This window comes from Nesoenas mayeri (genome assembly GCF_963082525.1).
Source record: "Nesoenas mayeri genome assembly, chromosome: 2".
NCBI lineage: Eukaryota > Metazoa > Chordata > Aves > Columbiformes > Columbidae > Nesoenas > Nesoenas mayeri.
The window spans coordinates 40,641,925-40,786,103 of record NC_137543.1 but is presented as its reverse complement, the minus strand read 5'-3'; the positions used below and the strand labels follow the sequence as shown (position 1 = coordinate 40,786,103).

The 144,179-nt window shown below is 39.5% G+C and overlaps 4 protein-coding genes across 8 annotated transcripts; 2 read left to right on the top strand and 2 right to left on the bottom strand.

The window, feature by feature from the left end:
• Window positions 1-5,226: 5,226 nt before the first annotated feature.
• On the top strand, window positions 5,227-17,890 carry UBXN2B (UBX domain protein 2B; the record flags this gene model as incomplete). Its single annotated transcript, XM_080339284.1, has 9 exons — window positions 5,227-5,352; window positions 7,368-7,468; window positions 9,935-10,006; window positions 11,561-11,720; window positions 12,240-12,317; window positions 13,601-13,710; window positions 14,183-14,320; window positions 15,282-15,443; window positions 17,671-17,890. 9 exons carry the CDS (start codon window positions 5,227-5,229, stop codon window positions 17,831-17,833), a joined length of 1,110 nt encoding a protein of 369 aa, XP_080195410.1. The 3' UTR covers window positions 17,834-17,890.
• Window positions 17,891-43,660: 25,770 nt separating this feature from the next.
• On the bottom strand, window positions 43,661-49,964 carry CYP7A1 (cytochrome P450 family 7 subfamily A member 1; the record flags this gene model as incomplete). The annotated part of the gene is made up of 6 exons (XM_080364129.1): window positions 49,828-49,964; window positions 48,255-48,495; window positions 47,049-47,662; window positions 45,575-45,705; window positions 44,454-44,629; window positions 43,661-43,960 (listed from the first exon to the last, which is right to left on the bottom strand). Exons 1-6 carry the CDS (start codon window positions 49,908-49,910, stop codon window positions 43,661-43,663), a joined length of 1,545 nt encoding a protein of 514 aa, XP_080220255.1. The 5' UTR covers window positions 49,911-49,964.
• A 15,775-nt stretch (window positions 49,965-65,739) lies between these two features.
• On the top strand, window positions 65,740-81,398 carry SDCBP (syndecan binding protein). 3 transcript variants are annotated; one of them, XM_080339000.1, is made up of 9 exons: window positions 65,740-65,866; window positions 70,252-70,317; window positions 73,432-73,510; window positions 76,063-76,172; window positions 76,503-76,661; window positions 77,733-77,908; window positions 79,189-79,360; window positions 79,910-80,001; window positions 80,691-81,398. In XM_080339000.1, exons 2-9 carry the CDS (start codon window positions 70,267-70,269, stop codon window positions 80,743-80,745), a joined length of 894 nt encoding a protein of 297 aa, XP_080195126.1. In that variant the 5' UTR covers window positions 65,740-65,866; window positions 70,252-70,266; the 3' UTR covers window positions 80,746-81,398. The 3 variants fall into 3 exon arrangements, with proteins under 3 accessions (XP_080195126.1, XP_080195124.1, XP_080195125.1); XM_080338998.1 differs by lacking the exon at window positions 65,740-65,866 and adding an exon at window positions 66,094-66,197; XM_080338999.1 differs by lacking the exon at window positions 65,740-65,866 and adding an exon at window positions 67,283-67,500.
• Window positions 81,399-85,744: 4,346 nt separating this feature from the next.
• NSMAF (neutral sphingomyelinase activation associated factor) lies at window positions 85,745-125,863 on the bottom strand. 3 transcript variants are annotated; one of them, XM_080339332.1, is made up of 31 exons: window positions 125,681-125,863; window positions 114,960-115,049; window positions 114,783-114,861; window positions 114,622-114,689; window positions 114,497-114,533; window positions 111,616-111,666; window positions 109,201-109,272; window positions 108,776-108,823; window positions 108,598-108,650; window positions 107,958-108,087; window positions 106,935-107,006; window positions 105,954-106,062; window positions 103,382-103,558; window positions 102,373-102,452; window positions 100,866-100,956; window positions 100,708-100,771; window positions 100,527-100,578; window positions 99,390-99,510; window positions 98,965-99,096; window positions 96,627-96,669; window positions 95,983-96,146; window positions 94,803-94,911; window positions 93,393-93,451; window positions 92,620-92,687; window positions 90,930-90,997; window positions 90,574-90,697; window positions 89,738-89,821; window positions 88,579-88,729; window positions 88,092-88,194; window positions 86,990-87,099; window positions 85,745-86,027 (listed from the first exon to the last, which is right to left on the bottom strand). In XM_080339332.1, exons 1-31 carry the CDS (start codon window positions 125,731-125,733, stop codon window positions 85,933-85,935), a joined length of 2,757 nt encoding a protein of 918 aa, XP_080195458.1. In that variant the 5' UTR covers window positions 125,734-125,863; the 3' UTR covers window positions 85,745-85,932. The 3 variants fall into 3 exon arrangements, with proteins under 3 accessions (XP_080195458.1, XP_080195457.1, XP_080195459.1); XM_080339331.1 differs by lacking the exon at window positions 125,681-125,863 and adding an exon at window positions 120,509-120,619; XM_080339333.1 differs by lacking the exons at window positions 105,954-106,062; window positions 108,598-108,650; window positions 108,776-108,823; ... (5 more) ...; window positions 114,960-115,049; window positions 125,681-125,863 and having other exon boundaries at window positions 107,958-107,978.
• Between the last annotated feature and the right edge of the window lie 18,316 nt (window positions 125,864-144,179).

The following is a 144,179-nucleotide window of genomic DNA, read 5'->3' as shown; positions in this document are numbered from 1 at the left end:
GCAGAACAGAAATAGATGTTTGACAAGTAAGCACAATCCAAACAGTTATTCTCTATCTTTTCCAAGAAAAAGGTAGCACATTGAACAGAAAATCCCACAGACTGCACACAGATTACATGCTGCCAGCTAAACCATGTTAAAGAATGTACTAAGTAAACTAACTAAATCCTTTGGTCTTTCTACCTCTACATAAATATAAACGCTTAAAAAAATACTTTCCTTGATTTAAAGATATACTTCTTACTTGTTTTTGAAGATACTTTCATTCCTGTTTTTCAGCTTATTAAAAATTACCTTCCAAATTTATAAGTTACCTAGTAAATAAAAAGGTCGCACATAAGTTCCTGAGGTTTGGGGTAATACCAGTGTGCCTATCTGTAATTGCTTTGTATCTAAATTATTTTGTGCTGTTTTGGTTTAGAACATAAATTTAATCTGGCATTGCCAGTCCTTGAAGTTCAAAGACTGGCACTACATTACCTATCTTATTTCAGTCTCGTTCCAAAGAGCATTTACGCATATCAGGTGTCAGGTCCTTATCTCAGCCTCTAAGCCCATTACACTGGTTGTTCCTTAATGTTTATAAACCTAAAAATAGACATTTTATTGCCCATCCCTATCCTGATCACTGTTTTTGAAGCCTCTACAATGTTTTTATTTTAAATGCCTTTCTAAGAAAGTTACTATGAATTTTAACTTTGTTCTAACTTTATTCTTCTTTCCTTCTCTCTTAAGTTACATCAGAATTTTGGAGTGGTGGGTGGGTTGAGTTTAAAAATTGGGTTTTTGTTGCATTTTAGTTATATTTTTGCTTCTGGACAGCAACAAATGTAGTGAAATTTTGAAAATAAAAGACTTTTGTCTGTCACCTGAGTTACTCCTAACTAGAAGACTAGAGAAGTATTAATCTCTAGGAGGAAAATACCTAGGATAATTGAAGAGTATTTCAGACATAAATAAAATAAAGAATCAACTTTAATTAAGGAACTAGAGCTGCCAGATAGTAATTAACTGTTTTAAATCTGTAGCTGTGTGAGAAACCGTTGTTTACAATAATGATGTTATGCAAATGAAAATGGCTGCTTGGGATAGACAGATTCAAATTTCCAGATGCCTGTGACTACATCAATTTCACTGAGAAAAAAATCACGTGCTAATCTGCATTCAGGTGATTTGAAACATTGTTGGCAGCCTTAGTCAAAGAGGAGGCAATCACAGAGAAAGACAGACAGGAATAACGCCAATATTTAGGGAAGATACGCCTGTCAAAATATGGGACACCTAATTATAAAAAACTGATTTAATAATAAAGTTATTTGGCTTTTAAAGTGATTACAGTTTAGACATCTCTGATAATTCGGTCTGTATCACCACTTGGAAAACAACTGTGTTACACACATCAATCCAAGGAAGGCTCAGTGAAACCACACATAACTACATTTTTATTCTTGACATATTCAGCATATGAAGGCTTCAAGTACAGGAGCCAACTGAAGAGGAATCTTATTTCTATTCAGTCAATTTCTTTTCCTAAATAAAGCAGAGTGTAGGAGTTCTTTACAAGCATACATAAGCAGCTCATATAATTCAGAACATGGGACCTGTGTGAAGGATATTATATCTTTTATAGATATAGATATAGATATAGATATAGATATAGATATAGATATAGATATAGATATAGATATAGATATAGATGTAGATGTAGATGTAGATGTAGATGTAGATGTAGATATAGATATAGATATAGATATAGATATAGATATAGATATAGATATAGATATAGATATATAAAATACATCCTCAGTGGTGCCATTCTTCTTTGTCAAACACCCCCAAAAACTCTGCAGAAAAACCCAATCATATTCACATTCTTCATAAGAACAATACTGCTATCAGTGTAGAACCGGTAGCATTGACCCTTCAGATGGATCTGGGTTCCCACCCATTGCTTTCTCCCTGTTGTTCATGGGTGGTAACAGATTGTTCTGTCCACACAATAACCAAGGGCTTGGCCGACTCGGAAGGCACATATATAAGTTCATGGTTTACTAGTCTGGCTTAGAAAGCTCAGTTGTGGGTAATCGAGCATTATGCATGAGTTCTGGACAGATAGTGATTTTAGCTGCCAGTCCACAATTCCAAAGCAAATCCTGATTGCAAACTTTAGATACTTGCATTTTCACCAGTCTGGATTACAAACCTTTTCAAGTGCCAGTCAGCTCAATGGGTCTCACTCAGAGCAGTGATTTATTTGTGTGCAGATACTGTGGACCCACATCTTCACAAAATATTGAAATTGAAACTGAACTATTGATTCCTATTTGTACTATTAGAAATACTTCTTTCCTGTTATATATAAAACCTCTTGTTTTATATCAAAGAATATGTTTGCAGTCAGCCTGATTGTCACAAAGTCTTGCCCTATAAAACATAAATACTAATGTCTGCTGAGTATTTAAAGATTTCTTTCATTGCCATCTTTCTTTGTCTTAGGTTTATTCTTCAGAAACTGAAAACATCCACTTTTAAAAATTAGTCGCTCTTCATTAGTTACATTTAGGGTCATTCCGGGTCTTACCTATAGCACTCATTTTTTTTATTTCACTGCAGATTAGCACATAAAATTTCAATAGTTGATTGTACTGGGTCTGGCTACAATGCAATCAGTTTTCTTCATGGCAGCCCATAAATGCTGTGTTTTGGATTTGTGACTAAACCAGTGTTGATAACACACCAGTGCTTTGGCTGTTGCTGAGCAGCTCTTGCATAGCATCCAGATTTACATTTTCCCACTCTGCCACAGCAGCAAGTAGGCTGGGGGTGAGCCAGAAGCTGGGAGGGGACACAGCTGTGACAGCTGGACCAAACCGACCAAGGGATATCCCTTATCATACAATGTGATGCTCAGCAGTAAAAGCTCAGGGGAAGGAGGAGGAAAGTGGGATGCTCAGGGTTATGGTGTCTGTTTCCCTATGTAACTGTCACATGTGATGAAGCTGTGCTTTCCACGAAGCAGCTAAACATTCACCTGACAAAGGGAAGTAGTGAATAAAGTCCTTATTTTGCTTTGTTTGCACGAACAGCTTTGCTCCACCTATTAAACTGCTTTTTTCTTGACTCGTGTGTTTTCAAGTTTTCAGCTTTTGCCCTTTGTTTTTTTCTTCATTCTCTCCCCCATCCCACTGGCAGGGAGTGAGTGAGCAACTGGGTGGGCAGGGTCAACCCATCACATCATAGGCAGCTGCGATCTTTAAGTTTTTACATTAAGATCCTAGCTTTAGTTTCTGACATGCAACATGGTCGAGTTTGGTACCTGACTACAAAATTACAACAAGAGATCAAGGATTTTTCTCAAAGTTTCAGAGTATTTCAACCGTAAGATTAAAGTGACAAACTCAACTTCCACAATTGGAAAATGTTTCAAATCCTTCATATGTAAGAGTCAGAAAGAAAATAAAATCTCACACTTTTTTAAAACAGCCTGTTATTCTGGCACCCACAAGCTACCACCCAAGTGCTCAGAGCCAGCATTTGTCAGGCTGATGTCCCTTTCTCCTCCAAATTTGCTTAAGCACTTTAAGCGAACAACACAGTTTGGTTTCAGCCATCATCAATGGTACTTTGTAGTTCTGCAGACAGCCTTGCATGTAAAAGCACACTGAGAATCACAGAACCATAGAATGTTAGGGATTGGAAGGGACCTTGAAAGATTGTCTAGTCCAATCCCTCTGCTGGAGCAGGAACACCTAGATGAGTTTGAAGAAGTTTCTTCTCAAATTTAAATGGAACCTCCTGTGTTCCAGGTTATACCCACCGCCCCTTGACTTATCATTGGTTGCCACCGAGAAGAGCCTGGCTCCATCATCCTGACACTCACCCTTCACATATTTATAAACATTAATAAGGTCACCCCTCAGTCTCCTCTAAGCTAAAGAGCCGCAGCTCCTTCAGTCTTTCCTCATAAGGGAGATGCTCCACTCCCTTAATCATCTTTGTTGCCCTGCTCTGGACTCTCTCCAGCAGTTCCCTGTCCTTCTTGAACTGAGGGGCCCAGAACTGGACACAATATTCCAGATGTGGTCTCACCAGGGCAGAGTAGAGGGGAAGGAGAACCTCTCTGGACCTACCAACCACCCCCTTTGTAATACACCCCAGGATGCCTTTGGTCCTCCTGGCCACAAGGGCACAGTGCTGGCTCATGGTCATCCTGCTGTCCACCAGGTCCCTTTCCCCTACGCTGCTCTCTAATAGGTCATTCCCCAGCTTATACTGAAACATGGGGTTGTTCCTACCCAGATGCAAGACCCTACACTTGCCCTTGTTATATTTCATTAAATTTTTCCCTGCCCAACTCTCCAGCCTGTCCAAGTCTCGCTGGATGGCAGCACAGCCTTCTGGCGTGTCAGTCTTACGAGGAGTGTGTCCGTCTGTGTGTGTGTGTCTCTCTGTGTGCCCTCAGTCCTCCTTGTGCAGTAGGGATATTGTGTGTCCGTGTCACCTGGGCCAGAGTGGGCCCAGCCGTGTTCCTCCCAGCGGGCATGGACAGGAGGGTGGGTTTGCCTGCAGCCTGCTCTCAGCAGCCGGCCATGGAGGAAGGCTCCTGCCTGCTGACAGGCCTTGGTGGAGACCGCCAGCCCTCACATGGTGGTGTCAGCCCAATGGCCAGAATGTGCTTGTGGCACACAGAGAGATTCTAAGGGGCAACCTCATTAATGTTTATAAATATGTAAAGGGTGAGTGTCACAAGGATGGAGCCAGGCTCTTCTCAGTGACAACCAATGCTAGGACAACTGGCAACGGGTACAAACTGGAACACAGGAGGTTCCACTTCTTCACAGTGAGGGTGACAGAGCACTGGAACAGGCTGCTCAGGGAGGTTGTGGAGTCTCCTACTCTGGAGACATTCAAAACCCGCCCGGATGCTTTAGTGTGTAACCTCATCTAGGTGTTCCTGCTCCAGCAGGGGGATTGGACTAGATGATCTTTCGAGATCCCTTCCAATCCCTAACATTCTGTGATTCTGTGATTCTAAGACCGGACTCAGCCCGGCGGTAACAGGTCCCTCCGTCCCCATGGAAACGGCCCCGTGGGCGAGGCTAGGCCGGCCCGGCCCCATCCCGTTGCTATGGCAGCCGCGCTGGCGGCGGAAGTGCCTTGGCGGCGCTGGCCCCGCCCCGCTCCGCCCTGTCCCCCCCCCTCCTCCGCCGCCACCGCCCTCGGAAGATGGCGGACGGCGGCGCAGCTCCCGCGCAGCAGGAAGGGGACGTGTCTGCGGGGGCCGGTGGCGGCCGGAGGGATCGGCAGCCCCGGAGCGGCAGCGGCCGCCCGCCCAGCGCCCGGGACTTGCAGGTGAGGGGGTGGAGATGGGCGTCCCGCTCCCTCGGCGGGGCGGGGCGGAGCTGCCAGTCGGGGCTGCCCCGCCGCAGCCAGGCAGCGCTGGGCCCGCGGGCAGAGCCTGTTGCCGTCTTTTCTTTCGTTTTTTTCCCTCTCTTAAGGCTGGAAAGGGAGGGACGCCTCTGAATAGCAGTGGGCACGTTGGGAAGCGGTGGTCGGTCAGCCTGTGTGGTGCTCAGCTCGGCAGGGACCTGGACGGGCTTTCCCGGCGCTTCAGTAGCTGGGTTTTAACTGTACTTCAAGTTATTTTGGCGCCATTGTGTTCCCTGATTGATTATTTGGGAGGAGCGTCCTTCTCCCCGCCCCTGACAAAATCTCCGCAAACGTGGTGTAAGACTAAGGACAGGATCTTTTCCCAGGTTTATCTGGGGAAAGTTTCGAGAAAGTGTGAGCGCAAATGTAACTCAGGATTGGTACCTAAGGATGTAATTGCAGACTCTCTTAACAGTATTCCTTTTTTTGCATGTGACTTTGAAACCGTATGAAGATTCAAAATATCTTAGCAACAAATTGGTTGGAAAACAGGTGAAACTTTACCTTAACTGAAACTGCCCATATTTTGTTTAATTGTAAAAAAGTAACAGAGAAAGATGGATATTGTTTTCTTTTTTTCTTGGTTACTATTTGCAGTTTTCATAGGTTCTTCCTGAGATTAACTTTGCTACAAAATGTAACACTAATAAAGTCTGTGTTAATACTTTTTGGTTCATAATGCCTTTAGTTAGTCAACTGAACTAGACAGGCGTTTGAGGTAGAAGATTATTGATAAAATGTTAAAATACGAAGAAATGCCCTCCTGAGTCAGAGTAGCTATCAATCCATCCATCCAGCTGAGGACTTGATTTGTCATGACACCATAAGAGATGTGGCATGAAGAAAGAACAGAAGCCTGATCGTGCCCTTCTACACTCTCTCAGCATCGCTCAGTTTTGGGATTAGGGATGGCACAGGGTACATCCTTGCTTATTCCTTTTAGTGTCTACTTCTGGACTTGTGTCTATGACTTACCCCATAAGTAATACATATCTAAAGGATACTTACTTGTATCCTTAGGTAATATGGAGGTCTTCAGTGGTTTTCTTGATCTGTGTTGTTGCTCAGTTTAATTTTTGTAATGGGAATAATACCTCAGCTCATATTTTTCCACTGCTGAAAATGCCTCACAATAATATGGGATTAATGTCCTGTGATCATAGCAGTGTGTGTTGAAGGACAGATGTTTCATTTAATTTTCATGTGTATTCCTTGAACACAAAACTGCAGTGAAATTGTAGCCTACTACCTATTCTGGTGTGTATAATAAAATGTTAATGTGACTTGCATAGTGTGAACAAAATGGTTTGAGGATAAAATTAAGGATGATTTGGCAAATGAAAAGTATTATTCAAGACAAAAGTAAGATTGCTGAAAATGTCATGTTAGAGATGTCTCACACAACTTCCTAAAAATGAACTTGCCACTGATATGGCAGCATTTAGGGAAACTTTGGGATTTTTATTTTTTTTTTAAGTATTTACAATGATGTCTTGCATTCAAACCAGCAAGACAGACTTAGTTCTTAATTCCAGTAGAAGCTTATTTGGATTACGTTTATTATGTGCTTCCCAGTCTTATCAGAGAGTTACCTAGCAAATTTATTTCAATTTTTTATCATTGATGAGATGATGCTTGATATATACATGTTTGTATAGTCTTGTGATTCTGAATCTAATACAGGCTGAACGTAACTAGTGAAGCAACGTGAACCAAACGACAGCAGAGTACAAATTCCAAGTCACAATGGCATTAAGCATCGTGTGGTTTTTTCATAAAGCTGCCTTTCTGGAAGTTGAGTTTAGAGAAGTAGTTGGGGTTTCTCATGTTTCTAATTTTCTGGGGATGCATGCATTTTGCATTAGTTTTTGTCTTATTTCTGTTCCATATGTAGTTCTAGAGTTACAGACTTCTAAAAAGAGTTCTGTTTCCTACAGTTGGCCTTGGCAGAGTTGTACGAAGATGAAGCTAAAAGGCAGTCACTGTGTCCTGACAAACCAACAACTGCAAAGATTAGTAACACAAAAGTACCACAGAGGTGAGGCGTGCTTTGTACTTCAGAAATGTGTTGAATAGTTAGTTACTGTACTAGCTCACATAACTTTGTCATACTTACTTGATCTCCTCTTTGTAAAAAAAGTGATCTACAGCAGTTCATAATCCAGAATTGTGAATCCCTATAATAGTGCATAGCCTGTATCTTCTCAGAATGCTTTTTAAATTGTATTTATTTAGGAGCCTTTGTGCTATGTGGTATTCCAAAACACTTTAAACCAACTTCAGATAAAGTTAAGGTGTTATAAGTGAAATGCAGTGTTGTTCTCTGTTCACACAGATAGATTTTGGAAATTTGCTGCTTCAGAACAATATTGGAGTTCGTTGCTCCCTCAAAATTCAGCAAATCAGTAGTTTCTGTGAAACTTGGCAAGTGAGCTGTTTGAAGTCTTGTACTTACGTCAGTACCTGATGAGACAAATATTGATTTGAAAAATTATTCGTAGGTTCATTAGCAGGCTTCTGTGGGGTGAGGGAAATAAGAAGGCCTCTTTAATGAATTTGTCTGGGTTTGGCAGGTAGAAGGAAACAGATGTATCAGTGTATAAATGCAACTTTTACTGGCCTGTAGTGTTTGCAGTTCACATAGCATTTGAAGGTTCAATGTGGTTTTATTTTTTTTTTAGGGAAACCTGCCAGTTTGTAATTAATTTTTATTTAAATTGTTTTAAAGAAGTCTTTATGTCATTACCATCAGTGATGCCATAGCAAGTCTTATATTTGGCTTGTCTTTCAATCGCTGTTGCCACTATGAATCTCTGTTTTAAAGGAGGTTAAGGAGCAGAAAAGATCTTAGTCATCAGAGTCATCCTTCAAAGGCATCTACAAATGCACATCTTAAGGAAGAGGGATTTTAGCACAGTATGTGACACTTGGAAAATAATAACTTTCTAGTTGTTTCTTTTTGTTAGTTTGTTTTGGTAAAACCACCTAAGTTGACTAATCAACTATGTAGAACACAGTTTATAAACAAATAATGCAAACAGCTCCGTTTACTGATACATACAATGAAGTTACAACTTCCCACTCCACCTGAAGGAAAAGCTGCAATAGAGTATCTCATATATTTCCATGTGATAGGTGTTGGCAAACACTCGCTCTTTGGCAGTTACACTGGAATCTGAGAAAGAAGAGGTGGCTGCTATTTGCCTGGCATCCAAAATGAGATTTTTCTTTCAGCAGACTTCAGTTTGCTCTCTGATGAGCGGTGTATTAATTGCAAGGAAACATAGTGCCGCTCTTGAAGTCATCTACTTGGCTTGCCTTCCACAATTGCAGCTACAGAAGAGTGTCTCTAGGCCCTGCTTGGAACAAACACCATATTATATATGTCGTCATGTTTTGTAAGCTCCTTTAAGAAACTTAAGACTATTGGCACAAAAATACAAGTCCCACAAAACCTACAATGGAACAAGGGAAGAAAATAAAAGAGATTAAAGTGTTTCTAGTGCACCTGACCTAAGTACATAACAATACATTTTTTTTAAGTAATAGGAGGCAGCTCTTCACTGGGTTATAGAATTACATCGTTTATCAGCACTGATACTTAAAAAAAACAATGGCCTGCTCTGCTACTTTTTGATTTCACAGGTGTAGAAATCAGAAAAATGCATAAGTCTGAACTAGTGAGCTGCCTTCACTGATGTGGCAGATCGTATGTATGTTTTTATCTCATGGTAGTCAGATACCTCATATACATCTTGCATTAATGACTTTTATAGTCAATTATTACAGGATGAGAGTATGTATCTGTACAGCTTTTTCTGGTATTTATAAGCTAACAACCTTAGCTTGTCCTGTGGTAACTTATCGATCTGTCCCTATCATGAAACAGAACCTCATTCTGTATTTTAATTGTCTCTTGTAAGTCTTCGCAATGTTGCCATTCAACATATTTTTACAATTGTGTAAAATAGAAGTGAGAACTACTACTTTTTAGTTTTTAGGATCCTCACAGACAGGAACTCTAGGACATCAAAGAAATCCAATGTTGACTTCACTAGGCAACTTACCACTTGACAAAAACAGCTAAAATGTGGATAGATTTTGAAGTATAATTAATTTTGGTAAGCTATGTTCTTGAACAGCTGTTGCACTTGCATATTACCTATGGGATCTGTGGGACCACCAGTGGTGTAAAGCAGAATTCTACATAACCCATGCAAGAACAGAATAGTTCAGTTGAAGGGGACCTACCTACAATCAGCTAGTCCAACTGTTGCTGCAAAATGCCTCTGCCACATATGTGCCTTTTCCTGCTTATTCACTGAGAAGCATCCATGGCTAGTTATTTGGGCCAAAAAAGTATGGTGAGAATACCAAAAAAAACCCCAACAATGTGATATCCTTAGCTTTTGAAAAATAAGTAGTTTCAGAAGTTAGATATGAAGTACTTAGTGAAGCGTGTATACCAGTCATCCTCAAATGTTTTCTTTTATTCTCTTGGCAGTCTTAAAATTGATTCTATTAGAAGGCTGAGAAAACCAGAGAGAAGCATGAGCGATGACAAGGAAAACCAAAGGTATTTTTAAAACAAATAAACCAAAAATTTAACAATCGTGAAGGTAATTGTATTCTTTTTTGTGACACTCACACTTTGTTCCCTGTTTTTCAAAATGTGTGTGAGCTAAGTCTGTCCTGCAAAGAAGTAGTAACTACAGATATGCTATGTGACATTTTAGAGTGGTAGTTGTACACTGATGGAGTAAAATTATATTTAGCAGAATCTGGCTGCAGTCATGTAGGACCTCTATATGTCTCAACACTTGACAATATGAATGTGTAGGTTGCAACTTACACTTGGGCTCAAAAGTTTTTTTGCTTTTTCTCAAATATTCTGAATTGTTCTGTGTATGCATTACTCGAATATTTGAGTACTTCCTTTCTTTGTTGAATACAAGCTCTGATGAGAATTCTTGTTCATCTTACCACTATAATTCTTTTAAATCTAATAACTAAAGATTTTGTATATAAATGGTGACTGAGATAATAGATACAGATCTATGTACAAAGGAGAGATGGTACTAAGGGATTGCCAATTAGGTTATTGTATAATAAAACCAGTCTGATTGTACTTGTCCAGCTTGCTGCTGCTTTTGGGTAGTTGTAAAATATGGTGAAGTCAACAGCATTTTGGTGACATTGGCCTGAGAGACAGTTTCACATGGATTAATTGATTTCCCTTGCCCCTAGTGGTTAAGGTTAAGTAAAGTAAAAAGCCCTTACTTTATTAATTATTAATGCTTCTTGTAATCAAAGAAAAAACACTCTAAGTTTGCCAGGTTTTTTGTTTATATATAGATTTCTTACAGCATCTATTCCATTGGTATTTAGAGATTTATAGGACCTTTCGCAAGATAATTCTCAAGGAAGATCTTGATCTTCATAGTTAAGTGATACAGTTTTAAATATAATTATTTGTAGCTTAACCTTTTATCTTTAAGAGCTAGAAATGGGGCTATGTTGAAGAAAAAAACCCCACAAATTAGCTTTTACAGCAGTTTCTGCAGATTTTAGAATGCCACGAAAGATCAAATAAACTCATTAAAAACTTGCAATTTCTGGTATTGGCAGGAATTGAAATATACTAGATCTCTACATTAAAAGATCAAATTGTAGCATTGTTCAGGTTTTCCAAGGAGAGTTTTATGCATGTTCTGCCAAGGCAGTGTTAGATTTGACCCTGTATTCTGACCAGCCCAGCCACAGTCCCATGTACAGGACACACCTTGAGGTAACTGGTCTTTCTGGGAGCAGGGGGCATCCACATTAGATGAGGTGTGTAAAGCCACGACTACATCAAGACTGTGTTCACTTAAACATATGACCTTGGCCCCAAACCTCTGGGGTCTGTTCCAGAAGGCACCTTGGTAGCTTTGTTTGTGAAATGTCTTTGGAGTCGTACTGTTTGGATTGCTGGGAAGGTCAGAACCAGGCAGAACCTTTCTATCATCAGAATGAAAAGGGTTTATGCCAAACTTGGGTCTTTGTTAATTCTTTTTTTCTTTTGATGGGAAGAGGAAAATTCTGCTTGTTATTTAAAACATTGTTGCTTATGAACATTACTATTCTAAAGATTTTATTCAGGTGACTCGGAATATAGAGGATTACAGATTTCTGGGGCTTCTAATAGTCCAAGTAAAATTGTTGCTGAACTCTTCAAGGAAGCAAAAGAACATGGGGCTGTCCCATTAGATGAAGCCTCAAGAGCATCTGGTGATTTCAGTAAAGCTAAGGTAAAAGTTAGAAGATATTTTTATCTCTGTTTACTTTAGTCTATCTGAAACTCATCACATGAGAGCAAATACGCCTTTTTGTGGTTTGCAAATAGCAGAGGATTTGATCAACACAGTTGTGTATTATCTGTGCTCAAATAGCTTGCTCTAGAAAATAAAGCAGGGAGGAACTACACAGTTTCAGGGGAAATCATTAGTAGAAGTCAACCTGAACCGGAATTATTTGCTTTCTTTTTAATTAAAATGGATTAAAAAAAAATGAACTGCAATTGCACCCAAATAAAAATCTCTTATCTGTTGAATTACTAATATTTGAAAGTGTATGGATTAAAACCTGCTTAGCCTGATTATGGTTACTAGGTACAACTTTCCACTTAGAAAGTATACAGGTTGGAACAGTTTATTTGCTTTTTAGCATAGAAGCAAGCTTGCTGATTCTTTTGTTTGCACCTATGTATGAATTTTAATAAACTGTTTCAGATATTTATTTCAATAAGCTTTGCTATATATTTTTTCCAGTCATTTTCTGGTGGCGGATATAGATTGGGTGACTCATCACAAAAGCACTCTGAATACATATACGGAGAAAATCAAGATGTAAGTAAAATTCTGAATATCAGGAAACAGAATCTCCAACAGGTGTCTGCTTAATCATGTTTACAGCTTGAAATGCTGGATTACTGTAACTATATCCATGAGGAAAAACTAATATCTAAATATTAGATCTGTGGTAAGTAGAAATTGTCAGTGTCCACAGAAGACAGATGTTCTTTGGATACCCCTAAGACCTCCATTGTGGAATTTTCTGATGTAAATTACTTTGAAATTCTTAGCATACATTCCTTTCAATTACTTTCCTCCAGCTGTTGTTCTGCATTCTCTTAGTTGTGCTAACATTTTGATCCTCTTAGGTTATGAATTGTTTCTTGCTGTGGCTTAGAAAGTAACCAATCTCAAACTAGAGGGCATGGATGTCTTCTAGGAATGGTGAAACAGCAGGTTAGAGGGCTTTTGAATATTGTCTGGCATTTCTTTCCTCTCACTTAAAAAGCAGGGAGAGAGAGAGAGGGAGCAGGGAAACACAAAGTTCTCTACCCTTTGTCATTTGTGTGAATGGTTAGAGCAAATGTTCAGCTTATTTAGAAACAAAAGCCAGAAATGAGTAAGGCCAAAGGATATGGTTGAGGCTGGGGGGTGCTATCATGTCATACCTGGAGCTGTTACATTTTACGCTCTGCAGTAATCTTTCTACCTTCTTCAGTAATCTTTCTGCCCTCTACATAACATCCAGCTGTGCTGAGACAGAAGCCTGTTGCAGTGGGGTTACCATAACTGGTGGGTGGGACAGTTTTCCAGGTAGGTCAGTTTGACTGGCTAGGGAAGCCTCGTTGTGCTGGACTGCAAGGCAGTTGCAGGGGAGAGAGTGCAGGCTCTGGAGGTGAAAGGCCCTGGCTGGGTGCACAGGCACACAGCAAAATAAAAAGAGAATGAAGGAGGCTGCTTTCCAGGATTCTCAGCATTTGAGCTGAATGGAGCTGGTACCAACTTTGTTGCTGCTCAGCCTGCAATAATTTGAGAAGAGAATAGTTTTCGCTGTAACAGTGTATCAGCAGTAATTTTTTGGATTTATTTCTTAATTTATCAACGAGAAACATTTACTGTTTTTGAAAGTAATTGGAATGTTGTGAAGATTGCTACATAGTCACTATATCATTTCTTATGACATGGATAGCAAATTAAGAGTTGTTTGTTTTTTCCCAAGGTGTAAAAGTGGTCTTGAAGTAGATAGTAGTCTGTAACTATTACTTGCTTTCTTTAATGTATTCTAACAATGGTCAGTACAGTGTCATGCTGTATTCTTCTTTTGTCCTTGCTCATAGATTCAAATTTTGCTGAAACTCTGGAGGAATGGTTTCAGTTTAGATGATGGCGAGTTGAGATCCTATTCAGACCCAACAAATGCTCAGTTTCTTGAGTCCGTTAAAAGAGGGTGAGTTAACATGACAACTTTTTTGACATATGTCTTTCAAGTGAAATGAAGAAAATGCTTTTTCCACATGTTTATAATTATTGAAAGCTCCAGGCTTCTTCTCTGTCTGCACTCATAAAATATATCCTGTATTTGTCATCAGATATGTGGGGCATTTAAAATTTTGAACACACTGATTCCTTCTGGTGCTTTAACTCTGAATGTTACTTGTTACAGATGGCTTTTAGTTCCACATATTTTTTCAGTGCATTCTAGGTTATGGCTGTCAGTACTTTCCAGGTTTTGACTGTTAGCTCACTCATTGGTTTTTTCTTCCTTTAGGATGAAATCAGTTACTAAAACAATCAGACATCTATGACTTTAAAGTACACATACTAATAGTATCTGTTCATATTGTACTGTGTAAGGTTTTTGTGTAAACTTGTATTGCAGTTCAAAACATAATTGTGAAACTTTTGTTTTTGTAATTAAGAGAAATTCCTGTGGAACTACAGCGACTTGTTCATGGTGGCCAGGTTAACTTGGATATGGAGGACCACCAAGAACAGGAGTATGTGAAACCTAGACTGCGATTCAAAGCTTTCAGTGGCGAAGGGCAAAAACTTGGAAGGTAAAAACACTAGGTTTTCTATTCTGTGTCTGTATGCTATTTCAAGAGCTGGATTTAGTCAATTAGGAAACTGTTGGAGAAGCTAATCAGATGACAAAAGCAATATAAAATTATTCTGTGCCACAAGTCAGCCCCCATTTCATATTCACCAGTACTCATGAAAGTTTATAAGTAATCTTAAAAAAAGTTACATCTTAGTCCTCTGTTGGAACTGTTCAGAGATGTGCTAGATGCTTTGTGCCTCTGCTCTGGCTTAGCTGCAGTACATATCGTCTTTTATCACTGGAATCATCACAAAGGGAACAGGAGATGCTATAACAGTAATATGGCTGATGCCTGACTTAATGCGGATGGAAAGTATTTCTATATGGGAGCAACTCTTTTATAGTTTTTTCTGGAATGAAGCAGCAGAAATGCTGTCCTGAAATGTAATGTTGTAAGCATTCATTCATTGTAAGTTATACCAGGCAAGTGTGTTAGCTTTAAGAAAGAGAAATAATTTGATAAACTGTTTTTTTAAAATTTGATTCAAAGTAAATGAGCAATAAGTTGTATCTACATCTCACAACTTTTACTAGGTTTTGATTAAAACTTCAAATGATGCTTTAAAAATCTATAGTAGGGGCTGGGTTTATAAAAGTGAACAACCAGAGGAATTGTACATGATTCCCTACATGAAATAATAGTGCAAAGCCTGGATTGTGGGAGAGGAGCAGCTCAACTTTTAACCTACAGTTGAAGCCCCCACTTCCTCCAATTCTAGTGTCATTTCCAACTACAGTATAAAGTTCATATAGGTAGTAAAAAAATGAAATTTAATTATTTAGAAAAGCTTAACATTTGTACTAGCTATAGATGATAGTCATTCAATGAAAAAGACAACTGAAAGGTTCAGTTCTGGTTTGACTCCATTAATAACCGGTTTGCTTTGTTTGTCTGTTTGTTTTTTCCCATCCTTTAGCCTTACACCTGAAATAGTCAGCACACCTTCTTCCCCAGAGGAGGAGGAGAAATCCATTCTTAATGCACCTGTTCTGATTGATGATTCCATGCCAGCAACTAAAATTCAAATTAGATTAGCAGATGGAAGCCGATTAATACAAAGATTTAATCAAACACACAGGTAAATTGATCCTGCATCAATGCAGGTAACCATAACTATTTCCATAAGTTTGTGTTTTGTCATTAAATTAATATCAGGAGGACGTCAGAAAAGGCTATAAGTACAGCTCTACTGAAATTCTAAAGCTCCGTGTCATTTGTGGAGTCTTCTTCTCTGGAGATATTCAGAACCCAGCTGGACACATTCCTGTGCGATCCACTCTGGTGAACCTGCTTTAGCAGGTGGGTTGGAATGGGTGATCTCCAGAGGTCCCTTCCAACCCCAACCATTCTGTGAATTCTGTGAATTTTTGTAACATAGATGCACTGAAAAATTGACTGTGAAAGCAAAACTCTGTACGTGGAAACACAAGATGTTTGATAACTGCAAAATCACAAACTTTTATGACCAGTTAGGTCCTGTAAGAATACAGTACCAGCCATAACTGTTCTCAGGGCTGCTGAAATCTGAACAGCCTCACTGTGTAGTCATCCCAACCCTGGGCCCTTCTTGGGAGAAGCAAGTGGCCAGCTCGAATGGCACTGTGAAGGCATTTTACTGCGATGTGTGTAGGTTAGTGTCAATTGGAATATAGCTCTCACTACAAGCAGAGAAATCCTGTGGCCCATCATCAAGAGCTGCAGCTTTCTACCTCATTATACTTGAGACTGTGACTAAACATGACATGAGTTATAAGTGTAGACTGCTGCCCATATGCAGAAGGGTATATGGATATAACATACTCATCTGCAATTCTGGTATGTGGGCTGGACATAATACTGAGAACCAAACTTTGTTTTGTTTTGGATGGTCGTCTCCTAGGAATTTTCAGCGTGTGAATCTGGTGGGTTTTTTAGATCTGTTAGTAGCGTGCTGATTAGACCTTGCCATCGGTTTTATTGACATGTTTGGGGCAATGCCACCAATTATGTTGGCTGACCCCATTTATTTGCCTAAGAGGTTGTGTTAGTGCAAGGTTCTGCAAAGCAGTTCTTTGCACCGCATGGCTGAAAGAACTTTGAGCAGAGGGCAGAGATTTGGGCACTAGTTTCACCCATACTTCACAGGGTTCAAGCCAGACCTGATCTGAAGTCTGCACCGTTATATTAGAATACAGCTGAAACTGAGCTTGAATGTGCCTCAGAGGTGGTGTTTGTATGGACCCAATTCCATGTTAATATTATTATATGGAGAGTTCACCTGTTTCCTTTTTTTCCTTCTGGCTTAGAATAAGGGTAGAGCCAACCTGCAGCTTTCTTCACCTGACAACATACACAGACCACAATGAGGCAATTTTAGCAGAGATGCCAATAGGGAGGAAGATACAGCATTATTTTTTTCATATTTTATCAGACCTGATATTGTACACTGATAGTACAGGCCCAGATCCTTTCTCCATAGCACCTGCTGGAGAAGTGACTTAGATAAACAGTTGGGCTTATTGGGACCCTCTGCAGCCATGATGCACTTTCTTCTGTCTGCCTGAAAGGGCAGAAGTGGTAAACTTCCCAGTAACATCTGTAATCAAGGGTGTGTTGACAGAAGCTTATTTTAATCATTATTAACTTTCTCTTCGATGTGAATCTTTTTAGTTATCTTTGCCATATATATGATCAAAATCAGCTACTAAAGTGCATGGCTTGTGTCATAAGGCTTGAAGACTGATAGAAAGTCCCTGCTCATTTGGCTATAGTAAACCTGCCTACTTACTGGTTACAATAGTTCTTTAATAGATCAGCTTACTGTCTTAGGAGAGAAGCCTCAAATTTCAGGTTTTTATCTCTAGAATCTTATTCATTTTTCTTCTCTGTCTTATAAAACCAAATTATTCTTGTGATACTGCTGATGTGACTGTTTTATGAACTATTGTTCAGAAGTTTGGTGCCAGCTGAAAGCAGGGGAAACCTCTTGCCATTGAAGTGCATTAATAATTCCCCTCTGCTTTCTCCTCACTGTCACATTGCTTGACTGTCTAAGAATCAGTTTTCAATATACTCCTACATTACAAATTTTATTTCTGTTGAGAAAAAAAGCAAAATTAATTTTAATTTTTCAGGTTTTTTTATTCAAGAATAAAATTCTAGAATACAACCATTAGTCACCTGGATCAAATGGAAATTTAAAAATCAATAGGACATATCAAATGTTTAGTCTGTTAAAAGGTTTAGTGTTCTCTTATCATCGTAATTTTCAGAGATTTGTGTCAAAATGAAATCATACAATTTTCATGTCCATATCCTTTCCACAGGATTAAGGATATTCGAGATTTCATTATCCAGTCCCGTCCAGAATTTGCAACAACTGATTTTGTTCTTGTGACGACCTTTCCAAATAAAGAACTGACAGATGAAAACTTGACACTACAAGAAGCAGATATACTTAACACTGTGATTCTTCAGCAATTAAAGTAATCCTACAGTTGGTACAACATAGGGAGCGTGCTGTACTGTCATACAATCTATTTCCAACAGATGACAAAAAGGCAAAAATTAGTATCCTTTTATTCCTTCACTTCCACAGATCAGATTTTTGGGTTTTGTGTCTTCCAGCTATAGCATATCTAACATTTTAATTTTTCTACATTGTTGAACTTTTTTTCAGTATTAAAATTAAACCATATCTTGTACTAAATGTGAAATGAGATATGACTTGATGACTTTTCATTATTTGGGGGGTGTGGGAAGAACAGGGGAGAAGTGTTTTTTCTGAATGGGACAGTATCTTTCATACAGTTGGTAAGATTTGCACTATGGAAATGTTTTAATGCTGCATTGACAAACAGCCATTTGAAAACAGCCTGTAGGTTATGTTTACCTTCCAAGCTGTATTAATAATATTAAGGTGTTCTGTTTAATATGTTGATGGATAATTAATGCCCTAATATAATTTTTGTATATTCTGTTTATAGCATTTCATGGTGCAGTATAATATTTATATTCTAGTTTTTATGTAATTTTCCCTGTATCATAGATTATATGAGTGAATCAGTTCAGGAGATGCAAACCTCAGCTGTTACAGACTACAGTAGTTTGTTCTCATTTGTATTCTAGTTGTTCTACTTGTGGTGAAAATAAGTATGATTTTTTTTTCTTCTCGAAGTTAAAGAAATGAGAGAGACCATTGTCATTTGGAGAAATGCTGTGATTTAGATTTCGTAAGAGTGGGCCTGTGGTCACTTTGAACCTGTATATGCAGTTGAACTTTGCACAGCTACATGATTCTTCACATGAACAGTTACTTAAATAAGCCCAAACAAAAAAACACCAAGGTGCACAAACACTGTGCTGTCACTTGCATGCACAAGAGTAGACGTGTTATTTGATCAGGTATTTTTGACCTGAATTTCAGGTCTTTGTATTTGAAATTTTGGCCAGAGGCATTTTGTAATATTCAATGGGGATGTAGTTGTGCAGCTCTCACTATACTTCTTTGTAAGCTGTATAATTAAACCCCTTGATCTTTGAAATTATATATTTTTTCAAATAACTTGGCCCTACACTGCAGTATGCAGGTAGGAATCTTATGTTGTGGGCAAACGGGCTGCTGTTGTTTAGAAGAATGCAGTTTTATAGTATTTGTGTATTTATATCAGATGAATGGATCATGCTCTGAAGAAGGGTAAATGGGCTGTATCTCTTGTACCGATCTATGTGTTAAAATGCTGGTTTTGCTCATTATTTTATTCTTAAAATATCAATACTTATTTATTTATGCCAAGCTTATAATTGCTCAGTATATTTGATTAATCTTACATTTTTACCTCAAAGTAGATATTTGACTGAGTAAATTTTGAACGTGCAATTGTATTTCAAGTATTTTGTTTTGTACACTGAATATCTGCATGATTTTAATCATAACTAATTTCACACGCTAAGTAATTAAAGTTTTAAGCAACAAAGACCATAGCCAACGCTTCTTGGTTTCTTCCCAGTTTATATTGTGATAAAGTGGTGATTTTGTTGCGTGCCAGAAAGGAATGGGCACTTGCTATGCATATATTCAATATATTAACACTTCTCTACACAAATGCAAGACTACAGTCAGTATCATGAGATCTGTCTTGGGCAATCTGTGGTTTGGGAATATTTCAGTGCAGAATATAGATAAAGTTACATTGCTTATTACTTCTGAAGTCCATCATTAATTAAACACTGGCGTATGAAGGACCGCGGTTAACTAAATTGAGGGGTTTTTCCTCTTACTATGCCAAAACCCACAACGGCACATTATCACAATCTCTTTGTTTCAAATAGCTGGTAACTTTCAGTGTTCAGGAGTAGCTGAGAGTTAACTGGGGGTCCCAGTAGTTGACATTATTTTGTCAAGCACTAAGAAAATACATCAATGCTTGTGTTTACATATTTCACTGCTTCTCAGTACATTAAAACCTGTAGAATCTTCTGTCTCGTAATTTTATGTCCTACCTTTTATTAATGCTAAATTCTCACTTATGTAGCTAACATCTTAGCATTTTTGGCACAAAACGGTTCTTTGAGTATAGACTTATGTGGATATGCAGTTAAGACTGGTGACAAGGGAGAAGGAGACAAACTAAGGAGAAGGAACTTGGTAGAAGATGATGTTCTTTCCCTCACAGCAAGGCTGCTGAGCTTCTTGGGAATTCCTCTTAGCTTCCATGAAATACAGGTAATAATCCTGCCGCTTGCTCCTGTAGGCAGCTGATGAAAGGTTCAGACTTTGCCTCCGCTTGTCTTTCCCAGAAATCTTATCACGCAAGAGCCAAATAATCCAGAACTGAATGTTTTCTCCCAAGAAACTCTCTCTTGACCTGAATACTTGTGCTTTTCTCTCTTTGTTGTTGTTGCTGGTTTTTGTTTGTTTGTGGTTTTGTTTTGTTTTGTTTTCTTTGGACACTACTCCCATCTTTGCAGTAATTGATTCTGGATAAACACAATCAGGCTGGGTAGGTTTTGGATTTTTCTGGTTTTTTTCAGCAGCACATTGAGACGTTTTTAAACACTCTGCTTTAATCAGCCTACTGGACACACTTGTACAATTAGCATATGTTAACAGTTATCTCGTGCTGTTCTCACTCTTTGGTGAAAATCTGTCCAATATTAAATGAACTATGGAAGAGCATGCAAGTGCTCTGAGGTACTATTACTAGCTCCCTGCTCAGTTGCTTGCAGTAAAGCTCCCATGATCACTATTAATCTGTGCAGGGAGGCCAGACAGAGATGCACTTTCCCTTGCTTGTGCTGGTTAAGCCTGACAGGCCTCAGCGCAGGCATGTGCTGTTCTATGGGCAGATGAGAGGGTGAGCATCAAGACTCTGGAATAATAAATACTGAATCCATGGTACCCCAAAAGCAGCAAGTTTGTGGCATTTCCATGAGATGTATGCATTTGGAATGGGTTCTTGAAGAGATTAAAAGTAGGACTGGTACTTTTTAGGTTAGTGCAATGACAAACAACAGTAGGCAGCAACTATGATGAACATTTAGTGAATTGTAGGAAGTGGACAGTTGCATCCTTAATCCAGCTAAATGGCAACTATTGCTACTCAGACAACAAGGTAAAATAAGATGGCTTGATTTTTGGAAAGCAATTTACTTTGCCTTTGTCTGGTCATAGTTACAATCAATATATTCTGCTGTGTAGTTCATATTTAAAGGCTGGAAACATTATGTACCTCACTGCATCGTCAATATTTTCATTAGAGACATTTAAAAAAGAAGTCTGCTGAACTTCAAAGAGATGATTAACAGAACTCAAATTACAGACCAGAAGTCACATTCTTACACTTCTTACTTGCAACTCTTCTCCTTTACTAATGGTCTTGTTCTGTCCACAGTTGAAGAGCTGTCTGGCAGCACATCTGAATGTTAAAGGAAAGAAACTAAGTTCAAAAAATTTGTCTTCTAAAACTGAGAATTGGGGAGGGTATTGAGTTATTTTCTGTTTGCTGAGAGCTGTCCGCTTTTGAGTTAAATGTGTGATCTATAAGCTACGTATTTGTATTCTTTTTCTGGAGCATGAGAAGATAGATGTGTTGTTCCAAAGTGCATTAAGGTAAACTGAGCAAGACGTTCTTAACTGTGGAACAAAACCAACCAAACAAAAAACAACACCACCTTTAGGGAATTATTCTGGAAGAGCTAATATTTTACATTTATAAATCTACTTCAGTCCCAATTAATTTGGTGGGGTCTTAGACCATTTAAGTACTAATGAGCATGTACTGCCAAATGGGAATACCCGGGTGTCATTTTTCATAGACAATATTTTTAGGCGATGTTTGAATAGACAGAATCACTTATGCAGGGCAATGAAGCTGGTATTTATTTCATGGAATTCTTTGTGTCTTACTGGGTGCTGATATAAAAATTTTGATTGTCTATTCTAGAAAAAAAGTAGAATTCATAGTATTTACTAGCTCTACCATATAAACTACCAAATAATTGCACTTTGAGGGCAAGTTAAATTACTTTATTTCCAAATTATATTATAATTAACTTTTTCATGGTAATAGCTGTCTACAATGTTTTGGACCAAGAGAAGCCTCAGGACCTTAGTGCCTGCATTGTGCAAACCATGGACAAGTGTTCTATTTCAGTGAACATAATTCATTTCTGTGTATTTTACAACTGTTCCTAATCAAGTTAAAATAAATCATTATTCAACTGTTCACAATGAAAATGTCCTTACAGTCTTTCATGCCAATTTAGTTAATCCATTTTAAATTAGATTTTATAAATAAAAATCTATGCCTGAATGTGAAAATGTGTTAGTGTTTTTCTGAAAGCTTGCAGTTAATAGGGAAGAACTTAAATACTTGCATTTGAATTCTTCTCTCAGTAAACTGGTTCTTGTTAAAAGAAAATGATAAATTTTCAATTGAGTTGACTTTGGCTCTGAATGCGGAATACTGCTACCACTTTTTGTCCATGAACAGTTACCTTGATACATGTGAATACTTGTTTCCACTTTATCACTTTTTGTATATTGATTCTCTCGTTTTGAATATGTCATGTCTATGGTTTCAGGTCTTCTAGCTATAAAATTATATTCCTGAGTATTTTTAATGTAGTGCTGCTTCTCATAGCAGTCTGCAATTCCTGTTGTCTAAAAGGAGTCACTGAAAGCAGAAGAGGGAGCATAAGGGCGGTGGTTAGTAGATCGAGAGAGGTTCTCCTTCCCCTCTACTCTGCCCTGGTGAGACCACATCTGGAATATTGTGTCCAGTTCTGGGCCCCTCAGTTCCAGAAGGACAGGGAACTGCTGGAAAGGGTCCAGCACAGGGCAACAAAGATGATTAAGGGAGTGGAGCATCTCCCTTATGAGGAAAGGCTGAGGGAGCTGGGTCTCTTCAGTTTGGAGGAGACTGAGGGGTGACCTTATTAATGCTTATAAATATATAACGGGTGAGTGCCACGAGGATGGAGCCAGGCTCTTCTCGGTGGCAAACAATGATAGGACAAGGGGCAATGGGATCAAGCAGGAACACAAGAGGTTCCACTTAAATTTGAGAAAAAACTTCTTCTCAGTGAGGGTGACGAAGCACTGGAACAGGCTGCCCAGGGAGGTTGTGGAGTCTCCTTCTCTGGAGACATTCAAAACCCGCCTGGACATGTTCCTGTGCGACCTCACCTAGGCATTCCTGCTCCAGCAGGGGGATTGGACTAGATGATCTTTTGAGGTCCCTTCCAATCCCAAACATACTTTGATACTGTGATAAGTAGATATAGGCAGACAGTTTCGTTAAAATATTTTTCACTGAATGATTTGCTCCTGTTCATAAGTGTCTAACAGTTCTTTTGGTTTTCTAAAGAGTCTTCCTGAACACTATTTTTCCTGGAAACAGAGACAGATCTTAGACCCAGTTGGAACTGCTTGCTAACCTGAGTCATCACTCAAGATCTTGTACAACAGGATTTGGTCTGTGTGAAAGGCGTGAATGCTTCATCTGGAGGGATCAGACCATTAGACCTTAAAATGATCATCTCAGAGGAAAAAAGTGAGCCAAGATCTTATCTTAAATTCCAACATTGGGAAAGTTCAGTTGTACCACTGTGCTGTATGTGCATATTCAAGGTTTATCTTTCGTCAGTGTTTAAGGCAATGTTTATTTATTTCTTATTTTTGCACTGTTTGTATTGGTGCTGTGCAAGGAGAAATTTCCAGGCGAATCAGATGTTACTTAGTGTTAAGTACCACATTATTTTCTTCCAGTCCTTGCCTGGCATTTTTAGCTATTACAAATCATTTTTATAAACTAAGCCAAGCCACGTTAGCAAAGTCATTAAACAGCTTGTGCTAACGCTCTTTTCCCATGAAAAGGAGGGTGGCAATCTGAAGCAAACCAATAAGAGATGTTCCTAGCAAGAGAAAGGTCTTTATTTAGATTATGCCGAAAATCATTCATCCCACAGCTCCTTCTACTCTCTACTGTTACAGAGATTTAATGAACTAGTAGCTCTGAATTTGGCTTCCATTTAGAAAATCCAATCCATTAAAAAAATACAGTACTTGTGTCAATACAGACTAAGGGATTGGTAGTAATATGATTTAATAAAACTAAACACGAACCTGAAATGTAGGAGCTGTTAAATTTGCTTCCTGTATTAGTAAGTAAGCTGGCCCTACACAAGTCGTTTGTCTTCCCATGGCTTTGGGAACTGTGGCAGACACTCCCTGCTACCCACTCACTTCCCACCACCCCTTCCTTTAGATCGGAAAGATGATAGGAAAGATAAGGAGGAAGGAAGACAGACTTAAGACTCCAACTTAGAAGGTTTTAAAGGGTTTTACTAACACTACTAATAAATAGAGAATATATACAAAATATACAAAACCAATCTCAAGTGTTCGATGTGGAGTTGGCATCACTCCAGCAGCAGAGCTGGGTGTGCGGAGCTGGCAGCTCCAGCAGGTGCAGCTCAGGCGCCTGGAAGTCATGGATGGGACTTCACAACAAACCAGAACCTGGTTACAGGGATGCAGGGCCTGAGGTCTGTAGATCACAGGCAGACAGGCAGGGTCCTCTCCAGATGCCGGCCATGGTTGAAGAGCGAGTGACCCTCATGATCACCCTGTTATACAGGGGGTATGAAGATTATGGGATGAAATACTTAATTGGTCAATTTAAGTCACCTATTCCATCCACCCCTCCTCAAACACGCCCCTCTCACAATGGAACATAGGAAAACTTAGCCGTCTTTCTCGGCTATCATAGTAATAAATTCAAACATGTTTCTTCAGGATTCCATTGGTCTTCTTATCAGCATCGAGTACAGCATCTGAGGAAAAATATGCAGGCTAAAACTCAGAAAAGTACAGCCACCTGGAGGAACTTACCTGAAAGAAAAATCACTAAAAGAGAACTGGTCTTGTTTTTAACAAAACCAGGACATCTTTTCATCCACCAAAGGGAAAGTGGCTGTTTTAAACTTGATTTTAGTTGTTTTGAAGGTGCCCTTCCCTCTGCTCTTTGTGAAAACAGTAAAAATAAACTCTGGCTTGCAAGGAGAGAGCTAACTGTTCCTGACCTGACTGTATTGCAAGGTGGCTTTAAGACAGAGGCTAACAATCAGCATTGGTAGAGTCAAAAATAAAACATTCTAGGTTTCAGCTAGACCTAACAGATAGGTCTGGCATCAGTTACAACCCTTAATGGAGGATTAAGTCCTATTTTTTGGGATATGCCAAAGGGACGTTCTCTGAACATTTCTGTCTTGCCCGTGGTGCATTAACACCTCCTGTCACATTGATGTGGGAAAACTGGAAATGAAAGATCCTTTGCAATGTGATGATTTAAGGTGTTGATGTTAGCAGAGGCATTTTTACTTGCTGACAAAGGGGTCTAATTTCAAAGGGCTTTTTGTTGAAAATGTAGTGCAGTTCAGCTTCCAGGTTTCTGTTTGGCTCTCCACAGTCCTTATTTGCCGCTCTCTAAAGCAATTACTTAAATGAATGGAGCTAAATAAACAGAGGAGAGGGGACTGATGGATGTGTCAGTCTGACAAACCTGGAGGTAATTTGGGCCTGAAGGGGTAGAACAACCATGCTCAGCAAATGTAGGCAGAAGAGGATGCTTGTTTATTGGGGACCTGTAACACATCCCAGCTGGAGGAGTCACTGTTCTAAGAGAGGCTGGTAGCTGGATCAAAGCTGGTAATCCAGGCTGCTGAGCTTCTGACACCTGCTTTCCTTCATCCCTAACTATCTACTGGTTCTTGTCTCTGCTGGTCACTTCTGTTTGGTAGAATAGTGCCTGCAGGATGTCAGTTCTGATAGACAATTCTAGTGGTTTGCAAGAGTCTGTTACAAAAGGCAGAGTTGAAGTCTTCCCCTTTCCCTCAATACTTTTCTTCATCCAGTTTCTTCAGCATAAGACCCCAAGGTACGCTAAACTAACGCTTAACCTGGGTACATTAAGCAAGTTTGCATTGCCTTATCTTCTCATCATGTCACTTATAAGGCACTTGCCCTACTTCTGTTTAATTGATTTAAATACACATGCCACAACAAAATGAATTATACAATCAAAATTTTGCTTATTGACTGTATCCCTTCTGGTAAGCTTATGGTGCTGGCAGATAATTTCGGACCAAGGACTCCAGCCTGTGGAGTTCTCGTGAGGGCAGCTCTTCTTCCTCAGGTCTGCACTTCACTATGGCAAGAATTTTCTTTTGTTATTGTTTTTTCTGCTTGGTTTATTAGCAAATAAAGTTCAGTTAGTCATTGTGTATTACAGGCTGCACAGAGTTCTCCAGTGTTTTGATGTTTCACATTTAAATCTGACAATTCTTTGGCAACCCCCCAAGGGACTCTTAGTAAGTGATATTTACTCAGCTAGTGCTTCTTGTATTGCTGTTGTTGCAGAGCTCAGCCTTTGGAATACAGTTCTGTCTGGTTTTTGTGGGATTTTTTTCTAGTTTCTCATGGTGCAAATTAATAAATAAATCTAAGTTTGCACATATGATGAAGATGTGGAGTAGGTCATGGTGTCAGCAAATACATGTGAAAAAACTAGAACCTTGAAAGGATTTTGGAAGAACTTTGATTCACCATGTTTCTCCTTTAACCTGAACTGACCTCTTCCACACAGCAGTATTTACTTATTTGCTCAGCTAAACATTATCTCATACGTGTACATAAAACCTCCAGAAGTTCTGTATAAGACACTTGAGCCTGCAGTGCTTAGTGCCTGTCTTCCAATGGAACTCTCCGGAGACTGCTGGCCTGCCTGTAGGCACATGTGAGAATAATTAATTTCAGGTATAATGCTCATATACCTAAGCTTTTTGTGGCTGGTGCCATGTCTCTCAGCATGTGTGCAATTCCTAAAAACAGTGGCTGCCTAGTTCTAGTTGTGATCTTCAGGCCCTAATGCAGTAAAACTTTGAAACAATAAAAAAAGTCAGTTTAATGACTGTTATTTGTTTCTCCAATTTGAGCTCCTAGTACCTGGACAAATTCTAGCTCCTAGTGACTTGACTGATACTACAGTATCAGTCCCATGGATCTCTAAGGTTTATGCATCGATGCATATGAGCTGTAGCTTTGGTGTAGAGAAAATGTATGGAAAAGAAAAAACAGTTGTTTTCTCTCAGCAGTTTAGCTGAACCCATAAAAAGTCAGAACATGTCAACCTGGCAAGGTTTATTTGCCTTAGTTGTCTGTATAGGCTTTGTTACCCAATCGACTGCGCAAGCAGAGAAGGTAGAGGTGACCTGGAGCTGATGATTTCCAAATAGCCTTTACTCATGGCCAAGGCCACCAACAAACACGCATTTAATTTTAGGGATTTTCTCAGAATAGTAGCATATGCAAGGTCAGATAGTGCTGCTCTCTTTGTACAAGCACAGTAACTAAGTGTAAAATGCTGTTACAGTAGTGAGATATCTTTATTATGGAGAAAACTACACTTTGCTCCTGGACTTAATTCCACTCGTAGATGAAAAATCAGTCTCTTTTCCATAGAGTGATAAAATGATAGTCAATAATATGGATTTCTGTAATATATTCATAAGAAATTGAAAATTTGTACAGTAGCAGTAGCATTGCTATAGAAAGCTTGTCTACAGTTACAAGGATATTTTAATTCCTGCAAGACAGGATAAAAAAATCCATAAATCAGGAAAAATTTATTTGGATTAGGATTTTATAGATGCAACCAAGCAGGAGTTGCCAAAGCTGCTGGTCCAAATAAATCAGGCTAATCTTCAAGAATGAACTATATTATGTTTTGTTCAGGATGTGGTATTTTGTCTAAATTCCCTCAGTGAAATAGGGATGTAGGTTCTGCCAATAACTTGTGCTTTATGACAAAAGGAAAGTGTTAGGCTTTAAAATAAGCCTGAGTATACTGGAGATTTCAAGGCTAGACTTGAATGTTAGTTAAGCAATTGAGAAGCAGCTGCTAGTACCAGTAGAGCCCGGCTTTCCCTTCTGGTTTGCCCTTACATAGCGCAGTTGGTTACAAACACCGTTCAAGTTGATCATAGCAAATGATTTAGGGTGAGATTTTTTTCTCCTTCTTTCTTGTAATTCTGAGGAAGGAACATAGTGCAATTTGTATCAGGTATTTCTGCTAGAAAGTTTCAACAGATGTGATGATAAAAGCCACTACCTTCCTGCTTGTGCTGTTGTAGCCCCCACAGAGCCTGCAGTCTATGCTTCCCACACAGGGAGCTGCCTGTCTTACATGTATGTCGTGGCTTTTCTTGTATTCTTGCTTACTTGAGGATCTGTCACTGAAACCAAGGGAAGTCTTCTAACAACATATTTTCATTCTGTACTCTCGGGGTCTCATGTATTACATTGCACCTCATCCATTTCACCTGGTCCTCTGCAATGAATACTTCTGTTTGAGTAATGAGTTGCTTTAGTGGCTAATTAGGCTGATCATGTAGCAGTTTGTTTTCTGATGAAAAATTACTTCCTTGAGGATGGATCGTGATAGTTTGTATCTCAAGGATTCACCTCTCTGAGAGCCAGATTTTTGTGCATATTTAAGAAATCCTTCGGAAGACATGTATTAAAGTGGCAGAAACGAAAACAACTCTTCTTCAACTCAGTAGTGGAAGATTGTCGTGTTTGATGCAAATGTCACTAATGAATTCTGCTTTCTACACTCCTTTTTCTACATTTCCTTTTTTGCCATAGCTAAGCTAAATTTTTCATCTTAAAGACCTTGAATATGTTGCCACTACTCTAATGATATTGGTGTCTAGATGTTTCTCAGCCCTAGTCTGGTCAAAATGGAGTCCTTTAATTTGCAGACAGAGGTAAAAGGCAAGACTTGCTCTGGAGACATGAGACTATTTCCTTACTCAGTGAGCTAAAATACTCTGACCACAGTATCTTTCTAGTGCCATACCATAGTAGATATAAGTGAATGGTAACAAGAAAGGACCTTGCTTAGCATTAGAGGGAGTGGTGGCTGGTTCTCATGGTAATGTTAGATGATGGGCTTATTTTTTTTTCCCATTGCTTTTCTGTCTTTCGCATGCTAGAACATGCCACTTCCCTCAACATCTTTTGAGTGGACAATTATCACCTTTAATCTAAGTTCTGAGCACTTTAACAACATTGCCAGCTCTCAGGATTTCATCCCAGTAATGGGATTTTAGCTGTCATTGCAGCTGATCTGTCAATCCGTGATGTGCTAAAGACTGCAGATATTGCAGTCGAGCTGTGGGACAACTTCTCCTTTCTCTTGTTTCTGCTTTTTTTTTCCTTCCTGTTTATCTATTTTCTAAAGCAGAGCAGTCAGAGTGGATTGCTGCAAAAGTCAGCAGGAGTTTGTTCTCATTCTGTGAGCTGATGGTGTTTTCTAGATGAGGAAGTTAAAAGGAAAACAAGCATATAAAACCAAAAAAAAACCCAAAACAAAACACCACACACACACACACACAAAACCAAACCAAAACACAAACCTCCGGCAGCAAAAAGTGACTCTGCTTACGAACCTCTTCCTGTGAGCACTGCATCAGTCACTAAAAGCTTTCCCTTCCCTCCTGCAGAACCAAGACTGGGACAAAACGAGAGGGATGAATCGTGGAATAATTTTGGTTGGAAGCTGCATCTTCTTCATTTGTACCCTAGGGTCCTTGCAGCCAACTCTCCAGACTTAATAAAGGACAAACAGATCAGGTTGTATTTAAATACGTGGTAGTACAGGAAATTGCAGGTGAGAAACATGGAGTATGAGGTAATGAAATAAGCTTCACCTGGGGCAAATCTTGCCTGACTGACCCAGTGGCCTTCTGTAACGGAGTCATAGCATCAGGGGACGATGGAATTGCTAAGCATGTCATCTACTTGGACTTCTGTAAAGCCTTTGACACAGTCCCCCACAACATCCTTCTTTCTAAATTGGATTTGATGAGTTGACTGATCAGTGGATGAGGAATTGGCTGGATGTTCACATCCAGAGACCATTGGCCAATGGCTCAATGTCTGGATGGAAATCAGTGATGAGTGGTGCCACTCAGGGGTCCATATTGGGACCAGTATTGTTTAATATTTTCGTCATTGACATAGACAGTGGTATCAAGTGCACCCTCAGCAAATGACATGCCCTCCAGAGGGACCTGGACAAGCTCAAGAAGTGGGCCCACATGAACCTCATGAGGTTCAACAAGACCAAGTGCAAGGTCCTGCACCTGGGTCAGGGAAGGCCCTGGTATCAATACAGGCTGGGGGGTAAAGGGATTGAGAGCAGCCCTGCGGAGGACTTGTGGGTACTGGTGGATGAAAGGCTGGACGTGAGCCAGCAACATGTGCGCGCAGCCCAGAAAACCAACCTGATCCTTGGCTGCATCAAAAGGGGTGTGGCCAGTAGGTCAAGCGAGGTGAGAGCCCACCTAGAGTCCTGCATCCAGTTCTTGGGTCCTCAGTACAGGAAAGACATGGACCTGTTGGAGAGGGGCCAGAGGAGGCCACCAAGATGATCAGAGGGCTGGAACACCTCTGCTATGAGGACAGGCTGGGAGAGCTGGCTTTGTTCAGCCAGGAGAAGAGAAGGCTCAGGGGAGGCTTTATTGTGTCTTTTCAGAACTTAAAGGCTCCTGCCTATAAGAAAGGTGGGGATAGACTTTTTAGCAGGACCTGTTACAATAAGACAAGGTGTAATGTTTTTAAACTAAAGGAAGGAAGGTTCAGGCTAGACATGAGGAAGAACTTATTTACAATGAGGGTGATGAAACACTGGCACAGGTTGCCCAGAGACGGGGTAGATACCCCATCCATGGAGACATTCAAGACCAGTTTGGACGGGTCTCTGAGGAATCTGATCTAGTTGAAGATGTCCCTGCTCATTGCAGGAGGGTTGGACTAGATGACCTTTGAAGGTCGCTTCTAACCCAAACTATTCTATGATTCTGGGATTTCCCTGGTTCAGAAAAAACAGGTAACTGTGATGCACATGCCAAATGAAAAGATGGAAGTTTGTGGACCTGTTGGCAGCATCGCCACCAGTGACAACTCTTAGAACAAGGCCTTGATACACCTTATTTCACAAAGGATGGGAGTAGGTGTTAAGAAACAGAAACACCCTAAAGCCTAAGCATAGTCTTTGCTCACAGAATCATTACTTTATTTTTTTTTTTTTTAATACAACTCAGTTTTCAATGATACATTAGTGAGACTGTCATTTAGGGTAGAATATAGTTCCTACTCAGAAGAGTTTTCCAGATGTCTTCAGGTTTCCAGATGTTTTCAGGTTTCTTTCTGGGGTTTGGAGGGGGAAAGAAGTGATGGAGACAGATTTGACTTGCACCCGTGAACCTAGTGAGACAGGCACTTTTATTTCTTTTCTGTAAGTAGAAGTTATTCTCTGTAGTTCTACATAAAACAAACAAATTAATGCAATTCTCATGTTTATAAGAAACATCTGTAGCACCAAACATAAATACACAAAAGCTTAATAGAATGAACCGCGAACAAAACAAAAAGTAGAGTGGTATTACAAAATGACGGTCAGTGACTTTGATTTGTGATTAGGAATTTGGCTAGGTCTTTTAAAGAAAACAAGAAAGATGCACTTCTGCAGCTGAACTTTTACTGTAAAGGGTTTGTGTGACATGCATCTCACCAAATAATTTGAACAGGATGGCTGTGATAGTCATGAGACACTGCATAACAAAATTTAATGTCAGTAGACAGGAACATCTCTCTACTTTGATGGATCTGTATTTGTGCATAGAGAAATAGGTAGAAAATCATTCTTGCCATCTGCCTCAATAAAATAATTCTTGGAATCTGCTCCGATATATCTCTTCTGTGATTTCAAGTTAATAGAAATACACAAAGCCATTTTCTGTCCTTATAGTAGAGGTTATAGAGGAGGCTTTTAAGAGGACTACATGTTGGTTTCTCTTCTGTGGTAGAAGTTTTAGATTACGTTCTTACTGATGTAGACAACACTGGAAGCAAACCAATGCCAAGTGTCTTGGGGAACTTTTACTGTGTAAGAATTCCAAAAACAAGTGTCTGGTAAATGTTTTCAAAATAAAATGCTATGAGTCTACATAGATTTCAATATTTGAATGCATGGTAGGAAAAAGTTAATGGTTCTATGGTTAAAATAGAAACAGAGAAGTTTTAGTTACTAGGGAAGCTACAAAAATAATTTCTTTCAGAAGGAGGTGGATGATAGCCATTTAGCCAACCTAAGTAAAATATATCAGAATCTTCAGCAAAGCAAAACATTGTGACAGCCAGTGTAGATCAGATGAAACAAAGTGCTGTGCTTTTCATCTTTTAATCCTTTAACTTGAAGTAATTTTGAAATGAAAGATCTTTTTAAATGGGAAGAAAACCAGAAATGTGTCATTTTGAATACAGTGAAAGGAAAAAAAATAATTTGCTTATTTCCAATCCAAGTGATTCAGGAAACACAAAGCATGTATAACTTTTGATTGACTACAATTTGTATTTTTTTCCACAAAAGCTGTTGGCCAAAGTGTTTTGCCAGATCTGTGCAAACTTGACTCCCTTGGCTTATGCATAAATAACATGATATGATGCCTAAGCCAAGAACACTGTGTCTCCAGGATCTCCTTTCAGAAGGTAATTCAGAGCAAAAGTCTCCAGAGCAGGTTTCTTATTTCACAAAATTTAGAGTCATTGTTCCTGTAGAAATCAAAATTTATTTTAAAGGCCAGTGACCAAAACTGAATTCAAAGCTTGTGGTTTTTTGACAGTACTTAAAACTCTGAGAATGGGATTCAGTTCAAAGATTAGGACACTTAAGTATAGGTATCTACCCATACACGTTTACGTAGGAGCAAGGTGCCCAGCTCCCATTCTAGTTGGTGGAGGCTTAGGGCTTGCTAAGGTTGCCATCCCACAGTCAGATCCCAGATGCTTTTCAGTCTCTTAGGATACCATGAAGTTGGCAGATTTGACACTTGACTTATGGGATCCACGTGCCTTTATGAAGTGAGTCTAGAGATTACATGGAATACCACAGGGTGTTCCCAATGGGTTTAGATACCTGTGTTTGGATTTCAGTCAAACTCTTTGTTAGTGCCATCATTTCAGTTTAGAGATTTATTTGGTTTACTCTAGACACGTATACTTTGGCAGCTGCTGGTGTTGAGCTCTCTGCTTGTGCTGGCCAGATCTCCATTTGCTATATTGCAAGTTTTGAAACCTAGTTCATATACAGACATGTACAGGTAGGTTCCTTAATTTGTGATCTGACTCTCACTCTGACTCTGCCACTCTCAAAATAAGGCTGTTTTAGTTATATCTTCCTGTAGTCTGTGGTGGCACAATTTAATATTTTATTTTTCAGACTACAGCATAAATAATTTTCATCTACATGTCTGGCACCTAATTTTTTCCTTTCCTTTCCTTCTTGTGTGGTCACTATATATTCATTACAAAAATCTGTATTACACTGAAGCTGGGAACATGAAATAAAGGCTGTTAGTTTATTAAAAACACCTGCCTCAAAAACATTATGATTATCCCCCAGATAAGCAAAACAAGCAATGAAAATTCTGTATTTCTGCATTTATTTTTTGTTACCCAGCATGTCTTTGACAATAGATAAATTGTAATAATGGTTCTATAGTGCTGGTGGTAGTTTCATGTGTGTTTTATTTGGCAGGCTGCAGATACATTATTTTCTATGTGCTTTTACTGGTAGTCCTCTGCTCAAAGGTTCAAGGCTGATTGACAGTGCAGTTTGGTGTACTGATCTTTAGCAATAGCTGTAGTAGTGGATCACCTTAATAAATGCTGTTCAAGGCCAGTTTCCAAGGCTGAACATTATCACCTAATAACTTTGATCAGTGTGGTAGCAAATATTTGCGTAACTACATGCATGTGGATTCGGTCTGCTGTGTTTTATTTACAGCAGTAACTGTTCAAGAACAGAATCTGAGGTCCACTCTGTAGATTGAGGTTCATGGTTTCCAGTAAATCAGCACTTTTACTTTGCTCTCCTCTTCTTCTGACTCCATCCTATTGTATCTTCCAAGAGTCATCCTGTCTGTCATTTCTTCCCTTAACCTTTTGTTCTCCCTCACTCTTTTGTTACCTACTGCAAGCTTACTTCAGTGGTGATCATGCCATATCCCTTTCTTGCTTCGTAGCTTGCTGGAGGCACCATTTAAAATCACATTCCAGAGTACTGCTTTTAAGTGCTGTTCTGGCTTCTCATCAACTGAATTTATACTTACTTCACTCAAGTGACACTGCTTCCCAATGTCTTCAGTCAGGTAAAGTCTCAAAAACAGTAACTCATGCTCACCCTTGGTCACACATCAGCAATCTCTGTCACAGTGGTACTCCTCTTCTTAGAATGTTGTCTTGGCTTCTGCATTACTGCTGTTAAGATATAGCCTTTCCTAGCCATTCTTCTAACAAAACATTCATCCAAGTGCTCCCTTCTTGTGCGGTAGCAATTTTCCGGTGTTCTCATGTCCTGTTACATCCATTTGTAGTTTTGCTGCAAAGGTCATTTATCTATACTGTGATCCCTCCTCCCTTACCTTCTTCTCCTGCATCCTGTATAGCACCAAAGATAAACAGTTCGTTTTTCACTTACAGTGAGCTTAATGACTTAATCCTCACCTATCTATCATCTGGTATTAACTGTCTAGTTCTCATGTTTTACATCTGACCAGACCAAGATGCTTTAGTGTCAGTGACAAACTTGATATTAACCAACCTGTTGGCCTCTTCAGACCACAAGCTGGAATGCTGGCAAGCTGCCTCGTGATTTCTTTGCCCTCCTCTAGGAGGCTGGTTTTCACGTTGTCTTTTCCTTAGATTGTGACATCCTTGGGAGAAGCATGGTGGTTTTGTTCTCTGTATAATTATAACAAAGTCCTGATTTATGTGGAAATAATATCAATAATAAATAACAATAGTAAAAATGTTCTTAGTAGGGAGGCCAAGGAATAAACATGTAACTTGTGCCATCATTTAGCATTAGAAACCACTCATGGGGTGAGATGGGGCTGGCCCTTCAGCCCTCACTTCTGCTCTGCCTGCACCAGGACCCTCAGTAGTTAGTTGGGTCTTCTGAATTGCAACCAGGCATCTGCCTTCTGGCATTGCAATGCCTCCACTAGGAATCTAATATCTGCAGATAGCTCTGCAGTCTAGCATATCTCTGTATATCTGTATCCAGCATCCATAGCATCTGGTTGTGGTTTCTGCAGATTCTACGGAATTCCTAATGCTTTATTGTACCAAAAGATTTCAGGAAAAGTCCTTCAGCTGTAGTCTCTTTGTAGACGTAGAAGAATCCTTTCTCACTCCAGACACACAGCTTCAATGGACAACAGTTGTTTTGATCTGTTTACACAGATTTGCTGTGTTTAAATAATACCTGTAAGAAGCTTATGTACCAAGAGTATGAGGCACAGTTAACAGAACCCAGATAACTGACTGTTGCCTGTGTCATTAATGGTGTCTCCTGTCTTTTTTAACATCAGCTTTTAATCCTCATAAGGCTATTATTCCTTGTTCCAACTTATTACATCCGGGAAATAAAATAATCATGAAATGAGTCAGTTCAATGTGGAAGATGCGTTTTTTTGTTTGCCTTTCCTGAGGCTTCTCTTGGGTAGAGCAGTCAAGCTGAAATGTCACATAAGGCAGGAGTGTTCCTTGGTGTAAGGAGCAATCGTAATTAAAGAATGGAGCAGAGCTGAAGTCATGGTAGGTCAGCAAGGCCCAGATCTCCTCACTTGCTGTTGCAACCCTTTGGGCAGTGTTCCTCACCCTGTGCTTCAGATCACTCCTACAAACCTGTGGTGGTCAGTGACAAAGCTTTCACAGGCACCAAATTTTTGCATCTGCCCACAGTTCTCTTGCAGGCTCTGATTTACCTTTTGAGGCACTCAAAATGTGCTATGTAGGCCAAATGTCTGTATGGAGTACGGGCTGAGAAGAGGCAGGGGATCTGCAATTAATCTCTCCCTAAACCAAGGAAAAGTGAGGCTGGCCATGGTGCAACTGGCACAGGCAGATCACAGGGGTGGTGGGGCTGGGCCTCATGCTCCCACCAGGGAGCACTTCATATGAGGTGGTCACCAGTAGCTAATGCAAGGATGGGAGCCTCCCAAAGCCCTCCAAAACCTCACAGAAAACAAATTGTTTCCTTGAAATGTGTTGAGCACTTGTAGGTTGAGTACCTCTGAGAGCAAGTCCACTACTTAGGAGTCTTGTATGAAGCCCAAGGAAGCTCTACTTGTGCTTGCCATACCCCCATGTACTTCTGTTGGCACCTGCAGGGCATTATTCAGAAGAGACACCCAGGCTGAAGTGAACCTCTAGCATGACATTTTCCACTCTACGGTCTTTAATCGTGTTTTTGTGGAGGTTTATATGTCTCCTGTCTGCAGTTACTGGAGACTGAGAGACATCTAATCCCTTCCAAATCAGCTGTTACTTAAATGCTACTGAGAAATAATTACATGGCTCGCCACACTGAAGAGCTCTCATAACAGGAGGAATTCGGTCAGCCAAGGTGTTTTGATCTTTCAAAATCTCTATGGGATCCTGCTATCTGATGACATGAAAATCAGAAATTACTGTTATCTTTTAAAAGTTAAGTAGGATTTGTAGGATCTTACTTATTTGTGAATTATGTAAAATGAACTTTTAATTTTTAAAAATCTGTGTCTCTTCAGTGAATTGCTCTGAAGTGACCTCTTTTTTTCATGACAGGTGGACTACTGAAGACCATTTGCTTTGAAGTGTGTCCCACAGTATTGTCTGTCTTGGCAGAAAACAAATTAAGTCAACAACAGTTAGCAAGCTGGGTATTTACACTGATAATCAGTCCACTTAATAGTATGTAAACTTTTTATTGTTTAATTCCAAGGTTATTATGAGGCAATGACTGCTTTTACCACCAAGCCTCTTGTATGCAGCTAGCTGAAGAGGGACACACTGTAGGCATCATTATAATCAAGTGCTTTCTGTGTGCTGCTTAACTGTGTTGACCTTATTGCGGTGTGAATGAGGATCTTGGCCCTATCTTCAGGCTGCTGACATGTGACTGTAGCACTCTGCACCATCAATAAATGAATACCTATTTACACTGCTACAGCTATCCATTTACATCAAGACCATGAACAATATCTTTTGAAGCACCCAACTGATAACTAAGCTATAATTATATTTATATATATGTAATTTATTTCATGCTTTCAGGAAAAAATGCCCCATGACTCTTGCTCTTTTTTGCTTTCTCTTATATCTTCAGAAATATGCATAAAAGATCTTGTTATAAACAGCAACTCACCCTGATATTTCTACAGTAAAATCCAAAACCAGTTTAAGAGCTTTAGGTAGGACTTGAAAATCTTTTTGCAAAACCACAGTCACCAAAACCACAGCTGACAAGTTGAAGAGTGGCTGCCTGAACTCACTGGCAGCTCTGTTGCTAAATGCCTACAGTTCTGATTCTGTTTGAGCCTAGAAGTGTTGCAATTTTGACTGAGAAAAGCAGCGCTTTGCATGCAGCTTTGACCCTCAGCCCATCAGGATCCACAGATGAGAAGTCCTCTCCCTCTGCCAGGAGGGTGCTCCTCAAAGCAAGCCTCTCAGATCAAGCCTCCACACAATGCAGTGGCAGCTTCTTCCTTTCAAAATGTGTCTAGGATAGTGTCAGCTTCATGCTGTCAAGGAGTTCCAGCCTGAACCTTAACTTTGAGAGGATCAGCAGTGTACTGCAGCTCACAAGGGCCAGGTCCCAACCACCAGGAGCCCCTCCATGCTGCATCCTCCTGCTCCCAAGCCTGCTGCTGCCACCTCCAAGTGTGGCTGCTGCTGCTTGTTGCTCATGTTGCTGCAAAGAAGCTGGTCCAGCCTGCTGGAGGCAGATGATTCTGCCCAGGACAGTTTTACAAGACCCTTAACAGCCAGCAAAAGCTTACCTGGGGTAGTACTCGGTGGATGAAGCCAAGCTGGTGCACAACAGCTATGGCCAGCATGGCTTCAGAAATGTAAAACTGTCTTTTTTTCTGATAAAATGTCTGTTTTCATTAGTAAGGTCATCATGTCACCTGCAAGAAATCTATGATGAGGTAAAGATTTCTTTTAGCCTGAAAACTACAAAACTTTTTCACTGTCTAGATTCCATCTGCTTAGCTAAAATGCCTCATTCTGCTGGGTTATGAGTCAACTGCTCTCATTCAGCTGCCTGTGTCTTGCTCCTAATCCAAAGATCACTGTGCAGAGGCAGCTGGCTAGCCCCATGCAGAGCTCATCTGGGTCCAAAAAAGCACTTAAACTCCTTGGGCACTTAAACTCCTTGGTATGACTAACTTAAAATGTGTTTGTACCTCCCTCAGGGAGGAACTTCTTGCTCTTACTTAACCTTTACGGGAGGACCACAAGGTTAGAGTTGTCCCCTGGGATGTGGAAGAGACTGGACTCAGTTCCCTCCTCTACCTCAGAGACTTCAATGCCATGTCGAAGTTGAATCTTTTCTCAGCAAAGAGAGCATTTTAGCGGTAAGGGTGCCATCGGGGAGTCAAGTGAATTGTCCTGTTGGATCTGTTCCATTTTTCAGAGAAAACAGGTTACAGATTCCTGAAGAAAAGGAGTGAATGCCTGAGCTAACCTAATGGTTAGGGCTCTCACGTGGGAGGCGAGGTCTTTGCCCTTCGTCTGCCCATATCGTTTTACGCATTTTATCTAGTAAGTACGTAATGTGAAATACTCACACAACCCATGGCAGAGGCTGCCTCCTTCCCACCAGCCTGGATCTATGCAAATTTTTTTCTCATCGCTCTTACAGTCTTTAGTCTTATTTATTTTGGTCTCCTGTCTTAAGAAAAATACTGCTATTAGGAGAGGCGGTGAAGAGAACTGGCTTGTGATAACCTTGTTGTGTCCATGACCCTAGCAAGGCAGATGACTATCGATTGCTGAAGTATTTGATTACATTAGCTGAACACAGCACCCACAGACTTTGTACTCTCTTCTCTCCTGACTTGCAGACTTGCATCTGTGTGACCCTAACAACAGGGGTTTAACTGAGGTTAGAAATGCACCCATGGCAGCAAACTAAAGTACTTGTATATAGACCAATACAAAAAAAAAAAAAAAAAAAAAAAAAAAAAAGGAAGAAGAAATCCCTATTCAAAACTGTTCAAACTGTTCCTTTATATGTCTTTTGTCACAAGAGTGCTAAGGAGGTTATACTGGATCTTTTCAGCTGCATAACCTTAACTCAATATTAAAAAGTGTCATTGCTTCGCAGAAGCCTCTGAAGATGTGGTGATACCCACCTTAAGTTATATGAATTCAGAACTGTGAAAAAAGAGCTGGTCACCTCTGTGAATATCAATCCACAGGTTATGGGTCCAGCTGTCCATGGAGAATTGCTACCCCAGCAACAGAGGAGTGACAGGAGGCTCAGTGGTGAGGACCATGCTCCTGCAGGAGTTTCGGCAGGAGAATCCAAACCACCACTGTGCGACCCTGAGTATGGTCTGGCACCAGTACTGGCTGCAGCCAATTTGTGATGATGCTGGAGTTAGGATGCTGGACTTGGGTGGGATGGATACGAACCCTCAGGTCTGCCTCTGCTGTTGTTGTTGCCTGGGAATGGTATCGCTGCCTCTGTTAGGAAACCTGTGAATTAGCTCTCCAGAAGAGCAAGGTGAAGTACCAAAGCTGGCCATTTTAAAGTATGCAGATCTGTATTGTTATTATTACAAGATAATTGCATTGCATGAACATTTGGGAGTTCTGGCCATTCTTTAGTTATATCTGCCCTAGCAGTAATAGATCTCTTTTCCATTGGACTTGGATTTATTAATATTCCTTTGAAAACTAAGCTTTGTACTTTGCATATTGGAGTAAATATTTTTAAAGCAAAGTTGTTCATCATAGACATTGATATGTGTTACATTTTTTAAAATGTAGTTATTTTAATTGCAAATAAACTTTTAAGACTACCAATTTACATTATTTCCTTTAGAAATTTATAGGGATTTATGCAAGTTGCAATGAAGCATTTTTTGTTCTAGAATGCCAACAATTTAAGCACTGACTATAAAGCCAAACATAAATTTGTAAATAAAAGTCCAGCCTGACAGAACTTCAGAATTTTTATTTGCTTACTCTTTATCTTCCTGGTACAAAATTGGCTGAAGGCTATAGTCAAAATCTAACATATTTGTAGCATTTATCTGGTACATTCTGAATATTAAAGACTGATTTAATCCTCACTGAAAAAGAAAAAGTAAACCTCCAACAAAAACTGAGCCTTCTTCCTACCCCCTATTAAGCTTGCTGCAATGAAAAATGTGTCACAATTCCTGGCAGCTGAACTTATAGTTAAAATGCCAAAGTCCCTATGAAGGGATTGAAGGAACAGAGAGACCACGTCATTATCTTTCCTAATACACTCTGTAGATCTGCCCATGTGGCAAGTGTCCAGAAGGAGTGAAAAGGGACTATAACAAGGGTAAGATTTAGTAGTTGAGGGAAGACTGGTCTTCAGAGTCCCAGGGAAGAAAACAGGCATCTGACCTAATGCAAACACTGTTGGTGTTGTGGGGGAGACTGGGTGATGAGATTGGGCCAGTTAGGCACAGCCCTGAGAATGTAATTCCAGTGTTGATATTCTTTGGGTAGCTGAAAGTCAGATCAACTCTAGGAGCTACTGAATACTTCAATTTCTTATAGACCAAGGGAACTGAAAGAAAACACTAAACCACAGTCAGAGCGATCTAGAGCAGTCAGTTGAAGGAGACAAGTGGATGTAAAAGAAGGCTTAATTTTACAGGGAACCTAGAATTAGTTTAGCAGGCATCTTCTTGCCTTTTGTATCTGCTGTTGTAATTCTGTGTTGAATTCCCTTCCATCAAGAAAGGGTATTTTGCTGAAAACATTGCATAGCCTTGCTACCCTCAAAAACTGTTGTTTTAAGCAGGATTTGTTTAAGAATGGGGGAGTAGATACTCTAACAGTAATAATGTGTGCCAGAATACAAGTAATTGTGAGAATGTCAGGCTTTCACGTGTTCTCTGAGTCAGTGCTAACTTACACTGAATGTGCTATAATTTATATAAATAATGTAAAAATATTATTGACCAAAGTATGAAAACAAGCTGTACTTAAAGACTGGATACTTAGCTTACCAAGAAAACCAAGGTACTCTAATTATTCAAAACCACTTGCATCTTACATAATAGTTTAATGTTATAAGTATTGCAGATGGCAATAAATTGTTGTTCTCTGTTCTCCTTTGAAAATGAAAGAAGATTAAATAAATTATGAAGACAACACACAGGTAATAAATAATCACACACTACAGAATCTTTTTATTTACCTTTGAATATTTAGCACAGTGGCTAGTGAGAAGAAAAATGGATAGGACATGAGGAAAAGGCTGTGGGTGTTGTCTAGCTAGACTGTAGTAAAGCCTTTGACACCATTTCCCACAGTGTTCTCCTGGAGAAACTGGCTTCTCATGCCTTGGATGACCGTACCCTTTTCTGGGTAAAAAACTGGCTGGATGGCTGGGCCCAAAGAGTTGAGAAGTGTTCCCCAGGGCTCAATATTGGGGACAGTTCTGTTTAATCTCTTTATCAATGATCTGGACAAGGGCATCAAGTGCACCCTCAGTAAGTTTGCAGATGACACCAAGTTGGGCAGGAGTGTTGATCTACTGGAAGGTAGGAAGGCTCTACAGAGGGATATGGACTGCCTGGATTGTTGGGTGGAGGCCAACTGTATGAGATTCAGCTAGGCCAAGTGCTGGGTCCTGCACTTGGGTCACAACAACCCCATGCAACTCTACAGGGAAAACCCAGTGGAAAAGGACCTGGGGGTGCTGGCTGACAGCTGGCTGAACATGAGCCAGCAGTGTGCCCAGGTAGCCAAGGCCAACAGCATCCTGGTGTGTATCAGAAATAGCGTGGCCAGCAGCACTAGGGAAGTGACTGTGCCCCTGTACTCAGCACTGGTGAGGCTGCAGCTCAAATCCTTTGTTCAGTTTTGGGCCCTTTACTTCAGGAAAGACATTGAGGTGCTGGTGAGAGTTCAGAGAAGGGCAACAAAACTGATCAGGGGTCTGGAGCACAAGTCTGATGAGGAGTGGCTGAGGGATCTGGGGTTGTTTAGCCGGGAGAAAAGGAGGCTCACTGGGGCCCTTGTCATCCTCTAAAACTAATGTGAAAGAAGGTTGTAGTGGGATGGGTGTTGGTCTCTTTTCCCAAGTAACAAGCAATAGGGCAAGAAGAAACTGCCTCAAGTTGCACCAGGCAAGGTTTGGATTGGATATGAGGAAAAATTTCCTTCCAGAAAGTTTGTCAGGCATTGGAACAGCATGCCCATGGAAGTGGTTGAGTCACCATCCCTGGAGGTATTTCAGAGACGTGTAGATGTGGTACTTAGGGACATGGTTTAGTGACGGATTTGGCAATGTTTTCTGGCCTAAACAATGCTACAGTTCTCTGATTCTATATAATTTAAAGCAGTTCTAGGACTCAATCCAGAATTCAATGTTTAGGAAAAGCTCCATCAGCTAGACTGGATGTCTTACCAGAATGTGAAGTTTGAAAACATCTAATAGTCCTGTATCTGATCTTCTGTGGCGATGCTTACTTTTGAGTCAAGGACAATAGGTCAGATTGTAAGTCCTTAGAAACATACAAAACCAGGATAACAAGAGTGTTTTAAGTCCATTTCTTTTTTTTTCATTGACAGATGATAAGAAAGCTTTCTCTTTCGGCCTGAAGATGTTTCATTAAAAATGGACTTTTGTGACATCTATCTATCCATTATTTGAAGCAGAAAAGGATAGGGATGGTACAGAGAACCATGTTAGATCATCCCTGGAACAACTGCTCTCACAGACATGCCACCATGGGCACATCACCCATGATAACTTTAATGGAATTAGACAAGGAAGACTTAAGGAGTATGACTGATGGAGGCTTATGGAAACACTGAGTTCAGAGAATGGTGCAAACTCCAACCAGAACCACTGGTGAATATACAGTGGCTATTTATTTATCTCCATATTGACATTTGAGCTGGCTGGTTTAAAGCTGGCTTAAGTGGCTTTGGTGTAAATCTCTGAGAACTTTAAGACATTAAAATGACAAACAATCAGATTATGCATTTGGTTCAGGCAATATCATTTATTTTAATACAGTTACAACTTTCTGAAAAGAAATATATTACAATGACTATAATATAAGTTTTGCAGTTTCACTAGAACGTGAACAGTTTTGTAGATTTCCTTCAGGTCTTTTTCTAGTTTTTCATAAAACCATAAAGGTACTTCCCCAGGAAATTCTTCCCTCCCCACCCCAAATCAGCCTTTATACAGCAAAATTTTCATTTTCCTTGTGGGGAGAACCACCATCCTCAGCATTTCAATTATAAAAAAGAATAAGTTTTAACTGTAGTTGAATTTGGACAATTATTTTGAATTAGCTGATGAAATTCTAACTTGCTCTGGGGAAGTATTTGCTGACAGGAAAAAAAGAACTACTATACATGCACAATTCAGAATCTCAACTTGCATTTAAAAATGGCTGGTAAAAGGGGAAACATCTGTATCAATACAGTGCATTGAAGTCACTGCATGCTGACACCGTAACAGTATACATCATGCATTTTTCATTAGACTGATGAATTAGCATCTTCATATAGCTTTTCCCCGAAGACTTGCAATATTTCATTTGCATATATACATAAAATATATATAAAGTATACGTTATGTAGTGTATTTATATAGTACATATTTTATATGCATAGTAGAAAATATATATTCATACACATTTCAGTCTATACCTAAAATCAATGTCATTGACTGGTTGCAAAATACCCAGTCCTGCACGAGATTGATCTAAAGAAGGACATTGCACATTTTTGTCCACAAGCTCTATCTCAAAATATGAAAAAATCAAAGCCAAAAATTGTTTAATTTCATGGACAGCAAATAACCTGCCAGGGCATTTTGCTATGCCTGTCCCAAATGGCATGTAGTAATACTTCAACTTGCGACCATTGCGGTAGAAGTCAGTCTTTTCTTCTCCGTTCTCATTGAGAAAGCGATCATATTTGAATGTCTGTAATTAAACCCACAAAAGAATTAGTTGATATTTGAATACTGAAGTTCTGTCATGTAGGACATGATCTCAAGTTCTTTGCTTATGGCTCTTCTTTTCTGATTTCTTAAAATAAGGATTATAACCTGCATTCTTGTTCATGCAGCAGAACTGGAAAATTTCTCATTCTGTGCCTTTGGGAAAATATTATCCTTACCATTGTCCTCCCTCAAACCCCCCTTTAATGGTAATCTTTTCTCACTGAAGAAGACAGTCAGTACAAGGCTCTCTTGAGCTGATAGCACACTATTTGATTACACTAAAACATATTTTGCAGATAGTGCTGGCACCGACACTATTCTTTTTCTTGCCTATCATTACATCTCCAGGTGTAGGAAGAGACTGGAGTACAACGGAAAACCAGCTATGGGGGCACCCCTGACAAATGCTCTGTTTAAAGGCATGTTAGGTTCTGCTCCAGCACAGAGTTTAATGCACTTCAATAAATACTTACCAAGGGATCGGTGTAGATTTCTGGATCAAAATGCAAGAGCTGAGGATAAAGAGCTACAATATCATCACTGCGAATGTTGTAGTAATCGTTCTCTAAGTGCAAAGTGAAATCCTCCTTGGCAACTCGGAAAGTCATGGATGCACTTGATAGCCTCATTGCCTCCTTGATGATGCTGTCTGTCAGGAGAGGAAAATGAATGATTACCAGGGAAATAGGATGCACCTGTCCTTGGGGAAGGTCACACATTTTGAACTCTTTCAAACCCATTATCAAACTCTGCATTTATCAGAAGAAATATTTTAACAATAACTTTGTAAATGCCTAAGAAGGTATCTTTCTCATTTCTTTTTAGCATTATTATCTCCTCTGCAGATAACACCAAGAACATAATCTGCTTCCCCTAGAAAAATACTTAGACTTGATGCAACAGAATATTTGAAAGTGAGACACATTTTCACTCTGAGATAAAGAACAAACAAGTCAAAACTGGATACATTAAAAAAAGCCCCAAACAACAACAACAAAACAGTGTAGTGATTAGCATTTTCTGAAACTTTAAGAGATGGTGCATAGAAAACAGGACTCATAAAAATTTACTTGAGGGTTTTTTTTTTGTTTCAATATAAGCTGATTTTTTTTTTAAAGAACAATAGTTATAGGGTGACATTTGAAAACTCGCTGTAACTTAGACACTTTTGAAAAATGTGCCTACAATTTTAAATATATTAAGAAGAAATAAAAATAATGGTATTAGAACATATTGCTTCACATCATAAGAATTAGGATACAAAATTGGGAAACACCTAAAGTCATTACTAAACAAAATATTGTTATGAATTTTCCATGGATCTCCAATACTATGCTGTATAGATGTGTAGCAGTATTGAGACATGCCACTAACCACCAGAAAAGTGCTATTCATGTGAATTTTTATGCTGTCAGTATCACCCGGGACCTTAGGGAGACTGTATTGACTGTTGCTAAGGAACACAGAAGTTTTTGTTCCAGTGTGTGTTGGCTAATTCCATAGTAATTCCATAGCAAGCATATCTTTGGTAACAAATAGAAGACTGTGAAATCTGTGGGATGATTTCTGGTACTCCTGCATAAAATAACCATACCTAGTATTGGCATATTATCCAGCTGTTTTCGGTTCAAGGAAATATGTTTGCCATCTAAGCTGATCTTCTCGCCAGCACTTTCCAAAATACTTTGCACTTCTTTGGTAGCAGCTCTCATTGCTTCTGGACTCCTAAGATCAAAAGACCAGAAGAATAACATGATTTTACACTAAAGAATGGTTTAAAAATGTTTCGCCATTAACTTTCTTCTTGACTAAAGTTCAGTTTGTTAACTGACAAGTACAACCTTCTAAAATGAAAAAGTTAAAGCAAAATGCTGTAATTACACTTTTTCATGTCTTGGCAAAGATACAATAGCTTCAAAAAAAGGGAAAAGAACCCCAAGGATTTGATTCTGTCTCCAATGACAAGTGGGACAGAACTCAAGTGAATGCATAACTCAGGTAATAAATAGGTAAAAAGCAGTGCCAAGAATAAGAAATAAAATAGTCAGTTGTAGATTAGGAAATAGTCCCACTGCAGGTAGGAAGTGTAGGAACCTGATCATAGATCAGTTTTATAACATCACTTATCCTGGATGATGTCCTATTATGTGGCAATATTCTGTCTAGCTGAAAAGAATCCTCCTAATACTAAAAGTCCACATAGTATCCTTCAATGTCTAGACTTTCTTACAGACACTGAATATGTGAGCTATGGTGAAACACATATAGATAATAATACAGGATGCAATTGTGTCTTGATAAAGGCACAACCAATCAGGGTGTTAAAAGACTCCAATGCCAGAAGACCTAAAGACAATGTGTTCTTGGAATGAAAGGTACTAAAGAACTGCAGATACTAGCATTGGCAGGTAGATATGAGGATGCAAGCCACTGGCTAAATAAAAATGTCAGAAATTTAAATACATATTCAAGACTAAGTCAAGCTGAGGTAGATTATACTCCACAGAGGCCTACTCTAAAATGAACATTTAATAGTATTATCTGAACTGTGTGTGCACTCCTCTCATGAGTAACAACAGTCTACATGTCAGCCTTGGTAGGATCTATGAAAATATAAACTATTTTCTGTTAAGTACCTGTGAAAATGTTAGTGAAGTTAAAGCTCATTTTGCCTGCCGTGGTGAGATGGTCTAAAAATGTCCAATTATATTGGGAGCCTTGAATACAATTAATGTTCTGACTGCAACCAGCACTTTTAATGTCATATCATATAGATTTACTCCAAAGCTTTCTTGACAAAGTGTAGCATTGCCCTGGAGTATTTTTTTTATTATTCAAAAAAACTTCTAAACTTCTACGGAATTGCTCTGTGTTACCACCAGTACTTTGTCCCAGATAACTGAAGGAGTTTTCTGTGGAAGTCCAGAACAACATGCCACTTCTGTTGTAATCAGTAAGCTTTCTGACACCGATGAGGTATCAAGCAGTGGAATTTGCCTCTATTAATTAACTGGTTTCTGAATGATAAACATTTGTCTTGTTTGGAAACAAGAAATATTGGGACTTACTTAAGAAGATAGAACAAGCTCCAAAATGTGGCAGGTATGGTGTTGGCTTGGGAGGCCCAGAGCACCGCCACATGGGTCTTCGCTTTTTCCATGTCATTGAAGGTTGATAGAGTGTCATTCAGGAACATGCGGAGGGTGACAAGCTCAGAGAGGTTGTCCCTCTTGAGGAGGTTCTTGTGGAGGAGGGCCTCTCCCAGCTTCTCACGAGCGCTATGGGCACTCTTGAAGAGGTGGATAGGCAGCCCTGCCACAAGGGCTGGAAAGATCCTGTCAAATTCCTTGAAGTTTTCAAGAGCATTTAGGATATGAGCTCTCTCGGTTTCCTGCTTCGATGAGAGATTTTTATCGTGATTTGAACTAAATTCTTTCCCAAAAAGTGTTAAAAAGCCAGACTCAAACATCACCTGGCAACAGAATGTATAAAGTCCTTCTGTCACCCAGTCATTAGGCTGAAGTTTAGATATTCTTGACTGCAGCATGACGCATTGTAGGTTTTCCATCATTGCTTCAATGAGGGCATCTAAGGCATTACCTTGAAGGGTTCTAATGAAAGTCTGATGAAAATTTTCAGTGGTGTTTCCCTCTGCTGGGTCAATGCTACGATGCCCAAAAGCCTGTCACAAAATAAATTGTTTGCATGATAAATAAGGCCTGCCATAACCTTGATGATAAAGTCTAATGGAAAAGCCAAAGTAAAACTTCATAGCTTAATAGGGGGAAGGATAATAAGGGCTATTAACACTAGAACTGATACTTTCTCAGTAAACCATAGCAGTTAAGTAGGCAAATGAAAATAAATTTGGATAGATGTTTACAAGTAAATGGAAGTGGTTACCTACACCTTCATTCAACTCCCATCGACATCAACAGGATACTTTTTGCTCATTTCAGTAAGAGTTTGCCTGAGCTCCTATCACGTTGCGTCATTTTTTAAGGCACTAAGACCAAGTCTTCCATAGTGGTGAGCACCTCCTGCAGAAGATTTCAGCTTCAGCAAGCTGTATTATCATTTTGTAGATGGTGATATTTGTGTTTCTACTTTAGCAAATTGGGATACTAAATGACTAAATAACGTAATTCTTGGACAATTCAAATCACTGCAAATTTCCTTTCCATTAAGGGAAAAAAAGGACCCTAGTGTTTTAAACCAATAGAACCAGCAGATACTTTGCATGTTAGATATTAAAACCAATTTTTAAGTGGTACCTTGGCAGAAGTAGCAAAATGGAACTTTTTCCAGTCCAAGTGTTTTCCCTGGCGTATCAATGCATGGTAGGAAAAAGGGTCAGTGAGGAAATGAATGTATTTCCCTGCTACTCGGCAAGTGAAAATGTGGCCATGCTTCTTCTGCTTTTCTTTGAGGAATTCAAGGGGGTTCGCACCGAACTGCAAGGCACAGCCCAGGTATGGGAGGAACCCATTTTCAAGGGGCGGCTCACCTTGTCGCCTACAAAACACAAACAAAAGCTGAATTTAGAGCTGTATATAAGGCTGTCTCCTCCAGGACTTCCAGGTAAATTAAATTATGATGCTAGGATTTTTGGAATATGAAAAATGTAAAAAAAAAAAAACAAAGCCAAACCAAACCAAAAATAGTATATTGACAAACCATTTACTCTCATTTAAAGAGTAAGCCTATTGTGAGGTCTACAGTATACAAGACTAACTTTAACAGCCTGTATTATAATAAACATAATAAAACATAGTTTGATTTTATAATTTTTCTGTTCCCTGGGTCAGAAATTTATCTTTCACTTGCTTGAATGCAACATTGTTGCCCCTAGCTAACATGTACTGCTAAATAATTGTCCCATAAATGAATAATCCATATAATTCATATTGTCTGATACATTTTTAGGCAATGTTATTTGCAATTCAATTTGAATACCAAGGGGAATATTTTTTTAGTATAGAAAGCTTATTATTATTGGCATATCCCATTTGGACCAGATCCTGCTGAAAACAGTGGGAATGTTGCCATGATCTTCAGCAAGCATAAGAGTTAGTCTTTGAGGTGAAGTATTGTTGAGCACATGCTTTAAGTTAATAATATGCTTAAAGTGAAGTATACATTTAAATGATATTTTTTATTCTGAGTCAGAAAACTACTTTCCTGCACAGGGACACCATGGCTACTTAAATAACTTTCAGACAATACTTATCTTTTATAATAAATTCCTGTTGGTTAAAGTTAGCTATTTTCACCTTTTTTATTAAACTTTTAAAAGTAAAACAAGAAAATGACTGCTGAAAAATACAAAATTACAATAGTTAAGCAAATTATTTGCTTCTTAGGTAGATGTGCCAGCAGATGTGCTTTTAAGAAATACATATTTGACACAGTAAGGTACATAAATATTATCTGTATTCAACAGTGGAACTAGATATGATAGACTGATAATATGAAAATGTTTGTAAGTAGGTATTAAACTATAATTAGATATAAGTATTAGCTGTGATTAGAATGCAGGTAAAACTACAGCCCAGTACTTTGGGAAATCAGAAAATGCATATTCATATTTTAATGACCTCGTTTATGCATAACTTGTACTTACAGCTATGTCTAGGCATTACCTCACTATTATTAAAAAGCTCATACATAAAATTCTGTTGTAAAATAAATCTCTTAGAAGACCAAACTAGATTGTTGCCCATGCTATCCTGCATCTGTCCATGTGGCAGTCTTAAGATTACACTTTTTTTAGCTATATGTACACAGTATATTTGACAGAAATAAAGACTAGGTACAGTGAGATGCATTTACAAATAGATTCCTTACCTCTTCCTCCTCCTCCCTACAAGAAACCAAAAACCACAACCGAGTATTATCACTGTTCCCCAGATCCACGATGCTACAACCATTTCTGGTAATGGTCAAAAACTTCCAAGTGGAAAACTGTTAACTACTAGTATGGCAGGAGAGGAGACTGGGAATGACACAGAAGACATGTCACTATTTATATACAGTAGGTGCACCACTGTATCTAATGGCCTTCAGCCCACCTATCAAGCTATTGATTAACCATTTCTGGAGAGAGCCTGTTTTGCCTCTGTGCTGACATCTTTCTGCAGGGAGCTTCACTGGATTGATGTAGACAGTTGCAGATCTGGCCTTGAGCTGATGTCACCTATCAGTAGTGTTTCCAAAGTAATCAAAGAGCTGTAACAGTTGATAATTTGAAGGTCTGTCAGGTGTGTTTTGATCTATCCTACAGATTTACCAATTGCAGTTTATAGTTCAAGTTTAGCAATCTATGAAATGGCTACTGACAGGTGTCCAGAGGATTCCGACTGGGCTAAATGGTGGTTGCAGTTCGTGTTGTCCTGTAGCAGCCATCCTGCTCGTCCCCTCCCTTCTCCTTCATGTGGCTCTGGTGTGCCACTGTGAGAGGGAATGCTGGGGGTTTTGGCTGCAGGTAAAGGGATGGCTGCAGGAATGGATGGACCTACTCCCTCTAACAACATTTCTCTGGTAGAAAGGGAAAAAGAGGTTTCTATAATATAGCATGAGAGAAAAAGCAGGATTAGACAACCACAGTTTTTTGTTTTGTTTTGTTTCCTATGTCCTTGGATCCCCAATCCACCATTTACGTTCCCATTTAATTATTATTCTTTCTGCCTTTGTTCCAAGCTGTATAGCACCAATTCAGTCCACTTTGCAGCCTTGGAATATGATGTCTGGTCCCATTTCAGGAAAATTCTGAAAAATGTATTGAATTTTCAGCACTCAGAGGACCACCACCCTCCCCCCCACCCCCCGCCCCGCTTTGTTTTTTTTCTCTAATTCATTCCTTTCTGCTTAAATAGATTCCTGTGTACCCATTTTCTCCTATCATCCACATCGAGTTCTGCCATACGCTGTCCGATTATTGCTAAGTCCCTTCTACAGTGCTCTGTAGACATATTCCTCACCCTAAAGGAGGGGCACATCAAGTAAAATTGCTTGCAGGCTGCCCAGGAGAAAGCCAGAAGAGACAAATGTTGCTAATTCAGGGGGGAAATTATCTAGATGAGAAAAGGAAGGAAGGGAGTCAGGAAGAGCTGGGTGGGCGAGAGGACTGGGTTAAGTGGGGGACCTACTGCAAAGGGCCAAATGGGAGGCTGAAACAAAAAGTCTACTACCTGTGGGCTGGAGATAATCCAGGTATCAGGTAACTGAAGGAGACATTGGAGATAATCCAGCTATCAGGTAACTGAAGGAGACATTCCAGCTGCTCAGGAGTCAGTGCTGGGACTGCTCCTGGACATGCTCTTATCTGACAGAGAGAATGTCAAGCTTCTCCCTTCTGCTTTCCCTCAAGGCTAAGCTCTGGGGAATAGGAGAGCACTTTTGGTACTCAGAAGAGGGGAAAGTGTAATCTGGGATGAATTTAGTGAACATTCAATAGAAATCCCCTCTTGTGTTTTGGTTAAAGGCTTCAAGAAAAGTTAAGGAAAAGGTCATGAGGGCTATGCTGCTTTTTGTTTGAAATGAACACGTACCATGACTAACTCACATAGTGAGGATTGTTGGATGATCATAGGAAAAAAAAGGCACAGATGTGTTATTTCTATTATGGTGCTAGTTTTATCACGTAAGATTGAACTTTTCTCCCCTTGTTCCTAACTAGTGAGACTTCGAACTTTGGCTTGCTCTTAGCACCTGGCATTGAGCCATTGAAGAGCCAGCTCAGGTAGCATATAGTGATGTCTCATTACTCATCTAGGGCCTAATATATTTCTAAGGCAGAAACTGATGGGTTTTAGTCATTTTTCCAGGCTCACTTTTGCACCCGTTTTTGTTGGTGTCCCTACAGCTGTGTAATAAAACAGCAAAGATTTGGACTTTTCACCAAAGTCTGCCACTTCAAGCACTACCCTGAAGACATCGAGCTGCAAATCTGGTAGATAGGAATATTTTCCTGGCCTGAAACCAAGGAAGACAGTGAGGCATGGGATAGCTCTGTGAAAACGTCATTACATTTGAGGCAATTTTTAAGTTTCTATACTGAAGAAAAAGCTTCTGACAGGACTGAGGCTTGTCCTCAATCTAATAGCCAACTCCTTTTGCATATCAGCTCAAGATCCAGTCTTCCACTTCATTTTCATTTAAGCACAGGTGTGTCTAATATTTTCCTAGAAAAAAGCTGTTTTTTCAACAGCTGAATTTAGACTGTTAGAATTGCTTTATAAAATCTATGCTTTCCCATTTCCTGCTTGTTTCCATTATAGGAAATTGCAGTTCTAGGTGTCATTTTTGACCACTTCCTATCTTCATCCTAAAAAACTATGACCATTTTATTACATTTCTGCCTAATTCTTAATGCATGTGTAGGTCTCAGCTTTTTTATGTCCAAACAACACTGAAAAAGAAGCTTCCATCAGTTTTGTATGTAATACACAGGAATAATATTTAATCAGCAACAGATACCTGTGGTTCCTCACACTATCACGTGTTGCACCAGGTAGAGCTGCCAGTCACACATGCCTTTTCCTTACATGCATTGGGTAGTTGTGCTGCAATGTGATGAGAACATCATTTACAAACAGCATCCTGCTGTCACAACAGGACTAACTTTTCTAAAGCTTCTCACCTTCTTTCTAGTTTTGATTTGTACATATGTAACATACTAAAAGTGTAACCAGATGTAGGAAAAGAACCAGAGCTCCTTTGCAGCCTACCTTAATTAATAGCTTTTTCTGTCAGGAAAATCAAATATTCCCCCTCTTTTCCATTTAAAAGATCTTTATGTGGTAGCACCCTTGATAAACAACTACTATGACTGAACAGAGTCGCTCTCACATACTTTAAAGGCCTTCCTAGTGCTAGATCAACTCCCATATCATCTCTTAAACAGGCCAATCTATAGCCCCAAAGCAGCCAGTACTATAGTAGGTTACAGCCTGTGACATAAGTTCTTGTGAGAAACATAAGCCAGAGCATTGTCTGCCACAGATACTCCCACAAATTCAGCAGATGAGAAGTGTGTTTCTCCTTTCATTTATATCAGTGGGCATTAGGCTTTCCTGATTTTTTCAGCAGCACCAGTAGGGTACCCTGATGTTCTGAATATGGTATTTTAGTGCTCTTCAGTTTTAGACAGACAGAGACATGACATCTGGGTCCCGTTTCCCATTGGCAAAGCACAAGCAGTTGCCATCAGTCTGTACAACAGGGCTTGAAGGCACCATGTTGTCACACTGATTGACAGATATTACATATTCTGCAGCACAGTGTGTGTTGTGTATGGGGTTGGCTCTCTTGCTTCAGCCCAAAGTGGCAACTCATAGGAGTTACAGATGCGGTCAGAAAAACACACTGAATTTGTGAGGGAAACTCCTACCATAAACGATATGAAGAATATTAGTGCAAAGAACAGACATGACTTGGGCTCAAGACTCCCTCAGGACAATGACACTAGCAGGAATAAAGCACCAAGTATATTTGAATGTATAAGCCTTCATCATTGCAAGTTTGAACATACGTGTTGATCCCTTAAGAACAGTGGAGAAACTCAGCAGTGCAGTGGGTGGTAGTTAGAAAATGGAAAACCTCTCAACAACTGTCATTAGATCTTTTGGTTTAACAATTGTTATTTGATGTTTTGGTTAAACTCTAGCGCATACTGAGCTAGAACCGGTCCAAAAAGAGAACTCGAGAGAACATGGATGCAGACAAAGCAGTATGCTGACATTTTACCCAGTACGATGTGTTTAGCATCTGTTTCTACCTATGCCCAGCTGTTCACACCAGCTGCAAGGTCAGCAGAGATACGGCTTTGCTTGTGCCTTCAGGGTCAGGACATGTGCCGAGACTTATGCATGGTTACACTGCACTACTGTCCCCAAAAGGGCACCAAGACATTTTTCACCTCGATGTGGACACTGACTGCAGAGGCTGCCAGAAGCACTCTTATCTATCACCTCTGCTCCAGCCAATGAAGTATGTTTGGCTGTGGCCTCTGTGGAGCCAATGCTGTTCCCATAAAGCAAACAGGCCCAGCTTACTTCTGGAGAGGACCTGCGGTGATTCCTGAATCCAAAGAGAAGCCTTCTGTCTTGCTTCACACAGCTAATCATCCAATACGTTGTAGCTATATGGCTTTCATTAGTAATGACCCATACATGGTATTTAAATAGACAAGCTGAGGTGAATCATTTTTTCCAGGGTTACTGCTGGCTTCATAGCTCAGCATCACTGGTGCACAGAAGGATGTAATGGAGTCACGAGAAGCCGCTGATGACATTTGGGAGTAAATAGCAAATTTGCACACAGCTAACAATAAAACATGTTTATTCACTGGAATTAAATAAGACATACACCCTATAAAGAAATGATTGACATTTTTTTCTCTCGCATGTGTTGTCAGAACTGGGTCAATATTTTTCATCAACAGATGAAAAACACAGAAACCACACAAAAAACAACTCAGCAGTGCGATGGCAGCCCTGCAGTTCACAGGGCAGGAGCAGTCTGACATGCTACAGCCAGGAGACACAATTGCAGCTATGAAACATTTCTGCAGCTGTGAAACGTGTAAAAGACATCTCAGAAAGGTGGAGAAATATGAAAAGAAAGCCTAAACAAAAATTTGTATGGCGTAGCTGCTTGTAGCTCAGAATCTTTTGAAGCCAAAACATTGCTAGTAAATAATTATATGTCACCACCTGCTGGTAAACTTTGAATTAGACTTGTGTGGTGCATTGTAATGTGAACTGTGCTAGTCAGTATGTGTTTCTTGTTTTAAATAACAAAAACGGTATTTATTTTATGTGCCTAAGTATTTTTCTTTGTATTTACATACACGTATAGCTTTCATGAAAGCTATTATACTATTAGTTTCTGGGGAAGAGTGACTTAGGTTTGTTCAGAGCCTGGGTGTTTTGGAGGCTGTGGAATGATGTCTGTGCTGATATGCTGGGTAAGACCACTGATGTTCCTGGAGGCTGAGCTCAAAACCTGGCTTTTCAGGGGTCAGTGCAAATGTTGCTATTAACAGAATCAGGGTTTTCCTCTTCTCCAGCCATGAGAAGCAGCTGTTTTTAGAAATGAACAACAACTGTCATCACACAGGACCCTGTGCTGAGTGGACAGTCCAGAAATTGAAGGTCCTTGTCCAGCATCAGCATTGACTGGACACAGCCACCATACATCTAGAAACCGGAAAGCATCAGCAATGCTGTGGACAGTGGGAGGGGAGGGGAGGGGAGGGGAGGGGAGGGGAGGGGAGGGAAGGGAAGGGAAGGGAAGGGAAGGGAAGGGAAGGGAAGGGAAGGGAAGGGAAGGGAAGGGAAGGGAAGGGAAGGGAAGGGAAGGGAAGGGAAGGGAAGGGAAGGGAAGGGAAGGGAAGGGAAGGGGAAATGCTGGCTGCTGTGTCTACCAGCAACAACAGACCTGATCTCCAACCATGACACACCATTGCCTTCACTGTGGCTTCCCTTTGAGGAAAAATTACTACCACAAAATGGAATGATGGCACCTCTGGATTGCTGCCTCTTCTTACCCTGTCTTATTTTCTCCATCATTTTAGAGTTCTGTTGAAAGAACATAAACAGGCTGCCATTATCAAGTCATCAGGCCAGAAATGTACTGTCTTCTTCAGAGAGACTGTGATCCCAAAAATAAATCCAACAGATCTCTAGCTGGATTCACCTTTTCCCTGGTTTTCTTGCATCACTGGAAAAGGTGGAAGTCTTGTATACCTAGATAAGAATAGAGTATCTAAAAGAATATGAGTAAAATGATATTAAAGATACTGCAGAGAATAATGGCAATCAGTTTAATTATTTAATGATCTACATAGTCTATAATAAATTCATGCTAGTACAGTAACATGCTACAGCTCTATTTTAGCAACTGTCATGGTTGTTCAAAGGGCAGATTTAGTCTACATTGTACTCTGCCTTCTGCAAAATTTGTGAGTCATCTGGCTCCAGGAAAATAGTGTGCTCAGATTTATTTTTTAAAAATTATTATTTATTTTTCTGTAGATTGTTTGAATGTATGTAGTATGGTAGAGACACAATTCTCTTGTCAACTGATATCTTCGTGATATCTTTGACCCTGCCACTTTTTTTCATTATGAAGCACTCTGCATATACAATGCCTTGTATTTGCATTAGGATAATCAACATTGGTGGCTTATAAAGTTGGACAGGCTGGGGAACTGGGTTTATGTGCGTCCTGTTTCTGGACAATTGCCCCTGAGCATTTAAGTAACAGTATGGACAGATGTTTCCTCTAACGACCAAGTTAATATTTACATATTTATCTCAGAGTATCCTCAGAAGTGCTCATATATCAAGCAATTAACTTTGCTTGCTTACAGCATATAGCTCATTTTCTCTCCAGGATTTCCTTTGTTCTTTTGGAATGTCAGCTCAGAATTTAGTAACCTTTCTGTCAAAACCTCGAACTTACAATGCCACTATCTACTCTTTAATATCAAGCATTATAAACTAAATTTCATTAACAAATACCATCCTTTCATTCAGATGAAAGTATTATAATAATATTTTGCATTCTGGCATGACAGGCTTCCTTAAAACTAGTAGAAAAGGGAACTACCAAACGTATGGTTGCTAGGAACAATTGGGAATATTAAGATTTGGTTAAGTTACTTGTTTCTAGGTATCACAGAGAAGAAACTGTAAAGAAAGAGGGCAATTAAAAAAGTGGAGACAAAAGACAACTGAGATGGAAACCAAAGCAAGGAAAGCAAATGTATGCAAACTAAACCATGAGGAGTAATTACTGCTCACTCAGTGTAGCAAACTGCACCTTCTTAGAGCAATATTTGTTTGTTTTGTTTTGCTTTGTTTTTTTTTTTTAAACTGTGGAGTTGAATCATATCACTTGATAACAAAACAGCAGCTTCTATATTATCCTATTACGCCTAAAAGCCTAATTGCAGCTACTCAAAACACTGAACAGGGAGAAATCAAGGCTCAGATGTGATTACAAAAATAATGCAACTCACTACTATCAAATAATTACTTGGAGAAAGGTCGCTAGGTAACAAGCCAGTAGAAGATTACCACAGTACTGTTGTCTGGATGAACATGATAAGGTATTCTGGGCTGCCCCAGCAGGTGGAGCAGGGAATGTAACAGCACTTCGTGCCTTGCTTTGTTTTCCTTGGCTTTTCTTATGCTGCTGCATTGAATTGAGTTCCCCATCCTGTCTCCCACTTAGCATTGTAGCTTACTAGTTGCTCTTTTACAATTAGTTGCATGGATTCATCTGCCTGTGTTAGCCATCCATTAAGTCTAGCTCTTAATTCATATCCTCTACTTCATCATACTCACAACTCACTTTACGTCTTCATTTAGAAGCCACGGAGATTCGAGATGTTAGAAGGTCCTTACACACCCAAGCTAATGTCAGCAGCAGCAAGTAGTGTGAGACAATAGGAGCAGATATGTAGAGTGAAATGGTGCTGAAGACCTGATACCCACTCTATCCACTTTTTTTTTTTCCTTCTATCTTCATACCAGCTCTCTGGCCCAATAGACTGAATATTCACCAGCAGAACAGATGAGGTGTCCTCCTGTATTGCAAAGGTCTAAAATAACAACAACAAAAAAATCTAAATATTAAAAAAGTTCCACTTTGTTAATTCCAATCCTGCCTCACCAAATGCAAACTAAAGCATTTTAAGAGGGGACACCTGGAAGTTTTTTTTTTTGCACTTCTGATACATCTAAAATATGTATGCCCAAGTGTATTTCTACAAACATATGTAAGACCTTCCCCCTTTTTACTTACATATCCAAGTAAGATAGTTCTGCTTGTATCTTGCTGGAAATTTAAATCGCATGATTGTCAGGGAAAAGAGAAAAAGCTGGTCAAGTAAGTCAAACCAAAGGCTCCAAATCAGTAAAGAGGCTCAACCACCACCAAGAAAGCATCCAGCCCTTTCACAATACCTTGGCTGTTGTTTTAGCAGACACTTTAAATGGACACCAAAGGACAGTAGAGAGAGGGTTGTTTTGCTGTTCTCTCCTCTAAGGCAGGCATGTAGATGAAATCAGTCTGGTTTTAGCTTTAACAGACTGGAAGATTGCTGCAAGGCTTTGCCAACAGAATGGGAGAAGGTAGAGAGTGGCTGGTCAGATGGTAAAGGGCTGGGTGGGCACATAAGCAAATATTAAAAATAACCAGTGATGCCAGTACTTATTCTGTGAGAAGGGTGGTATCTTCAGAACCACTCTGTTGTTTACAGTTATTTCTGTCTTCTCTGTGCAGGTGCTGGTATCCCTCTGGTCTCTGTAGCTTGGGTTTGTGTCTGCTCAGCATCAGGTTGCTGAGAGGTTGGCTATGTGCTGCCTTTTGCTCCTGAAGCAATCACCCTGTGCAGTGGCATCCTCCAACGCTGCAGCGTGGATCTAAATGGAAAGGTCCACCACCTTACTGGTGGGATGCCATTTGGGCTGGGAGCCAGCTTGGGACCTGTAGTCACAGGGGAGACCCTTCAGGCTGTATCCACTGTAGAGCTAAGGTAAGAGAGGGGCCAAAAGGGAACCAGTAGTTGGAAACCATCAGTGAGTTCCCCTTGATGGTGACTTCAGAGACTATTGTGGTCACTTTGGGATTGGAGAAGTCTCCAGAAGTTTGGGGAAAACGGAGAAGCTGGATTAACAATGCCAACTGGAAAGGATCCGCCACCTGGAGATGCTGGGGGCTGCCTGGTGGGCAGAGAGAATCTATCATCACAGCTTTCCTTGGACAGTTGATCTCTTGTTTCAGGATCTTCTATCATTTTTTCCTTGGATCCATATATGAACTCAGGGATCGTTCCCTGAGAGCATCCTTGGTGGATCGCTAGTAACCTGTTGCCTGGGTATGGGAAATTTTGCCTAGAACAGTTGTACATAATGTGTCTTTTAATGTGGATCTGAGCTTCACTGGACTGTGCAAAATGCAAAGAACTCAAAGAAGTGTGGGGCACACAGCTATGTGACTGAGACACATTTTGCCCTTCCAAGGGAAAATACAAGTGTCCTTCTACTACTAGAATATTACATTTTCCCCATCTCCACGTGCTACTTTTTATATTATAGTATTTATTGGAGGAGGCAAGTGAAGAACTGAAGAATGAGGGCCTTTCTGTATTGCACCAGAAATCTGGCAGTCATGACTTCAATCCTCTTCTGTGATGTATTTGTCTTCATGATCATATTTCTATGCAGCCAAAGAGTGCCTTTTTTTTTTCTGGCTCAAAGGACCCCTGGCAGTGAACAACATCTTCATTATGCAGAAGAAAGGAAAAACAAGGCATGGTGTTGTAATAGACATAATATGAAAGCAACTTCAAAGCTTGAGGCTGCTCAACTGTCCAGATTAGATTAAAAAGAGCTTAATATGGGACTTCATAAACAAGCTGTCCACGGCACAGCCTACTAGCTTTATGTGTGAATCAGCTTTCTGGCCTGAGAAAATCAAATTGCAACTGAATGCAGACGGCTAATTTGAAAAACTATCCACATGTGCTGATGTTTAACAAGTCATACTGATTTTCCACTACCAGAATTGCTGCAATATTGCATTTTACCCATTTCTTTCTATATATTTTCACGTTATTTTTAAATTTAAATAGGCAAAGACCAGAGATCTACCTCTAGTGCCTTTGCAGATGAAGAAACTTAAACCACAAGCAGAAAGACAAAAATGAAATACACAAAAAAACCATGGTAATGTAGGAAGAAAAAACTTATGGATGAGAAATGACAGGTAGGTGTTGCAGAGGACAGGAACTGAGGAAGATAAAGACAAAATACAAGGTAAAAGACAAAAGCATTGAAAGAGCTGGGAGGTTCATACATGAGAACAAATGATTGCTTTTCTTAACAAATTGACAAATATCGGTGCTCCTGTAGCCATATGACTCCAGCATCTGATTTCAGAAGTTAAACAGGTTGGTGTAGTCAGAAATGCGGTGGCAGACTTCCAAAAAACACCACTCCTGAGCCACGGAAAGCATCTGACTTGCTGAGTCAGTGTGGAGGCAGCTCCCCAGCAAAGCCAGGGGCGCTGTGCCAACACCAACCCGTGCCCTTGGATAAGCCGCCTTCTGACCGCCCACGGCAATTCAAGTTCCCATGACAGCCTCCCCCAGAATTTTCAGGCTGGTCTAAAGACTTACAGTGGTGAGAGATGCAAAAGGGAAATTCTAATTTTAACTCCTCAGCAGTGGCAATTTGTGACTGAGGAATGATCTGGCATGGAGGGCAAGGATGCTCAACTGCAAGAAGGGGTTAAACTCTCTGGTAGCAGGAATGCCAGGGACAGAACAGACTCCTTGCAAGGGAGTGAAGTTTCCCCTGGTGATGAGATAAGAAACAGCTTCAGCATTGTCTTGTAGCCACCCTGGAAGGGAATGCTAAAGGGCCCAAGCTCAGGGGCCACTTTTGGGCAGCAGAGCTGGACTGGGGATGGACCCACAGTGGGACGAAGCTGCCCTAGGCAACTATTCTTGAGGTTGGTGCTGGTGCAAGTGTATTTAAGGAATCTGCTTGTAATGCATGTTTGCAGACTCCATCTAGAACTGCATATTGTGGTGGGAATCTGCCCAATGCATAGTTCATTAATTTTTTTATTTTACATATATATGCACAAAGTTGTTTAATTTGCCTTGGGAGTACCATAAAAATTCTCCAACAGACACCATTGGTGGGCCTTGCTGAAGTGGTTGACATCGCTGCAAGCCCCCGTTTTCCTTCTCTTCTTCTGCCAGAAGTTACAGCTCCAGTGGCCACAACAGTGCAAGACAGATGCCACCACCCCAGCCCACGGGCTGCTCAAATTTATCCTTAGTGGCCTTTTAAGACAAGGTGCCAGGCTCCCATCAAAGTGTCACAGCTCACATTTCCTCGTGCCACTCTTGCTGCAAGCACTTGTGCCCTGTGTTTGCAAAGTAGGAAGGAAAGGTGGCCAGGGCATCCTTCTCAAGTGGACTGTTCGCCTAATGATCTCAGTGGAGCTTCCTGGACAGTGGCACTCAAGCCCATCTAAATTCTTGTTGAAGTTTCACATTCAGCTGTCTCCAGTGTATCACTGTGACCCAGTAAAGGCAGACCACAGAAGCAGGCTCCACCAGGCTCCATATTTCAAGGGCAGAGGGGTCTGTCTGTAGTCCTCTAGTCTGGCTTCATGCCTCGTCTAGATCACAGAATGCCACCTAAATCAGAGACCATAACCACAGTCTGAATCAGACTGTGTCTAATATGAATGTGTAAAATGTTGATTTAGAGACACTGGAAGAAAGGAAAAAACATTGAATTCCTAGGGAAGCAGGTAAACAGTAAAAATCACCATTATTGTGCAATACATGCCTTATTTCTACTATGCCTACCTTCTGTTTCTAGTCTTTACAACATGAAAACAAAGAGTACAGGTTTTTAAAGACTGAAACATGTACGTCAGAGATATGAAAGAGTTGTTCAGGCTATTTAAGTCCTTCCCAGTGAAATCCCACTTGTGGATCAGGCACAGGAAGAGCACACTCACCGCTCCTGCCTGCCCATGTAGAGCTGAAATCCAGCCCTTCCTTGGCTCTCTTTCCTGTCTCCTCTCTCCTAGGACTGACTCAGGGCCGTTGCATGAAGGAGCCTCTTGTCTGCAGGACCTCTGCTTCATCTCTTGTCAAGGCTGGAAGGTGTCTAATGGCTGAGGAGGAGAGAGGAACACCTTGCTGCTCACGCCCTGGACTGTCAGGCTGAGCAGTTGGATGCTGTTCCCACCTTTGCTGCAGAGCTCTCCTGACAAACAAGTTCTCTTGCCAGACTCTCCACAAGTGGTTCCTGTATTTTCCTCATTTTCCAGTTGCCCCACAAAGGCCCTAGAGTCTAATTTTCAGAAGTGTTGGGTGCACGCAACTGTGAGTGAAGTCAAGAAGGTGGGGATTTAACAGAATATCTTCTGTATTCTCACACAAACATGAGCCACAAGTTCGTAGAGCTGAGAGCTCAAAATAATGCATCATGAGTGTATTCATCCGAAGTGCCTGAATTCCCTGTCTGTATCCTGGGAATTAGGATAGAAAATTAGTAACTGTTTGCACAGCACTCAGACACTGGAGTGTTACTTAGAAAAGACGGTGACAGCATTAGCATTTCCACCTTTAGAGGCGAGTTTGAATAGCAGACAGGAAATCAGGCATGAAACTGCCAAGTGAACAGTGGAAAATTATACATTCACTGAGCACCATCCACCCTGTGGGCTGAGGAAGGGACAATGAAAGTAATACATACATTGCCCGTCAAAGAGGGGATAAAACATATACGAACAGGGAGTCAGAAACAAAGTGACCTGGGCAATTTTAATCCCAGCAGTTTCTAATGGTAAGTGCTTTACTGGAGTGAAGCTCCTGTAATGCAATTTCTTCTGTATAAAAGGTTTTTATGCTGAAATTCCTGCTTCTAGATGCAAACTGCCAAAAGTCTTATTTACAAAGTCTAGAGGTGTATTGGCATAGCTCAGTGCAATGCAGCACAGTTACTTAAGCTGTTTTGGGGCTGGTTTGTTCTAGAAATACAAACAATATGTCAGGACACTCCTTGCACTTGGCTTAGAGCAGGTCCCGTTAACTCCCTCGTAACTTCCCCAGGTACAGAACCACTTTAATACAACTATTCTACTTCCAGCACTGGCAGGGTGCTATCTTGCACAGCTCGTACAGGTTTTGAGTGACCGTAGATAACATCTCATTGTTGAACGGGTGGAGAATTTCCTAACGAACAAAAGCACAGCTTGTTTCCTGCTTCAAAGGAGAAACATGGATTTTCGGGTAACAACCATGCATAATTTTATTAAGATTTTTGCAACTGTTGAGACTGATACAGATCAGTAGGTGGTTTCTATTATTCTTTGAAAGTTGGCACAAGAATAGTAAAAACACCCCACAAATAGTATATTGGCAATGGAATATTGCCATGTTATTGTCCATGGGTGTTCTAATTTCAACAAGCAAAATCTGATAACTCGGCCATTTGTCCCACCTCTGTCAAACAATTGATAATCTTTTTCCAAGTACCTTGGGCACTAATCAAGAGCCATTTGTTTGGGTGATTCACTTCCGACTCCTCAGAGCTCCCCAATTTCAGTGAAGTTCTTAGAAAGGTACAGCTGGGCCCTTCTGCTGCCTCGCTCTGAATTCAAGGGCACAGAATTATCTCCCTTGTCCCAGGTCCTCAGTTCATGTCACAGAGCGACCGCAGCGTGTGCCATCCCCTTCCAAGCTTTGGTTTCCCCAGGAAGGAAACTCAGACCCATGGGTTAGACTAGAATTGCAGCTGGAATTGCCTCTGGTCTATGTATTTGAATGACGAGGCCCCTGAGACATACCAAACTGCACTGGCTCCACAGATTAGATGTAGTCATTTTCTAGAAATTATCATTCTATTTTACTATGTTTTGTTCCTACATATAAATGAACAATAACTTTGAGAAAGCTTTTCAGTACAAGGTTAATTTTATCTCTCCAAAAGCTGTTTTTAGCAAGGATGCATCCTTATATTGTTCTTCAAAATATGTATTGAAATTGTATTTCATGCTTTGGAGAAAATGAAATTCACTTTTGTTACCAAGGTGGATGTCCCCCAGGTGGACATTGTGCCAGAACTGCTGCCTGTAACCTGGACTTTGCTTGTTCTTAGATGACATACTATTAATAGTGCACACAGAGTATGCCCAGCAAGTAATAGACTATATGAAGCCACTTTCTTTATTATGATGTCCTAGCAAAAATGAATGTCCATTACAGACTCACGGGTAAAATCAGGAAGTGTGCATTGACAGTGCAGGTCTGACATCCATCAGATGGATACCTTGATAGCAAGCTGTCTCAAGAGACCATGACAAGAGACAAAGTAATGCAGAAATAGCAAATAACAACCTAGCTTTCTGGAGAAAAGAGCAATGTATTCGAAATGAGAGGTGCATTCAATGGCTAACCAAAGGAAAACATTCCCCTCCAGCTGTCAGCACCAGCATCCAGTAGAATTGCATGACCTGGACAACTGTCAATCACACACCTGTGATTTCCATTCCATATAGACACTACAGTGGTCTTGATTCTCCAGGCTGGGAGCAGGGCTTCACTTCACTGAGCTCATAGAATCATAGAATAATAGAATGTCTTGAGTCAGAAGGGACCTTTAAAGGTCCAACTCCCGTGCAATGAGCAGGGACATCTTCAACTAGATCAGGTTGCTTAGAGCCCCATCCAGCCTGGCCTTGAATGTCTCCAGGGATGGGGCATCTACCACCTCTCTGGGCAACCTGTGCAGTGTTTCACCACCCTCATAATAAAAAATTTCTTCCTTATATCTAGTCTGGATCTACTCTACTTTAAAACCATTACCACTTGTCCTATCGCAACAGGCCCTGCTAAAAAGTCAGTCACTATCTTTCTTATAAGCCCCCTTTAAGTATTGAAATCCACAATAAGGTCTCCCCAGAACCTTCTCTTCTCCAGGATGAAGAGTTACAGCCTTGTTCTGAGCATGTAAAGTTCTAAACGTTTTACTGCACTTATTTCAACAATCACCTTTGGCCGCAGAGAAAATTCAGCACAACAAAAGCAGTAATCAACTGTTGTTACTAAACCGGAACTTTTCTTCCTCCTCTCAGCCCAGAAGGCACCGAACACAGGATTTTCATGAATTTATACCCTAAACCAAACATTGCACTTCATATATATTTAACAATCTGTAACTGAATGACTCAGTAGACAAAGGTTCACAGGCTCATTCAGGAAGGTGCTAGACACAGCTGATTGCCAATTGTAGACACAGCAACATTAAGAGCAGCTGGAGAGAGGCTGGACCTTTGTATTCAGCACTGCTGCAGCTGCTATCCCAACCCTACACATCCCTCTGGTGCCCACCGAAGATGCTGGCAACTGGAGAGGATCAAGAGACATAATGAGGAATGGAAAATATACATCACAACAAAATCTCTGTTTAGCTTAACTAGGGTTATAATTGTGCAGGCAGCCCTAATGAAGAAACAGCTTGTTAGTGCCAGAAGGAAGGGAATCACCCTTCCTTTTCATACCCACTTCTCCTTCCTCCATCTCTTTTCTCCTGTTCTCAGTGACACCCTCCCTTCCCCTGCTCTGGCCGGCACTGGTGCTTGTGAGATCTTTCTGTTGCTGGTTTGGCTCTCTAACCCAGCAGAAAAAAACATCCCTGTTTTTTTTTGGTGGATTTGATTTCTGCTGCTCCACTGAGCTAAGCTGTCCCATGGAAAAGCTGGACAAGTGCCAGGACTGGCTGCAAATAGGAGAAAGAGCAGAGCTCCTTCCTCAGTGCTGGCAAATAGACTGTTTAGTGAATGCCCTGATTTCTTACCTGAAGAGAAGGTCCAGGGTGCTCAGCACATTTAATTATCTACACGCTGAACAAGATTTGACAATAGGCAGTCTCGTGATGAAGGATTTTAAATACTGGAAATTGATGCTAGAGAAGTTCATGCTATAAAATAAGGCAAATGTGGGATAATTAGGGTAATTGAGTATGAAAGCCTCTTTCCGAGCTTGTTCTGGCATTTCCCTGTCGCCGGTACACTTGTCATCACGGCTTCCGCACGGGAGCTCTTCAGAAATGCTCTGCTCCAGGTGCTGACGTAGGCACCCCCGGCTCTGACGTGTCGTGACGTCAGCACCCGGCTCTGACGTGTCGCAACTCCCTGACGCCTGACCGGGAAACACGAAACCAGAGAAAACAAGGCAGTTACCTGGGCGTGCCTAATTACCGGGGGGAAAAGAAAAAGTTGTAAAATGAATAAGAAAGGATACTTTTTCTTTTGCGAAGGTGACAGCTGTTCACCAATAAAGGTAAATGATTGCTGACAAGGCAGCGCAAAAGCGAACAATGAGTAAAACGAGCGAGCAGAGCGGCAGCGCTTCTAGCGGACCGGGGCCACCGCCGTCCGGCTGCCCGACCCGCCCGTCCGCCCCGCAGCCGCCCCCACAGACCCCCGGCTACGGCCCCTTCCCCGCCCGCCGGGCCCGGCCCGGCCCCCTCCCGCCGCCGCGGAGCATGCGCGGGGCCCGGCCAGTTCCGCCACCGCCCCCGTTCCGCTCATAGCGGCGTTGCCGGGACGTGGTGCAGCCGCTGCCGCCGCTTCTGTCCCCGCTGAGGGCCCCGCTGCCGTCTGGGCCGGAGGTAAAGGAGAGGCTGGGGCCGGCTGGATGGGGCCCTTTCCCCGCGGCCCTTTGTGCGCGGGCCGGGGGCGGCGGCCCATCCTCGGCGGCGTGAGGGGAGAGGGAGGCGGGGGGGGCTGCGGACATGGCGGAGCGGGGAGGGGGCGCGGCGAGGCGAGGGAGGCCGGCCGGCCGGGTGGTGCCGAGGTGGCTTCGCTGTGCCGCTTGCGAGGGCAGCGCTTGTCCCCGCCGCCGAGCCGTGTCGTGCTCCTGTGGGGCGGCGGCGCAGTGCGGGGCGACCCGCTCCCTGGAGCCGGCCGGGGGAGGCAGCCGCTGCCGGGCCACAGGGACCCGGCTCCCCCAGGGGCTCCTTGGGCCGCGGCCAGGGAAAACGGCGAGTGAATACCTGCCCGTCTGCGCACCCTCCCGCGGTCTTGGGTTTGGGGGTGGGACTGTCTTCTGACCTCTCGTTCAGGCTCCAGGGTCGTTGCGCAAGGACCGTGTTTCTCGGCCGGTGTCTGTAATGAACTCGGGCATTTGTGATGGCTTCTTACACGGGCTGAATGTTGCTGTAGGGGTGGAATGGATGTGACGCCCCTTTTCGGGCAAGTGAGCTCTGCTCCGGGTCTGAAATGGAGGCAGGAGATTTCAGAGCTAAATGCATAATGAGAGCAGTTGCTGGGAGGCTAATTAGATACGGCTCAGAAGGGAAACTCTGAGTTACTGGCGGAGAACGTGTCTTGCAACACAGTTGCCCAGTTCCTTCTATCTTAGCCTGACCTCCAGGTGTTTTTGCCCTGGATCTGCTTTCAAGATCAACTTTTGGATTCATGAGCATCTACTCAAGTGGAAGTGGAAACCAGTGTTTCAGTTCAGGTGCTGGCTTTGTGGTTTGCTGTCATCTCTCCATGTGCCACAGGCAGCAAACACTTGAGGGTGGTGTTTTTTGTTTTGTTTTGCTTTTTTTTTACCACCCCAGCATTGGCTGCTGGTGCTTTCAGGGGCAGCAGTCGCTTACAGGCTGGCCAGGCTTGGGGTTCAGATGGATCCCACATTACCTTCAGCTCTACGCTGTCTGACCTGGAGAGTATGCGTGGAAGCCTGTCTTCTCCCAGCTGTGCCACCAGGGGCAGTTGGGATCCCTCCCACCCACAGCACTTCCTGCTGGCAGCCCCAGGGTGTCACGAGTGACGCCTTTCCACGTATCTCTGGCCAGTGGCCTCACACTTGCCTTTGGGACTGCATGGTGGGATGAGCTGATGGGTGCTGGTGGTTGAACTTCACAGCCAAGGTGCTGAGAAACGGGGAGAGGTCTTCACTGCCAGGTTTGTGGGTCACTAGCTGCGTTATGGCTCTCCTTCCTGCTCCACAATCTGCCTTTTTCACTTTTGCTTTCCTAAACACTTGTGATCCTCACAAGGCACGGGAATATGGAAGTGATGAAGTAAAATTATTCTGGTGTTGATGTAAATTTTAAGAGAGAAAAGGAGGTTGTAGTGACTCTCATTCTGTGGTAGCCACTCCCCAGTTCCAAGAGCCGTTATAGTGCCTGTGGAAACCCTTTTTTATACTGTGAATAATGTCACACAGAAGTTGTGGACAGGTGATTGCTGGTGGTCCCTGACAGTGGCAATTGTTATTAAAAAAAAAAAATCATATTCTAAACTAAATGCTGCATTTTTGTGCATCTCACACTACCTAACAAGGTGTGTTACGAATGTCTGTGCAGAAGTTGAAAACTCCATACCCAAAGTTATGAGCTCACTGGACGCAATTACTGTGGTGACAGTTATTCTGATTGTTTAGTCGGAAAACCAAAAATAGTAACTAGTGAGATTATGCTGGGGGGACCTCCCCGGTAGCAATGACAAACGCCTGCGTTTGTCAGCCTTTGGCTGTGGATGGGAGGTGACCAAGGAGATTAGAAAGTAGGAGGATAAGCTGCTGGAGTGTCATCTGAGAACTAAGACATGTGTGGGTTTGCTAATACTTTTCTACAGAAAGGACCACGCTCTTCTTTGTTAGCTAGAGGAAGGTTGAGGTTTCTGGTCTGGGACAAGCAGCACTAGTAATTGCGTGCAGAGACTGGTCTGTGGAGGGGAACTAAAGTTGGCCGACATGTGAACACACTGGGGTTTGTGGTGTGGAAGCTGGTCACAGGGCCCAGGGACCTGGCAGACCTTGTTTTGTGCTCTGCAGCTGTCAGAGCTCGCCACCAGCAAAACGCTGCTCCTGTGCCCCTCATTGCCCTGAAACAGGGTGACTTTGGGAACGCACCGTCCTCAGCCTGCCCTCTTCTCCCAGCTGTGCCTCTGTGCTGACTTTGAGCTTGTGCCAGGACTTGGGCTGGCGCTGGGATGTACTGGGGCATCTGTAGCGTAGACGGTGAGTGTGATGCTGTGTGTGACTCGGCTGGTGCTGGCAGCAGAACGCAGCGTCCCGGCTCCGCTTTCCTGAGTGAGGGGTTTGCTGCGCTTGGGCTTGTGTTTGCTGTGACCCATTTTGATTGAGCAAAAGCACTTGATTGTTTCAGGTCAATGCTGGATTAAAACACACATTTAAAACCAGTTTGAAGTTCTGTGTTTAATTTATAAGGCTTCCAGGCTTTGATTATGTTTGGTTTAGTTGCAACAATTAGTCAAAAATGTCAGTAGCAATTAATTATTGCAAGAGAACTGGCCACGCGTTCACAGTTTAGATCTCTGTCCCATCTAGGGCACGCTTTTTTAAAGTTTTAATTGTGGTTTGACGTGATACTGGAGCTGTTGGCCACTCTCCTGAACAAGTAGAAAAGCTATCAGAGAGCTTAATGTAATATGAAAAGATGTCTATTGTGTTACTGCAATATCATATTAAGCATCAGTATGTGTGTGTTTTGTGGTGTGTTTTTTTTCTATTTGTTTGTTTTAATTAATATCTGCACTTATAGAAGCAGTAGCTCAAGGATTTATGCAGTGGTCACTCTTAGTCTGAAATTTTTGCTAAGTTGCTGCACAAATAAGGACCTCTGTTCTTTGGATGAGAAAATTAATCCCCAAACCAAAAGCTTTTAATAGAACTCATTAACTGTGTTCCCAGTACCTTTTCCAATTTGCAAAGCTGTATCACGCTTTGTTGTCTTATGTCCTTCTCCCCCCATTGTTAAAATGCTCCCATATGTTGATGTGAAATGGTTTATTATGGTTTTGGAAAGTTCAGCTGACCTCAGTGAGAATGTGTGAAGGGGCTTTGGAAAAATGGGATTTCCTGAAGCCTCAGGTGCCTGGCTCTGGCAGAGCTGGGTGTCAGTGTGGTGCCTTACAGGATCACATGAAGCGGGATTTTTGTTTTGCTTGCCTCTTTTTTTTTTTTCCATCCTTGGTTTTATTTTGCTGTATTACTTCCTGAAGAGTTCTCACAGGGCTCTCCCAGCATCACATGAGAGTCAGCCTGAAGCCTCTGTGTGTTTTGAAACTCACCACTGACTGAATCTTGCTGGTTTATAGTTCCTTTCTGCAAGGGGACTCAGGAAGCCAGTTCTTGTGTTGCAAATGGACTTGGGAAGCCAGTTCGCTTTAGTGGCTTCTTACTGGAATACTTGAACTAATGGAAGCGTTTGGATACTTTGGATAGCAGAGTGGAAGCTTCCACAGTTGTATATAAGATACTGTCCCAGTTGGGAGGAGGAGTAGGAGGAAAGTGGTTAGATTTTTTCTTTTTCCTTTGAACCCTCATCGTCATTGCATTCCTGACCTCTTAAAATCTGTCTTTGCAATACTTTATGTAAACGGTTTTCTCTGTATAGGCTTTCTCATCATTGAGACGTAAACTTTGACAACGCTAAGGATATTCAATTAAGCCTATTAAGCAAAGGATATTATTGCTAACAAATTCCATTAAGGCTGCCCATCTAATCTATCTGCAATGCCAGGTATCTGTAGTGCTAAGATGTGCAGGTCACAGATCACTTTGTTTTCTTTCTTATTCTTTTATGCTTGTTTTAGGATGTAATACTAAGTAAATATATCTGATGACCAACCCTGTTGTTTGCTCCTCCCCTCCCTCCCTTTTTTTTTTTTGGTCTTCCCTCTACCCAGTGAGACTGCATCAAAATGTCTCTCTATCCTTCCCTGGAAGATCTGAAGGTGGACAAAGTTATTCAGGTATGTTGGGCTGTAATAAGGTGAGGTTTGATGACAGTAATAGATGTGATGATTTTTAATCCAGGGGAGGGGAAACTTTTATTGCAGGTATGAGTTCGTGTTTTACCATCATACTCTGAAAGGGGAAAGACAAACTGTTTACTTTTTAGCTTGATAAAATATGATCAATGCTTATTTTATTACTGTGAGGTATATTTATTTTGGTTTATATATTTATTTATTTATAGTCATCTGTCTTTAATGTGTTGATATGTTTGGCTTTTTTTTTTTTAAGTATAGTTACTTGGTCTTAAGTAGACAAACACAGTCAGTCTCTTCTCATACTTCAGCTCTCATGTGATGAATAATATTAACTGAACTAATAAACCTGCTGTGTCTCATTCCTGCTGTCCAAACCTGTGGCAGAAAGCTTTCATAGTCAGCTGTGCACAAAAAAAAGAACACTGACTTTCATAATGTCATCGGGAATCACAGACTTGTACTCTGGCTGTGTCATGGTAGTGATCAGTTCTCTCAGTACTTCCAAGATTGTCATATTTGTGTAAGAATGTTTGTATCGTTATTATTAAACAGGCTGAGGATGAAAAAACTATTTGTGGAACAGAATAACAAAAAACACTTCACTGGATAAAACTCCATGAGAAATTTGACATGAATATATTTTACAAGGAATTTCCTTGCTTTCCTCAGCATTTTACCTAACTTCCATTTTTCTTTCCTAAACTTAAACTGGATTCTCTCCCAGGTTAAACAACAGCAATGAGTTATTCTGTGGCTCTGGATGAATTATAGTGTATTTTAAGGTGTCTGCTGCCTCTGTCCTTGTCCTCTTCATTGGGAAGCAATTGAGCAAACTGCCCAGAACAGCTTATTAACTCTCCTGTGCTGTCCCAAAGCAGAGTGCCTCCGGCTCCCCCATGTTTGTATGTGTGAGTTGGGGCTTTTGAAATTGTGGGCATTGCATTGGGATTTTTCCCTGTTGTGTCCTCCCACCCTGCCCCATTCTTCTTATCTTACCAAAGTCCTTCATCTGCAGTCAGGTGATGCTGAACTTAAGATATAAAAAAACCCTAGCCTGGAGCCAAGAATGTGCTCCTTCAGCCTTTTAACCACCAACTGCTAGAGTTTATATATTACAATTAAAAATATTACATCTGGTCTTTCTACTACTTAACTTTAGTGACCACCACATGAAGTAGGTTGTCTGTATGCTGAGTTCTGTAAGCCTTGTTCTGTCATTTTATAGAGCCAGGACTCTTCTTGTAAATGGTCTTGCCTTTATGCTCATCGGGGCTTATGAACTTAGGCAGAAGTGCTTTGTTCATGTGCCTGTGCCTGCAGTCTATTGTGGTGTTTCACAGACAAATAAGAGTAAACTTTATGGAGATTTCTATAGGGAGCATAACAAATGGTTAAACTGGTTTAATCCCTGGTGACTCTATAATGTCAAAGATCAGTTTTCTGGAAATCAGTTTTTGCGGGACAGATGCTTGCTGTTATGCTTGAAGGTGATTGTCCACTCAGAGCGTAAATTAGGATTTCACAGAGTTCTGCCATTTGATGGGTGGGATGTCAAGCAAGACAGTTTGAGAAAATTGATGCGAGGCTGGGAGAGAAGGGAGGTAGAGCCAAGAGCATTCAGTTACGGATCCTGGGTGGGGAGGCTCGGGTGTCCCTGTTGCCATTGTCAATGGGGAAGGTTGCCCTTCAGCGGTGAAGTGACACGACAGCATCTCATTCCCAGTGATCATAGGAGGAACTAGGCGGGTAATGGGCTGTCTATTGAGTATAGTTGTGAGAGGGGGCAAATAAGTATTATTGTTGCTAAATGCCATTATTTTAAGATTAAGGCAGTCTGTTTTCACTGATATTTTTGGTAGCAAAGGCCAAATGATTCACCTCTCCCAAAACCTGGATTATTTAAATATTGTCTTTTTAAATGCACATGAGAGCACTCTTAGCGTGGGAGGGGACATAGTACTGAAAGACAAAGTCTGTATCCAAAACTAGTGAGATTAAAATAACAGCTGATTAAAACAAATGTACTTGTTACATTAAATATTCTAACCTGTTCTTGTTGTCCAGGATTTGAGTTGGTGGCTGTTCTTCTAAATATATCTAATATTGAAAAATGAGTCATTCTTGCTCTGAAACTTGTTTTCTAAAAACAACTTCCTGGAGAGCACAGGACTATGAAGTCTTCTATTTTTAAGCATGATTTCCTTAAAAACATAAAGTAATTTAACTGTCATGTTGTGTTAGATGATTCATGTGCCCTGCTCAACATAATGATTAACTATGCATTTAGTGATTTCCATTCCCCCCCCCCCCCCCCCAGTTTGATGTTGAAACTTGGGAAAGCTATTGGGGTAGCTATTTGCATCAGACTTAGCAGGCCTCTGTACAGCAGTGTTTTTGACTGGTCGTGATTACACAAGGACAAAAAAGTAGTATCTGAGGTACTGAGAAGAAAAGAAACTGGCTTGCTTTAATATGATCTCTTATATTTGTAAGTCATTGAGCAATATAGAAAGTAAGCTGAGCGTGCTCACTGTAGTGGCAACTTCTGCAGAAAAATGATCTCATAAGGTCTGTTTCTTTCAGAGGGCATTAAACTGGTAGCATTGGATTGTGTGGAACTGAACTTAGAACTTGTAAAGAAGTGTGGCAGAACTTGGGAATAATGTATGTAAATGGTGAAGAGATAAAAATGGCTGCTAGCCCACTGAAAAAAGTAATCACAAAATGCTCTGCCAAAGGTTGTACCTTAAATCTTAGTTATAAAGTTTTGTCAGCCAAGTTTAATGTGTCTTTTAGGAGATCTTATGCGCTTTAACTTGCTTAATAACAAAGCCAAACCAGATTGACAGAAAAGCCTTTCTGCATTATTACTGAGGAAGATAAAAGTTGATCTGCTGCAGTAGTTTGATGCTACTACAGCACATTGTATTGAAGCTATTTATTAAAAAAAAAAAAAGTGACTTCAGAGCTTCAAGAATAATAATAACTAGCATGTACAAATAAAAAGAAAATACTTCTTCTCCTGGCTGCTTAATAATGTTTTCATAGATTTTTCTTCTACAAGATAACATACTTGAGTTTCTTTGTTTTTAGGCTCAGACTGCATTTTCTTCAAATCCAGCTAATCCAGCAATCTTGTCTGAGGCTTCTGCTCCCATTCCTCATGATGGAGGTAAGCTTGCGTACTGTATAGCATCCTAATGTTGTGGAAAGCAGTTATGAAAGCCTAAAGTTACAATACAGTCAAAAATACCTATAAATAGGTAATTCTGTTCACTGAAGCTGAGACCATGCCTTTTTGGAAAGGCCAGCACCATTCCATCTGCACCAAACCACCTTGGTAGTGGTGGTGTAGCAGTCAAAAACCAGTGTTTGTTTATAACAGAAAGTTGTGGCAAACACTAACCCTTCTAACTTCTTGAAACCTTTTCCAAGTGAACCTAACATAACAAGATCTGCTGTTGGTACCATTTAAGCTCTTTTTAACTCTGACGTCACAAACGTATTTGTCCTTATTAAGTGGGTTTTTTGTAAGCTTTAGAGGGCAGTGTGAGTCTGAGTGTCTTTCCTCTCCATATGAGCTCACTTGGGAACAAACAAACAGGAATTTTTGTCAATAGAGAAGTGCCCAGGAAGTTAGAACTTAATCTTGTCAGGCTGTCAACATAAAGCTTCCAACAGATCTTGGGATCAAATGTCTGGAGGGAAGTCGATCAGACCTAAAGATGAATGACTTGTACCCATTTTTCCTCTCCTTCGGCCATGCACATGTACATTCACGAAGGGGCATGGGTATGTTTGAGTTTAGAGCTCTGGGCTACTAAGTTATACTTGGTCTAAAAGGCCTGAAACCTCTAACCAGCATCACTAGCAGCAGTGCTGGAACAGCTGTCAAGAATGCTGCTGGATCAGATATGAAAGCTTGGTGGATGTAACCAGTTCTACTCTTGGTGCTGGTGTGTCGAAGATGATGTTAAGGCAGGAGTTTGTGTAGCTCACTAGAGAGCCACCTCTCATAGATCCTTTCTGGAATAGATACTTACCTGACCTAACCTCACCTCACAGACCAAATTGAAGTTTGCTTCAGCAGTCCTTTTCCGGCAGTCTTATTTCTGCTGTCCAGAGTTTGAATTCTCCTGGCAATTTTTATGCCAAATGACACAATCTTGACCTCACCTTGTGTATGGCTGAAGAGTGATTAATCACTCAATGTATCGCAAAGGAAGGGAGGCCTACATCATCTGTAGGTTGTGCCAAACCTGCTGGGAATACCTCTGTCCTGGCAGAGGCACGAGAATATGCATCATCAAGAATTTTCGGATGCCTTCTGCTATTTGGAGGTCTCTCTGTTTTGAATGGGAATGTAATAAAGCCAGCAAAGATGCATCCTGTGTTGCGGTCTTTGAAGAACAAAAGAGAAAAATTGAGTAGCCGCAGAACTCTTGTGCAACATTAATTGTGGTATAACCCTAGGAGCCTGAAAGCACAAGCAGAAGACAAACATAGAAGAAATATTCATTAAAAGCTTAATAATCAATATGAATGAAGAGCTAAGCTAATAGATCAATCTGGAAATAAGATCAGACGAGACAGCTCTGATGTGAAGCCAAATGCAAACATGACCACCGAAAGTATTAAGGAACAAGAAAATTCTCTCAGTTACACTGGAATTCACCTTGCAGTGACCTTTGTGTTCCTTCCCAGAAAAGTTACTTTCCATTTCTGGTCAAATGTGGATTCTTTTAATAGCTGGTTTTGTACGTGTGCCCATAAATGAGTGCTGAAAACCCAAGCTTTGTGAACTGGGGAGGCTCCTTGCTCCCAAGGCCCCGTCCCTTGCACTCCCTCGCTTTCCAAGCTGTCTTTTCTGTCCCCACTGATTCAGTGAGAATGGCGGGTGGACTCTTGAAGAGTTCTTGTAACTGCCACTTGCTAAATCCTGCCAGTTAATTGTCCGTGGAATGTCAAGGGCAATATCAAGCTTATTTCCAGAGTGATTCAACTCAAGCTCTGATGAGTCTGCTTGTTCAACTTCCCACCCACTTCCTGTGCCCCACTCCTCTCTGGCATAGATGCATCTCCTGCTGGATATTTTAAGGACTGTGTTTGTTTAGTCGTGTTGAGAAGCATGTCTGAATGCTTCATTTGGATGCTGTGAGAAAGTGACGGCTACTTATGAAAACTCTTAAAGCAGACTGCATTGTGGACCTTGCAGCTGGGAGGTTGTCCTCTGCAGGAACTTTTCCATGCCTGGTATCTGGAATGTCCTTGGTGTGGTCACCTCTTGAGAATGCTGTCTTGTGTCTAGCACTTGGTGGAAGGTCGCTCTGTGTATGTGTATTCTCCAGCAAACCTGGTTTGGGGGGGCGGGGAGAATATTTCCCCACAAGCTTTGGAGCAGGGGCATGTCTTCTTGGGCTACAGCACAACATGGGTTTTGGAATTTATGATCATCTATCTAATGTTTGTGCCATAAGGGGTGAATGGAGTAACAGAAACTGAAAGTTCTCTGTGAGCTCGTTATCTCAGAAGTGTTCCTTGTCTGGTTACTTTTCTACGCTGAGCTGGAATAACAGCTCTGATTCAAGTGGGTCTTCTCTCATAATTTTCAAATTAAATTCATTACAATAGCACAAGTTTTGTTGAAGTAATTGTACGTATGAAAGCAGTAACTGTTCTCTTAAACCAACAATTGTGTTGATGTTTTGTTTTTTTCTCCTATAGGCTTGTACCCCAGACTGTATCCGGAACTTTCTCAGTATATGGGCCTGAGCCTCAGTGAGGAAGAAGTGCAGAGAAACCTGCCAGTGGCAGCAGCTGCTCAGCCACAGGGTGTAGGTACCAACCAAGCATGTTTTGGAAAGCAGAAGTAGAAAGACTAAACGTATATATACCATTCTAGAGAGTAGGCTACTATTTGTCTTAAGTACCATACTTGACTGATAAAATAATTGTTTTAAGTTACAGTGCCTGTTTTTCTCTGGTCTTAAACTGAGCAGTGTATTTCCAATGTTGAGGGGTGGGGTGGGCAAGAGCTGCTCTTGTGACTTAATTTCTGTGTGTGGTTTTTTGGTTTTTATTTTTAAATATCACTTCATATAAACTGATGCATAGCTATTTTAAAAAGTTGAAACTAAGCTGTCTGGCTGTTTTGTTTTAATCAGCAACTGGTAACACGACCTTCTACTAATTACATGGTAGCTCCGGTGACAGGAAATGATATTGGAATTCGCAGAGCAGAGATTAAGCAAGGCATCCGTGAAGCAATTTTATGTAAAGATCAAGATGGCAAAATTGGACTTCGCCTTAAGTCTGTTGACAATGTAAGTATAGAAGTTTGCTTTTGCCTATAGAGATCTTACTACTGGATTAAATTAGTAGTGAAGTTAGTTTACTGTAAAAAAAAAAATTGCCTGTTGTGTATTGCTTGTCCATTATCAGAATTTGAAAATCTCTGATTAGAGGAGTAGATAGAGTTACAGCTGTTTGGACTAAGACCTAAATTTACAGGAGCAATTTACTTGCAGATGTTTTATAACACCTGAAAAACCCTTGTAAATTTTTTTCAGTTTAAAGCATGAAATTGTCTTTACAAAGCTGCTGTGATACTTGTTAGCAGTTCAAGACTTTTCTTTCTATCTTTGTGGAAATGCTGGGCTGTACTTAAAGTTCAGCTGTATTCAGAGAACTGCCTGTGGCTTACAAGTATTTATTTCTTTTTTTTTAATAAAATTGTACAATGGTGAGAAAAGTAAGAATAGAGAAAAAAGTAATTTTGGTCTTTTTTGAGTTTCCCTTAACATGAACATAGCTGCAAAAGATCCTTAAACCTGCTGTGGAGCTTCTGTGTTTCAGTATGTTTTGATTCTTACTGTGGAAAATGCTACACTTTTTTTTCATTTGGGGTTAGTTTAGCAAGGCCATTTAATATGAAAGTTTGAAAAGAATTGTATTCAAAGCTTCATGTAGGGTTAAAGTGCTTTTTGTAGTTCTCCTAACCCAGGAAATGCTGGGTTTTTCTTTGAGTAACATGATTTTTTTTTTCACCCCCCTTCTCCGAGAAGGTATTATCTACAGTTTCCCTTGATTTGCTTTACTCGGCTTTTAGGGGTACTTTGACTAGAAAGACTTTTTTTAAAGCCTTGCGTTTTTTTTTACCTGAGGTCCTAAGAAATCATCATCAATAAGAAGTTGAAAAATAATAGGGTTGCAAAAGAAGGAAAGATTTGCCACAGAGTTTCTACCATTGGTGAATTAGTTTTCTGTCTATATATAGACTCTGATTCCTTGTAAAGGATTTATTAGTCAAATGCACAAAGGGATAAGCAAATTTACCACTAGTCCATCTTGATCTGTTTGTTTCAGATTTCTTTTTTCCCTCTTCTGTTTTGTAGGGTATATTTGTCCAGTTAGTTCAGGCAAACTCTCCAGCCTCCCTCGCTGGTCTGCGGTTTGGGGACCAAGTTCTGCAGATCAATGGTGAAAACTGCGCAGGGTGGAGTTCTGATAAAGCGCATAAAGTGCTGAAACAGGCTTCTGGAGAAAGGATTTCCATGATCATTCGGGACAGGTAAAACTAACTGCAGATACAGGTTGTTATTATCCATCTCCGGGTAATTCGCTGGGGTTTTGTTTTTCCCCTGCTTGAGCAGCAGTGCAGGTGTAACAATCTGTTTGTCCGTGTACTTCAATAGTAAATATCCTCAGAAATGTCCCTTTTGTGGGGAACAGTCAAAATAACAGACAAAATAGTTGTTAACTTGTAAACTTCCAGCGCATTCTTGCCTGGGGTGTCATGAGGTTTAGCATTTTTTCAAGGTTAAACTAAAAAGCAATAGCACAAGTCAAATTTAAACTTTGAATTCAAGAGTTCCATGCTTTTTTCAGACCAAACTTATCTTTTGCTGATACTTTTTGAAAAAGCAATAAAAGATGGAATCAAAATATTCACTGTCGTAATGAACACATTTGCATTTTTATTTAGGTTTTTTGTGTATTTGAATTAATGCCAGTTTTGCTAAAAGTATGTGTGATGAATCAATACAGATTCTTAATTGTATTAAATAATGAGCTTCTGGCTAGTTGTGTGTTGTAATAATAGTTATGATTCCATATAAGGTCAATAGGCTGTGAGAAGGCAGTTGATACATGATATGACTAAGTGTGTGACTTGAAGGTTTTTCAGTGTTCATTCTTATTTAGGAACCAAGTTTAACCTGGGGAGGAGATGCTGCTTCTATCAGAGCAGCTGCTTCTTCTATCTTGTATTTAATCAAGATATTGTGGTAGTAGATTCCCTGTCACTTCTGTGCCCCAGTCCCCAACCCCTTGCTGGATTTACTGACAGTTTAATAAGTGACTTGAAGGTTTATTGTTTGTAAAGCAATAGAATTGTTCTTGGGGAAGCCTTGTACTCCAGAATCCTGTGGTCTGCCTGCAGTTGTTAGAACTGCCTGCACTATTTTAGTGATGTTTAACATTTGTAGATAAAACCTAATTTTAATGGCCATTTGTGTGTATGTTTGTGTGGATGTTTTATGAGTTTATTATTATTATTACTACTATTACTGTTATTAATCAAGATGGCGGAGTATCTGTAGAATGGGGAAATGTGTAAGGTTTAGAAACAAGTTTACAAATGCACTGTGACTTCATCCTGGAAAGAAGAGATTAAACTAGCAAATATTAACAAAACCCAACTATTTTTCATTGTAGTTGATGTATCAGTCTCTTAGAGTACAATTACTTTTACACAGTCAAAGATGCTGGAATAGTTTGTGGCGCTTTCTATGGTTTAGTAGACTGATAACGTAGTTCTTACATGTTAAATGTCTTTTTCCTTCTTTGTAGGCCTTTTGAACGAATTATTACTATGCATAAGGACAGCACAGGACATGTTGGTTTCATATTCAAGAATGGAAAAATAACCTCAATAGTGAAAGATAGTTCTGCTGCAAGAAATGGACTTCTTACAGAGCACAACATCTGTGAAATCAATGGCCAGAATGTAATTGGATTGAAGGTAAAACAAATAGTGTGTGGTGGGTGTGGAGAGCTGAAAGCTCCCTGCATATAGTAATTGTGTTTTGGACAGGGAAAAGGATTCTAATACATTGATGAATGTTCATGAGATGAGGAATTAAGTCATGAGAGGTAACAACTTGATTGGAGAGACATATGTTTTGAGGCTTCTTTGCAGTTTTATGTCAGTAGGCAGGGCAACTCATTTTCTTCCTTTCTGCATCTACCTGGCTAGTCTCACCCTCTATTTTTAGTCTAACTTTGCTGGCAGCACATAATAAGCTTCCTCCTGCCAGCCTGTATCAAATTCTAGTAGGAATTCTGTGTATAACATCTATGTCCCTTTTCTAGGCAGTTTGTGCAAGATACTGATAGCCAAACATCTGTGAAGTGGTAGTATAGGTTCAGTGATTTGCCCTGAAGGTTAAGTACTCAAGCAAGGAGTTGTGGGTCTTATAAGCTGTGTGAAATGTGTCTAGAAAAAGCTCTTGAACTGCTGCCTTAGTGTGCTTGATTAATGTTGCTTATATGACATTTTCTTTAATAACAGGACCCCCAGATTGCAGACATCTTGGCAACAGCTGGAAACGTAGTGACCATTACTGTCATGCCTTCCAGTATTTATGAGTATATAATAAAGAGGTAGGTAATCAACTAAGCAGCCATAATGTTAAATATAATCAAGGTGACAGTGACTGTTTTTTTTGTAGGTTAAATAAAATGTGCTCATGATAAGACCTAATTACAAACTTAAAAATTAAGGCCGGAGAGGGTGTGGAGGGAGTCTGAAAATTGACTAAAACCATCAGGTTAAGGAAAACAGTGTATTTTGGTTCTGTTTTTAAACTATTAATATGTTAGTGATGCTCCGTTGCCTTTTCTTCTCTTGAAAAACCCTTTTCTAAACATAATTTGACTAAACTTGAGTCTCTGAGATCTTTCAAGCACCTGAGTAACACAAGTATTTGTTACCTTGTAACTGAAATGCTGTTTCTAGTGCAACTAATTCTGGTGATGTAAACATGATTCTTGGCAGGATGTAGTTGGTTTTTTTCTAATTCTTTGGCAGCACTGGCTTTCCACAGCTGAATCTCTCCTGAAAAAATATGTTTTTTGAAGTTGCTAGCCCAGTTATTAATAAAAACCTTGAGTCTTCTGTGTGCAGTTTGGTGCGGCTTTCTGTAACAACATACTTGTCAAAAATAGTGGAGTAAAAGGCCAACTTTCGAATGCTTTTAAAGGGCTAGTGATGACAAAGATACAGGGATCCGGAGCCGTAGTGGTCTTCTGCAGTTGCCTTACAAAACTGAATACCTTTTCCTTTTCTTTAGGATGGCAACTAGCATTATGAAAAGCCTGATGGATCACTCCATTCCTGAAGTGTAAACCTGCATCATGTATGTGTGTGCACGTATATATCATGATGATTCCACTAAACTTGGGCTATTATACTCAGTGATTTCTTTCTTCTGCACATGAGCCTTTCTGGAGGCTGAGAAAAGATATGCTGCATCAAGCATTTGCATCTATAATGGCTGGGAATGTTACAGTTCAACATATCTTGTTCATTCACAAACTGTAAAACTTGTCGCCTTATATGCTTGACAAATGTGAAATTCCAATTGTTATGACTTTTCGTAGGTCTTTTATTTAGTTTACTACTACTATAAGCCATTGCGACTAAAGGAACCAGATATCACTTGCAAAGTTACGTGTTGTTACCTAGAACAATGCTGTGCTTTGTGTGTTTAAGACAAATAAGTATTTTTACTGCTTTCTGTTTGCAAGGGTAGATTTGAAGTAGCGTATTAGAAGTATGGCTAGTACTAGTTAATTTTTCGTTCTAGTAAATACTGTTTACACAAGAATGCCAGCTAAGCTGAATATAGCTAAAGGCATCATTCAGTAAGCATATTAAAAAGTAGTGTACAGATACTCAAATCTTTTTATTACTTGTTATACAAATTGTAACTAATATGCTTATCTCTCGCCTTAACCATGTTCTTAAGAATTCAGAAATAACCAAATAAATGACTGAACCTTTAGTTATTGTGTGCATGATTCTTAAGATGAGCCAAGAATTTTGTTGAAGTCAGTTTCAACCAACTACTAAGGTAAGAAGGGTAGATCTGGGATACTTTAGACAAGATATATTTAACTTTTTGTACCTTCAGCTTAACAGAGGGAATAGCAGCCTGGCTGTTCCACCAGACATACTCATTGCATAGCTGCAATTTCATTCTAAGGCTGTTTGCAGCTTGCTGGGTGCACTGGGTCTGGTTGGGATGGAGCTCACTTTCCCCACAGCAGCTGGTGTGGTGCTATCTTTGATGCTTGTGACAGTGGTGGTAACACTCCCAGTTGTTTTGCTGTTGCTGAGTGGTGCTTGCACTGTGTCAGGGCCTTTTCTGCTGCTTGCTCTGTCCCTTGACTCCAGGAATAGGCTGGGGGTGGCCCAGGGGCTGAGAAGGGACGCAGCTGGGACTACTGACTCAAACTGACCAAAGAAAAATTCCATACCATTTGATATCATGCTCAGCAATAATTTGGGGGGAGTCTTTCCAAAGTAGCTGTTGCTTCGAGACTGGCTGGGCATCAGTCTGCTGCTGCTGGGAGATGGGGAGTGATTGCTTTTGCATCACTTCATTATTTTTTTTTAATTTTTTTTTTCTTTTCACTTAGTAAACTGTCTTTTATCTCAACACACAAATTCTCCTAGCTTTTGCCCTTCTGATTCTCTTATCCATCCTGTTGTGGGGCAGATGAGTAAGGAAGTGGGGTGCATTAAAAGTGTGCCCAGCAGGTCAAAGGAGGTTCTCCTCCCCCTCTACTCTGCCCTGGTAAGGCCACATCTGTAGCACTGTGTCCAGTTCTGGGCTCCCCAGTTTAAGAAAAACAAGGAATTACTGGAGGGAGTCCAGCTAAGATGATGATGAGTGGTCTGGAGGATCTTTCTTATAAAGAGAGACTGAGAGAGCTGTGTCTCTTCAGCCTGGAGAAGAGAAGGCTGACAGGGGATCTCATCAATGCTTATAAATATCTCAAGGGTGGGTGTCAGGATGGGACCAGGCTCTTCTCAGTGGTGCCTGATAGGATGAGGGGCAATGGCCGCATGGCAGGTTCCATCTGAATAGGTGGAGAAACTTCTTTACTTTGAGGGTGCCAGAACACTGGAACAGGCTGCCCAGAGAGGTTGTGGAGTCTCCTTGTTTGGAGACATTCGAAAGCCACCTGGACACATTCCTGTGCAATCTGCTCTGGTGAACCTGCTCTAGCAGGTGGGTTGGACTAGATGGTGTCCAGAGGTCCCTTCTAAGCCCAATCATTCTGTGATTCTGTGTGAACTCTGTGGAGGCCTAGCTGCTGGCTAGGGTCAATCCCAGCCTAGGGCATGTTCAACTAAGACTTAAGTGATATGAAATTAAATACCAGTTTTGGTGATTTCCTTTTTTTTTCCTTTCTTTTATTTTAAAGCTCTGATCCAGGTTTCAGCTGTGCAACCTGGGATTACTGAATACTGTTTAGCAGTGTAAACTCAGCTGTGCCTGCCAAGAAGAGTCTGCCTTGTAGCTTCTTGTTTCTCAAATGAATTTTTCAGTTATGGTATATGAGGGAAAATCATTACACTCCTTCAGGCTGTAGTGGTGATCAAATTCATCCTGGGATTCACTTTAATTGGATTGTTTGGTTACTAAATGATACGTCTCTGGAACCACCACAGTGAGCACTTACTGGCAGTAATTGGTGGCTTCATCTAACATTGCTATGATTCAGCCTTATGGGCATAGGGCCTGTGCCCTGTAGCAGTCATCTCTGAGCTCCTTGGGGAGCAAGTTTGCTGAGCCCAAAACAATGTATGATGGAAATGCTGAGCTCTGCATCTGACCAGAGTAGAGTAGATGATTCTGCAGGGGCCAGCTCTGTAAGGATTCAAGCTTCTTTAGAAGTCATTATTTAAGCAAATCTAAAACCTTGTGATTTCCTATTCAGTCTACTAAATCTTAAACTAGAACAAAAACAAGTTGGAGGAAAACAAATACAGAGGAAGAAGAATCCAAACTTATTTTTATCAGGCAGACAGCTCTAGCTAGAGGGGAGATCCATTGGAATTAATATAGAGGTAGAACTTTAGTACAAGTACTATTTTCCCTCCAGCTGTAGTATGTAACAACCAGAAGCAAAAGAACTAATTTAAAACCCGTTTTCATGCAGAAACCAGTTTGTGTTGAAGAGTAAGCTATGGTTATATTCATGAAGATATACTGGGTTATGCTACAAGAAAATATTGGTCTATACATAATTTCTTGTACACATCTGGTTGATTAAAAAAAAAAAGGATACTGCTGATATAACTAGGTAACAGGGTTAACTTGATTTCCCCCCTTAAAAGAGAACAAACAACTAAGGCTGCTCTAAGCAATGAAACAGCTGTCTGGAGGGCTCTGTTTTTTGATGATACTTTGCAGCAGAAAGCAAACCTCAGATTCACTTAATAGTGATGTATTGTGTACATCTGTACTTAAATAAAAGTCAGTTAAGGGTATATTCTCTTTGAGGTTCCTGAAGTCACAGGTCAAACTTCAGGGTCACTTTCCCTTGGTTTATAGCAGTAGGAGGCCACCTAGTGACAAAGGAGCACAGCTGTGCCCCAAATTTGGGTACAAGAGCATCAAGAAAACAGGTGTGAAGGTGTGTACTTCACTATTGCTTGAGTAATTCCTTTGTGATTTTCAAGCACAGGGGAATACAACTTGAGTTGCAGAACTGCACATTATCAGGAACAGAATACAAAAGTAGGATGTGCTAAAGGTTTTAAACCCAGGCTGGTACTGTACTGCAGAAAAACCTAAGCTTTGTGGGCCAGGGGAAAAATACAACAGGGTGGAGGTAAACAAGCGATATAGATACACTTAAAACAACACAAAAAAAGCTTTCAGTGCAATCCAGAAATCTCCTAAGATATTTCTACAGAAGTGTAGAATGTGGGTTTCTATGTTGTCTTTGCTTACACACAGATACATTTCAGAAATAAATATAATGAAAGGTAAAGAAAAAGGGCAGACAAACATTCTGCTGTGACAGTAAGTCGGGTAACAGTAGGCATGCATGATATGACCTAATCTTTCACCACATGTGTCTTCACTACATACGTTAGTTACACAAAAATTCAGTTGTTTGCTAAGTCAAGTGCGTAATGCAGCTGAAATGCCAGTTTGCTTTAACATCATTCCATTACCTTATTGAAAAGTTCAAAGTCCAGCATAAAGAAAACCTGAGGGAATGGAAAAAACAACCCCAACCATAAAACAATTGTTTTACAATGCTAAAGAAACAGCTGTGCCCTGAAATAGGTGTGAAGTGTAAAAACCAAGGCAGGATGTCTATGGACAAGGACTGACTGAATACAGTTTAGAAGAATGCTTGTCCTGGACACAGCAACAGGGCTTCTTATAATACCAGCAGCAGAGAACACCAGAGAAATAAATATTGATCTTGGGTCACATGGGAGCAACATCTGAACTGCAGCTGCTTGTTGCTATAATAAGCCATTTAAAGACTATTTCAAGTCTTCAACTTGAGGATGGCCCCTTGCAGGAAATCATACCCTTAAGTCCTATAGAGAACATAAGCCTAGTGCAACACTGCTTTGTCACTGAGTTAAAACAACAAGGGATTAAATAACCCCAGGAGCTGCAGCTCTTTTTAAATGCTATCAATCATTAAATTCCATCCCAAAGATGATTTGAGTTGAAGGAGGTTGAGAACATCAAACAAACCATGAACATGCTGAAGATTCTTAAGAGAATGAGAGTGACAGAGTGAGGAAGGGCAGTAGTAACAGAGCATAAGACACGACAGACTAACTTCAGGTACAGTGTTCCAGAAAGATCTATATCAAGACATTACATATATGTGTAACTGCTCTCTGTTAGGGGATCAGTTTAACACATGGCTTCCTGTCAGGCTAATACATTAGTGCTGGTTTTCAATAGGAAAAAGCAATATAGATTATGCTCTTATTCTTCTCCATGTCTTTGCAAATAGCCACACTGGAAGACTAGATAGTGGGTCAGACTGACCACTGCTCAGGTGCCTTAGCATCAAAATCAGTGTTTACCACTGTCTGTCTCTTCACTAGGAAGAAAGGTTTGCTACATAAGAGGCACATACATTATGTCGTGAGACATGGCATTAGTCAGAAGCATCCTTAAAGACCCAAGAATGCAAATGCTTCTTTGAAACCAGTTCCAACAGCATGCTACAATGCATTCTACGCAAATCAAACAATGACTGCAAGTTAAGAGCTCTTTAATTACAGAAAAATAGGTCTTTAATTTCATCTCAGATATAATTTTAGACAAGCATTTTCAGCATAATAGTCCATGAAAAACAAATGCATACACTAGGGAAGTTAAGAGCTCTCAGTGAAGTCACCTTAACATAGAAAGTTGTAGCTGAACAAAGCTTCCTATCTGGTTGAACTTCAGCAGCCATCATTGCACACTTTTAAAGTTCCTTTAAAAGGTTTGGTTTAAAATAAGAGTTCATTTAAATATCTGGAGGGAAAGGCACTTAGTATTGCAGTTTCCAGAACATGATTTGTTTGTCTTCCCCTCCTGTAATAACACTGTTGCACTGTTCATTCATCCACATGGATGTTACAGCACCTATGGGAAAGAAAACCAAACAAACAAGTAAATCCAAATGCAAATGGTACTCAAGGTGATGGAGCAGACCTTTTTAAGAGTTTAGGATCATCTCATCATTAGTTTGGATTACACTGACACCACATATGCTGAGAAGAATTTTAGTAGGTTGCGAGGTGGCTGCTCTTTTTTGCAGTAATGATCTCATGCTATGTGGCCTCTGCTGACTCTGGGTACCCGAGGGACAACATCAGTGGCAGCGTAGAATGCAGATGGCACACTGGCTAAGGGGTTCATGGAGACAACAGGAGGAAGTTTCTCTAGATTTTTCACTCCACCATTTGGACTTCTTGTATTAATGGTGTATTTACATCTAGCTTATGCCTAGAAGCCCACTTCTAAACATTCCTCCAGCTACAGAGTGATCTCTATACAGGTCAAATACAAGCTTATAGTAGGGAAGTTTGAACTAACTGTTCATGAAGGCAGCCTTGAAAAACAAACTGAATAAAACTGAGGTAGTTTTTCTCCTTCATGCATCTGGGTTGCTAATGTACTGAAGACTATACAGATACATTTAAGAAGCCTGTAAAACCCCATCCAAAACAATTTCTCTAGTGCACTTAACCTGTTGTTAGATGCTCAGTCCTGATGAACTTTGACAAAGTATATAGTGCAGCCTATACTACACTTTATTAGGGCCATGAGGTAGAAAAGTATTGACTTCTGTGATGTTGTGTGAATTAGAAAAATCTTAAGGCATTTACCTTTGGTCAGTCTTGTGAACAGCAATATTCCTCCACTGCTACAAAATTTCCTTGGAGGCTCATGTGGACCTACTTCTAGTTCTAGTGTTCCAAGTAACACTAATATCAACAACAACCCACTCACTGAGCAGATGACTCTCAAACTTTTCAGTACTAACAGAGCTGGAAAATAGGAACCTTCCACTCAATTTGAGAATATGAATAGTTCAAGCATACCTGTATGTCCTTTGATTTTTTCAACAACTTTTCCTCCAAGAAGGTCCCAAATCTGTAGTTCACCAGACTGACTTCCCGACAATATGGTATTTCCATCCCATTTGAAGCACCTGCAAGGAAGTCTGAAATCAGTTCACTTCAAGCTTTTGTATAATAAGTGCTGAACATTTCCAAACTGACTAAGCCAAAAAATAATTGAAAATGTAAGTATGAAAATGAAGGAAACTCTACTATTTCACAGTCTTTCTGGAAAGGTTATTCCCAAATTATTTTAAAGGGTCATGACCCAAACTTGCTTCTCTGACTGCCCTAAGCCCAGCCAGAATTTCCCTGGCAGGAGGAGGAAACATTCTCATAACAGAAGAGGACCAGGTCAGCTGTACATGCGTGAGTTCCCAAGTGCTTTCATGAACCACCACTTTCACTTCTGTCGCTTCGTGTTCCCAAAACAATTATGTGAAGTGCAAAGAGGACTTTTGGAGAAATAGATAAAGAAAAAAAAATATATAGACACATGCATATGCATATATATTTATGTATATACACACACAAGAAAGCAAGTGTACTCTGTGTCTGGCTGCCATGCTTTCACTCCAGTAACTGAGTAAGCATTCCATTTGTTTTCCTGATAAACCACAGAGAACTCTATGCATTTTGCTTTGTGGAAAAAGTGATCACTCCTTGTAATAGCCAATCTTTACCTAGATTATCGAAACAAAAAGGAAGAAAAACCCAAACCCAACCAAAATAAAGACTGTTGACAGAGGTGATTCAAGTAAGAGAACTGTCTACTTGTTAGAAATTTCTGTAGCTGAGCTGCTGGAAGAGCTGCTTAGCTACAGTTCTCGTCATCTTTTATGGAAGTTAAAGTTGTTGAAAGAATGCAAGTTATTTATATAGATACAGATTTTGTCCCAATTTGGAAAGCTTGACCATAATCGCACAACATGGTAGAGTGTCAGCCTTTGCACTTTCAAAAGTGATTTGATAAAGTTGCCGGTATTCCTGCCCTTTCCATTCTGCTACCACCAACCATCGAGCATTTCCACAGTTAAGTGAGTTGGCCACACAGCTTCATAATCATAATTGTTCTCAGAATTACCTCTGTGGCTCATCAGCAGTTACTGAAGATATAAGCATTCCGGTTTGTACGTCTATTACTTTAAAACAACAGTCTTCTCCTGTGCTGAGTAGATGTCTGCTGTCTGTACAAAAGCAGAAAAGCAAACAAAAGAAACAACAACAGAAAAGCATGTTTAGACATTCAGTTCTAGTTCCCAAAGCAGTCTGTGGTCCAGCACGTTAGATGTGACATTGCCTGACCCTCTTACTTATAGATAGCATACTGTAAATCAAGTCTCAAAGCAAGTAATGATAAAATTGGTTTAGAGTCTATACAACTGGTCTATAGTCCAGTATGGCCTTGTGTATAACTAAGAAATTTCTTGTAATGGAGATGCTTGTTAATCCAAAACATCTCACCATCCCCCTTAAAGTAGTAATTCCAATAACAAGGGTATATTATATGATATCAAGAATGAGATTCCTTTTGAATCGCCAAACATATTAAAAATGAAAATCCAACGTACCAGGACTAAAAGCAGCATCAAACACAGTCCCAGAATGACATGGCAACTGGTGCAGCACCGTTGCTGTAGTAACGTCCCACACACTGATGGTACCCTCTTTGGTTCCAGATGCTAGTATGGTATTTGCAGCATTAAGGTCAATTGTATTTACCTAAGAAGTTAAACATCCCATGATTTTTCTATTATTGAGACAGGTTTTAAACATACACAAAGCAAGCCTATTATCCATAAGATGGCATTTCATTTACAAAAAGCTTTTACATTTAATTATGTAACATCCTTATTAAGTAAAATTATTAAAAATTGTGCCTATAAAAAGTATATGATTGGTGCATTTGATGATATTTTAAAATGCTTTTTCTTCGAAGAATCAGAAATGCTAACTGACATTTCAGACTACTTTTAGTACCCATCTAGATGGAAGTCTTTCTTCTTTACTTTTAAAGAACTTCCTGACTGTCAGTTGTTTCCAATTCTCTTGGGTACAGTTCTTACATGTTACCAGAACTATTTCAGTATGAGCCTACGTTGTGATCTGTTTAAAAACTCGATATTAAAAAGGTTTAACACATAGTAATTCTATTAATAAATACCCTACTAGAGTGACATAAGAGGCTATAAATAAGAGTGTGCAGTTAGATGTTTATGATTCACTGCACACAATGTGTTTATATATTTACATTGAAATTCAGTTATATACTTTATAGCATGGTAAACAACTCATTCCTTTTCATTTGCTTGCCTTTGGCAAAGATACATTAAAAAGAAGCAGTAACAATGAAAATACCTGAAAAATATTGGTCTGTTTTCAAAAACAAAGAAGCAAACAAACAAACAAAAATCTCAGCCCTCCCTGTTACCCCCTGGAACTACGTGCATACAAGCTGAGCAAAGTAAATTAAGAAACCTCTGTTCAAGCTGTTGCTTCAGTTGCCAGGTGTGGACTTTTCAACCAAGGAAGCAGAGGACACTGCCACAGGACACAGACTGAATAAATGAACCCATAAAACGAAAACCCCCTACACACATTTCCCAAAACAACACAAGCCCTCAGCCCTCTAACCCAATCCTTGTGCCTTAACGCTAGTTATTGACTGTGATTTTAATGAGCAATTAACTTCCATATTCTGAAATACTATATCTCTATCCACATACTTACGCTAACATCGTGTTCTAACTCTGCAAGCAGTTCAAAGTGGTGCTTTTTATTGCTCGAGATCTCTCCGGGAACACAGTGCCACACCTACAACACAGATATTTATTTAAGTTCACTCACGGAAGCATTAATGTAACTCTGGGTGAGTTTCTTCAGTACTGAATTGTCACATCACAAGGAGGGCGGCTCATGTCAGCTGTGGGCCTTGCCTACATGGCAGAATATAGAACAACAAATGGCACCTGAACTCATTTACCCTAAGCAGAACCCCATATTAAACATGATTATGCTGATTCCATGTAGCTTACAGAAGCCTACCTAAATACGGGTGTATCACTGTACTGAATATATACTTACCAAAAAGCCATACGTAGAAGGCTTTGGGAAATTCTTTCCTGTCTCTAACTTCCAAATTATCTTTCCACCTAACTGTAGGCATGCTCTTCAGATTAGCAAGCTCCTGGTCCACTTAGCTGAAGAACATAAGCTACAAAACTATTAAACTTCAACATTTTAGAAGCCTATTTCACTCAAACAGGACCATCAGTCAAGATCACAAAACACTCCATATCCTCCAACAAATACAGTTTTCCTCCAAACCCCCACATTTAGAGTAAGTTAGAATCAATGACATTTCTTTAAAGTAACCCTTTAGCTCTGAAACAAAATTGAGATAAAGCTATATGAAGAAGAAATTCTAGAAATAAACTCAATGTGATACTAGCTAAGTAATTGTTCTAATACACCAGGCACATCCACTCCAAAGCATCTGGCTGCTTGAACATTACAAAGCACTGGCTTTAAATAGTTATTGAAGTATAAAAATCTCATATGCAAACCTTCACAGTGGAATCCCAAGATGCAGAATATAAATGCCCATCACGCCAACAGATCTTACTGACTGCATCATCATGTCCCATTAAGATGTCTTGCTGTCTTCCAAATGCAATTGAATAAAAATATCTAACAGGAAGAGGATATAAAGGCATTATGTCTTCAGAAAACTTAAACTTTTTTTTTCTAAATAGATGAAATAACTTTGCTTCTACAGTTTCTAACAGAAGGTACTGAAAAAACTAAAAATATAGACACTGTGTTTTAACAATGAATTTCTGTATCTTTATCTAAAACCATAAATATGACAACCAAGGTATACAATGTAATTCAATAAAGTCAATAGGAAGTAAATACACACATATGATTGTCCCATGAAGAACTTATGACAGTGGTATCTCCTGGTAAGATTAGACAAGATGACAAAGCCTGTAAGAAAAAAAAAAAAAACAAACTGTGTTCAATTTCTTACGTCAAATCAAACAGAAGTACATTAACATGCTTTTGAATAACAAGAAGCATTTTTATCTTCTATACACACCACATACAGGTGTTATATGGACACTAATCAAGCAAAACCTTACTGTTGGACAGCAAGAATACTTAATTCCCGGTAAATATAAAGGGAGCACTGAAGTTCAGAAACATGCAGAACCGTTGGCCCTCCTTTTTCAAAATTACGTGGCATGTAATTCCTTACTTAGGAGAAACTGGGTCAGCTCTTCATCTTGTAAGCTACTGTCAATTCTAGATGTAAGCAGCTAACAGAAAATAAAAATGAATTTTTTTTTCCTGTTTCTTCTCCATGACTGTTACTTATCAGCTCAGCTCTTTCAAACAACAAATCTAATTCCTACTATTCTCAGCATGAAACATTCTCTAACATCCTTTATAGACAGCTGCTTAGCTACATTACCATCACTGGAAGCAGCAAGGGGAAAGAAAAATCAGCCCAGTGCTTCTACTAGTATCATTACTAGTCATGTTTTATATTTGTTCTAAAAAACAGTATGCTCCTGGACTGTAAAAAGACTACTGCTTCTAGCATTGCTGCAACAGATCAGCACTCAAATTACAGAGAGGAGAACAGTAATTAAAAAAAAAAAAGTATACAAGGCCTCCACAGGAAAAGCTGACTTTTAGCCTAGGCAAAGAGCTCCCTTTTTACAGTGTCAAGAAGTGACATTCCTAAATTTACCTTGGCTAAAGCATGAGGAATTGCTGTATCTAGATTTACCTGCTGTGTGCCATGGCAGACCGGAGGGTCCTGCTCCTGTAACTTATTTGGGGACCTGTTGGGGCGGGCTATGGCTTCTGTCTGGGCATCCCACTTGCCTTTTTTGTTCCCCCTAGAGATGAGGGTACAGAGAAGGCTGACATATCCTAGTGTCTTGCCTCAATAAAGGACTCTGAACATGACAATTGGGAATTAATCTCTATGACCCAGGTCTGTGCTCAGGCACAGAAAATCCAATATAGAATCTCTTTCCAAGTTCTGTTTTAGAAGCAGGGGAAAAATGTTGTTCAGAGGTTGCTGAGATCATTGCTCATTGGGGAAGGACGGCTCAAACTTCCCCAGCATGGATTCCATTCCCTGTGCTTGGTTCTTTTCTGCCAGCTGACTTGCAGCCTTCAAACACTTGGGAGCAGCAAGGCAATGCTGGATGTGAGCACGTGGGTGGAATTTAAGCTTTGTGATCCTGGTCCCAATGGCAATTCAAGGTTGTTCAGGAAGACTCCTCTGCTCATGCCAAATTAGCTTTGTCTACCATGAGACCTTCCCTGGATAGCAGGGCAACTCAGAACAGAGCTATTATAGTGCAGAAGTAAAGTGCAGCCATTTAATTCTCCCTGTTCATGTTTGCAGAATGCTCTCTGTCTCCCTGGAGCCCTGACAAGAGTTTCAGTTCACTCTGCTGAATTATTCACACACAATCCATTTGAGTGGGCAGGGGAAGAAAAGAGGCAGCAATGTAGTGCCAAGAGCCATTTCTCTGAGTAGCTCTCAGAAGATTCCCAGTGATCTTGTTTTTATTTCTACAGCAACTTACCATGTTTGAAAAGGACACACTTCTCTGGATTGTTTTTGATTCTTTGGAAAACATCTTCAAAGTTGAATCTGGGGATAATGGACAAAATAGAAGATAAAAAAACTGTTTCATATTATAGAAGCTAGTAATTTTGCTTCTGTTTGAATATTCAAATATCTTACTAGGAAAAGCAGGTACAGGTTTCTCATAGTCTTTGAGAAACCCTTATAAAAAAAAAGCTTTTGACTTGAGCCTGGAACTAGTTACAGCTGGACTTCCTCATGCCCATCAAACTCTAAGGTAACTCTGGTATCTAAAAAGAGAAATTACCACCTTCCTAAGCCTAGATATAGATAATATTGAAATCAGTAAATCAAAGTGGTCTCAAACCTAAAAAAAATAATGAATTTAAGCTATTTAACTACAGGAAATATATATTTAACTTCATTTCTATAATAGGTGACTTGCAAAGGCAATGATCCAAAAGCCAAGCAGAAGTAGCCTTCACATACAAACACTGAAATGTTTGTGAGTGAGAAGGAACTGAGCATGAAGCGAAAACAAGAATCTTGATTTTGGCAAAAGATTAGGGCCACTCCCTTCATGCCTGTAAAAAACCTAGAACCCAGTGATTCCAGAAATATCCCCTTTAATGTGTTCATTTTGCTCTCAGGGAAGATATTAATGGGATTCAATCTTAACTACATTTCAGAGTTTCATGCTATTTTGTTCACAAAACATTAGCCTGCATTTACACTGCAGGTTCTAGTAAATATCTCTGCAATAATACTTACCCTGGGAAGTAGTGAAAACAGACGACCCGCTGCAAGTGACTGCTATTCCAGTGATTGCCCTGTTTAATACAAGTAAGCTTATAGGTCATTTCACAAGTTTTGAAACTTAAACCACCATACTGCAAATCAGCTACAGTTGAAAGTCATTCTTTGATCTCTGTAAGAGCTAAGACATGCAAAGAGATGAAAAGCACTACAATGGTATGTTATATGCCTAGAGACAAAAATATACCTTGACATAATATGTGAAACACCAGTACAGGTTCCCATATTGTTCTTCAAGAACTTCACCCTCATCAGAACGACCATGGCCACATGAGCGAACAAATAGTTTCACATTCAGTCTTTCCAATTCAGGATGAGCTACAAGAAGTCAGGAACCTGCCTACAGGCAGATACTGAACACCTCGTATGTCAGAAATCAGAACTTGCATGTCTTTTCTCCTCAAACTTGACATTGGCAAAGTCAACATAGTTTAGAAATTTAGACACATAAATTACGTCAGGGAACTAGTTATTAGGAAGCACAGAGCATTCTGCACAGTCAAAATTCTGCTATACAGATCTGCTTCTATTTGTTTGTTTTTTACCCTCAGCAGTCTTCAGGTTAAAAAAAAAAATAAATCAGAAGTTGAAATTCCAGTCTGTTTTCAGGATCAAGGTTTTCCTAACCCTAACAAATCTGGTAACAGAGACCCTTTCTCACTACAAATATTACCTTGTTTTCTAGACAAGAAAATATTTCTTTTCTAGATTGAGTTACAGCCACCAAGAAAGTAGTTGCACTTCAGGTAGCAAGAAACCCTCCTACTAGTCCAGCCACTAGGACAAGGGAAGGGGCCAAATGAAAATCTGTTCTTTAAAATACAGCTGCTGCTGTGCATTGTTAGGTATTTTCAAAGTTTACCTGAAGTGCCCCTGCCAACTCACAGCCCCCCAGGAATCCATCAGAACGGTAGTTTTGTATCTGGATTAACTGAAAACTTGTAGCTGGAGACTTGGCAAACTGCTCATACAGCAGCAGCTCAAGGTGTACGGTAGATGAATTGAAGAGGTTTAAGCTTTCAAATCAAGCAAGATGAAGAAGTGAGGTCATCCTGGGATTATACATAGATAAATACATAAATGGAAGACTTTGGCTGCTGCTATCGCTGTTTTAGAGAAGGGTAATCAATATCTGCTGAATTAGGAACAAAAAAATAATTTTAAAAAAATCAAGCTGATAAATACCTTTTCTGGATTGATAACCCATCATATACTCAAACTCATTTTACACAATCAAATCAATAGCTGTTCCACAAAGAAAAATATTTACCTTAGACCCTAACCCCTCATTCAGATTGACACACAGATACCACCCCCACCCCCATTAAATAGAACAATTTTGGCTGTGAAAAGAATAGTACCTACTCTTTGTGAATTTTATATTGCTCATCTAATTTTAGTTTGGCAATATTGTTCCAAGCAAGTGTTATACTTTCTTCTGTCAAATCTTCAAAAGACTCCTCATTTGGAGAAACTGCAATAAAATGACACAGCAAAGTTTCATCACAAATAGAAAATAAAAAGACTTCAAATAACTAGGTAGCTGAAGTTGCAAACATAAATATGAAAGTACAGATATCATGCAGAGTTCCAAGGAGTAAGAATTTTTGGCTAATGCAGAGAGCGATAAGATCACTATTTTCCAAATCTCTTCCTGAGTGCACAGCCTTACACAGTCAAAAGTATTATTCTTCTCCTCAAACTAGGGCTATTAAACTGGAGACTTTACCGAATACATTTCCAATATGGAAAAAAACCCCACACAAACAAAAGAAACACACACAAACAAACAAAACAACAACACCACACAACACCCGAAACGAAAGACTTTTCAGCAGAGATGTTTTGGTGTTCCATGGAGGTATCAAGAACTTTCCCAATGGAAAAGTTCTCTAAGCCTTTCATCATATGGCGGTCTTCCCAGTCCTTTGATCATCTTTGTAGCCCTTCTCTTGACCTGCTCTAGCGTGTCCTCAGCTTTCATATATATATAGACACATGCATACGCTTGTCTTGAAGACAGTTATTCAGTCAACATAGTCTCTACACACTATCTAGGGAAAACAGTACTTTCTTTACAGATTTTCATCCAAGTCATGGAAAAGGAAAGACATTTGGATGCTTAATTTAAGTTCTTAGGGTTTATTTAGACCAAGCCACTCCAAAGCCATCCCTGTTCCAAAAACTGAACAGATATTTACATCATTTAGAATGCCTGCAGATATGGTCATTGGAGCTGTTGTCATTATTAACTTGATGTGCCATGAAAGGCCAGGGGTGATGGACCTTCCACAACTTCAAAAGCAGAGGTTGAGCAGTCCCACAGGAGACCACATGAACAGAAGGCAAAAATGCAGCACAACATCCTGTTTTCAAATTCGAAGCTGGTATTGTCAGATTTTCTTTAACAGTTCATGGATCTATTCTGAATTGTCTTACAGGGAAAGTAGCCAAGAGAGTTATATAATGAGATCCTGTGGGAGAAAGATACAGAACTTCTCAAAATTACAAATCCATTACATCAGTTTATCTGTTATACATTTACCTGGAGACTCAGCTATGGAAACGCTGTGACTAGATGTTCGAGACAAACTTTTCAACTTCGGTATTATCCTTCGGGGATGAGGAATCGTAAACAACTGTTTTGGCGTCTGTCCAAACTCCAAGATTTGTGTCAGCAGAGCTACTTTTTCATTGGGGTCCATAATACTTTACAAAAACAAGACATTTGATTAAGTCAAGTAGACGAGTGCTTTTTTTTCCCCTCCACTCCCCTGGAAGCATGAGCCTGCACATGCAGTTACTACAGCACTACAGGCCATCACAAATTCTTACAGAACTGATTTACCAGAGATGTGATGGAGAGTCATGACAGCTTCATAATTTTGTTTATGTACAGTGACAGTATACTTGCAGATTAAAAAACAAAAACAAACAAACAAAACCCAACCAACCAACCAAAACCACAGCAATTTCACAAAAGTCAGACTGAAGAGATGTTCAAGTAAGAACCTTTCAATGCATGCTAAAAAGGACAACCTGATGCTGGTTGTCTGCATGTTTGGGAGCATAAAAATCGAAGAGTTACACCATTCACACACAGAGCACTTTTACAGCCCACAGATAATCCGGATACTGAGAAATTCAGCTAACTGCTTTAACACAAACATTCTGATTCTTGTTAATTACCTGTTTAAATCCACTCCTCCTTCGTAAGTTAATGGGTGAAACACTGGAGGAAATAAAAAAAAAAGTTTATTTGTACAATGTAGATATTCAAGGCTCATTTTCTTTGCCTTGCATATCTGCTATAAAAGAAGTTGTATTTTTTACTCAGCTTGGTTATATTTAAGCAACTAAGCTGTTTCAGCAGGCTGTAGAGCTTGAGATCTTGTGTTTTAATCCTGGGTTTCTTACTTGAATATATTTTAGGATTTCTAAAGAACTCAGAGAAAGTTTCAGAAGAAAGCAGTCCTTCCATAAAGGAAGGATGACTTATTTAAGCTTCATTAAATACTAACCCTCCCCAGTAAAGAAAGAAAAGCACAGTTTCATAATGGGATCTCTGGTTATTTTCTAGACAGGTAACAAAATGTAGTAAAGAATAATTATAAAAGTCTACCTGGTAATTTGTTCATTTGTTCTGAGGCTAGCAGTTAGATAGTGAATTACTTTGGGGCCTCTGCAAAGCAATACTTACCTTATGTTTTGAGATAAGTTCATTCATACACAGATCCCTTCTGCCTCTCTTATCTACCTAAGTGTCGGCAATTCATTATGCTAATAAAAATCCATTGCAGCAGAAGTACATTATGTATAAAAAGTGCTCTCATTTGAGAGAAAAATATAGGCGCCATAATTTAAATGCCAATTTGCAATATTCAAAGGCCCTGGCACATTGTAACTGACATTTATGGTCACAGTATGATCAGATACCAAACTCCAAAAATCTAAAATACAGCCAATCATGTTTTAAGGACGTGTGAAGAAGCAAGGGCAACCAAGATGATTAAGGGAGTAGACCACCTCCCTTATGAGGAAAGGCTGAGGGAGCTGGGTCTCTTTAGTTTAGAGAAGAGGAGACTGAGGGGTGACCTTATTAATGTTTATAAATATATAAAGGGTGAGTGCCACAAGGATGGAGCCAGGCTCTTCTCAGTGGCAAACAATGATAGGACAAGGGGTAATGGGATCAAGCTGGAACACAAGAGGTTCCACTTAAATTTGAGAAAAAACTTCTTCTCAGTAAGGGTGACAGAGCACTGGAACAGGCTGCCCAGGGGGGTTGTGGAGTCTCCTTCTCTGAAGACATTCAAGACCCACCTGGACATGTTCCTGTGCGATCTCACCTAGGCGTTCCTGCTCCAGCAGGGGCATTGGACTAGATGATCTTTTGAGCTCCCTTCCAATCCCAAACATACTGTGATACTGTGATATTAAAAAACCCCAATGACAACAAAAACAGAAAAAAAAAAACCAAAACAAAAAAGCCCCAAAACACACACAGAACAAGAAAAACCACATCACAAAACAAATTGCATTATCTTACCCTGGAAGTAGAATGCACTGACAACCAAAACGAAGAGCTGCTTTTTCCTTCCCTCCCCACTGTTGTAGGAATGTCTTATTTTTAAACCTATTTTTTCTTGTTAAGTGTAAACTGTCTCAATATTGTTACCTGTAATCCTTCAAAAGGATCAAGGCTGCAGGAATAAACACCCTATAAGTCTGATCTGCTAATCTTTCTTTTCCAAGAAGACATTTCCTTATTGAGTAGTAACATACGTGGTTAAATATCAGACTGCTCAATATGTTCATCATTGATATTACTATTTGGTCTAGATAAATTAAACACATCACCAAAGCAACCACATAATAACATCTCCTTTTGTAAGCATCTACCACAGCTACTTACACCTTCAGAATAAGACTGCAAACAGTGAAACTTTCCATGTGTAGAGTAAAAGGCCTATATACTACTGCGGTAGTACCCAAAGACAAATGGAGTCACCTGCACACTTTTTCCTTCATTCTTGCTCCTAAAGAGCTATAACCCATTAGCCCCATTCTTTTCCTAGCCAGTCCTCTCAGGAGCAGGGGGAAAAATAACAATAATAAAAAAATCTATCGCATTTAAATTCTCACACTGCAAATACAGCATAGGAGAGTTAAATACATGTTTGTGTGGAGACCCTACAGACTTCCATTTTCAACTGGGAAACACTAATTCCATACTACATTGCCACACCACACTGTGTGAGCAAATAACAGCAGGGCTGTAGAATCTTCTTGCCTACCATCTTAAGTACATCTTCAAAGATGCAAATCACCACGAAGGCCACAGATTTTACTAGATAAGCCTATTTCCAGTAACAAAGAACTGCATTTCCTTTAAGGATCAAGCATTCATAGCATAGTTATGAACACTCAAAAGAAATCGGGCATTACAGATATGCTGTTATTTACCATTTCTGCCTAATTAAAGTATCCTTTTTTTCCCCCCTGTTTCTGTAAAGTATGTATTTACCATTGTGAGCTGCAACTGCTTCACTTCCTTTCTGCTTGTAGCCAAATATTAAGTCAATCCATTCATGAAGATGTTCTGATACATACTGACTTTCTAAAGCCTCTTGGCTCTTCTGAAGAAAGTCATCAGGACCTGGCAAGAGAAAGGTTAATTAAAGGAGAAGATATCCCATTCAGTATTGTCATCCATCTGTGTTCCTCTTCCTTCTTGAAAAAAAACAGCCAAACAAAAAAACCCCAACCCAACACTGCGCACCAATCCTCAAATTTGCTATAAAAATTCAATACAACTATTAATTACATCATGTTTTGAAGCAAAAATTCCTTCAAAAGGAAATGGAATGGGAATTTGAGATAAGAACCACCATCCCAGGAATCTATATAATCTTGACTTAATTCATAATGTAAGAAGTTGACTGTCATTACCTGATGCCCAAGGGGGAAGCTCTACATCTTCAACCATCTTTCCACCCTGCCTTTTTCCCAAGTCCAACTTCAAACTGTTTACTAGAAAACTAGAATCATTTTCATAAAATTCTGGAATTAACTGGAAGACCAAAAAAAAGAGAAAGTTTTGAGAATAGCTTAGCTTTGATCACTTAAGTAGAATACAATCAGTAAAAACCTAGAAGTTATCAAAGTTCCTCAGTCAAGCCCCCACAGCTGGGTAGTAATTTTTCCAGGCTTTCTTCTCTGTTAGTAAAGAAGCACTGGAAACTTCTCCCCATTATCCTCCAAACTACATTCAGGCTTCTTGGCTACCTTAAAGGCAATTCTCTGAGCTAAATTCAGAGTGGCATAAGTATTTTTAACATGTAATATGTGAGATACAGATCCATAATAGCTAAGAGTATCTTCAGAATTATCATTGCACAGGTACCTTCTAAGTTTTAAGACATCAGGTAAAAGTTAAGGAAAAAAATCTAGAATAAAACTTGCATGGTGACAAAAGTTTCAGAAGTCAACTATTTAAAGACCACTATAGTTAATGATTAACGATAGATTTTTTTTTTTTTTAAAGTACCACTATATTAAACTCCTTATAAAAGAGACATTATTTACCAGCACTTACTGTCTGACAGCTAATCATTCTCAATGTATTCTACAAGTTATAGTTTTTATAAGGCTCAAATAACTAAGAAAATACTTCTATAGTTCAACCAGATGTAATACAACAAATCCTTACAAGATTCCAGCAGACAATACATAAAATTGCATCTTTTCAGCTTTAATCCACTCTGGTAATTCTCAATTATTGCAATAACATTCACAATGACACTTCTGTCAAACTAAAAGCCAGAAAGCAGACACAGACAAGCAATCATGAAATTACAGAGAAGGAACAAGTTACAAATGTTAAAGGAGTCATAAAATGCAGTCAAGAGCCTTAAAACAAAACAAACAAAAACCCCTACACAACTAAAAAACACAACAAAAATTAAAAAAAAAAAAACCAAGCAAACACACCCCACCCCAAAACTCTCAAATCAACAGGAGACTTCTAAGAATAGAAAACTTAGCACAGACACCAAGAAGGACTCGCACCATTTTCCAGCTATTTACCTCTTTGAAATCTGTTGCACCATCCAAACAGTTTTTCCAGGTTTCTGCAAGACTAGATAACACATATCAATCAACATTTCTTTAAAAAAAAAACCATTCTTTTTAAGGCTTTGCACTCCCTTGATGCACATTTGAAAACAAAACCAAACTAGTTACAGTTACAGCCAAAATGTAAACAAACCTGTTGAACATTCTGTCAGCGTGATCAAACTTTCCATTCTGCAGACACAGCATGTATTCTGGAGCTAAGGAGAAGAAAAAAAACCCATCAGTTTCCTCCAAACCTTGTCCACGGTGGAGGTAGCTGTCTGCTCACAGAGCACATAAAAGCTGCCTTACCAACTCTAACAAGGTAAAACAAAACATAACCCGGAGATGAATAATGGCTCCCATACATGAACTTGGGCTCTGGCATTTCCCGATAACGTGTCTGCAACATGTAAAGAAGAAAGAGAGGTCTGTTTAAAATCAGCACTCCTGCTTTCCCTCAATATTGAACACATACCTGCTACTTTTTTGTAAAGACACAGACTAGGACTACCCTATTTTTTTCCAGTGAGAAAAAAAAAACCTCTCAGTTCTAACAACCACTCGGCTTTAATCAGATCAGTAAATCAATATGGCAAAAAAAAAAATTGTTAGAACTTATCATCCAGAATTATCAGGGTTTCTGCTTTTTTTTCCCACTCATTTTCACTTGTAACTGCAGTGACTCAACCTCAAAGGAGTGCAAAGGCTTTCTTTTTATCTTTCACGTGAAGTTTAATGAGGATGGAAGAACATATTGACTCAATTCAACCTGGAAGATTCCCTCCTGTCTGAAGCTCCTAGGTGTGATCTGTAAAACCTACAATCATCTAAACAAAGTTACTTTTACTGCACTATGTATGAGGTGGCTAACAGTTTGAGGAAACAGTCAGATCTTCGAGAGAAAACTTTATTTACTCTTATTGAAACCTAATACTGATCATGTTCTTTCCCACCACAACCTCATGAAGCTTTATGATTTTGAAATAATCTTTTTTGTCAATATAAAATAGTTAATCTGGTGATATTTTTTTTTCCTAATACTTCATTAAGAACTAATAAAGATTCCGAAACATTAAATACAGTTACATTCTGTAAATGGTTTTGGAGTAATTAACTTACCATAGGAGACAATGACTTAATACAAAGGATTAAAAACTAAGAAACCAAGAACCTTCTAAGCCTGTAACCACGTGTTTGATTGCTTATGGAAAAAAACCCACAACTGACTACTTTGAGAAATGGAAAAAGTCTGTGCGCTATTATCTGCATGTGGAAATTTCAAGTTGGTGCTCTGATCTCCGTGGATACAGATCTCCTTCCTTGGAAGCATTCTCCCTCAAATTCAGCATTTTACTTAAAAGGAAGTACTTAAGAATTCTAGTACTTTGTGTTGTTTAATTCATACATGTATTTTACATGACATATATAAACCCACTGGGCTTGAAGTTTTATATTTCCAAATATGTTTATAGCATCTGAGTGCCTGCCACAGAAATGCAGTTACAATAGTTACATGGACTTGGGGATTTTATTTGAAAAATGACGTAAAACAAATAAAAGTGCATACATATGAAGCGGTACTAAGAAAGAGGAAATGGATTCAAATCACTTAAAATTAGTACTGACAAAATCAGCACTGACGAAATCGAGCTGAAAATAAATGTGATATGTGTATAGGCAAGTTTGCTTCTGATAAGGTTTATAGTTAGTTTTAGATAACTACATAGTTCTCACAGCTTGCTTGACAGAGATCCTTTTATTGCCAATATGTTTAAGGCCCAAAGTGTGCAACACATAAAAGCCAAGATATACATACCAATAATCTATCCAGCCTTTCCTTATTCAGGGCACCAACTGGTTTACTAAGGTCGCGGAATGTTTCAGGCTTTGTCAGATCTAAAAAAAACCCATAGTTAAATGTGTTGTTTCTACTAGACAAGAATATATTCTAATCAGTATTTTAAAAAAAGAACAAAAACCTCCACAAGAAAACAAACAAAAAAATCAACTCAGAGCCCCCTCTAGTAATTTTCTCTGCTCCTTAACTACAAAAGAATGAAAGTCTTACTGTAAACAGCTACTTACTGCCTTCCTTTCAAGTAGGCTTAACCTCAAACCTCTTCCTTAAGACCCAGTAGTTACATCTATGTGACAGCTATTGCACCTAATATCACCTAGTCAACATGAATCCTGCGACCCAGGGCACAAAAAGCAGCTAGAATCTTCTTTCTATTCATTAACTATTCTGTCATGCTACAGTTAAACCCCACCAAACAGTCAGACTGGAGTGTCTGAGGCAGCGCTGATGAACACCACAAGATTCCCCTACTCCTTGTTGAGGGACAGAATCCCCAAAAAGAGAAGCATCCAACACACATTGCACAAAGACCCTTGAATTAGGCATAAGCCTTGTTAGCCTCTTTATTTAAATTTCCAATGCTGAGAAATGTAAAAGAACACCTGGATTCTATATGATTTCAATGCACCCAGCTTGTTCCACAAGAGGCCATTTTACTGGTTCTTTTGCATTTATTGAAATCACAAAGTGTCTGAGCACTCAGGACCACAGATTTTCAAAATGATCAAGTAGATGCTTGGTACAAACTCTGTATGGGATAAGTGAAATATTTAACAGAAAAAGGTGAGGTGTTTTGTCCACTAAACTCCAGAGTAAGGGTAAATGCGCAAGAAAAGACCCAAGATTGCTAACATCAGGTGCATTTTGATGTACCATGAACTTTACACAGTGTAACTTACATCCCCCCTGGCCCAAAGTAGTTCAGGTTGGACATGATACACTAACATATCTTTCTGTATACACATACCTAATACTGAACTAGAGTAGTCTGCTATGATCCATGGAAATACAGGATACTGGGAGAGATCGTTGCAGCTCCTGTCAGCCAGATTGTTGAGATGAAGAAGATACTGGTAGTTTGATATATGTCCTCGTTGCCATTGCAACATATAACTTTCAGCTGTATGCTCTGTTATATGATTTTCTAAAACAAAACAAAGCATTAAGAGTTTTGAAGTTTGGAGTTCCGCTCCCAATTTATACAGTGATTAACATTATGCAAGGTATTATAAAATGATTAAGGACAAAGTTGTTTAAAAGAACAAGCTAGAATTAAGTGGTTAACTTTACGTTTCAATAGGTACCATACTTTATACATCTTGTAAGATCTGCTTAAACAGGCCTAAATTGCATTCAACAAAAAAAATCATGCAGGAGTGTGAAGCCAAACATGGAAACAATGGATAGGAAAGAAAGATTTATGGAGGTACAGAAAAGTATTTGCAGACCATGAACAGCTCTCCTAGCAATCAGGAAACCTTTAAGACTTCAAATTTCTAGAAGTAGTTCTGCTAGAGCCAAGAAAAAATTAACTATATTTTCCTACTGGACAACTAAGGATGTCGACTAACAATGACTTCTAGAAAGAAGTCACATTGTATGCAAGTAGGATCCAGTTTCAGAACCACTGAAACAGAGAGACTAAAGGAAGATAAAACTTGACTACCACTCAAGAAAGTAGGAATTATGCACCCAGAGCTTCTGTTTGAAGCACTAGGCAGGTGCTCAATAAATTCAATACTTCATTACACTATGCTCAATAGCTACAACAGAAAGGTATGCTGCTGTACAACAAATTGACCTGCTAATATTCATTCTGTCTCTCCATCTTAAAATGAAATTAAAGAGATATCATAATCATTATTTTTGTCTGTCCTGTGAGTAGCAGGTTTATCAAGAGAAATAGTGGGCTGGGGGAATGGTTTTGCATGGAGAAGTGTTTTATTGTTGTTTTTAATTGTTCCTTCCATTGGTCCAGCTTACAGCACTTTGGCAAGTACTTGCAACAGCAGAATCGAAGGACTCCCACTGTGGTATCATGGCAACAAACCATCATCAGCTTCTTCATGAAGTAATCGCAGTGAAACCACATCCTTGCCATACAAAGCATTACATGATACACTTCTGTATGCTTGTTCCACTGCATCTGTGTTACAGGCTGCTCTTCCTTCTACTTAAAATCCTTAAATAGCTTTTACCACCATTTGCTGCTGAAAGCTACAAAACAAAGCTAAAGTATTAGGATTTCTATTGAACATCAAATTAATATTATCACTACAACTATTAACTAGAAGGAATTCAGATTAGGATGTGGTGGGCCTCTATTTTAGCTTAGCATGGGCTGGAAAATATAACTCAATCCTCTGTTCACCTTAGCACCTTAAATTATACCAGCAAAAAGTGTTAACACCTTCAAAGGGAGGATCTTCTGCTGTCAGAGACAGCTACTGAGGGGCTACAAACACCTTTAGAGAAAGGGCTCACTCGTTTTTCATTTCTGAACTTCAGCAACAACATCATCATCTTCGTCTGCACCTTGAAATTTCACCTTTGAAAGCTATCCAGAAAACAAAGTCTGAAGCAGGGTAACAGCATGCAGTTATTTCAATAACAGAGAAAATCACCTCAGAATCTATTTCTTCTAAATCTAAAAGACTAAAATGATTCTCAGGTGATCACTTCTTTGTGGCCTTTTTGCTTTGTGAAGTGGGGAAAATGTCAACTGATATTCAAGCAAATTCATTAAAACAGAACTAGCCTTGTGGTACAATAACCAAATAGTAAAAAAAATAATAATAAAATACATGAACACTTTCAAAATTGGTGGTAAACATGAGTCTCAGTGTGTCAGTTGTAGCAGCATCACAGAAAATCTGCTAGCTTTTTCCCTTTTATTTTCTCCCCAGGACACACTAGCCTTTTAGGAAGTTTCTGTTCATGATCTGCAAAAGATATGTATTACTTTCTAGGAATTAATGCATACAAGATCTAATAGAAATGAGAATTTAATTGTTTCAGAACAGTAATCTTCATCAAGCCCTGCTAACATCAAGGAAAGTTCACGTATTTGTGTGTGCCCTGGAAATCCATCCATTGCAGGAACATTCTCAAAAGGGTTTTCACTTGGACTTAAGTGGGGGCCAGGGTGATCCACCCACAAGTTAGTCTATATTCTTTCAGCAAAATACAATTTAGTTGAGTCAATCTTATTTACCCCTTGCTTTGAAGATAAAGTGGTTTGAGTTTGTTCCCCCTTGCCACCCCTTTTTGGGGGAGGAGCATGTTAAACAACAGTGCATATCTAGTTGCAAATCAAGACAATTAGTTTCACCTTAATACTATCTCAGCTCTTCAAACACAAACAGAATACATGCAGCTTCACAACATTCGTTGAATTTTGCTTACTTCTATCAAAAGTTTTTAGGGTTAATACATCTGTTTATTCCTCTCATTCTTTCCACAAATCAACAGAGCAAAACCCAGACAAATTTCCCCTCACAAGGTACTACAGACTACATTAATAAAGAAATACTGCAAACCTATGTATGTCGCAATAAGGAAATAGAGCTCATCTCGATCTTGATAGTTGTAGAATTTCAAGTAGATGTCAGAACATAGCTCATTTTCTGTGCAAAATACTTCAAGTCCCTTAGAAGTTAAAGGAGGAGGGGAAAGTAAATGAGAGTAATTACTGACAAGCTGTAATATTCATGTTTTGTTTTTTTTTTTAATAGAATATTCCCATTACTAAAATCTAAAAATTAATACTTTAAACTGGGTAGCAGTTTTGCCAACAAGGTCTAACATTTTGACCTTTCCTATTTCTTATTATACAAGCATTCAGTTTACACTCAACTGAGCAAATGTAGATTTATAGCTGTCCATAGATTAGCTCTGTCTGGACTGATTAAGCACAGGTAATATGCTTTTTTGTCCTAAGTCAATGTAGTGAAGCCAAGAGTTAAATGTCTATTTAGTTTAAATGTCTTGAGACAAAAATTTTGTTCAAGACTGATATTTCAGTGCAAACAGTGAAAGCACACGACTGAGGTTCCACTGCAGCACTCTGATCATCCCTCAGCCACGTACAGCGGGACTCATCACTCCACATTAGCCGCAACCTGAACCAGTGATCAAGCTCCCTCCATGAATCAATCCAGAGAGAAAATACACCATGAGAGAGCAATTCATTCTATCCCAAGATAAGTGTTTGAGATAAATGGAATTAATTGCTCCCTGGAGGTACTCCCTTCTCTCTTCTCCTACACTGACTGCTTATGAAAGAAATTTTTCATCCTTGACAGGGTTCACTCTTTCTGTTTTCATCTTTTTGACAATACAGAAAACTACAACACTTAAAAACCAGAAAGGATCTTTGAGTGCTGTTCACTACTTAATCTAGTGTTTAGAAACATGTAGCTTCTACCTAATGATGCACACAGTTTCAGCTGGTCATTTTAAGAAATTATATATACAGTAAGACATTAAAAAAAAATAAATATAGATATATTTGAGCTTACCAATGGCATTAGGCCATGTCTTCTTTTATAGATGCGACGCACATTTTGCAGTGTTATTTGTACTACTGGTTTCTGTGGGGGGGTAGGGAGAGGGAAGAAAAGATGGAGATATTCCAGAGTGTATACGTTCTTCTACATTAACCTCTCCAGTCAATATCAAGTTTCTCTTTCCTAGAGATACTAGTAATATGAAAACAGTACCCACTCATGCCATTTTAGCAGTGGAACAATGGTGCTAAGCAGTTACATTAAAAAGAGGAAGCTTGTCTTTGCTGTTGGTTCTTGTGTGAGTAGCAAAGCAGCTTAAGAAAAAATAGAGAATCTGTTGCCTGTTACAATAATCATGCAAGAGAGGAGCAGAACACAATAAATTGTATTAAAAATAAGGAAGCCCCTGGGCTGCACGGCAAACTGTTTGCCAATGGTACCACCTGGTGGACAGAAATTAAATGGCATTTTGTCATCTTTAGTTGCAAAACACATTTGCATTATCTGGACATACTTTTAGTCTATTAGTGGCCTGCTAAGACTATCACAGCTATTTCTGTGTCAAAGTTTCAAAGTAGTAATCCATCTGTGACATGCAGACAGTATTCTTCTAGAGAAAGAAGTAATCAGTTTAATAGAAAACTCAGCTAAGATCTTCTAATATAAACATACATAAAGGTCTCACTAGGTAGGAACAGCACCACAGAGTAAGATTAAGAAATTTATCTTAAATGAAACGTTACAAAAAGTGATCTTTAATATTAATACAGAATGAGAAAAGGACATTTTGTACTTTATGAGTAAGAGGTTACTTTAGACAAGCTAGCACAGAATAGAGCCTCAGAAGCAGAGATATGCTGAAGCCAATAGAGCAGCACAGCTCCAAGGAAAACTAAGGAGCTCCTGATTGTAACTGAAAATAGAGTCTTCTGGTAGATGTGCTCCATGAGCATTTAAGAGGAAAAATACAGAGAACTGTTCACTAGAGGGGCAGCGTGCTCATGTCATATGCAAGACAGTCTATGAGGCACTTACAGGATATCCATTAAGAGGCTGGAAGTACAAGTTAGCATCAGTAACACACACATGCCCTGGATTAGTCACCAGTGGCGTCACCATTTCTGCTTTACATTCCATATGCAGCGTTTCAGAAATGCTTTGAAATCTACAAGTGAAGAAAGGGAGTAAGTTTACCTCCAGATCTTACTTAGGGACAGCTACCCTTACATTCTTTATAAAGGTTTTAGGTTAGCCTATAACCTTGGCACATCAGAATGGGGACTTCACTAAGCCTATTTTAGACATGAAGAAAGTCCTTTGTTGAGATCTCTACCTTAACAGGCACTCCAGAAAGGAAAGTTCCTACGTTCTGCACCCATCTGGCAGCAAACCAGTTGACTTTTCTACAGAGCTTTATTTGGCATATCCTGATGCTCAGTTTGTAACGAGTTCACAGATTCATGGAATAGATTGGAGACATAAAAAAGTAACATGTTCATGTTCACAACACAGTATCTCCCATTCTCCATTCCAGATGGTTCAGAGTACAAAGAAGGTAACTCTCTGAATTAGAGAACTTATGCTGGCCCAAACAAGCACCTATTAAGTACTAAAGCAGTAGGCTAAATCAACAAGATGAAAATCATTTCCCAGTAGAAAATGATTAGAAAGATACCTGTTTTTATCAAATGAAGTTCTAGCCAAGCGCGATTGCAATATAGCAGTTATCTAATATGAAGGAAAAAAAAAATTAATATGGTCTCTGATTCAAATGCAATTAGAATTTCATTATTAAATGGCAATATCAGAATTTTATTATTAAACAGTGATATCAGAAATAATCAGATACTTACCATGGCAGCTTGGTCTCCCATCTTATCCAGACAAGAAGCCCTGTAAAGCTAGAGAACAACAAGCTTTGAATGAAAGAGCAAAGAGATCTCCCACACACCTCAGAAGTCAATAGCAACTGGGGGGGCTTTAGAATTCTTGGTGATAGAGTACTAAAAGAGCTCTTATTATTTGTTTTTGAAGTATGAAACGTTTGTTCACTGCTACTGTCATGTTATTACTTTGTCCGTACACTACCACGCTGCATAGTAAAAGCTAATATAGGTAGCTTACAACATGTCACAACCAGATGCGTTCAACTGCTATATTTTGAAAACAGATATTCTAAGAATTTCACCTTGAGAATAAATATTTAGAGAAAGTTCTCTATTAAATATCAAAAAAGATGCTGTGATAAAATCTGTAGACATAGCGAATAACCACATACCTGATGCAGATTTTGCACGACATCTCCTAGTTTCCCAGCAACATCCAGTTGGAACAAGTGTTCTGTTCTACCCTAAACCAAAAGCAACATTTACTACAAATGAATTTAAAATAAAGCTCCGTGGAAGAAAAGTTTAAACTAAAATCAAAATATCTAAAACCCGGCCAAAGTATTGAAGGTTGCAGTATACCCAAAACATTCCAAAGGCAGTTGTTAAACCTTATTTTTTTCTTTACAAATACATCTTCCCTGTGGTAGGCTCTTTGTGCCGTATTTAGTCTGTTATTTAATACAACACAACATAATAGCTTTCAAATGAACAAATTAATACAGTATAAATATCAGTAGATGTCTAACTAGTATCTGCTCTATTTTAATATTAGGTAAACACATGTAAATATAGAACTAGCAAATGACATATTACATTTAAACAGCTACTGTATATCTTTTAGACAAAAGATACGACCCTGTCAAATCTTTATATACTAGACTATAGATGTTATCATTCTCCGCTACATAAATAGTTTTGATCTGAAAGGTCCCAAAGCCAATCACAACTTATTCTGACTAGTCATTTATAAAAACCTCACTAACACATCACTCAGGGTATGTGGCATCCTCATTTTTTTCCTCCACAAAGTTTTCCCAGCTTTAAGTGTTGTTTCATAGTACATATTTCTGGTTTTGACTTAAGTATTTTAACAGTGTGTGCATGGATCAACTGATGATAATTCTTAAACATAACTCATATTTCGCAAAGGTGGGGAGATCCTTTGATGGACTCTGAATGTAGTATAAAATTGTATCAAAACATTTCTGTACGGTTTTGTAATTTCTCAGGCTAGACTTCCAAAGGAAAAAAAAGGTGATCAGTAAGTCTACATCAAGACATTGATCAGTGGATGCATTTAAAACTGAAAGAAAGAAGACATAGAAATCTAGATGATCTTCAGTGTAATGTATGTGATCTGAGCTGAACTGACAGCAATTCCCGTGGAAAGCACGCTTCAGAAAGCAAATGGAGCTGGAGTAAAGGGAGACAAGAAATTCAGTAGCAATTTAGACAAAAGCCTTGTAACTTTTCACCCAGAGCACCATTTTCCTTCCACAGAGAAAGCATGGCTCTCAAGAAACACTAGTGGATGGTCTACAGGGACTACTCACAACCAACCATGAAAAAGCTCTTATGAGCAGTTCTTCCTATAGCTCTCCAGCCATATGCAAAGACAATAGCTCGCTATTTTGTAGTTGATTCGAAACAATCAATGCCAGACATGGAAGATAAAATGTACTCCCAAATTCCAACACTCAGTGATGCACCTGGAACTGGCAGTGATTCAAGTAGAGGATATTTAGCAGAAACAGGAAAAAAAAATCCGAAATGATTGAAGGCAAGCTAGATTTCTTGTTTTAATACGCAGAAACATAGCTGCACTTTTGTGAAGTAAATCTAATGGTTGACTGTCAGAAATGTTTTAGGTATGAATGAATCTTGACTTAGGAGAGAACAGAGTGAAAAGACTTTCAAACAGCCCTTTTGATTCTTTTATTTTTTCCTGTCTTGTCAAAAAATTTTGCACATGGAGACAAAGCAGAAAATAGGGCTAGAAAACAGGTTCAACACATGAAGAATTAATGGCATAGAGTAAACAACGAAAATAAAAAGGCCTAGTTCAGATACAGATCTTATCACAAAAACAACCCAAAGCAGTCGTTGAAAGAGCGGACATAATCTCTTGCCTCTTTGCTGTTCATTAAAGAAATGCAAATTTATGGTCTCCATCATTTTGAAATTTCTTACTTGAACAAGTACATTGAGAAATATAATTTTGTTTTAATTCTTGGGCAAAAAAAGTTGGTGTTTAATGACTCTGCATTTTCATTTTGTGTTTGTGTCTTAACCCATCTTGCCTTCTATGTGAAAAGCACCTATGCCTTCTATGCCTTGAAGCCTCCAGGCTCAGAAGCTCCATCAGCAGAAAGCAACGAGAACTTGGGTCTGATTTCTGATGTGAGCAGCCCTCTCTGCCATTTCTTTGAGCTGTGAAGCACTCAGCTGGGAAATATCAGTTAGCAATCTCTCCAATCGGGTGTGAGCAGAACCCATTTAGCCAGGATGTGGTGTCCACTGAAATACCAGCAGCCAGCTCTGACTGTTGAGACCACAGAGCTGCACATCAAGGTAAATAGCAAATGCCAAGTCTGCAGTATGTTCTCTAAGAAATATCACAAACCTATTATGAAGGAATTCAGATACTCATTTTATCGATATGAACAATTACTTTTGTGTGTCTTTTTTTTTAATGTTTATTGTCATATTCCTCAAATGATAATTATCTTACTCTTTCAGAAATGAGACCATGAATCCTTGCAGAACGTTAGTTTGCTAAGAATGGCAAAAAAATATATACTTACTCTTATTGTTTTATAGGGTGCAATAATATTTCTTTCTTTAATGAGAAAAACCTGAAAGAGCAAGAGATGTTACAGTTTCAGTCCTTAAAAAAAATAAATCAGAAGTACTGATAAAGACAAAGCTAAGAATGCTGTTTAAGCAAGCAAAACACTGGTTGCAGTATCTTGCTTTGGTTACCCCAGATAACCTGCCAAAAAACAATGACCTTTTATAGCAGCTAACCGCAAGAGGGGCAAGTGTCCAATGTAGTTCAGATGCTTACTTACCTAGGCAGTTTATTAGTGGGTTTTTATTCTAATCATATGACCTCTGAGGATTTGCAAGATTAAAGCAAATAAGCACAGTGATTGGTCTAACCCCACTCAATGGGAGGATCCTCTCCCTCTTTTCTTCTGGTAGCTCATGCCCTTAGGATTCTGACCCTTACCCACAAGGGTAACTCACAACATAAACTATTTTGTAAATCTTCTCAAATGAACCCTTTCTTCCACTGCCAGACATTTCACTTCCCGTTCCAACCACCACAAATACCAGATTTCCCCTCTCATCCAGCAGCGTATTTTTGAACAGTTTTATTTCTCTGATGCTGAGAGGATCTCCACTCCCCAAAACCCACATAAAACCAATCTCTTCTTCAGAACATTCTCTCAACTCCTATAGAAAGGCCTGACTGTTCACACATTGATTTGTAGATATTGTCTTACTATCTGTTGTCTGAAAGATGACCAGGCAGAAGTCAGTCATGGCTTTGCTCTGTTCATAGAGCAGCTCAAATTTGTCAAATCTCAGGCCTGAGTATAAGACTCAGGATTGTTTCTGAACTGCACAAAACACACTGGACTGTGTTACCAGAGAGTCTTCTACTCCATGGCCCAAGAGACTTGGCCAATGAAAGGGCCTTTTTGGGTACCTCGGTTTACTTCCTACAGCTGGCACCACGCCTGCGGTTCTCCATTCTAAGGTGTTGTGGCAGCAGCCTCAAACCAAGAGCAAATATTAAACTCTCAAGAGAGCACATGCTGTACCATTTTCTAGTCAAAGGCCTTCTGGCATGTTCAGCCTTCCCACATCCCACAAGCCTTCCCATGTGCCAACAGCGGACAGCAGAGCCAGCCGTCACCAAATAACCCCTCACAGAACCATCCAGCCAGAAGAACATGAGTGGTACGCTTAGACAAGCTCAGCAGGCCTCTAAGTGCTACATTAAAAAATAATGGCAATTAGTGCCCTTCATCTGACATCAGCTTGTACAGACCTGAATCAGGCCATAGGAGAATATGAATCAGACACCTGCTTTACACTCAGGTCACTCTTCTGCAGGATAATTAAACATTTTTCTATGCTGAGAGCCCCAAATTACATGAAAAAGTAGACAATGAAAACAAAAAAATATGGAACAAGAGCAAAAACTTTAGCATAATGTATTAATTTCCTATTTTGGAGGATTTTCCCCAATGTTATCTTGAGAAAAAAATACTGAAACCATCTCCAATTATTATTTCCATTTGCTGTATTATATTAGCCATTAGTTTCTAAGTTGTCTGTTACATAAAGCGAAGCTTCTTATCCAGCTATGCATACTGTCTTGAGCCCAAGGAAACAGCGAACATGTTTAAGATGTTTCAATTATTCGTTACATGCAGTTTCCTACAAGGCAGAAATTCTCCTTAGAAAAAAACATTCATAATTAGGTAGTGATTTATCGTAAGTACAACCAGCCAGTACTTCACCCTCAAAAGTCCCTCTGCCTTTTATACAAACTACCAGCATGTATCATGCCATCAAACTACTTTAGAACGTTTCCCCAGACCCAGAAGGACGACTGGCAAGCCACACATGATGAGGGGGTGGGGATGTTAGTGGAGGGTGCTAACCACACTTGCCACTTTCAAAGTTAATTTTCCTTTCCAATTAGATATTTTTATCATTATTTGTTCTTCAGAACATACTCTACTGATGTATGGTGGAACAAATGCATGGAACAATTAGAAATACCTTTTAAAAAACACTCAGTACACAAAAAAAAAAACCTGCCAAGACAAGAAAACTTGACTACACAATACTTTGTACAGAAGCTGTTGCAACATTAAATTACTTTAACACAGTTCACAGACTTCTCCAGCATAGACAATACTAAATCCTTGAGTTCATTTTGAACTGCAGGAGTACCTAACTGAGCAAGGCTATCAATTTTAGGTATTACTAAAGACAGATTTTACAAATATGTTAGAATGTTTAAAAGGATATTTCCCACCTCAGCTCTGTTTTTTCCTGAAATTAAAACACTAACAGTTTTTTTTGAAACTTTTACAGCTTTGGAACACCTTTCAGCTGCAATTTTCCAAAGCTTGAAATATAATCCCTTGCTTAAAATTAAGCATGAACATATCAAAGTTAACCACAACTCATGAATGAAACTTGAATCCAGATTTCAGGACAACTTCTCATACTTATTTGGTGGACATAGAGCAAGAGTCCAATGCTTTCACAAAGTTGAATCACAAGGTCAAGATGGCTTTGCCATTACACACCACAGAAATGAGAAGAAAGCAATACAGCAAGGTCAAAACAACGATGATTAATAACCAGTTTAATTTGAGTCTATCCTCTTTTTTCATTCAATTCTAAAATTGCCCTGAGCTCCATTATAAAATGCACAGTGCAAAAAGCTCACTTTATCATATTAATGACTTCATGAAGTCATTAACAGTTTGAAATTTCTACCATCAATAGCTTCACAGTAATGTTAAGTCTTTGACACTAATTGGCTCCGTTTCCAGTTAACTCCCCACCCTAAGACTCCAGCTTCGAGAAAGACACCATTAAAGAACGTTACCTCACTCATTTATACATCAAGAATCTGTTACATACAGGTCTTACCTGATTACACACAACAGAAAACCTTCCAGATGTATCCCTAAAAGGTAAATAAGATATTTGAAGAGTTGGGTGTTTCAGCTTTAAAAAAGAGTTAAACACACATACAGTAACTCAAATTCACGTACCGCGTAAAAGGGTTACTTGTTTCATTGTCTTCTGGGGCTTTTATACTAATGCAGTCTCTCAGTGGTATCTGCAACACGTTATAAAAACACATACTCTTTCTTAAAAAGATTTTTAAAGAGAATCTTAAGTTACCAAGAAATTTTAAGTTTGCACTGCTTACCTTGATAATGGGTTGGATATTGTCATCAGGTTCAAAAATGATTGACTTTGAACAGATTTTTAGAGAGCCTCTGAATTTTCTAAAACGAACAACAAAAAATAAAGTAGTTGTGTATGTGTTAGATACACGTGGGATTAGAACAATTCCAGTAAGTGAATGTATGTAAAAGTTTCACACCTTTCATCTCTGCAGCCTTTGTTTATAATATGATTAGCTGTGTGCTGTTCAAAGTAATATTCTTCCAGGTTAAGAAGAAGCAATGAAAACCTAGAAATAAACAAATATTATTAAAAAAGAAAACACCATCAAAGTGAATGTTCTTAATAAAATCTATCAAGTGTTGTGGAAGTCTTCTGTCATATATCCCACACCTCAAGAATGTATTAATTTAAATTAACTTTTTCGAAGAACAAACACACATGGAAAATCTGTGTTCACATGAAGATCGATTGACACTCTTCTAACATACATAAGGGTAGATGTTTGATTCTGTTCATATGGAAGGGTAGGAACTATACTAACATAGCCAGGATTTCCCCACAGTAACCAACGTTTTAGCCCTGATCAGTGTATGCCAGTCAAAATACGCAATGACACAAGAGGAGAGACGGGAACTAATCACTTGGAATGGAAGAGATTAAATCTTTCTGAAGCAAGGCCAAACAACATTGGCCTGAAGCGTTAAGCGAAAACACGGCCATGGTTTTTACAGCATCTCTAAGTCACTCAATGGATACCCTCTGATGAAGCATCACCTTCCTCTCCAACCACATTTCTGCACTTCCTATGTACCAGTGGCTGTTCAACCCCACAGGAAGCTTGTTCATCAACTAATCAAATAGACAGATCTAACAATAACAAAAATTAAAAAAAATAAGTCTTCTGACATATATAATTGCAGGATCATAGTAATGCCATTGCAGGTACGAGGTAAATGCAAATAGGCTAGATTAGACATAACATGAAATTGTGTTACCTACAGACTCAAAGAACTGCTGCAAGTGACCAAAACTCACCAGCTTTACTAACAGGGTGAACACATGGTCAACTTTGCTCTCAGCTCTGGGGAATGACAGCAGGTATTGGCACAGCAGGAGGAGCAGAAACATATTACATCACTTCAGCTGGACGTATAACAGCTTGTGTGCAGCACTGGCCTGATCTGCAGAAGTACTTAGTATTTATTCATATCCACGCTTTGAGCTTTTAGTACTGTGTTTGTGATGTGCTTCACAAGAAATGCCCATGACAATGCCAATAAATGCCAAGTGTCCCCAGTGTGGTATTCAAATTGTGGTGAACGTGTCAAGAGTTCACAAAATGAATTGAATGTACCAAATAGCATATTTCACAATAGAAAAAAAAACCAACATAGCATTATTGGAAAATACGTCTTGTTCATGTAAGATGTGTTGTGTCTGTTATATTAAACAGAACATATAAAGGTTTATTGTAACTACAAGTAACAGTGGGTTTGTATACTCAAAACTGCTTTTATGTCTCCAAGGCACTATGCCCTAACACTCCACTGCTTTTTCAAAACGGTATTATTTTTTCCTCTCCCCTCTTGAAAACAGACACTTTGTGATGTCACTGAGAAACAAATGATGTTAAAATGCTAGAAAATATATGAGTTAGAGCAGTATATGCCATAGAAAACTAAAGAAAATTCAACACAAATCTCAAAAAGTCTCTTCAGCCTCTACCCCAGTTGCTGCTATTGTAAGGTTCTTGAATATCTCCAGTTTCCAATGGAGATATTAATGTATCCTTCACGTATCCTTTCCCAGAAGACATAACTTCACTTGCCTTCTGTTTCTCGTACAAGTCTGTTCTTCAAGCTTACTGCCACTTATGAAAGCATGTCCTGTCAACAGGCGTAAACTGAATTTCCAGGTTTCTGAGTCCTGGGTGCCTTTGAAGTAGCCAGTCATTCTTTTCACATTTATTTTGATCACTCACTTTCAGGAAGCTAAAATAGAAGGTCTAGCTCTGCATTTGGAGGAAAAAAAGCTTCACTAGGAGCAGTCTACAAGCTAAGTGGGAGAGGAATATGAAAGAAACCATAGCAACTTCCACACAGTTACTTTTAAATCCCATTTTTCAACAAATCATCTAGTTGAAATCACCTGGGACAAACTTAAAATTTCTGGGATTTTGCAACCTCTGGGTTAGTAAGTCCTACCACACCTTGAAAGCTTTTTAATAAAGCTGTGTTAGGATAAAGAGCAATTTACCATCAGTATGTTTTTCTTTCTAGTATATAAGCATATATATTCAGCTTATTATCCACAAGCCAAAATATTTAAATAAAAAAGTTAAGAACAAAGGTAATACCCAGATTTGTTTGAAAAAAAAAAAATCCTCTTCAACTGAACGTATTTCTAAAATTCTTCATTCTTGGGCTCTTTGTCTCCACCTTTTCTTTTGACAAATTCCTGACATTTTTTTCCAAATTCACCTGTTGGCAGCACTAGAGATAACTCTCAAGTTTCTGGTAAATGCAGCAACCCTTCATACATTCAAGATAGGCTGTTTTTACATCAAAACATTGCTTCTGTTATTCACAGTAACTACATCATACTTGCATAAGCCAAAAAACACATAAACCAAGAGAGTTCTCTTTCAAATCTTTCAGAATAACCATCCCCTAGAAACTGTTCTGTCTTTATACACAACACTTTATACATCAATTCATCTTCCCAAAAACGCACAAGGTACATGAAAAAAACAAGGTAAATTCTTCAGATAGGCTAACTAGGTACCATGGGAAACTGTATGTTTCTTTGTTTTTAAATACATTCACTGGCAGTATTCACTTTACCATTTGCTATTAGTCTTCCTGTCTCTTCCACGTGTCTACTTACTATCCAGTTTTACAGAGACAGCACTGCTGTAGAATACCTTGGTGGACACCAGCAACCTCCCACACTGTCATATCACACTCACTTTCTGATCTAAGAATTGCTGTCTTGAAAAAGGGTTGTAGTGCTGGCAGCTCGTATAGCATTTTCCTCCAAACATGGCACATCACATAAGCCACGTGTATTTTCCACATTTTATCTTCCCCCCATGCTCTTTAGAGAACCTTCTAGGTGGTTCTGCAGTCTCTTACAAGTATTTCTGTGCTTGTTGCTACTCTCCTACTTGCAAATGCATCTATGCTAACTGCATTTTCCTGTCTTTCAGGCTGCAACGAGTCACTTCTGCAGGTGGACAGAGTCAGACATCAAATCTCCACAAACACAATCTTCAGTCTCTGATCTCCTCAAGTATCCATTACAATTGGGATAAACCTATGGCCTGTCCCAAAATTCTGTCACAAAACCCGCACCTTTCAAAATTCCACCTTTCTTGGCCATACAGTAGCCCTCAAACCATATGATGTCACTGTCTGCATGTTTGCCAGGAAGAAGATCATAATCTAATAAGAAACGTTGCTGGTCTTTTTCCTAGAGTCCAACTGCTTGCAGACACAGATCAATTCCATGTTGCACTCTTTTTCATGATACTATCACTGTGTTACAACTCCCTGGAGCTCTTCACATTTCTTTTTCCCTTGCTGCTCTCTTTCAGTTGCTCATGACAATAGTCCATCTTCACCTTAGTTTCTACGAGTAAGTTTTCAAATTCTAGTTATAATACCCTAAGTAGAATCAAAATTTTCAAACTTGTATCTCAACCTCTGGTTGTGTTTGGCTACCAAATCTAGACCAATTCAAGTTACTGCTGATTATGAGCCTTGGAGATTATGAAGCATGATATCTGGAATTTCTCAACTTGTATCAGTCCTGACAGCATATGTATTTAAATTTCATTTGTCTGTGTTAATGACCCAGAGGATTGTCAAAAAAAGGAAAAGTCAAGTTTCATCAGATGTTACTGCAGTCAGAGCTTTTTTTCTTCACAGAACAGACTTCTTCCATGAAAGTGAGTGGAGTCACTGATAGTTATTGTAAAAACAGGGTCCCTCCTGCAAGCCGTCACTGGACAGGATGATACTTCAGGCCCACCATGAGGTTTAACAAGTATTTACAGCTAGCAAGGGAACATATCAGTCCCTGGTGTGTTCCATCAGCAGGTAAACACAGTGTTGTAAAGGCCTGAAAAAACAGGAATTCAATCACAATAGCTATACAATTTAAGCAATTGGGATCTTCAACGTTGAACTAAGCAGCTGGACTTCAGGCTGTCTTCCAAAGAGCTAAAGAAGGTATTTCAAAGACTCCTGTGATATCAAGATGACTGACATACAAAATGTGTAACTATCAACTGCTGCGTAGTCCTACAACAGGAGTATGTACACACACTTAGTATCGATCTAAAATAGTAATTTATTTATTTTATGCATGACAGAAGAAAAAAAAACACAAACACACACAAAAACAAAAAAACCCCACAGAAACCAAAAAACCCACACCACACAGTAGGAAGTGAATGCATGACACCCTGTATAAGAAACTGATTGAATCTGTAACAGTTAAGAATTGTATTTTGATCTTCAGCCACTGAGCAGTTGTACTGCTCCCTGTGCTGTGTAATTAACAGCACACACTGTAAGCCTGCGACCTGCCACACCGCCCTGGAAGAACAGCCTGGATCACAAAGCCAATGCTAAGTCAAGGAAGACTGTTGTAGGAAAATAGGGAAATAGACTAAGAAAGTCTGTTCCCAGCATTGAGTCTGATCCCAACCCTCGACCTCAGCAATTAGTCAGACAAAGTGGTCTTCAAGTGACAAGGGCTGGATGACCTCATTAATGCAACTGCCACTTCCATTCCCACCCCAAAAAGGAACTCTATTAAAATATCCTTTTTTCTCCCCAAAAGTAAATCATAAATATTAACTGGGAAATGTACTAAAATACTATCATACCTCAAATGAGAAAGATTTTTTTTGGTCCTTTTAAATTATCAGCAAGAACTAATATCTGGAAAAAAACAGTTCTGGTCCTAAGACAAACAGTCGTGCTTTTTAATAAAAAAGCAAAGGGATCTCCTGCATGTGCCTGCGGCTCTCCAACACTTTATTCCTATAATGCAGTAATTTTCAAAATGTATAACCCAATTGTTACTTGAAACTTCCCAAGTATAAATTATTTAATCAGCATCTATTAAAAATCTACTTAGAGAAGGGTAATATTATATGTTCTCTTGGAAAGCAACTGAAATATCTGTTGACGCAAAAACCTTTGAAATCAAGCAATAAAACTCCCATCTTAAAGTGTATTACAGGATACTTTCACACTGGCTTCCTAATAAAGACACATTTCACAGGTTTATGTTCACAAATTTTTTGGTCACCATGCTATTTAATAGCTTGCAACATACTTGTCAGGTTAGTAAGCCAGAGTCATGTCTTCAGGGATCATTTATCATTTTCTCTTGTATATTGAACTTGACATACTAGACTGCTTTTTTAAAAAAACATAACAATATATTATTTTGAAAATGACAAAGAGAGACAAATTAGACAAGACTTTCAAATAAAGCTCAAACCCCATGACAGCACCTGCAAAGGGTAAGAGTTCAAAAGATGTTCAATGCCTCACATTATTTCTTCTTAACAGTCTGCTCTTTTATCCTCAAAGTCTTGCCAATAGCAAACAGGTTTTCAGAAAACTTCTGAGAAGCTATTTTCTTAAAACATGTCAACACTTGAAAATTGGAACTTAAGGAAAAAAATAATATTTCAGTAGCTTCATTGGCCCAACACAGCCTACCAACCTGTAATGCCTCAAAAACTCCTCAGAGTTGTGGAGACCACTCCCTTCTGACTGAAGCAGCTTCCACATTAGCAGACAGATCAGAACACAAGCTTCTGTTCAGTGCTGTGGAATTTCCTCAGGACAGTTCTGCAGGAGTTTAGTAACCTGAATTAGTCCACGGAAAGCAAGAACTACCAGAGGTGGCACAATGTGAAGGGGTCAAAGGCAGAACAAGGTGGCCAAGAAACGAGACCTTACCCGTCGGAGGGCAGCAAGCCTGAGCAGCAGCTCTGCTGTCAGAGACACTGAGAATGAAGCAGTTTCACTCTCCAGGATGAAGTGAATTGGTAGCACGGCTGCCACCAGGGGAGAGCCTTGAGCTTTTGGGTGGCTGTAAAGGCACTTATGGTGTTACAGCTCTTAATGCAAACTGTGTATCTATTCTATAATCGACAGCAAAAGAAGCTGGCGGGGTGGGGGCGGGGGGAGAGATGAGCATGGTATGTAAGGGAACTCTGTTATAACAACTCACATAGATGGAAAAAAACAAGACTACTTTAAAGAACACAAGGACTTTCCCAGGTCTGAAAGAGAAGTAAGATTGTTCTGCCACAGCTGTGTCAGTCCGTCTGGTGGTGTATGTTGGGGGGCAGAGGAGACGCTGTGGATAATCAGTATAATATGGTCATACCCATCTCCCAGATAACTTTCATGAAGGCCCTAAAAGCTTCTTTGTTGGAACATCTTCAATTCCCAGCCAGTGCTGGAAGTATAAAGAACCTGGTAAAGAGTTAATCTCTTAATAATGTATGATGGAGCTGTTTGAGCTTAAAAGGTAAGGAACAGCACTTAAGGTGAGAGGTAAATTAAACCATGCTAATAAAATTCTGCTTGAAGACTTATTTCAAATTCTTGTCTTTGCATTGTCCTAGAAAAAATGTATTAAGAAAACCTGAAAAATTCATATGGAACTGATATAGAAGGTATTTTCTTGTGAAGGGAACCAGTATTGGTTTGAGAAGCAGCTCCAGGGGAAGAAAAAAAACAAAAAGGCAAGCCCCTTGCCAACAAAAATGATGTACAGCAGCAAAAAGATAGGGTTACCACAGGTAAGGCAGGTAAGGCTGGTAAATGAACCAATCAGTGAAGAACTAAGGTTGCTCTTTTCTAAATAAAAAGTTAAAAGTGTCTTGTTTAATTTTGCTTTTTCAAAAAGCTCCCCTATAATTGCCACTCAGGAAAGGGCTGAGGAATATGAGTCAAGAACCCAAGACGCATAGCAAAACTAGGCATAACACTAAGTAGCAGGAAAACACATGCAAAACTTCACCTTATAGGATGTCATCCCCTATACACAATGTTTGGGAACCCAAATGGTACCCAAACATTCCTAGCATTGTTCATAGGATACAACAAAGAAGTGAATCACACTTCACAAATGACAGCCTGGGTTCTCTAAGTCCTGCCAAGATGCTATAAAATGTACTCCAAGTAAAGAGGGTTATATCAGGCTTAGTCTACTTTAGAATTTTCTTGTTACTTTGCTTGATGTGCATGCCCCTCTGTACTTCAGTCTGCAAAGATCTCATTTGAGATCCAACAACATAGCTGGAAAAGAAAAAAAATCCAACAAACCTACAATTTATTTTATATACCAATATCACCCACCAACTGGAGCACTAAACTTGTTGAAATCAGACACAGGCATTAATGTGTGGGAACCAGTGTCTTGGAAAAATCCCATTTATACCATTCAGAGGAGAAGGGGCTCCATTGATCTTGCTTTAAATTTTTAATCTTGAAGTGATGTAAATTATAAAAATTCAATTAATCAGAAAAGTACATGCTGGAAATCTACTGGAACACAAGGATTTCAAGTGGTTGATCCAACACACTACACAAACACTTGACACGACACTGAAAATACAACCCTGTTAAGGGAAGGACATTGCCAGGGATGAAAAAGCAGGCCAGCCTAATACAGCAGGAGCCCATAAATATGTAAAACCAATGCTAAAATTAAACCCCCTACTAACGAGAGCAAAGTTTCTATAGACCAGCTGTAGGACTCATTTGCTGATGTTTGAATAAAAGCCTTCATTATGTATATTTTGTCCCAATGGAGCAAAAACAGGCTACAGATTTCAAAAAAAAAAAAAAACCAAACTACCAAAACACCCAAGTGACCATCATGCAAAAGATCCACCCGCAAGACCCACATCCTGCCAGTAAGTTGCTTTGTATGAGCAACGTTCCCAGAAGAGATGAACCCCTCGAATAGGAATCCCAGCAGCGTGCAAGACAAACCAGTAGAACTACATTATAAAGAGAGTCTCTGTACCAAGTGTTTGACTTGGCTGTGCTTGGGCACAGTGCCAACAGAACCAAGAACTTGATTAGTAAAGAAAGCAACAACCTGAGCCAAATACCACATCATTTAACTGGAAGTTTTGCAACTAAAATTGCTTTTAAAAAAGGATTCTTACTCATGAATACTGAATATTTTGAAGACTAAATTATGTAAGCATGCACACAACACTAATTAAAAAGGGACACAATAACTCACCTTTCTTTACTCTGAACACCTGGGCAAAGTGAAATAAATGTCTACCAAATCAGATGAATTTGAAAGGAAAATTCCTGCCAGGATAAACCCTGCTCAGTAGGGACATAGATTTGCTCGATCACATGTAAAATACAACCTGCTGCGTGTTTGCAGTGTGCACACAGAGGACATTTCAGTATTTTCTTGTTTTCTTCTAAAAAACTGCATATAGTCAGAAAAGCAGGCTTATGTAACCAAACATTATAGCAGTCCAACTAATTAGTTAAGAGGAAATGATTTTTTTCAGATCACTTAAAACCAATCTGATCTTCCTTTCCCTCAAAGCAACTGCAGAAGACTAACTTTTTACCTACTAAGTTTCACAGTACTCTCAGAACTTGCATAGCTTACAGTTTTGTAGAAAGCAATGTACAAATAACAACAACAAAAAACCCAAACAAGCAAATAAAAAACCAAACCACACATGAAATGCAGTTGCCAAAAAGCTTCAGAGAGTCCTGGTCATCTCACTAGGAAATATTTACACCAAGATTATGAAAATCAAGAGAAGCTCTGAAGCAAGAATTGGTGTTTCTCTAACAACTACCCAGCAAGAAGGCAAAGAGAAAAGTTCTCAGAGGCTATCCCTTCCATTAAATGATATAAAGAGCTCTTTTTTTTTTGTTCGCTTTGGGTTTGTTTGTTTGTTTTTGTGATTGTCATTTTGTTGTTGTTGTTGTTTTTTGTTGTTGATGTTTTGGTTTTGTTTTTTTTTTTACTGTTTTAAGACAGGATACTAAGGAAAACAGGAAATAGAATTTTATATTTCTCATTTGATACTTCAGAACCCAAAACCTTTTAAATCACTTAAATGTTTTTAAGATGGCCTAATCTAGAAAAGCATAGGAAGAGTGGGAGGGGAAAAGACCTCATATAGGGTACAAAACATATAAAAATTTGCTTTTCTTTTACACAAATAACAATAGTTAGGCAAGAGAAATAAACACAGAAATGAGTTTGCAGAACTTTAGATAGGACAAGCTACCAGTGCAAATGAGAACAAGAGACTCATCTTTCATGAAGTGCTCAAATTACAAACTCAAATAATAAGATCCTAAAATGCTTCCAAATATGAGCAAAGAAAAATATTTATCATTAGAGACCTTCAATAACTGCAGTAATGCTGATCTGCAGACATTGATATGTTAGGTGTGTTTTCAGGGCTTTTTAGAAGAGATTTTGATCCCACTTGGGTTCTTTGGGACAAGTCTGATTAATTTTGGCCTTTTTCTCAGCTTAAAAAAACAAACAAACAAAAACCAAACAACTATTTATATTAAATTCTTAACAGAGCTATTATAGCCATTCTTCTAGCTTTTCCTATACTTAAGATTTTTTACTTCAAAATTAAAAATCCTTCTCTTTTCCTTCTATACAAGAAGTTCTTCCATTCTCTCTCCAGCCCCTCACACACGACTGAAACCACAGCAGCCCCCAAGAGCAACAAGGAGAAGATACACAAGACAAAAAGTGATCCAGAATGTGCCTGTGGTTCAAAAACACTTCAAAAGCTGTAACAGCTTTACAGGACGAACAGCTATGAATCAGAATTTATACGGACAAAGTGAGCCGAGCTCTTTGTCATGCGGTTTTCTCAGCAACAAGAAACAGCGCTGCGCAGACCTGCATCAGGGATTTGCCCAGGGCTGGAACTGGACCAGTCCGCAGTCCAGACCCTCTGCTGCTGGCTCCCAAATTTCTGCAGCAGGAGGCAAATGGGGAGCCCTGTTCCCCGCAGAGAAAACACCCGTGTCCCTCCACTGTGTGACCCACGCTGACCTATTGCTCTCACCTCATACCGACTTCCTACACGGCAATATTAACATTGTAAAGGGTTTTGAAACTTTGTGACAACCCAGATGCAGATAAGCCATGTAAAAGCAAGCCGGACAGTGGCTAAAAATAAGAGAGCAAATTCCCAAGGTACTCAAGCATGTGTGATAGGCCTTTCTCGTATGTTCGGTTAGCCACAGCAACACAAAATAGAGATTACAGTCAGAAAGCAGGAATGGAGTTATTGTATTTAACACTTTGAAGAGCCAGCACAGTCCGCAATTTAAGGGATGACAATATGCTGATTATAATGTTCAGGGGAAAAATAATAAACTCCATCTACAGTGATGCAGAGCTTTGACTCCATGCCACTAACACAACTGAGAACAAATATATAAAAATCTCCAGATGCTATTTTCATGCAGTTTACACAAGGCGAGAGGCTTTCACATGTTCCCAGGTCCGCTTTACAGCCCTTTCAGCCTTAACTCTCAGGAATCACCAGCCATACGGTTACAACTGTAACAACAAGGAGGGCGAAGCCCAGCACAGTATCTGGCCTCTGGTCCCGCCGCTCCCTCCCCGGAGGCGGCCCCACGGCCCGCGGCGCCCCGCCGGGCCCTCCGCCTCCCCGCCTCGGAGGGCCCGGCCGCCCCGGCGGAGGGGGAAGACTGGGGCTCAGGGGAAGCGGGCCCCTCTCCCCGGCGAGGGAGCGGGCGAGGCCGGCGCTGCCCCGCGGGAGGTGCCCCCACCCCCCGCCCCTGCCGCGGGGGCCGAGGCCGAGCGGGGGGAGGCCGGGCCCGAGCCGCTCACCTCTCCTTGGAGTACAGCTCCCGCTCTAGCCGCCGCTTGCGGATGAAAGCCATGGAGCCGCCCGGCCTCCGTGCCGGTGCCGTCGCCGCCACAGCACGCCAGGCCAGGCCAGGCCGCGCCGCGCCGCAGGGAGGCGGGGAGAGCGGGCCGGCCCGCGGCCGCAGGCAGCCGGTCTGGCAGGTCCGGCCGGGGGCGCCCGCCCTGTTTTTAGCGCCGGGTAGGCGGGGGAAGGTGGCACAAGCAGCCGAGGAAAGGGAGCCGGACGGCACCAAGAACTCTGCGTTTTTTCCCGGCCTGCGACGTCTCTGCGGCACTTTAGGGCCGCCGGGGCGGCGAGGCCTGGGCTGGGGCAGCGGGCTGCCTTGGGGGGGCCTCACCACGGGAACGCGGCCGCCCACACACCCTCCCTCCTTTCCTTTCCTTTCCTTAAAGCTTCTGCCGTTCTGGTTTTATTGTTGCTGGCACGCAGGTGCCACCCGTGTCCTCAGCCCACAGCAGCAGGGGCCGGGTGTGGAAACGCGGCCCCTGGGGGCCCGGCCTGTGAGCCGCGTCCGAGGACGGACAGCGATGGTGGTGCCCGCCCAAAAACCATCGTGTGTGTGCAGAGGGAAGGACCAACATCAATACGTTGTGAAAGAGCCTTATTTACCTGCATTTAAATTAAAATTATGTATATAATGTTGCAATGAGGTTGCTTCTACCTGTAATACATGAGACAGATGCTGCCCGGGCAGGAGGTGAAGTTCTGACAGGTGTTCAAACCCCAAAAATACTTCCATGGGAGGGGGAGGTAAATAAAATCCCTTAGTTCATATAAAACACTTTAGTTCATATAGCTGCCATTGTATCTGAACAATTTATAATGTGTTTACTGACACGATCTCTTGTGAGGTAGAAAAATACGGCTATTTGCATTTTTATAAGTAAAAAAATCGATTCACAGAGGGGATGTAATTTTTCACATAGGAATAAAAAGAATTATATGCTTGCGGGCCTCAAGAGATTGTCTAATCCAATCTCTGCACTGAGACTGAATCAGGTATGTGGTGATCAGTGTTACTCAAACATGTTCAATTTGTGAACCCATAAACATGAATACAAGAAGTGTATATACTGAGGAGAGGTTTGCTTTTGGTAATTGTCTTTCAGTGACCTCTTAGGAGTAGTTCACAGAATCTAAAGAGGCGACAGATCACCATTTGAAAAACAGTGGTATCATCTGCAAGAACTTTTGTCTAATCCATTTGTAAAAGCACCTGTTTGAACGAAATCTGCAACACTTGCATGTAGCTTGTACAAATGTCTAACTGTATTTATGAATATGTATTTGCCAAGTATCCAACCTGAATTTTCCTTGCTGCATTCTTTGTTGTCATACTCCCAGTGGAAACAGACAATATTCGTTACTTTGTTCACATATATTTTAATAAATATGCATGTGTAAATATATATTTATTCATTTATACAATCATTTGTATGTGCAGATATGTATGTCATCTTCTCATAGGCTAAACAATTTTGTTCACTTTCCTCACAGAATGCACTCGTAAGTGGTTTATTCGTAAAGCTTTACTCTGACTTCTTTCCAGTATGACTTTTTTCCTAAGGTATTAAGCCCCTTATAGTTGTCCAGCTGAGGCATCAACACAGTAATTATGTCACATGTATTACACATGACAGAAACATCTATAAATATATCCCAGAAATAACTTGCTTTTCTTCTCATGACAGAAGCATCTATAAATACATCCCAGAAATAACTTGCTTTTCTTCTCATGACAGAAGCCTCCTCTTAGAACCTCTTCTAACATATTGCCACCTAGCTCTCTGAATTTTGTTTTGTATGTTTAAGTTCTTCTCAGGTATAATGCTTGTCTTAGCCTTGATGATTTCATGCTGCTAACTTTAGATGTTTATCAAGTTATGAAACTACTTTTGAAATCTAATTCTGTCTTCTAGCTCCCAGGTTGGTAAAAAACAGATTTTTTCATATGTCTTTATTCTGTTGTGTCTTGCAGATCACTAATGGAAATATTCAGTACAAGTGAAATAATAACAGATTCTTATGGGATCTCACAGAAAATGCTCTCCAACTTTGATTTTTGAAGGCAGCACGCCAATTGGTGGTTTCATTAAGACTGTATTTCCTTTGATTTTTGTTTTAATTAAACTGTCATGGGACAGTGTCTAAATTTTACTAAACTCAAGATCTATGATACTTACTGTTTTCTCTTTTTCTACTGAATGAGTGAAATTGATTGTAAAAAAAGGAAGGCATTGGACTAGTGTGAGAGCAACTGTTCCTGACCAACTTGTGCTAACCCCTTCATCATCGAATTTCTCCTAGAGTATCCACTGGGATCAAAATTAATCTGGATAGCTTTGGACCTACTTTCTTTATCCTTTTCTAGTCTCCTTGAACCTATATAGTATCTTAGGAACTCAGAAATTATTTTTGCTCTATTATTCAGTAAAATTCTTCAGGCCCTATTAACTTGAATATATACAATTTAAATAGATTTAACTCAATCCTTCTCTAAACTCTATGGTAAGATAAATTTAACTAAGCATCTGGACACTTCTAAATGTATTTCCAGAAAATTTTCTTGTTGCCCTTTATACTCCTTTTTACCTGTCACTCATTTTGTACTGTAGGCTTTGTAATATTATTCTTTTATTCATATTCTTTTATGTTACTCTTCAGTTGTGCCTGCTTATTGTGACTTTTTTTTTTTTCCAAGTCCTTGAAGAGCTCTTAATGTGATGTTAACACAGTCTACTTAAGCTTCCCCTGCTTCCTTTTGTTCGCATCAAGATAGCTTGCTATTGTATGTTTAATTAAAAATGAGTCTATTGTTCTCTGCAGAAAATCTAGGTTAGCTTTAAATGACTGAGCTCAGGCCTAGACCATACAGAAAGGAGGTTAATTAACTCATATAGAATGGCATGCCGTTATGATGAGCATGCTTTTAGTACCAAGACTGGCTTGATTAAAGCTAGTTTAGCTATTTCTACATAACAATGCAGTCCATAGTTGGCAGGCTGATCGTGCTTTTTCTTCCTCTTTCTCTTAGAGCAGGGAAGCCTATCTTGGTAAAACGTGTCATCATCACTTTCACCCACTTTACTTTCTGCCTTTAAAATCGAAATGATCTCCTCCCTACTTGTCATGCAATCCGAGTTGCTAACACCTCTGATTACTTCCTCTGTCCCATGAAGCAAAAGATCATCCCTAAAATATTACAAGAACTTGGTGGACCTTTTTTGTCCTGCCATATTGTTTTTCTAATTGGTATCCAAGTAAAATCCACTGTTACCTCATTGGCAAACTTTTCGAATACCTTTATTGGTTGCTCAGAATAAGTCAGAAAAAATATCAACTTCCTCCTTTTGAATACAGCTATAATCTATTATGAAAAATAGACGCCAATCATGACATACTTTTACTTCCTCCTTTTCATTTTCACCAAGAACAGCAACTTTTGTCCCTTCCTGGATTCAGTACAAGATGTATCATCCTCTCCTGATTTCCTGTGCCCGTTTTCCTTAGCACTATTATGTACAAATATCACTGAAGTGTGCCACCGCACCTCTGGGATGCTACTGAAACAATGTTTTCTTCCATTTGACTTCAAATATCCTAAGATTTTTTCATTATTTTATTTTGTCTCTTAATGCCTACTTCTTTACCCTGTCTTCCTTGCTAAGATTCCTTATTTCTAGCTTTTGTAACGGGTTGCTTTCAAAGCCCCCTTCTATGTTTTTAAAAGGTCACCTCCCCATGTCTGTGAGTCACTGTCCTCAAATGCTCTTTCATAACCTTGTTGAATGAACGTTATTTCTTCGCAATAATATTATGGAACAATACCCCATGGTCTTAAGGCCAAATCATTCACAAATCTGTGCCGTTAACCCTAGTATTTGTCACAGAGTGGCCAAAACCCAATCCTCCTCATAGAAATATTGGTCTTTCTTCTGTCAAAGTGCTGTTATAATCCTGTCAGTCTGGCTAGTTTCCATTCTTGATTTCTGCCAGAATCCTGCTAGTGATGTCTTCATTTTTGCTTGTATTTTTTGGGTAAGTACCCCTGCTTATTTTCCTTTTCCTGGTGAAACTGATGGAGAACAAATAATTGGAAGAATCGGAGTGACAAGACCTAGAACTATTACATTTTCACACCGCTAGTGCCATCTTAAATAAATAAAGGGTTAAATTCAGGCAACACCCACATGTCAGCACAACCTTAAAGGTGTACATAGATTTTTCTTTCGGGTACAAAGAAGTATGTGTGAATGGACATTACCCACTATATACATTAATGTCATTGTGAATACAGGACTCGTGTCTCAGGTGTAGTACTATACTTACTGTGCAACAGTTTTATTAGTGAAGGTTTTTATAGCAGTGGGTTTCTGGCACATATTCTTCACAGTATTTATCCGGTAAAGCTTTGTCTGTCAGATACCTAAAAAGCTTCATGAAATACAATGCTCAAGTGTTCCATGTCAATCCGTTCTATTGAGAATTTTCAGACATGTTCAGAATAGGTTTAACCTCAACTGTTGAAGTCAGTGGTAAAGTTCCCACTGAACTGTTGGGGGCATAAAAGACTCCTGAGTGTATTTCAAGGATTCATCGAATAATGTATTTATTCTGCAAGACATGTCAATGGCCAACCCATGACACATTAACCGAAAGCAGAGCTGGTAAAGAGTACTTTTGCTTGTTGGTACCAGAGCTGGTCAGAAAACAGAAGCATTTTTTTCATGGAAAATAACAGCCACCTCTCACTGTTTTTCAGTGACATTTAAACTATTTAAAATAAGTCTGCAGTTTTGTAAAGTTAGCATTTTTCTAAAGATAAAGATTAATAGTTTTGCTTTCAGCAAAAGTTTAGGGCAGGCTAAATTGTGCAAAAGAGATGCTAACTCTGAGTTCTTTGTGGCACATGCTATCTTTTAATTGTGTATGTACTCACAGCCTAGAATAATAGATCCTTAACTGGTAAATCTTGCTTCTACCATAGTAACGATAATAGAATCTAAAACATCAGCGACAACAATAATTAGATGTGCCATGGCTTACTTATTGCCCTGATCTGATTGATGGCTTGGAGGTACATGCAGAAATTCCACTAATTTAAAAATAATCTCTATGTAAAGTTTACCTTAATCAGACCATTGCAAGCTCCATTGTGAACACATTTATACTAGCTTGTAATCAGCTTATTCTTACTAAAGTCTAAGTTTTTTTGAGCTAGTTGTAAATCAATTTATATGTGTACACAAATAAGTTTGTGTTGAACCGATCTAAAATCAATTTTAATTAAACCGCTTTTTTATCAATAAACAAATGCATAATTTACAGTTTTACCTGAAGTAAAACAATCCCGGAGGCGGATTTGCAGTGTCAGCATTTAAAGGTCTTCTCTAAGTAAAACTGTGACGGCAAGGAAGAGAGAATTTTGTAAAATTATTTTACACAGCAATTTAAATTGACAATTTTATGTAAAAGTAATGTTTCTAGTGAAATCTCTCTGAACTATGCCCGTGACTAAATGAAATACTTGACTATAAATTAATTTGATTTTCGTACACATTGAAGGATTATGTAGTTAATGCACCTCCTTTAGGTCTCTGCAGTCCTTTGCTAACATTACTAACAGCTCTTTTCCATAGGTTAAGCCATGCAGAATTTGAGGGCTGCATTCTCAGCCTCTGGTTTGGAATACACTGCTCAGAGAGATTTGGGACCTTGATTATAGGAGTGTCCTGAAGAGGACATGTAAAATAGCACAGGATGTATGGTAACCCAAAAATAATCTGGTATACTTTTATATATCCTCACTGCTGGTGAATACTATTTTAGTCTCTTTAAAGGCACGTGAGATCAAAAGATCAGAAACAACATTTTAGCAGGAAAGAGTATATTTTCTTTATTAAATCAGCTTTAGAACTCATACTAACTATACTGGGAAAAACAGCTGATTATGTTTGTTAGGTAAGATCCCTGCTCACACGTTTGCTGTCCCAGCTACTTTAACAAGCTGATGACTTGGTTCCCCTCCAACACCCATATATACTTCATGTCATTAGATGCATGAGTCACTCTGCTCTGCTGTAGGGGTACTAAATAAGGTACTACAAATGTTAATTTGAAAAGTGGATGAGCAGTTGAATTATTTCTCTGTATAGCCAGTGTTTTAAGTAAACTCTTTTAGTGAACTGGTTACATATAGTCCACAAGGCAATGGAGCTGTCCTTCATATAACAATAATGACAATAAATTTGGATAGTGATGGTGAGAGGAAACCCAAAAAGTCTGAAAGAGCAAGAGAGCATCTATTGAGGAGAGATACGTTATGCAGAAGTACCATACAAATACAGCCTTACAGATTAAACTCGGATTTCCATTTTATCCATAACCATAATATATCACTTAAATGGAAATTTTAGAAATAACTTGTAATATTGGCTTTTCCCTACTTGTGCATGGGCGAAGTTGAGTTGTTGGCAGAACATTAGTTTGCAGATTCATACATTGTTTTATTTATTTCCTTGTAAGCAAGTGCATATGACTATTACGTTTAAGAATACATATGTATAAAACTCTATGACAAACAGAAGTTTAAATTCCACTCTGTAAGTGCTAAAATCCCAAGTCTCCCTTCCTTGGTCAACAGGTTCAGTGTTCTGCTGGGAAGTACCTTCCCTGGCAGGAGGTGGTTTGCTTAGATATGGGGGAGGGAAAAGAAAGCAAAAGAAGAACTGAGCTGCAGGACTGAACTGTTTAATTTGCTTAGGTAACTAAGAATATTTTAAATGCCCATATTTTTTCCATAGGTAATGGTCACAGGTATGTTAGGCCATTTATTTGTTAACTGCTTCTACTCTGTATCCAACAACATTCTTGCTGCAAAGAAGACATGTAATAGAATAGTATTCATGCTTCCATTTTAGTTCAGTAAAAACCATAATTTAGATTAATTTTCAGACATGTATGCAAGCAGATAATGTTTCTTTGATCTATATTCTAAATTATTGTTTGACCATATCCTGCTTTCCATAAATCAGAAGCCACAAAGATAGAGAGCAAACTATGATAACTCAAGTTTTGTATAAAAGCTGATACTGTGTGATGAACCGGGGAGATACAAGATCAGCTCAGCCAAAGCCTGAATAAGCAACTCAGACTGCTTACCCTATATCGAAGAACAGAAAAAATGTATAAAGGCCCTTCCTTTTTCATTCCCATCTAGGAAACTTGACATATTTTATATGATGTATAGTACAGATGTCATATGACTATATTTCTGAATGCAAGACCAGATTTTTTCTTAACTGGAAAATGCTGTCTCCTCTGTCACCAGTCAGTAGAGTTAGATTTTATTTCAGAGCAGCTAGAGAAGTGACAAATGAATATAAACATCTCTTCTATTCAGAGTGATTGTTTAGAACAGAATTTCTTCAGGATATAATTGCACATGAAGCACTAAGGATGGATTTTTCACACTTAAATGTAGCCAAATATATAAGTTAAGCCTCCAGTCTGAGAGTCTTGCATGTTTCTACTGTACGTCCTGGAGGAAGGTGAGTGATTCACCATTCTTATTTCAGACATCACACCTAAGGAAAATTAATTATTTCCTATAGGATCTCTGTTCACTGTGAAGACGGTCCAGATGACTATCTTAAATTATATATTCAATTTTAAGGTAATCACAGCTGGGTAAAATGAACCATGTGCCAGGAGGCGCTTTTTGAAGAAAAGCAATGGATTATTTTACGTTATTTGTTAACAGCAACCCTAAAATTGCCCCAAAGATTTAACTCACCCATTGCCATATCACACACATGCAGGAATAACTTCCAGCACACTTCAAGCATGTCAAAATCTCTGTGGCCATGCTGATCTCATGAGTTATAATGACCAGGCATTCCTGGACAGGCTGTCCACTAGGCAGCATTGTGGAGGGAAAGTTTGCTGGACATAAAGCAAACTGCTCTTATAGCTGATTTGTAAGTTGTGTTTTTAATTGTGGTGGATACACAGCCAATGTCAGCTCTCTGGTTAGAAGGAAAAAAGAAAAGCAGACTTTTGCATTTTAAGAGGACTGGTTTTAATTCAGGAGCAGAGGTGAAATTCTAGGTTCTTGTGTGCTCTGAAAAATTTCTAAAACCAAGCCAGCACTTTTGCTCAGTACTTACGAGCATATGGTAATTTTTACAGAATCACATTTAGAGTTCCCACTTGGTATGATATGAAAGAGAAAAATTTGGTATTTGATATTGCTGCCTCATTATAATAGCCTGACTTCAATAGTCTTCTGTTCAAAGAACTGGAACAGAATAGAGTGTGAGAAACTACTTAGGACTTCATCACTCAGCAATATGCAGAAAATAAATTGAATAGCTCCTCATGCTATAAGCCTTCCAATGTTTAAACATTTAAAAAAATTGTAAAGGGAAAGACCATTAATGGAAGAAGCTGTTCGACTTCAATATATCTGATCACTTCTTTCAAAAGGATATTGGAAAGATGGTTTAGACATTGCAGCAGTATTTGCCTTGTCATTCTTGGGTGGTAAAGATTAAAGAGTTCGTATGCTGCAATGGCATACTTTAAGTAACTAAGAATTTTTCAAAGTCCAAAGCAAAAAGCACTGACTCTTCTTCTGAGGTTTTGAACCTGAAATACATGGCTTCAAAGGAGTCTGTATGCTCAGCATCTCTAATGGTCAGGCATCAAAGGATGCAGCACTTGGGTTGACAACTTAAGCAATGAGCCGTGGTGGTTTGGGAAGAAGGGAACAGGAGGAAAAAACAAGAGTATGGTTTATCATCACTCCATGGATCACCATATCTCTGTCCAACAAGTGGGATGCATTCTTCTAGCCAGTTTTACCTGTGAATTGGTTATTTTTGACTTTAGCTATTTTCCTTCCTCTGCCTGTAAGGATTTGTTACCTTTATACGTAAGTAAACAGTAAATTTGTTGGCATTTTTGGTTGCATTTGTGTAGTATATAGCAGGGTATTGTGGTGTATGACGCTAAATAAATTACAACAATAGAGCTACATTTGTGGTTGATGATGATGGCTACTGGACCATGAGGAAGTGAAGGAAACCAGCAAGACACAAAAGGTCTAAATTACAAGATCATAAGCAAAAGGAAATGTTACGATGAACAAGGTAAATTCTACCTGTAAATTACTGACAGTATTTGGTTAACATTCAAGTTTTCCTCTACTCTGACCACCACTTTTCAGTCAATCACTAGAGTAGCTAAACCCTTTCAGAATTTGAAACCTTGTAATTAGGGATGACTTTTAAGTAAATTTGTCTCTTCAAAAATGTTTTTCAATTTTTTTGCCAGCAAACGCACATCTCTTTGCAGCTGGTACAGAGGTTTCTCTGGCTGGTCTCTGCTGCTAGCTGAGGTCTTGTCACTGTCACATGCCATTTGGACATGTAGCAGCTCTTTCTCCACCACATTTTTCTAGAGAGATTTAGAAACTTTATTAAGAAGCAAATAGTTTTTGAATTATGATTTTTTATAACTTTGTAGGAATGTGAGAAACAAAGCAAGAGGAAGTATAATGAAAAGACAGGAAGTTATCACACATTTAAATATACCTTTAAAACACAGATAGTGTTTAAATACATGAATACTGCTTACACAGCTCCCAGTGCACCTAAACACTCCTAGCCAGAACATGAAACCACTTTAAAAGCTAGAGGGTAGGTGCAGAGCTTTCAGTTCTTGCTGGCTTTTCAAAAAATAGATCCAACAGTAAACCACAGGTTCTTGTGAAATAGCAACATCACAAAGGTTTGTTCTTCCGTGTGTTTCATCCTAAGTTATAACCACAAGTGCTAACTGTCTACACACAATATAAGAATTAATTTGTAAAAGGATAGATGTGGTGAACTATGAATAAAAGATTTTTACAAGATCACCTATGATATTATTTCTACTCTTGGGAGTACCAGGTAACAAACATGATTTGCAGTGATGCTCCGCTCTGCTCTCGACCACAGCAAGCTCTGGCAGACCGGTATTCTTGAAGCTTGATTATTGCTCACCAAGGCATGACCTGGGATTTTTAAAATGCTTGTATTTAGTAACCTGTCCGCAGATGTTCAGCTCTGCAAACTTCTCCCTTCACTTTCAAGTGTGTTTTGCAGTCTTAGCATCACTTTTCTGCCAGACCGTATGGCTGGTGTTTAACCAGTAGCTGATGCTCACGTCTGTCTGCTCATGGAAAATCAGTACAACAGACTCGGGAGAAAATGCGCCTCTTCACCTCAGAGAGTGACACTTCTGAGATTGGTTCCACACTAACAAATCAGAAACTTAATTTTTATTTAGCTACTACATTAATGAGTGTTTTGAAATTAATTTACATAAATTTTAGATAGATGAACTCTGGAAAAATAATTTGTAGAAATGTTTTTTTTAGATGTTTACATTACCTATGCTTGTTTATGCAATGTTTGATAATACAATAAGTGGACATACTAAAACCTAAGCATTTTCCTTGATGTATCCATTTCAATCCATTTAGAATGCTTGTTTCTGGCAGACCTAGCTTCTTCATTTCAGAAACTAAAATAGGGATTTATATACCCAGTTTATGATGTTCTTCATTAAAAACCCGTCTATCAGAGCCTCAGGATACCACCACACTATAAAAATTGTTACGAGTTTTCAGCTAGGCAAGACCTCCTACTGAACTCTACACAGCAGAGATTTCAGCCAGAGAGTTGGGTGAATTTCTTCAAACCTTCTAAACTGAGAAAACAGAGGAGGCGTTTATCAATGTGTGCAAGAAATTTTGAAGATAAATTTGGGCTTCTTATCAGAAATGCCATAGAAGAAGACCACCAAAAGCCTGTGAAGGTATTTCCATGAACTTATATCAAAAGTATAAACAGGTCGCCTTTCCTTAGAGTAAAAAAAAAAATCTGGGAAAAAAAAAAAAAAAGAAACAAAAATAGAAGTGCTGTTTCACATTTTTGGTCACTTGATGGCACTAAACTAACACTGTATACATATTAATCACCAATAGCATAAGAATATTTCTGTGTCAGTGTATTTTTTTTAAGCCTTGGCCTGATGAAAGTGCTTTGTTTTGTTGAGGGCAGATTTCAAACATAAAAGACATTACAAAATAAACAAACATAAAACCAAGAAACAGTTATAAAATCTGGCTGACTGTGTTCCATCTGTCTTGTTAAAGTTCATGACATACAACAAATACCATGACATAGTGAAATACATCGCATTTCTGAGCAAAATAAGTCAGTTTTACAACATAACAGGCCAAAGACCAAATCAAGCCTTCCAATGTAAAACCTGGGAGAAATGTCTGCAAAATTTGGACAGTGGCATTTCCACCAAAATGTGTGGCCATCAGGTGGCCAGCTACATGGGGCAGAGCACATGGACATCCTGGACATCTCAGTATCTACAGGGAAACCGTCAATATTTCAGGGGTGAATGTTGGGTTCATTGTGTCAATGAAGAGGTGAAGCAGGGAGAGCTTTGCTTGGATGGTCTCAGTTGTAATAGGAAGCTTTTGGGGTCACGAATGGCTGGGGAAGGGGTTGTAGTCCACCATGTTTCCCTGTAAAGGCACCTCATAGAATTACACAGAATGGTTAGGACCTGAAGGGACCTCTGGAGATCATCTAGTCCAACCTCCTCATGGACTCTCCAGAAAAATGTCTGTATTATCTTTATGTGTACTTAGAAACCTGAGAATTGAGAAATCCTCAGCTAAATGGAGCATTTTTTTTTTTTGGAACTTCTCAGGATACAAGTGAAACAGTAAGGGAACATTTTCATTTGATTGTCAGAAATTCTGAGCTTTCAAAACATTTTCCCCTGCTACAAAGGGAAGAAAAACAAAACTTTTGTAAATTTTTAACACATCAGTAATAAACAGTGCTTTCATTGGATCAAAGAACATATTTTATTCTGATAATTCTTTTTCTCTGGATGTTTTTAACCTATTTTTCCAACAAGAAGGTACTTAGATTTCAAAACCTCTAAAAATTTTGAAGATTTTTTTTACAGCCTCCAAAGGCAAGCTCTTAGTTTGGAAACATAAAGCAGAATATTTCAGCAAGTTAGAAAGGTGGGGAGGGAATTTTTTGTTTTCTTTTTCAAATGCAGATTACATTCAAACCTTTCTCACAAATTAGGTTAAAATGAATCAGTAAACACAACAAGTTGTGGCATGAAATTCCCAGGCAGCTCTAGAAATGATGCTGCAGATCGCAGCCGTGCTCCCCGTCCCTCACAGTGGTCCTGAAAGAGCCGATGTGACCAGCTGAGTGATGCTTCCACAGAGGGACTTTCATAGAGCTGAGCATGGGGAATCCCATGATGTCACATGCATGTGTCCTAGCTTAAGGGGAAGGAAATGTGGTCATTGTATCTTAAGGCAATGCTTTTATTTTGATAATTTTTAAAGTTAGAACCTTTTTTTTTTTTTCTTTAAATGTGTTTCCATTCCCCTTTTATTACCTATTACATTTTCATCTGCTTGAAGTATGAGAGAACTGGATGGTACTTGTCCTGAGGGGATAAAACCTCCATGACTTCACCACCACTTCTAGAACTCCAGAGCATTTATCTGCGGGTTTTAGTCATGTTGTCATTGTCTAACTAATGCAGAGAGAGTGTTGTGATGGGCTTGGCTTTCTCATGTCCTCATACTTTCCTGTCTTCAGTGATTCTGCAAATATCATGAAGTAAGATGCTTCCTGGGAGTTTTGTGGACTTTACAATGCCTTCAGTTAAACACTAGATTTGCAACTTGTCAACCAGTAAATCCATTGTAAAGATTTGACTGGATTTGTAATCTCAGTAGGGGTTGGCCAAAGCATTGCAGTGATCTCCACAGTATGCAGAGCCAGTTTCTGCCCTCCTTTCTACTCACAAAAGTTAATGGTTTTCCACAGCAGGTAAGTGAGGATGAATTTGGCTTTCTTAGATTAAAAATATGTTGTTTTCATGGCTATATGTGATTATGTGCTCACTAAACTTAATCCAACTACAACAAGCTGCATCTGTTCATGAAGTTGGATAAATGTGAGCTAGGCTAATACAAACCATGTGAAAAATCACACCGTTCTATGCAGTACTGGTCAAATGGTATTTTAAAAAGATATGGAAATACAGAAATATGTATGAAAATCTTCTCAAAATTAATAGATGCAGGTCTAATTTTTACATGATAAATAAAAGCATAGCATCTCAAGCCTAAATTCAAATCTACAAACTCGCTGCCAGTGAAACAAAGAAGAGAAATGAGGAAAAGCTCAAGAAATTCTCCTTTCAGTATTGTACACTGTCAACGTTTTCCACTGTTACATGTCTTAGTCTTTTGTGCTTCCCATACATGTGCTGGAATCACATAACACAAAACCTAATTTTTTACAGGCCTGGTAAAAAAAAGATCATTTTAGTTAAATTTGAAGGTTTGATTACAGTTGTATGTATGTAAATCAGAAACTACTGTCACCTAATGTTGCTGAACTGTGATCATTCCCCAAATTGTCTTTTGGTTATACAGCCTAAATTAAACTGTTTATAGATTTCTAAAGGTTTTTTAAAACATGGCAAAAGTAATCATTTGGTAAAGATTTTAATCAAATATCAAGCATTTGTTGAAAGAGTTACTAGGGGGACTTTCAGGAAGATGGACACAAGAGTCTCAGTGGGTCTGCCTGGCTGAGGGGTGAGTTTGCTGCCCAAATGGTACGGGCGCTGCTGCATTGCCCCTCTGTGTCTTCATGGAACTTCACGATCCTTACTCAAACAGATTTGCATTAGATTTCTATCAGAATAAAATGGCATAAAATGCAAAGATGACTGTTACACAACCAGAAACACTCCTAGAGACTCTTAGGGAGACCTCTCATGTCCACTCACTCCACTACTTATCCCTTTCAGCCCTGATCATCCATTAGGTACCTAACAGGGCAGACCCACAGCTCTGCTCTATTTGGTTCTGTCTTCTTTGTGTACAGTCAGATATGCTAAGATTTATGCATCCAAAAGATGCTTAGCTTAACTCTTCATTGCAAACAATTTTAGTTATAGGCCTTCCTAGTTGGAGAATGTGCTCACCAGAGTTTCATAATAAAACTAAAAGATAAAATCTTGGTCTAAGTGGATAGTTTCATATTGAATCATGAGGGACAGCCCCAGCAAGGCTCAAGTTTGCAGCTCATCCATCCAGCAAACCTGGCCCCAGCAGCGGCTCCCACAAAATACACAGGACCTTGTCTAATACTTGGTTGTATGTTTGATGCAAACATTAAACAAAATTAAATACCGGTTTTTAATTAATCATTAAATTCAAGGAAGTGGATGGCAAAGCATGGAAAGGGATCCACGGATGTCAACAGTTAGGGAATGGGCACATCCGGCAGTTTGTTGTGGCCTCAGGTCGCTTTTGAGATCTATGGCAAAAATCAGGTTGCTGTTGTTTTATAAGTCTGAATAGTCTTGTGCCTGAGTATAAAAGAGGGAATTAAATTGTTGCGTCCTCTTCTGCCTTGCAGAGATTGAAGAGGCTCAATCTGTATGATTTTGTTCATTATCTGTCAACATTTCCACTGACTTCAGTAGAAGCCTAAACTGGGTAAGGAAGTCCAGCTTTAATATCTTTTTGTGCCTACACTCCTCCCTTCAGAAAGCCTACTCATTTTTGCAAATTCACAGACTATATTTCTACTTATAATAAAAGAAAAAAAAAACATTTAGTTACAGGCTTCAAACGAATTATTATTGTGTGAGTCCTGAAGGCTGAATTAAATACAAAGAGAAAAAAAGCTGTGAAGCCAGATGCTAAGCTAATGCAGCTTGACGTAGGTCCTTTAACATCAGTGGAGCTCTGCTGATTTACCCAATCTGAGAATCTGGCCAGCTAAAATTTAAAAATAAAACTACAATTACCTAATAAATTTGAACTTTGTACTTTGAAATGTAAGACAGACACTTTATCCACAGGTCTGTGCAGTCTTTCATTAAAATTTACTGGAATTTAGACATTATTTTTGGCCACTAGGAAGTGCTCATATTGTTCCCTGAAAGAAACAGAAACATGTTGTGAATTCAAAGGAAAATTAAAATAAAAGTTTTGAAAAAATAATTAAAATGAAGAAGGCTATGGAGTTCACACAAAGTGCATTCACTCATCCCAGATTAACCACAGTGTGCATGAAGATCTGCTCAAGAGGTTGGACTTAATTCAGCTGTCTTCCCTCATCAATTAAGTGTAGCAAAGACATTCTTTCCTCTCTTTGCTAAGAGTTAATCTTCCTTTTAAACTCTTAATTCTAGTTCTGGATAATGTGTGAAATTTTGGAAAGGCTTAGTCTTTACCCAAGAGGTGTGATCACAGTTGTGTGTGTTGATGGCGCAGTACCTCCATGATACCCATCCTCTCTGCCTTTGCATCTTCTCTGCCTGTTGAGGGACCCCTTCCCCTGCATCCCCCCTGTACCAGCAGCGTGGAGGGCTGTGGGGTCCCAGCAGAGACCGCAGCTGAGGGCAGACAGGCACAAAGGCTGAATATACCCCTGGTAATGTTCTGCAGGTAAAATGAACTGGCCTGACAGGCCAAGGATCATAGATTGGGCATGTCTATGATGCCACGCACAGCCCTGTAACTTGGAGCTGCAAAAGGAATGGTTTTCCCATTATCTGGGTTAAGCAGGACAAAATGGGAGTTTTGACTTTTCAGACAGCCGTGGAAAACAGGGATAATTAAAGTTAACGGTGCCAAGTGGGAAACCAAACAGAGGATATACATAGCCAGATAAACTTATACACTCAAATCCTGCACTCTTCAACCATTGGAAGCCATGGAAGTGTTTAACATCGCTCCACCCAGCTAAATAACAGGGGTCATGGAGGAAACTCATACTCTGATCATCTGTGCTGCTTGATTACTCAGTAGCCCACTGTCAGGATTTTATCCTCTAACAGCCACTGTGCTGTGCCACGACAGTCAGATTCAGATTTGTGGTCTGGAGACATTAAAGACCATTCCCAAAAAAATGACGAGACTTGCTTTCCTCCACCCCTCTCAGTTCTCCTAAACTTTGCTAGCGGATTTTGTATCCTCAAGCATGTCAGCATATCAGTCCCAAGGCATTGCAACCATAATTTTATTTTCATGTAGCAAAAGCACTGTTTTGGTAAGCTGCAATGTGCTTTCGTATTACAGTGAGCATTTTGAGCACATGCACACACACATATAAAGATATTTGTATTTTAGAGCCTTAGGGGTACCACACCAGGCCTGAAGGAGACCTGAAGGACAAGTGGTACCTAGTGTAGACAGGATCAGGCCAAACCACCAGAGAATGGTCCTCAAATAAGTGTTATTTAGCAGAATAGCCATAGTCACAGTGACTGCAATATCACGTTCAAATAATGAATATTAGTCCTGCAGGGTAACTTAATTCTGTGAGTTGACATACTGCCTCACAGAACATAGCATGTTCAAGCATAGGAAAGGCCTTTATCCTTTACATGCTTTAGGTGAGCACATTGATGTAGAGCATATAAAAATAAACTAAAATATCAAAGTATAAATCAGTCTGGCATGTTTTTCATTACAGTAACTCTTTTAAATAAGGTACCTTTTTAAAAAGTCCTCAATTTTTAGACAAGTACAACTCATTGATATGCCAGATTACATCTAACAAAACAGAACACAACAATAAGAAAGCCCCATGTTTTATTGGGCAGAATACATAATGCAGCCTTTTCCATCTAGAGAGGTTCCTCTTTTCTCACTGGGATGAAGTAAGAATATGAATAATAAACTAAAGTGGTAGCTCTAAGAGACTGGTGCTCTTTCTCTCCTGGGGAAAACAGGAAAAAGCCTTGCAAGTGAGAGATGGCTATTTTTGAAAACATCAGGTACAAGGACATTTAAGTCCAGGTAGCCATTACTCAGCAATGCTCACACAATTCCTGTTGCCTTAAATGTGTATTTAGTGCTGATCTGTGTGTTACAACACTTCCATACTCATGTTCAGTTATTGAGAGTAAATATTCAGACTGCTCAAGACCCAGTACAGAAAACCCACTTCAAGCATAACTGAACAAACATTACAAATCCTGGGCCAGGAGAGACATAATACATCCCAACCATGAGAAATATATATTCAGAATGGCCTTAAGATACGATGCAAACTTTAAATTAGTTTCTATTGTGATGGGCATTCTAGTCTAAAAGGTTCCAATTTTCTTTGGAATTGGGAAACAACCTGAGACCATGGGACTGCTCTCCATGGTGCATGTGTAATGAAATGTTGACATTAATACAAAGTCACATTCTGACAACGTAAGGGCAGATGTTCATCAACTGTGTTAGACAACTGTTTTATGCAATAATTTGCTGCATGTATATTTGGAAATGTGCTTAGAAAATGACAAAATTTTGTTTTAACATTTTATCAAAGTTCTTCTGCCATGTTGCAAGAAAGCTGTTCTTAGGACTGCTGTCTGCTTTCCCTCTGCAACCTACATAGGGTGTGGGATGTATGTGGGAAAGTGCATAGGGAAATTAAACTTGCTAGAACAGTTTCTCCTCTTATAGGCAGACAGATAGGTCAATGTTTTCAAATATTGGCACCTGAAGTTAGGTACCCGAGTCACCAGTTCAGCATCTTGAGAAGAACCGGTGATACTATTTGAGAATTAGGTGACTGGGCCTTTATTCACCCCATTTTAAAAAATGCAGGCATGAATCTCCACTGGAAGACGGCTCACTGTTCTGCAGGTGATATATTTGTGGCAGGTTGCATTTGGCCTTCAGTTATTGATTACAAAAAGTTGAAAGTCTGTGAGTTTACATATGTAAGTTTAGCTAAAATAACAAAAAAATCTTTACTGATATCGTACAAGGCAGTAAATGTTAACTTTAAAATTTCCATTTGCCATATGGTCTTCAGGTGATTTGATGTAATTCAAAACAGGCATTCAGTAGCCTAATAGTTTTACCGTAGCACAGATGCGTGCATTCCCTTGAAATGTATTTTTAGTTTGCTTCTCAGGCCTTGATTCTTCTGCTGGCAGTAGAAGCCCAATTACAGAAGCAAAGAAAATTCCAAATTCAGTCCACAAGCCTACATTATCAAAACCCTCTCCACTGGAAAAAATATTCATGTCAGGCTTGAAATACCTTAATCATATTTCTCTTCTTCATCCCCCAACACAGTATATGAGGATATGATGTAGAAAAGCTAGCAACTACTCAGGAAAAGCTCTTCCCTGTGTTGTTCAAGTCATTTCAGAGGACTGTGATTTGAGTGTGAGCTTAGGCTCATGGGTTTGCAGTTTTAACATGATTATGCACATGCATGACTAGCACCCATACTCAAGTGCATATACTGCCAGTTTTAAGTCAGTGGTTCCACACACATCTTAGTTTGTTTTGTCGCTGTGTCTGAAGCAGCAATGATA

Excerpts from the sequence above, each read along its gene's own strand:
- NSMAF (XM_080339331.1), bottom strand. The coding sequence starts at position 120,576 with ATGTGGAAGCTGCTTCAGTCAGAAGGGAGTGGTCTCCACAACTCTGAG. Across the intron at positions 108,651-108,775 it reads TGGGAGACCAAGCTGCCATG|ATAACTGCTATATTGCAATC; the intron begins GTAAGTATCTGA and ends CCTTCATATTAG. Across the intron at positions 102,453-103,381 it reads CTACTCTAGTTCAGTATTAG|ATCTGACAAAGCCTGAAACA; the intron begins GTATGTGTATAC and ends GGTTTTTTTTAG.
- SDCBP (XM_080339000.1), top strand. The coding sequence starts at position 70,267 with ATGTCTCTCTATCCTTCCCTGGAAGATCTGAAGGTGGACAAAGTTATT. Across the intron at positions 79,361-79,909 it reads AGAATGTAATTGGATTGAAG|GACCCCCAGATTGCAGACAT; the intron begins GTAAAACAAATA and ends CTTTAATAACAG. Across the intron at positions 80,002-80,690 it reads TATGAGTATATAATAAAGAG|GATGGCAACTAGCATTATGA; the intron begins GTAGGTAATCAA and ends CCTTTTCTTTAG.